The 143,478-nt window shown below is 50.4% G+C and overlaps 1 protein-coding gene and 1 long non-coding RNA gene across 2 annotated transcripts; one reads left to right on the forward strand and one right to left on the reverse strand.

The window, feature by feature from the left end:
• Positions 1–8,196: 8,196 nt before the first annotated feature.
• On the reverse strand, positions 8,197–90,230 carry CABP7 (calcium binding protein 7). The gene is made up of 5 exons (XM_084649401.1): positions 89,546–90,230; positions 24,172–24,315; positions 14,842–14,954; positions 12,509–12,662; positions 8,197–9,717 (listed from the first exon to the last, which is right to left on the reverse strand). Exons 1-5 carry the CDS (start codon positions 89,649–89,651, stop codon positions 9,590–9,592), a joined length of 645 nt encoding a protein of 214 aa, XP_084505527.1. The 5' UTR covers positions 89,652–90,230; the 3' UTR covers positions 8,197–9,589.
• A 42,936-nt stretch (positions 90,231–133,166) lies between these two features.
• On the forward strand, positions 133,167–139,334 carry LOC311531397. The gene is made up of 2 exons (XR_014714213.1): positions 133,167–134,065; positions 136,841–139,334. It is a non-coding gene; the product is annotated as an uncharacterized lncRNA (long non-coding RNA).
• The last annotated feature ends 4,144 nt before the right edge of the window (positions 139,335–143,478 follow it).

Raw genomic sequence — 143,478 nt, forward strand, 5'->3', positions numbered from 1 at the left:
CTCTGGTTCTCCTCTCTGTTGCCTTTTGAAAGGCAGATAGTGCTAGACAGAGCCAGGCATCTGTAGGTGGGAGGGCTGAGCCTCCTGCTGCTTATGCAGCTCAGCAGTGAGGAAGTGCGGAAACACTGAACCCCATTCCAAGGGTAGAAGAGTGGGACTAAGGCCGGCAAGCTGATGTCGGCGCCAGCTGCAGGCAGCCCCGACACACAGCAGCTGTTGGATCTATACTGCAGCTTGTGGAGAGCTGTTCAGGCTGGCATCTGTGGCCCAGGAGGAACCAGTCCAGATGTCAATAGGAAACGGCACCCACATAATCTGAAGCAGGGAGTGCCCTATGGGAGATCATGTAAGCTAATGCCTGGCATGCAGAATCCTGTTCCCTGCTGGTCACCTGTGGGTCACCCAGGGGCAACGATCTCCTCCCCTTTCCTTACTCAGTTTTCCCACCCCCTTAACCGCTGTTCTCCCCTCCGCCCTCTCCCACTGCTACACCTCATGCTGGTTCTAGTGAAGCCTTGGATGGTCCGGGGGGGTGCCCCGTTCAGCTGATCCCTGGGGGCGGTTTTGGAGCACGGAGTCATTCCTCCCCAGACCAGGGGGCCATCAGCACTCCCCTGGGCCTGGCCTTTAGCTGGCTGCTCACCCATCTGGCCTCCACCACTTAGGCAGATGATGGCGTGTTAGCTGCGGTCTAGTTCGCTCTTTTATTTAGTTCTTGTTTGGGGCGTGCCCACTTTCCAGCCACCGTTGGGAAGACAGCTCTGCAGATGCCCCTGAATCCTGACCTGCAGTAGCACCTCATGCTCTTCCAGTCCTGAGCCTCCTATAGCTCTGCCAGCATGCCTCAACCCTAGCCTGCCCCCACTCCTGCTGGGACACTCCAGGGCTCCCTGCATGGCACTACTAATGCCCCCCAGTGCAGAGCTGAGCCCTGCCCCTGTCCCCGAGTCCCTCTGTGTCTGTCAGCGCATCCCAATCCTCCCTCTGTTCCAGTCTGGAGCCCCAAAATCTCTGCCAATGTACCTCAGTCCTGGTCTGTAGCACCATGGCCGCTCAGGCCCATCCCCATGGCTCTGCTAACGCCCCTCTGTGCTGCCTGGTACCATCCCCTGCTATTCCAACGAGTTCACTGCCTCAGCTGAGACCTGAGACACCAACTCCCAAAGGCCCTGTTTCCTCTGCATTGGACTGATGCCTAGATCCAGACCCTTCACTTGATCCGCTGGCAGTTGATTTTTGCACTGTGTATTTCCAGTGTGTTGTGCTTCCCTTTTCTTTCTTCTTTGATATTTTAATGGTGATCTCAGGCATAAAATATACATGGAGAACAGTGTAGACACAAGGGAGGTGGAATTAACACTAAAAATTATGTTCACTGCTTGTAGAGTTTGCCATGGTTTTATTTATTATTTTAATCTATTTTCCATGAAAATGCATTTGGGGTGGAGGGAGGGAGGTTTAGGGGAAATTTATCCATTAGGCTGGAATTGGAGGCCCCCCTGGATGTATGTAGAAATGCCATTTTCAGGTATTTTACATAAATGAGACATTATTTTAATTTGTGAAACACTCTAGCTCTGTTTCAATACACATTTGCTGGGGGACTATCTGCCAAAGCAGTTCTATACAAAAGACACTGGGACAGATTCTGATTAGACTGGTGTCAATCTGGAGGGGCTCAGTGGGACAGCTACAAAGGACCTGATTCAGCAAAGCACCTAAGCAGGTACTTATCTTTAATCACATGCTTCAGTTCCAGGGAATTAAGCATGTGCTTGAGTGTTTTTCCAAATAGAGATGAGTATGCTTCTGTGCGTAAAATTAAGCACAGGCTTAGGTGCTTTGCTGGCTTGGGGCCTAGTTCTGGGGTAACTTAATTGGGCTTGATCCTCAGCTGCAAACAAAGGTGAGCTTGGCACAGCTATGCGAGATGCTGTACTGGTCCCTGGTGTAACTTAGAGCAGCGTCAGGACTGCTCTAAGTTATGACCAGCTGACCCAAGGGGCCATTTCAGCAGGAAATGGCTGGAATACAGAGGCAATACAGTGTTGCCTGCCTTTTGCCCCTGGTGGCTGGGACAAGGCTGGCACAGAATGGGTTATCTCGATGTTAAGACAACTGGGGGTTCGAGTGATCCTTCACAATATCCAGTAGGTTTGTATTTTCCATTTATTTAACCTTGCTTTCCCTCCCTCCTTCCCTTTCTCGCTTTTAAAAAATCAATATGTTTATTTCTTTATTTCCCAGTTAACAGCCCCGACAGGCAGCCGAGTCTCCTTAGTACCTTATTCCTGCTCCACTCACAGAGCCAGGCCTCAGTGATTTCTCTGGCTAGAACATTTCCATTTGTCTTTTTTAAAGATATTATTATTTTCCAGAAGCTGATAAGAGGCCTGTGAAGGGAATTATCTGTTCCACTGTGACAGGTTCTTTTGACTTTATTAGTGTCATTCAGAGCTGCCTTCTTAAGCTGCAGAGCCAACCAGTGGCTCTCACAGAAGCAGTTTGGGGCAGATGGGTCTGTCTCAGAGCAACTCCATTACTTCACTAGTGTGATGAATTTCCAGATCCTAGCTGCAGTTGTGCTGGAATATTATGCTTAGGATATTATAGCCTGATATCAAGGCCTTGCAGGTCAGATTACCTACAGAGGAACAATCAGTGTTGTGGAGTCTGGTTCTATTCTTAGAGCAATTTGTGTATTTACAGGAAACACACCAGTCCTTGAACAGCGGTGGGCAAACAGCATGCAGGTGATCACTTGGTTCTGTAATCTCAGCCCAGATTTGAGTGGTATTGTGACCCTGTGCACCAGTCAGAATGGCATTCACTGTGTCACGATGGAGGGCAGTCAGGCCAAATTTGACCTGGCGCACAGTGTCAGGGTGCCACTCAAATTGCGGTAACTATAAAAGTTATGGTGTCTGTTAAAATTTTCAGCTTCTGCAACAAAATTTTGTCCCACAATTTTCTTACAGCCTCAATGATCAGATGATAATCCTTCCCTTCATCTAGCTCCATCTGTCTGAGGATCTCAAAGTCATGCAGGGATACAGCATCCTAAGCCTCTGTAGAAAAGTGCTTCAGAAGAAGGTGCAAACTCCCTGCAAGCGCAGCAGATGTTGGACAATCTGCCCCCACGTTAGGTGTCACCCTGGTCCCTGTTAATTAGGGATTGATCCTGAAGCACCAGCTTTAATATCCCTGCCAGCATTTGTTGTCATCAATGCAGGATTCTTACACACCATCCCCCACAAACACACCTCATCCCTGAGCTGGAGCGGTACAACAGGAGGAGTGAGAGGGGAGTTCAGCCTCTGTGACCCTTGGGCTTTCTGCTGCCTGTTGTGATGGAGTGAGCTAGTCTGAGACCGACAAGCTCGTCTCACCTAGTTGCTCGGATAGTGGATAGCTCAGTTTTTGCTCACTGATCATCTGCTTGGAATCAGACAGTGTAAAACATCCTGTCGCCAAGACCTGGCCCACTGAGCTACCCATCTCCGCCTTACACCACTGAAAAAAGGAGAATTTCCATGATGCCTTCAGCTAGTTCCTAAACAACCCAAAGTGCCCTTGATGGGCTGAATCAAGGAATTTTGCAGCTACAGCCAAACTCTGACCCTTGGAATCATCTGGTGCTTTTTATAATTCAGGCTCTTCTGCTTTTGGAAACCATTTCTTGCTTCCTCTTTCTTATGGTGAAGCTGAGCCAATTTTCTATGTAAGGGTAAAATTGGTAGTTGGAGGGAAAATTAGCAAGGCCTGATGAACCACATGGCTGGGATGCTGCACATCAAGAGAATAGCTAACTAGAGGACTACAGACTGCTGTCTTCCCTAGGGAAGATCAAGGGGGAATAGCACCCCGAAAGCTTGTTGCAAGAATGGTCCTGAATCCAACTATGGTATTTATACAGCCTCTACTCCCTGTGATGGGTTTGACTCACCACTGCAGTGCCTCCTGCTGGTTGTCCTGGGGATTAGCTCTGCATGCTAGTGCGCCCTCCTCTGGTGGCATCTAGCCACCAGCACGTCTGCTCCAGGGACCCATGTCACTCCCAGAACAGCCTTCCAGCTGTGCCACACTCCATGTTCCCCCCTTCCAGGGCACGGTATCACAGTCCCTCAGTTCAGCCACTTCCTTAGTGGCAAGTGGGGGTGATCTGGGCCCACCCACTAATCCCACTTGCTGTGTCTCCTCCAACTCCTCTGTAGATCTCCCTGGCCACTTCCCCAGCACCTTCTTTGCCCTTGCCTCAGGGCCTCAGCTTGCAGATCCCTACAGGGGGCAGGAGCTGCCTTTAGCTCCCTGAGTCTCAGCCTGCAGCACTGGTCTGTCCAGGGGGCTTGCCGCCGCCGCCGCCGCCGCCGCCCTCCTCCTCCTCCAAGGCAGCCAGTCCTCCCCCCCTCAAGCTCCAGGGAGTGACTGACACTGCTCTATGCTGGAGGTCTTCTTATACGGGCCAGCCCAGCCCTGATAGGCAGCTCCTTTTAGTCCTTCTGTGATTGGCTGCCTCTTATGCAGCCTCCCTAGGGCTCTATTAACCCTTGAGATCCCAGTGTGAGACAGACACCCCATCACACTCCCATAATACCTGAGTGTCTCAGACTCTTTGCTGTGCTGACCCTTGCAACATCATGTGAGGGAGGGAAGTCTCCCCAGTCTATTCCTGGGCAACAGAGGCCAGAGCGATTAAGTGACTTGTCCCAGGGCACACAGGGAGTCTGGGTGGGGGCATGGATCAGTGTTCACATCACGCTCCCTGTCAGGACCCAGCCCCGACCGGGGAAGCTAAAGACCCAACCAACCACAATAGTGCATGTAAAACATAGTAAGAGAAGCAAAAAAGTGCCACCATGGCTAAACAACAAAGTAAAAGAAACAGTGAGAGAAAAAGGCATAATTTAAAAAGGCATCATGTAAAAAGTGGAAGTTAAATACTATTGAGGAAAACAGAAAGGAGCATAAACTCTGGCAAATAAAGTGTAAAAATATAATTAGGAGGGCCAAAAAAGAATTTGAAGAACAGCTAGCCAAAGACTCAAAAAATAACATCAGAAGCAGAAAGCCTGCTAAACAACCAACGGGGCCACTGGACAATCAAGATGCTACTCAAGGAAGATAAGACAATTGCGGAGAAACTGAATGAATTCTTTGCATCGGTCTTCATGGCTGAGGATGTGAGGGAGATTCCCAAACCATTCTTTTTTGGTGACAATCTGAGGAACTGTCCCAGTTTGAGGTGTCATTAGAGGAGGTTTTGGAACAAACTGATCAATTAAACAGTAATAAGTCACCAGGACCAGAAGGTATCACCCAAGAGTTCTGAAGGAACTCAAATGTGAAACTGCAGAACTACTAACTGTGATATGTAACCTATCATTTAAATTATCCTCTGTACCAAATGACTGGTGGATAGCTAATGTGACACCAATTTTTAAAAAGGGCTCCAGAGGTGATCCTAGCAAATACAGGCCAATAAGCCAAACTTCAGTACTGAGCAAACTGGTTGAAACTATAGTAAAGAAAAGAATTATCAGACACATAGATGAACATAATTTGTTGGGGAAGAGTCAACACGGTTTTTGTAAAGGGAAATCATGTCTCACCAATGTACTAGAATTCTTTGAGGGGCTCAACAAGCATGTGGACAAGGGGGATCCAGCAGATATAGCGTACTTAGATTTTCAGAAAGCCTTTGACAAGGTCCTTCACCAAAGGCTCTTAAGCAAAGTTAGCTGTCATGGGATAAGAGGGAAGGTCCTCTCATGGATCAGTAACTGGTTAAAAGATAGGGGAAAAAAAGGGTAGGAATAAATGGTCAGTTTTCAGAATGGAGAGAGGTAAATAGTGGTGTCCCCCAGGGGTCTGTACTGGGACCAGTCCTATTCAACATATTCGTAAACGATCTGGAAAAAGGGGTAAACAGTGAGATGGCAACATTTGCAGATGATACAAAATTTCTCAAGATAGTTAAGTCCAAAGCAGACTGTAAAGAGTTACAAAGGGATCTCACAAAACTGGGTGACTGGGCAAAACATTGGCAAATGAAATTCAGTGTTGATATATGCAAAGTAATGCACATTGGAAAACATAAATCACAACTATACATATAAAATGATGGGGTCTAAATTAGCTGTTACCAAGATCTTGGAGTCATTGTGGGTAGTTCTCTGAAATCATTCACTCAATGTGCAGCGGCAATCAAAAAAGTCAACAGAATGTTGAGAATCATTAAGAAAGGGATAGATAATAAGACAGAAAATATCATATTGCCCCTATGTAAATCCATGGTACGGTCACATCTTGAATACTGCATGCAGGTCTGGTCACCCCAACTCAAAAATGATATATTGGAATTGGAAAGGGTACAGAAAAGGGCAACAAAAATGATTGGGAGTATGGAACAGCTTCCATATGAGGAGAGATTAATAAGGCTGGGACTTTTCAGCTTGGAAAAGAGATGACTAAGGAGGGGATATGATAGAGGTCTATAAAATCATGACTGGTGTGGAGAAATTAAATGAGGAAGTGTTATTTACTCCTTTTCCTAACACAAGAACTAGGGGTCACTAAATGAAATTAAAACAAACAAAAGGAAGTATTTCTTCACACAACGCACAGTCAGTCTGTGGAACTCTTTGCCGGAGGATATTGTGAAGGCCAAGATAATAACAGGGTTCAAAAAAGAACTAGATAAGTTCATGGAGCATAGGTCCATCAATGGCTATTAGCCAGGATGGGCAGGGATGGTGTCCCTAGCCTGTTTGCCAGAAGCGGGGAATGGGTGACAGGGGATGGATCATTGGATGATTACCTGCTCTGTTCATTCCCTCTGAAGCACCTGGCATTGGCCACTGTCAGAGGATGGGATGCTGGTCTGGATGGACCTTTGCTCTGACCCAGTATGGCCATTCCTATGTGTATGGGCCAGCGGCAGTCTGTGGGGCTTGTTCTGTGGTTCTGGACAAGGAGACCATGTGTGGGGGGAAGGTTGTGTACCCCAGAGGGTGTCTTTCTCTCTTTTGCGCCTCAGAAGGAAAACATTGCAGCACCTCTAGGAAGATCCCTGCTGTTCCAATCACAATGGCCCAAAGTTGAAGCTAGGCAAATTCAGACTGGAAATAAAGCTAGGATTGTTAACAGCGAGGGTAATTAACTACCGGACTAATTCCCTGAGGGTCAGGTCCAGCGCTGGCAATTCTAAAATCAGGATGCTGTTCTAAAGGCTCCGTTCTGGGAATTAGGGTGGGGCAGGTCTCTGGCTGGTGCTACACAGGTCAGACTAGATGATCACAATGGGCCCTTCTGGCCTTGGAATCTCTGAATCTAAGTTACTTGGCTGGTGCCACCATTAGCCATAACTTGCCTGGGCAGAATGGAAGCTGCTCCCAGTTTCCAGCTGATGCTGTGGTCTGGGTTATATTTTGCTGCCAGCCCCCAGATCTGCACACACCAAGCCCATGTGGGTCAGGAACCTGGGTCCATGGGCCTGTTGGGAGTGGTAATGAGAAGAGCAGTGTGGCCAGGGCAGCTTTGAAGGTTGTCTGTGAAACGACAGCCATATATGCCATGGCATGGCACTGGGTGCCACTGGGCTGGGCATGAGTGGACACCAGGCTCTCTGGTGCTGCCTGAAGAGTTTGTCTTAAGGGAACATTGTTTTCAAAGGTGGTGTCTCTAAAGACACCTGCCAGTTACATAGAGCCACAGCTAACTCCAGCTTACCCACCCGGGGTACACCCACCTCCTGGCACACCCATGCCCCTACCTTCCTCTGAACCCAGCCATGCCCTTACCCATTCACCCCATGCCCCACCTGCCTCCCTCTGAACCCAACCTTGCCCCTTACCCCATTCACCCCATGCCCCACCCACCTCCCTTTGCAGTCACCTCCAACACACCCCTCAGCTCCACCAACTTCAGCTCCACCAGACTTGACCTACTCCTCAGCCCCCCACCCAACACACCCTTGTACCCCCGATGCACTCACGACTCCCACCTAAAGCTCCAGGACCAGCTGTCCTCATTTCCCAGCCCCTCTGTCCTTCTCTCACCTGGAGCTGTGCATGCCCCGCTTGTGTCCCATGGAAAGGCTGCCGGGGTGCTCTGGGTCCATTCCCCTCTCAGCACCCTGCAGGATTTTCCCCAGGCCAGGATTGCTCCCAATCACAGTTGGACTCGGTCATGCCCAGATCAGTTCATAAATTCCATTTTTATTTGGATTGAAAATAAAATTAAAAAAAAGAAACCCAAACCCACACTGGTCTGATGCTACATCCAGGCTGTAGGGGCATGAGTGTGTCTGGTGGTCAGGAACAGACACAGGGAGGGCGCACATGGAGGTGACATGGATGAGAGGGCTGTGTCAGGAAGGCAGTTCAGAAGTGGCTCTCCAGGCAGGACACTCACTTACCAAGCCAGAGGGGCTGAGAGCTGAGGCAGCCCCCTCTCAAAGTGGGGTGGTGATGTGATCAAGGACAGACTATGGCCAGCTACATTCCACAATGGATGACTATCTGTGGGGCCCAGAGGGTTACTGGGCTAATAACCCAGCTGTTATACAGCACTTTTAATCAGGGTAAGTATCATTATCTCCATTTTACAGCTGGGGAAACTGAGGCACAGAGACTTACCTAAGGTCATCCAGTAGGCCCGTGGTATAGCTGGGACTAGAACCCAAGTCCCAGCCCACTGGTCTGTCCACTAGGCCAAACTGGAACATGGGGGCCATTGGGCGCAGTCTGTAGGACAGTCCCAGAGGGGGCCGAACAGGCCAAAAGCAGATGAGTCATGCACAGTGTGAGCTCCCTCAACGAGCCTGGATGCCCCTTACCGACAGGAAGCAGCTAGGGAATGTCTCACATGTGGATTTTCCGATGGTAACAGGGCCTGAGCTGCAGTACAGACTGAGTGTAAAACCTGACGATTCCTGCAGCCTGTCTTTGCCCATGCCCTCACACCCAGGGCCATAGAAAACAGGCTTCCTGATGACAAGAGCAGCACAGCTGGGGTGAAAAGTGTGTGGTTTCTGGGACCTGTGGAGGTGGTTATGGGGAGATGGTGGAATCCAGCCCTTGTTACTGAGGTCCATGCAATGCCCGAATCTCAAATAGAAAATCTCGGTGAGTGTGTATTGCTTATGGGATGTTTTGGTTTATCATAAATATAGAGATTTAGAATATATTATATATCTGATAGGACTCTAATCTCCGGTTATAAAAGCACACGCTATTGCATCACTCAGATGGGGGGGGACTCCATGCACGGTACATGCACTTTGTTTTAGTCTAAACGTTCCGCAAACAGCCATGCGCGTCCAAGCGACCTCTCTTGCCCCGAGGCAAGTGGGAGCCGCCCCAGGGGAACCCATGTGCTCAGCAGACACGATGGCCCCATTTCGGGGAAGGGCGGATGTGGGTGAGGAGTTGGTGGGTGTGCACAGGACACGTTCCATGGAGGAATAGTTTGGTTTTTTCCTCCCCCCTTTGTGTATATATTCTATAATATATATATATATATACATATTTATTTATATATGTCTGTCTGTCTTTGTTCTTCTGCTAAGCAGTCTGTCTGTCTGTCTGGGCTACTTCATCCCGCTCCTCAGCACCTGATTGGCGGCGATCAGCATGACGCTGATGATGAAAGCGATGGCGAAGGCGCAGATGAGGCTCTTCCGGACGCACGTCTGTCGGATTTGCTGGTTTGAGCAGGCTACAGGTGGAAAGGAGAGGAGAGAGGGAGAGGGAGGAAGGGGAGATGCAGGTTAGTTTGGTGTCCTCTGTCACCCCCCAGTCCCAGGTTCATCTCAAAGATTCATCCGCATCCTTCACACACACTGACTTCAGGCAGCCTTCTGCTTCCTTCCATTTGCTCTCCCTGCTTGCAGTCCTGCCTGCTAGGAAGTCCCTGGCATCCCCTACCTGGGATGCTGCAGGTGCGGGAGTCCCAGTGAAGGTTCCCTCCTTGATGCCAGGTGGCTTTGCTGTGAAGCCCTGGCATGGTGCTCTGCCACTTGGCATGCAGAGCGGCAGCTGGCCTGCGAAGCACCCAAGTGGCCTCCTGCTGCATTAACATTCTGAGCAGCCCAGAGCCAGAGTAGAACAGTCACTTTCTTAATTAACATTTTTTAAAAAGGGAGTAATAGGGTTCAGTCCCTCTGGCTGGTGCAGTTGCTGGCTCCTCAGGGAGAGGCATCGGGCAGCATGTAGGTGACTTTCCTCACCCAGAAGGCCTGTGATGTTGGGTACTAGAAAAAGTCACCATGTTCTAGATGCAAAAGATCCCAATGGTCTCTGTAGTGGATGACCTAGAGACTGTGCTGCTTTCACTAAATCAGCCTTAGTGGGGCAGCAACATCCACAGTTCATGTGGGTGTGAAACACAGTGACATGGAACATGGTGATCTCCACCAGCCACATTTGCACAGAACACAATGATCTCTACCAGCCACATGTGCATAGAATGCAGTGATGTCCACCGTGTGTGGATTGTGTATGGAATTGTGACCTCGGTGGTGTACATGTGACTAGCCAGGGTGACATGTCTGTAACATGAAGTATATATGGGCAGAAGGTGGTGACCTCCATGAGATGTGTTTCAAATACGGGGAGCTCAGAAGCTTCCATGTGTACATGTCCAGAATGTGAGGACTTGACATTCTCTTGGGTGTGCTGGTGAATAGGGTGCGGAGGGGTGAGCCACATATTAATCAGCCGTATTTGAGGGCCTCACATTGAGAGCAGTAGCCAGGCAATGCAGAGGGATTTACTGCAGCCAATCAGAGCAGATATATTTGCATAATTGTAATATATGTACTCACGATAGTACAAAGCCCTATGTGGTTATTGGCTGACAGTCACGGCATTGTTAGGCAATCAGAACACTGGGATTTGCATACTGTACTGTGACTGATAAATAACTCTACACTCATACAACTCAGAACTCCTCAGCCAGTCAGAGTGCAGGGAATCCCCTAATGAGAGAGGAGTGTACAGTTAGAAATCAGTAAGTGCACTTTGATTCCCTTAGGCAATTACATTGCTGCATGATAAGACCTTACCCTACCATTATCAAAATGCAGCCATCTCTGGGGTGGAACAGGTCAGCTGTCCTTCTAGACATTAGCTTCTGCCATGGCCCCTCTTATTTGTCTCCTCTCTAAACTAAACAGCCCAAGATCCTTTCAATCGCTCCTTGTATGGGATTTTCTCCAGGGCTGCAATCATTTTTGTTATTCCCTGGGCTGACAGGTTGTATACCTCGTCCTGGTTCTAAAAGGGGGAATGTGGGCCTAGGAGACCAATTAATTAACCTGGCTACACCTGGAGGGTGGGCCAGGCCTTATTAAGGGTGAAACCCAGCTGGGGAAGGAACTGGGTGATGATTATAAAGACAGGAAGCCTGCAGCCATGGGGAAGGGCTGTAGGGAAAGAGGGAAAGGAACTCAGCAGTCTGGGACCAGAGAGTGGTGAGACCTGTGGGGAATAGGATAGCTCCTGCAGGCTAATGGGGAAGCCTGGGGAGGGGAACCTGGAAGACATAGGTCTGAAGCAAGCCCTTGTGGCCAGCCCTGACCCAAAGACAGGCACTGGACCTCTGGGAAGAAGCACTGGGTGGTGCTCAGTATTACAAAGATCCCAGAGAGGTGCTGGGAGAGAGGGTTATGGCAGCAAGGAGACCAGGGAGGCAGTGGAAGGTGTTTGAAGGGGGTATTGTGGGGCCCCTTGATGGTGCTATTTAAAAGCCAAACAGACTTGCAGGAATTGGGGGCTAGACAGGCCCCTGGAAAATCTTGGATTTTAAGAGTTTTAAAGAAGTAAAATTTGGGTTCTGTCAGTATTTTGCTGTGATTTCTATAAAGGATGTTGCTTTGCTCTGCTTAGTATGGGTTAACCTAGGATCTATCTCTGCCTTCCTAGCAACAATCTGGGGTCCCTTGAAGAGTGTTTGGGGAGGTAAACATACCCTCTGCCCTGGTGGTGCTGGTCCTGGTCCTGAGGGCGGATGTGAAAAGGCCACTGCACAAAACCTGCCCGTAGCTCAGAGCGCTGGGCAAAACCAAAGTCTCCAAGGAGCCTCACCCAAGCAGGGCCTGATCGTCTCATGCTCCTGGGTCGCCCCCTGACCTGAGGGGCAGAGCCAGGCAGCGGGGAGAGGAACAGCCCAGTGTCCTGTATTCGCACGTGATGCATCACAACAAGCCCACCCGCCTGCTCCCCGCTTCCTCAGACAACTCTGTAGGGGCAAGGTGGCTGATGAGGGCAGATGACAGGGAATCAGGGACTGAAGTATGGTTCACTCCTTACCATGGTCTGGCTGCTCCAGGCAGCACCAGAGATGGACAGCAAGCTCCTGGATGCTGATTGTAAGCTCCTTGGGGCATGTCGAGTTCTGTGTCTGTTTGGAGTCTAGCACCATGGGGCTTGGGCCATGCTCCTAGGCACTATGGGACCAATAGTGAGCGGCAGCCTGGAGCTGCCAGGGCTGGGGGAGAGTCACTTACGCTCCACGTCGACAGCGCACTCCTCTGCATTGCCCATGTGGCTTTCCTCCTCCGTCATGATGATGTTCTCAATGTCCCTCATGGACAGGTGTTCGCAGAAGGTGTCATAGAGCAACCGCTTCAGCTCATCCACGGTCAGCTTCTGCATGTCGCACTGTGGCGAGGGGAAACAGCACATGGACCCCTCAGGGGGGGATTGCAGGAACCGCGCCATGTCCCGTGATCTCCCCTGGGCATCATGTGATTTCCGGCTGTGTGCCATGGGGAGCAGCGCACGGCACGGCTGTCACTGCTCAGTCACCATCACAGGCCTCTGGTCATGCAGGGAGCATGGCCTCAGCGCAGCAGCCGCTGATCTCACACAGGGCACGGGACTGGCATGTTGCCAGTCGCACCCGGAGAGCACAGGCCTGGCGCCATGGTCCCCAAAACCTGGCCGCCATGCAGCATGTGTGGTGTCATGGCTGTCATGTGACCTCACCATTGAGGGCAGGGACACATTGAGTCCCATGCGGGCAGTGGGGTGGAAGGGGAGCCAGGGGAGGCCCACAGTGTGGTTGACAAGCATGATGGCAATGTCACAGATAGGCAGCTGCCCTGCCAGAGTGGAGGATGGAGCAAAGACTGGACTGTTGTGCGGTAGAGCGCATCCCACCTGCCCCTAGTCACACTGACACTAGGAGCTCTTTGCTCCTATAGGGCTGGAGTCAGGGGCCCTGAGTCCAGTTTTCCCATCTGGGCCCTGACTCTCCCCTTTTTAGGAGTTAAAGCAGCACAAAGAGGAAACCCCCCAACCAGGAAAATGCAAACTAACCCTTGCCCTGGGTTCTGCAGTGTGAGCGTGCACCAGGTGTGATGTGTCCAAGGAGAGCTGATGAGCCACCCCGAGGAGAGGCTCCTGGAGATGCTAAAGATGGGCAAATTGGGCTCCTGGGGAACAGTGCAAATCAGAAAGAGGCCAGGATGTACCCTTCCATAACCCCCCTGAGACCAACGGGGCTGGGCCAAAGGTGGGGTTGATCCAGAGGCAGCAAGTGACAGCTGCTCATGTCAAAACAAAGCTAAGCCACATTAAAGAAGAGGCTCCCCTAAGCAGGGCCGGCTCTACCGTTTTTGCTGCCCCAAGCAGTGAAAAAGCCTGTTGCCGCCACGGCCGGCAGGAGAGAGAGAAGCTGCATCCGAATTGCCTCGGCCGCGGAAACTCTGCCGCCCCTTCCTGACTGCTGCCCCATGCACCTGCTTGGAACCCCGGTGCCTGGAGCCGGCCCTGCCCCTAAGATGCTTCTCTCCTGAGCAAGGGAGGTGTGGGCGTGAGGCGGTCCCAGGGCTTGCTCCTTCACTTCTCTGGTTACAGAAAGGAGGTGTGGCTTTCCAGAAAGGAGGCGTGGTCAAGGCCAACTCCCTCCCACTCCCAGGATCCCTTCCAAGAACAGCAAGTGGGGTTTGCAGCAGACACAGGTGCTGGGGTGGGAGGGGGTGGGCTTGTTGGTGGGGGGCGTGGGGTGGGGGTCAGTGCTCTTTGTGGGGGCTCTCTGGCTGGGTTTATGGCAGTTGTCAGTGCAGCGTCTGTGAAACACAACCCGTGCTGCCCCGTGTCACCACTAGGGGCTCCCTCCGACCAGGCGTGGACGGGGCAGTCACGGCAGAGTCTGCGGCGCGCGCTGCCGTAACAGGGCGCATCCGGGGTGTGGACGATGCGCTGACGCTGGCCGCCAGCGGCTGGTGTATGCAGGGGGGAGCTGGCTGTTGAGGGTCCAGGTGCGTGGAGCTGAGGGGCCAGGGCAGTCACACACCTTGTGGGGCACAAGGCTGCGGCGTGTCCGTGCTGCCGGCACCACGGGCAGGGTGGGAGCAGCGGGGTCAGCGTCGGTTCCCCAGGGAGGCACATGAGCATTCCTTGGGCACGTCCTGCCTCCGGCCGCGTTCCCTTTATCCCTCCTCGCCCCCTCGGGCTGTCGGCCTCCCTGATCGCACGGACCCCCTCAGCTGCCCCTCGGTGCTCTTTGGAATAGAGAGGGTCCACATCGGAGCCTGCTGTGGTTGGTACAGGCAGTGGCTGTTTGCTGGGGCCCCCATAAATGAGGAACTTCCATGGGTGCTGTCCTACCAGGTTCTCTCCTCTGTATGGTACATCTGCCCCCCCCCCCCCCAGCACTGGCTGCTCCTTCCATGGCAGATCCCTAGGGACCTGGGGGGAGAACAGGCCTGGAGTAACTTTGGGATCTGCTCTCCCTCTGTGTCCATGATTCTCCCACCCCAGGTTTGGGGATCTAAGTGGAGGCGTCAGGGCGAAGGCAGGGTGTGGAGAGGACCATGGATGGGGCACCAGCTACCTTCCAGAAGACGGTGTCGAAGTCTGTGCCATGGAACTTCTCAGGGATCCCCGAGGTGGAGAGCTTGGGCCCCAGTAACGTCACAAACTCCTCAAAATCCACCTGCCCGTCCCCTGGGAAAGAAAGAGGCACAAGTTACCTCCCCTGGTGCAGGCGGGACACTCATTGGAGCTCTATCTTCTCTCCCCCTCTGGTGCCGTGTGTATACGTTTTCCAGCCAAACCCAAACTGATTTCAGCCCAAACTGGAACATTGTTTTCAATTAAAAGTTGAATTTCCCGCTGAGAACATCGACAAAACGATTTTCCCATGTTGTCAAACTGTCGGGGGGTAGGGGAGAGGGGGAGGGGTCCCCTGTTTTCTGACCCATGCTAATGGTTTGCCCTGGGGGGTGGCAATCACAGACCTCCTGGGGCTGCTGATCCAGGGGCTCCATCTCTGGCATGGGGACATGGCCAGTGTGATTCGCTGGGGGGCATCCTGCCCGTTCCCCAGGCCTGGATGGAGAGATCCACCCCTGCCCCCTCAGTGCTGTCTCTTCCCATGAACCACCAGCAGGGGGCACCAGCACTAGAGGCCTGTGGGAAAATGGGAACAAGCCAAATCCCTCCCTAGCCCCTCCCGCACCACAAGCCCTATGGGACCCAATAGCTATGGATGAGGGACTGAAGAGGAGAGAGACAGAGGGTGGTAAAGGGAGAATGGGATAAAAGGAAATTGCAAGAGAATCAGGTGTGGGGGCAGGGGAGACTGGTCCTGAGCAGAGAGAGATGCTGGGGTACGTGGAAACGAGGGCCTGATTTGCATTGCCCAACACCTAGACCTGTGCAAAGGGGCATGAAATGCTCCCGGTCAGACTGAGTAGCTTTTCCCACCCACTCGGTGCTGGTGTCGGTGAGAATCAGGCCCAGGGCTGGGAGCAGTGGAGACAGGGACTTGCAGAAAGGCAGCAGATCGTGTGTCCTAAAGAAAATATGCTGAACTTGGATGAAAGAGCGAGGAGCTCAGGGCTCAACAGCCAACAAGCACTCTGTGGGGGCAGCCCGGGGGCTGCGAGGCAGGAGCCCAGCCGGAGACAGGGGCAGTGAGATTTGGGCGGGCGAGAGGTTGGCACGGTTTGAACAGAAAGGTTCATTTTCAATGAAAAACTGGCACTTTTCCCAGACTGAGTCGTTTTTTCAAGAAAAATTATTGACCCTGTCAAACTATTATTTGTGTTGAGGTAGCATCTCAGAGCCCCGGCCCTGGCCTGGCCCCCGTTGTGCGAAGCGTTGGTCAGACCCAGAGCAAAGGGCAGTCCCTGCCCCAAGCGCTTACAATCAGAAGTAAATCTTTTGGGGTTTGTTTTCAAAAAAGCTCCTGCCCGTCCCTCCTCCCCGATATTTTGGGTCAAAATGTTTTACCAAAGATTAATTTTTTGATAACCATGTCTGTGGTGTTTTCAATATTCAATTTAAAATAAATACAACATTTTGCATAGATGAAAAATGGGTCAGTTTTGAACCCTTCAAACAGCTCTGAAGTTCTGACGAGCCGGAACTCTGCCCAGTGGCTTTTGTGCCCCCTGTCGCCCGGCTCAGAGGACGCGGTGCGTGGGAATGCTCTCTTGCACAGTTCACCCAGCAGGGTGGGCTGCTTGGGTCAAACACTGATTTCCAAATGCAGCCCTGTTAACGGGCCAGATACAGTCTCTGGGTTGGTGCTAGGGAGTCCCCCACTGATCAGCACAGCACAGAGCATCCATGCCATTGCATAGCAAGATCTGTGGCAGCTGGGAGGGGCAGGTGGCCTGGGGGACAGAGGCAGGGATAGTGTGAGCCACACAGGCACTATGGATTAAACCCTCGGCACCTGGTGAGTTCGTGTGAGCATGAGCTCTTGCCTATCATGTGGCTTGAAGGGTAAGCAAGAAGGAGAGAGCGTGATGCAGAGGAGATGTTAAGAGATGACAGGCAGAAAGATGGGAGGGAAACAGAATGGGGTGAAGGAGAGAGAGAGAGAGAGATAAAGAGGACAGAGAAAAAGGAAGAGAGAACAACCTAAGTGAGAGAGACATGAGCAGAGGAGATAGGGAATGATCTCAGCTGGAGGTGACCCTCTGCTCATCTTGTGAGAACACTTGATCGCCATCCTCTTTTTAGAGTAGAAGCCGTGTTAGTCTGTATTTGCAAAAAGGAAAGGAGGACTTGTGGCACCTTAGAGACTAACCAATTTATTTGAGCATAAGCTTTCGTGAGCTACAGCTCACTTCATCGGATGCATATTGTGGAAAGTGTAGAAGATCTTTTTATACACACAAAACATGAAAAAATACCTCCCCCCACCCCACTCTCCTGCTGGTAATAGCTTATCCTCTTTTTAACAGCCCTTAACATATTTGAAGAATGTTATCAGGTCCCTCCTCAGTCCTCTTTTCTCCAGACTAAACACAGCCCATTTTTAAACCTTCGCTCACATGTCAGGTTTTCTAAACCTTTGATCATTTCTGTAGCTCTCCTACCTGCCTGTACTTTAGACATGTCCCCAGGACACAGGCATTGGATCAGACTGGCAGAGACCCTGATGTTTTTTTGCCTTCCTCTGGGGCATGGGTCACTTGCAGGTTTAAAACCAGTGTAAATGGTGAACTCCCTGTAATGTGAAGTCTTTAAATCATGATTTGAGGACTTCGGTAACTCAGCCAGAGGTTAGGGGTCTGTTACAGCAGTGGGAGGGTGGGGCTCTGTGGCCTGTGATATGCAGGAGGTCAGATTTAGGTGATCATGATGGTTCCTTCCGGCCTTAGAGTCTCAGAGTCACAGTAACTGTGCAAAAGCCTCCGATTGGCTCTCCCCCCGCTGCCACAGAGCAAGCAGGTATGGAGGTCCTATTAGGGGAATGTGCTTGTGGGCTCACGCAACAGGAAGGCCAATATCCTGGAGACTTGTGGGCAGCAAGACAGGGCTACAGCCTCCTTCCGGGACTCGTTAATATCCATCCCAGAGATCTGGGGCCTGTGCCAGCAGAGCTGGCAGCCTCTGGGAAATTATTAGGGGATGCCAGCATTAATTCTCTCCTTTATACGGATAGCTTCCTTCAGCTGTCACTGAGAGCAGGGCCCTCCCCAGAACTGCAGCCCGCCAGCAGGGTCAGACCCTAAGAGGACACTCAGACAAAAACCCAAAGATTGAAGGGCTCCCTGAACCGTTGCCAGCAAAGGTCAACAAGAAACTCTGATCCCACCTCCTTGCTGAGGTTCTGAGACACAAGGAAAGGGCTGAGCTGGAGAGCAGAGCCTGGAGCAGATGGCGCGCTCCTGTGACATTGCCGGTGGGGAGCTGGGGATCAGAACCTGGGGAGGGGTTACCAGGGAAGGTGGGACAGCCGAGCTCTAGGGATGCTGCGGGAGGAGTGCTACTAGAAGGGGATGGGAAGCTGGAACACCTGTACGTTTAACCAGGCCAGAAAGGAAAGATGTTAGCTAATGAGGCCGAGTCTTCTAGGAACAGAGCAGTGTTTAAAACTATCCCCTCTCCATTGTAGCAACCTGCATGGAACTTGGAGGGAGGAGCACAGGGTGCAGGAGGGAAGAGTGTGGATACCCCACAAAGTCAGTCTGTGTGCACATGGCTGAAATGCTCTTTCTAAATCATCCTCTTAGTAAAGAGCCAGTGTGAAGGGAACCTCTCAATCCCTGTACAAGCCCGATGAGGCAGGAAACAGAACACCACAAATGCAGGGAGTTCAATTTCCGAACCTATCTCAGGGGGCCAGGAACATTCCCAGGTTGTGTGTGTGTATGTGTGGGGGGGGGGGGCGGGAATCAGGCATAGCAGACCAGTGCCACGCTTCCTGAGCGTGGTCCTCTTCCACATGGTCGGGAAGCCTTTAAAGAGGCTGGTGGGTGTTGGAAATGGAGCAGCTGCCCTCTCTGGAATCAGGTGTCTGTTCTATACCAGCAGGCCTAGCTCTCCAGTGCTCAAGGGGCCATGCATCACCACAAACAAAGCTTTGTGACAAGTCTGTCCCACTGGACAAAGACCTTGCTGATGGGGGGCAGGGTGGCTGGCTTGGGGGGGGGCCTTTGGAGGGGGCCTGTGTGAAATGAGTTGGGATCTCACAAAACCACCACCACAACTGGCTTAATTGGCCTTGTTGATGGCATTCTGAGTAGGGAGAGAATGATGTTTGGAGACTGGAATCAAGTGGAGTACCCCAAGGGTCGGTCCTGGGGCCGGTTTTGTTCAATATCTTCATAAATGATCTGGAGGATGGTGTGGATTGCACTCTCAGCAAATTTGCGGATGATACTAAACTGGGAGGAGTGGTAGATACGCTGGAGGGGAGGGATAGGATACAGAAGGACCTAGACAAATTGGAGGATTGGGCCAAAAGAAATCTGATGAGGTTCAATAAGGATAAGTGCAGGGTCCTGCACTTAGGACGGAAGAACCCAATGCACAGCTACAGACTAGGGACCGAATGGCTAGGCAGCAGTTCTGCGGAAAAGGACCTAGGGGTGACAGTGGACGAGAAGCTGGATATGAGTCAGCAGTGTGCCCTTGTTGCCAAGAAGGCCAATGGCATTTTGGGATGTATAAGTAAGGGCATAGCGAGCAGATCGAGGGACGTGATCGTTCCCCTCTATTCGACATTCGTGAGGCCTCATCTGGAGTACTGTGTCCAGTTTTGGGCCCCACACTTCAAGAAGGATGTGGATAAATTGGAGAGAGTCCAGCGAAGGGCAACAAAAATGATTAGGGGACTGGAACACATGAGTTATGAGGAGAGGCTGAGGGAGCTGGGATTGTTTAGCCTGCAGAAGAGAAGAATGAGGGGGGATTTGATAGCTGCTTTCAACTACCTGAAAGGGGGTTCCAAAGAGGATGGCTCTAAACTGTTCTCAATGGTAGCAGATGACAGAACGAGGAGTAATGGTCTCAAGTTGCAGTGGGGGAGGTTTAGATTGGATATTAGGAAAAACTTTTTCACTAAGAGGGTGGTGAAACACTGGAATGCGTTACCTAGGGAGGTGGTAGAATCTCCTTCCTTAGAGGTTTTTAAGGTCAGGCTTGACAAAGCTCTGGCTGGGATGATTTAACTGGGAATTGGTCCTGCTTCGAGCAGGGGGTTGGACTAGATGACCTTCTGGGGTCCCTTCCAACCCTGATATTCTATGATTCTATGATTCTATGACTGAACTTCCCTCTCTCCCAGGACTGGACCCCTACAGGGCAGGGCTGACCCACATTGGTGGGGTAGGGCAGAGGGGTGCTTGCCCTGCATTTGTCTGTTCTGTACCTGTCCTGTGAATAAAGAGAACTTTGGTCTCCAGTGCTGGCACTAAAAATTAATGATGGAGGGAGATGGTGACCTGGCAGTTTTGCCTGAAGGGCTTTTTAAAGTTAGGAACCCACCACCGTCCAATAAATTAACATGCTGTTTAAGGTCCAAGATCAGTAAAAGATCAACAGGTGCAGATTTTAAAGTGATCAAATGACTGTAGACCCACCTCTGATCTCCATCACTCTGTGGAGCTGCTCCAGATAATACCCATGTCAGCGAGACCAAAGTCCAGCCCATTTTGTGGAAAAACAAAGGGACTGATTTGGTCTCTTGCCCCAGTGTCTAAATGCTGCTGTGCTGATGCATAGGGGATGAAACTGTGCAGCAAGGGGCTGGGGAAGGAGGCCTGCAATGCAGGGATGGTGCAGAGTTGCCATACCCAGCCTTATACAGTGCCCATTGCAAGCCCTGGCATGGAGGGAGCATCTCCATAGCTCACCCCTCGATAAGGATTCTGCTCTGCTGCAGCACTTGGGAGGGTTCCATAAATTAGAGCACCCCTTGGGCTGCTCTAATTTCTGATGGGGGCCACAGAGCCCCTGGAGCAGCCCAGAACCTCAAAGCCATCTTGGATGCCCCTTCTGAAGGCCCAGCACAGACTCTCACCCCAAGTCCCTCCTTTATTTACTTGCCAGGGTGTGGTATATATGCAATAGGCATACATCTCGCTAGCAGTCTTTATGTTGCTGTTGGTCTTGGTAACATTATCATCTGTTGCAAGGAAACAAATCCAGCAGTTCTGGATCTCAGGCCTAAGGCTCTCTGATCCCCTCCAGCTCTCACTGGGCTACATGATACCATCTGCGATCATACCGCTGCCCACGAGGCTGCACTGACAGAAGCAGAGCCGATCAAAGCCAGTGCAGCAGAGCTGAGCTGGGGCCTTGACACCTAGCTCTTCCCAGCCTTTGAGAAACAGGCTGCAAATTAGTAGTCACACCAGAACGTTAAATTCCACTAAACAAAGCTCACATATCATCACAGCCGACATGATGATGATGATGATGATGAATATTTATACTAAGTATTTATAGTGCATTGTAGAGGTACCCAGCTCCTTACAAAGGCAGAGATATTCTCTACCCCTCCTAACACAGATGAGAGAAGCAATGGCCCAGGAGGAGAGGGAGGGGGAAGTATTTTTGGAAGAGGTGGGTTTTAGGGGGAGACTTGAAGTAGGTGAGAGGTTCATGGTGAGAGGCCCTGCCAAGGTTACAGGGCAGCAGGGTAGAAGGTGGGCAGGAAGGTGAGGGGATTGGGAGGAGACCTGGGAGTGGCTTGGAAAGCAGAAGACAAAGTCAGAGATGTAGGAGGTGCCACAGGGCTTGGGAGATGCTAAGTCTGTTGCACTAAAGGGAGCTGATGAGGGTTTCTGGGAAGGATGAAGGTGGCCTGAGAGGCAGCATGGTGAATAGTCTGGAGGGGAGGAGGTCACAGTGAGACTGGGAGGGAGGGCAAAGGCTCATCCATAAAACAAGCCCAGACTCATGACACAGTGCTGTCTGGTGCCAGGGGTTCTGATAACAACCAGTTAGATAAGGGAAAGTGATGGATCCTTCATGGCAGAAGAGACAGGACTTAACTGTAATGAGTTCAAGGGAATTCTTTTACAAGGCTGCTGGGCACAGACATCCACTGGAGTTCTCTCTGGTTCTGCACCTCCCAGCCCACACTGCCCAGGGTCGCCACACAGGGTCTCCCGATGTCCTGGCCTGGACTCTCCTGTCACAGGAGGGACTGCTGACTCCACTCCGGGTCCAGTTTGAGAGGTGTGGGAGGGAGAGATGGTGTCACAGGAAACTGAGATCAAAATGCACTCTGGTTCCAATGTTACGCTGGCTGACTCCCTAAATGGGCACCGTCCACGTGCACGCACACAGATATTTGCATTTTCCTCATATCCTTGTTACCAAGAGCACTTTAGATGATTAAATCTGAAAGGGTTTATTGAAATCTAATTTATTGTTCACTGTTCATGTTGCTTATTTTTTCACTGCACTCAGCTTTGACAGCGAAACGACTGTCGGCTGGTCAATTTCACTTCTGGGCTCTGGGGCTGACCATAGCACTGTGATGTTTTTGTTCCCCATGCTGCAGGGGAAGGTGTCATTTAAAACTGCTTTCAGTAAAAAAAAGTCCTACGGATGGAAGAGCCATCACGTGTACGTGTACATGTACAGGGCTCAGCAGGGGGTTTGAACCCTAAGCCTTCAGATCAGCGCTCCGTCGCTTGAACTAAAGGAGCGATATCGTCACCTGGTAGCAGTAGTAGGCTACTTTTCCTGTGATGGGCACGTCCCGGAAGGCACTGCGGTACACACATTTCCACGTCTCACACAAATCTAAATACTGGGCCTATAACCAGCTGCCGTCCACCTTTTTAACAAATGTTTAAAATGTAACAGGGCAAGAAGGATCAGGTGCTTGCAATGAGGAGATGGCAGCAAAAATGGAAACTAACTAGAGAAAAGGAGCAGCCCCTGGAATGTGGATCAGCTGCATTTCCTTTCCCACTGGCCCAGGTCCTCCAAGACAGGAGCTGGCGAGCTGACAGCATAGCTCCATCTCTGCTGCGGCAGAGGGCAGAGGCAGCGTGAGGGGCTACGGAGGAAGGTAGCTCTGGCAGCATATCTATCCCATACTCGGACAGTTGCAGTCACACTCACACACCTGCGCATATTTCATTGAGCTGTTGCCTTTTACAGCAGAGAGATTAGATCCATTCCCAAAGAAAATATCCTTGATAGCTGGCGACATCAAATCTGTGATCGCTTTGGCAATGTGGCTTGCATCAGAGTCACACCAGCGAGACAGCGGAGTGCAGGAAGACAGAATGGAGCGGCACAGGAGGGAGGGAGAGAGATAAAGGAGGAGGAGAATGATAAGGGGTACAATTACCCGCTGCAGGGTATGTGTCAATGAGAGTTACTTGGCGGGGGGGGGTATGAGGGACCCTGAGAGGTGGCCAGGGAGCCATGAGAGATGGAGCCAGTGAATGGGGGGGGGCTGAGAGAAAGTGAAAGATGAAGAGGTGGTGGGAGAGGGAGCTGGAGAGAAACCCAAAATGAGAAAGACAATGTGAAAGAAAGCTAACTGGAGAGAGATGACAACAATGGTAGGAGAGGGAGTGAGGAATTCAGTGGAGAGAGCAAAGGGACACTCTGGCAGAGTGGGGTTTGCTCAGGGTAATGGGATTGTGACAGTATGGGGTCATGGGGAGCAGGCTGAGCTGGGTAGATTGCGATCCCACACAGGGGGGCTGGAACAATTTGTATAGAGGGGGGCTGAGAGCCCTGGAACCAAACTGTAAACCCTGGATATAATGGAAACCACTGCAAGCCAGGAGGTGCAGCAGCCTCCCCAGAATCCCTAGTTCCAGCACCTATGACTCCATTTCTGTGGTCTGTGACTCTCCCTGCTGGCTGAGATGCTGCAGGTACCCAGACCCCAGCGAGGCAGTGAGATGTCCTGCCTGGATAGGGAATCAGAATGGGCTACGCAGGAGGGCTTTCCTGGCCCTGCCATCTCTGCTCCTCTGGGCTGGAGTCACCCCACGGACACAGGAAGATAGCATCCAGGAAGGGGGGAGTCACCCCCAGGGGGCAGGCAGTGTTTCTGCCATCCCTGTCCCTGGGAGGGCGTCCCCTAGCCTCCCTGGCCACACCCTCTCCCAGTCCAGCCATGCTCACTCCTGGGGAAGTGCTGGCCTCTTGTGACAGCCCTGGTTTGCTGCCTCCCCTGCTGGGCTTTCTGCTTTGCACACCAGGTCCATGCCTAGCCCCATGTACTAAGAGCAGGGGTGCTGGGGACCAGAGACATTGCCCTCCAAAGAGAACAGAGGATGGGGCTGAAAGAGGGAGAGAGGATGGAGTAGGAAGGAATGTGGGAGAAGTCTCAAGGGAATGAGGGGCAGGCCTGTCACAGGGGTGGGTCCCAGGAAGGTCCTAGGGTCTGAGGAGCAGTGCCACACCCAGGGGCAGAAGAGACAGGAGAGGTGAGACTTACCATCCATGTCCAGCCGCTGGATGATGACCTCCAGCTCCACCTCATTGGGCATGTAGCCCAGAGAGCGCATGGCTGTGCCCAGCTCCTGCTTAGAGATGAAGCCATTCCCATCCCGGTCAAACACTTTGAAGGCTTCCCGGATCTCTGTGGAGAGGGAGGGGAGTGAGTGAGCCTGGCAGCCAGGTTGCCCCTTCACCCACCTGAGCCCTGGGGATTTGACTCCCAGGGGGTGGTACAGACAGGGGTCCTATTCACCCCACCCCCTCGGCATGGCAGTGACTCTCACTGGGAATGTCTGCTGTCTTGTAGGGGTGGGATCTTCAGCTGGAAATGTGCTGCTTAAACTCACAGCATTATCTGTCGAGAGTCCTTTTCCGGCACCAGTCCCTGAGCACCTCACGATCTCTAACAGGTTTGTCCTCACATGTTCCCAGGAGGCAGAGCAGAGCTATTATCCCCAGAGTACAGATGAGAAACTGGGGCAGAGAGACCAAAGCCCAGAGCCTCTAAGGTATTTAGATGCCTAATTTTCATGGTGATTAATAGAAGTTAGGTGCCTAAACACCTATTTGTTGAAAAATAACCAATCTTAAAAATAGCTTTTTCAGGCACAATCTCACTGGCTCTGGCCTAATGACGTTGTTACAGTGATGCCTGGAGAGTGGCTCATTCCCTGGTGTTTCAGTGTGTTCACTACACCATGTCAACCGCCAGCTTCAGCCCACTGGCTGCAGCCCTTTGAAAGCATCTTGTTGCTGTTCAGTGGCTTCATTTCCAATAACCATGGAGCGGAGTCATCCCTGTTGTGTTTGCACCCTGGGTATTTACTGAGTTCTGAGTGAGTGCATGTCTAAAAAAGGGTTATGTGAATGTTCCAACTGTGAGCATCACACACCCACTAGGTTTGGGAGGAACCTCTCACTCCAGACCCACCTGCTTGAGTTGCAGGGAACAAGGTAGAAAAATTCTACCAATTTAGAATCATAGGGTTAGGAGGGTCCACAAGGGTCATCTAGTCTAATCCCCTGCCAAGATGCAAGAGTTGTATCTAAACCACCCAAGACAGATGGCTCCAGCCTCCTCTTGAAAACCTTCAGGGAAGGAGCTTCCATGACCTTCCTAGGCAGTCTGTTCCATTGTCCTGCTGTTCTTACAGGTACAGAGTTTTTCCTGAGATTTCTTCTAAATCTGCTCTGCTGTAGTTTGAATCCATTGCCTCTTGTCCTGCCCTCTGTGGCAAGAGAGGACAACTTTTCTCCATCTTTTTTATGGCAGCCTTTCAAGTATTTGAGGACTGCTATAATGTCCTCCCTTAATCTTCTCTTTTCCAAACTAAATGTAAACAGGGTCTGCTGAATTCTTCCCTGACAACTAGCTGGGAGAGGGAGAGACTTCAAGAGCAAACTGTATTTACATGAACATACCTACTCTGCTTAGTTATCCAGCAGGTAGAGTGATGTGTTGCTCAGAGTGATCAACTTTGGCTGGTGTTGGGTTACAAATCACCTTAGTACTGAATGCAGGGGTAGTGAAATGCTGTTACCAATTTTGGTGTTATTGTGAATATAGGGGAGCAGAACTGTGCTTAACCTGTCCCAAATGAGGGGGTCATCCTCAGCTGAAAGGACCTCGTTAAGCCAGGGGCTTGAATGCCAGAGGCCTGTGGAAGTAAGAGGGGTGGGGGACAGGTGTTCTAGCCAGGAGGTGTGTGGTCCTTTCCAGACTGGTTTAGTCTGTTCCTCCCCACTGTTCAAATAAAGAGCTATATAGGCTTCATTAGAAACCTCTTTATTGTTTTAAATATTCAATCAGAACAAAATCACTTGAGGTGAGGCAGTTTCTTCCCAGTCTGCAAAGAGCTCAAAATTATGAAGAGACTGATGTGCAGAGGTCGCAGCAGAAAGGCAAGTAGCAGCAGAAGGGGACTCACAGTCAGCTGGTGAGGCAGTGAGGAGCCGGGGCTGGCAGGACAGCCAGGGGAGAGGAACTGCAGCTGGCAGGGCAGCCAGCCAAAGCAAGTGCTCAGCTGCTGAAGCAAGCCAGGTGCCTTCTTCCCTGGGTGGGAGGTGAACTCACACAGATGCACCTCTGAACCCTGGGGGTCCTCTCTGACCAAGGGCAACCCCTGTGAGTGGGGTGTGGTGAGGGAGCAGAGAGGGGCACAGAAAAATAACTTTCGGTTGTTGGACTCAAGATCAGGCGGAAGGCTCTGCCCCATGCACTCTGGGGTGGGCATCCTGCTCACAGCTTTATGATTATAAATCCTGCTTGTGGCATTTTCCCTAACTAATGTTGGGTGACTTCCCTCCTTTCATTAAAAGTTTCTTTTCTACATTCAGACTCTATGCTTGTGAGAGGGGAAGTATTGCCTCTCAGAGGCACCCAGGGGTGGTGTGTAATTTTCCCAGGTTACTGGGAAAGGAACCCCTAGATATCAAACCTGGCCCTGGTTGCTGCTGACTCCACCTGGCAGAAGGGTTACATAAACATATTCAGTTCCTTCAGCCTTAGCTCATATAGCCTGCATTCCATCCCTTTGATCATCTTTGTTGTTCACCTCTGGTTCCTTTCCAGTTTTTCGACAGCCTTTCCATACACTAGTGACCAAAATCAACACAGGCCTCCAGCGGAGGCCTACCAGTGCCGAGTATAGCGGCGCTATCCCTGCCTGTGACTTGCATGCTGCACCTCTGCTAATGCAGGCTGACACTGCATTTGCTTTTTTTGGCAACAGCTTCGCAGTCGTGACTCACGTTGAGGACTTGATCCACCAGAGCTCCCAGATACTTCTCAGTAGTGCTGCTGCCAAGCCAGTTTTTCTTCCTAAGTGTAGCACAGTAGTATAAGGGCCCTACTGTCAATCAAACCATAACCCCACCCCTTGACCCCTTGACCACGCCTCTTGACCCCTCTAACAACTCCTCCCCCCACCCTCTACCAATCAGGAGGGGGTTTTCCCTTGTAGGACTTCCCCCAAGAGGAGCTTTGACCAATCAGGGCGAGTTCTGGGGCAGGGATGACCCGTCCGGAAGTGGGTCTTGTGACCCCTCTAATGACTCCGCCCCCAACCCTCTACCAATCAAGAGGGGTTTCACCCCTGTAGGACCTCCCCAAGAGGAGATTTGACCAATCAGGATGAGTTCCGGGGTGGGGTGACCCGACCGGAAACGATTCGCGTGTGACCCCTCTAACGACTCCTCCCACCAACCTCTACCAATCAGGCTGCCCGGAGACCAGATTTGACCAAAATAGGGCATGTTCGGGGACGGGGTGAACTGCCCAAAAGAGGGGCATGTGACCCCTCTGCCAATCAGAGTGCAGCACCATCACCCCATAAGTCCCAGCGTCGGGCGGAAGAGGCTGTCTTTTACCAAGAGCGCGTGTTTTACAAATCGTGGAAACATGGACTCCTTCACCACCCCCGTGAGAACTTCAGACTTTGTTTTAGCCCCGAGGGCCTTCGACAAACCACAGAGAAAGCGCTACATCAGCGACAGTTCCGAGGAGGAGGGGGGATTGAGGGGAGCCCTTTGGCCCAGCCATTGAGGGATACCCTGGACCCTGAAACACAGCCGCTTGTGGGGCCCCGCGATGAGCGTGATGGCCTCTTGTTGTCCACCCCCCTGGAGGAGGAAGGTGATCGCAGCTCGGGGAAGTCACTAGTGGACAAGATGAACGGAAGAGACAACACTCAGGTAAATGAATGCTTAAGAGGTGACGGTCGAGGTTGGGGGTGTAACGGGGCTAGGAACCAGGGATTGTGTAAATCAAAAACCAAGCGGCGGGGTGCTTACGCTGTTTCTTTTCTAAAAAAAAAAAAAAAAAATCTCGACAGTTCTACGATGCCTTTCTAGAGGACCCAGAGACCCTGGACAGCGTTGCACCAAGCAGCAAAGATGAACCGGGCCCACCTTGTTTTTGCTCAACGCCGATACAAAATGTTGAAGAGGACTCCGAGGATGACGGCTATGAGGAGTTTAGGAGGAGGCGTGGCATGGAACTGACTGAGCCAGTGTCACATTGTGAGCGTAAAAAAGTCATGCGGACTATTGTACGCGTTGCTGTTTATGCTGTTCTTAATCACTGTCTTAGGGAAAAGCTTTTTGAAGATTGTGAGTGCTGTGTCATAGATGCACCAGGCCAGCGGCACCATGACTGTGTGACTTGGACTTCAGTGGATATAAACTGCAAGCTCCGGGGCCTGTGTGTTGAGCTGTGCTTGGAAAGCTTATTAAACACTGTTATTGCCATAGGTTATGCTATGCAATGTCTGTGCCTAACCCAAGAACATTTAGCACAAGGGGTGACCTTGATAAATGCTGTGCAATTCAGTGGAGACCCTGACCATGTTTTAAAGAAAATGACCAAACTGGAAGATGCCTGCTTAGAGCGTTATATTGACCGTCCGCACAAAAAGTTACAGAACCCTGCTTAAGAAAAAGCCTATTTGTAAGAAATCTAAAAGGATTAAGTTAGAAAATGGTGAGGGGCCAAACATGCGATATAAAACTGGGTAGCTGTAAATTTTAAAAAAAATCTATTGAAAAGGGCTTTGTGACTATCTGTATTTTTGTTAAAAGGTCTCTGGCCCTTAAGGGAGCTTAAAGTTTTTTTTCTTTCTTTCTTTTTTTAATGGAGCATCTTGGTTTGTTTTCAAGGAGCTGTATGTCTTTTAAATTAAAAAAAAATTGTTTGTGAGAACTTGTGTCTTTTGTGTAAGAGAGACCCATTTACAGCAAAAAAAAAGCTGAAATGTATGTTGTGGGAGGGGGAAAAATATCCTAAAAATGTGTTTACAATAAAACAAACAGGGATGGTTCAGACATGTGGTTGAGTACAATAGAGCTGACTTATTCTGTTGAACTGAACGGGTTTAACCCCCCCTCCCCACACACACACACACACTGAATAGCCAGGGTGACTGTGATTACTCACCCTTGTTGCCATAGGGTTAATTTTGATGGGGGTGCACCCATAGTAAGGGAGGTGGGTGGGTGAGGATGGTGAGTTCTGATTAATATGAAATGAAAGGAGTTCGCACATGCTATTGGACAGTTTAAATATAACCCCTGGAGTTGGTGGAACACTATAGGCCAGTTTAAATATGGCCCAGGAGTTGGTTGAAGGCCACGGGGCACTTTTTATAGAAAGCACCCCCACCCCACCAAACTTTAAGCCTGAAAGAAACATGTTTTTAAAAACAAAAACAAGCTCCAAGACATTCATTGATGTCTGCAAAGGGCCCCTCACTTGAAATGGTTACTGTAACAAGGCCCTACAGGGGGGAAAAACCAAAAAGTATTTGAACTTAAAAAAGAAAAAAAAGAAAAGCAGCCCAATTGTGCAGAAAACTTATTCCCCACCCCCAATCACAAAAGGGAATGTTAGGGAGGGGTGATCCAATCAACCTGCTAACTATTTTGAAACAAAAGAGCTAGGATGGTGTAAAAAAAAAAAAAACCTCAGGTAGCTTGGAGACTGTCTCTTTCAACAGAAACTCTCTTGAATTGCTGCTGGACTGCAAGTGAAGGTATGTTCCCTGTTTTTTTTAAACTCTGAAAATATATATATATATATATAAAATGCCATTCTTTGGCCATGCTGTCTTAGTAAATAATGGTGCATATCTTTATTGCAGTGTGATCTGTTTAGCATGGAGCCAGTAACTTTAAGGTGCAGTTCATCGCCAGGCCAAGGTAAAAACCATTTTTAACTGTAGTTATGCTTAATAACTTCAGGTATTACATAGGTTGAATAGGGATTTGGGAGCTAATACTAACTAACATTTTGGCTTGTTTTTTTACCCCAAAGACCCCAAGCACACATGGCTGGGGTGGGGCGGGGGACAGAACAACCAGGGGTCTTTTTAAAAGCATGTGGGTTTATTGAAAAGTATTTTGTTGCAAACAGTGTTTTAAACTCTGTGTGTGTGTGTGTGTGTGTGTGTGTGTGTGTGTAAAACATAGGTGGTTTTTAAAAAGTATATGTGTACAAACTGAAGGTGATGGTGTGTTTCCAATTAATAGGGTTTTTACTTTGCAAAATGAGATGAATTTTTTAAAAAAAATATTTGTGGGGGTTGTTTTCAAAGAGGTAGAAATAAACTCAAAACCTGTGTTTGTTGTACAGCCTGAAATGGATTATTTTGTTTTAAAGCTATGACTTTTTAAAATAGAAAAAACATCCTAATGGATAATTTTTATTTTATTTTAAAGTTTACTAGACAGTTTCATGTATTTTATTAGAATGTTGTTTGCTTTACAGCACGGTCAAAACATGAGCGGGTAAAAATGCTCAAAAGAAAAAGGAAAGAGACAACTGAAAAGAAAAATTCACAAGTATCAGTGACAGATGGATGGATGAAGCCTGGTAAATATATTTTGCTTATTAGTCTGGTTAATTTATGAGGTTTTGTATTTGAAGTACATACATAGGTGTGGGTGAGAAAGCTGGCAAAGTTACATTTTTGTAAAATGCTTTTTTTTCCCCCCCTGCCCCAATCAGGCATATGCAGCCCTTCTGACAAGGCTGTAGTGGGAGCTACAAGGACCCCTCCCCGAGAACCACCAAAGAACCAGGAATCTGCTTTGAGACCTTTAACAATGCAAAACAGCACAAGAGTGCAGATGAAGCATCAGCCCAGTCCAAACCTCATTTACGTCAAACCCAAGGACAAAACAAAACACTCTGGTAAAAAAATCCATGCAAACACAACTCCAGTTCCTCAGCGGCCACCGCCACGCCAAGCCCTGAGAAAACTGTGAGCGAAAACGCCCACATTCACAAACCCGGAGTGGGCACTCTAGGGGTTGTGAATAAAAAACTAAGGACTGACAAGCCATTCTCCCAAAACCATAAGCTTGTCACAGATCCCCCATATTCTAGTATTTGGGAAGAGTTTGATGCTTCATTCAGAAAACTGATGGACGCTGTATCCTCGGGGGGTCTAAAACTACGGCATTCTAAAAAGATTTGGAAAAAATATGATGCTTTGTTCAAAAAACTGATGGACGCTGAATCCTCAGGGGGCCTAAAAGAAAGGGGGGCTGGAAAGGGTGGCTCTGATCAGGCATGACTAGGTGTGGAAAGGGGTACCCTCAAGGGTGCACATCAGCTCATGTGTAAACAAAAGGGCGGATGGTGCTTGGGGGATAAACAGATGGCTGCCAAAAAATTCCAGGCCAGGGTCGCTGTAAAAATTTTAAAAAGGGCTAAAGAGGTAATGAGGGAAAAAAAACAAAAAGAGGTGCCCCCTACCAGAGGTCTCAAACTGGCATGTCTGAAAATGGGGAGGTGAAATCAGACTCTGGTTTAGAAAATTCCCCAGAGGGCTCTCTAGACGAGGTCCCATCTACTCCCAATGACCCTCATGGGGGCGTCTCAGAGTCTGACTCTCAATTAGTATCTGATGTAGAAGATGCCATTGATGGTTCCGTAGAGGAAGCCCCAAGTAACCTTGAAAATGCAGAAGTGTATATGGGAGAGAGTAAGAAGTTGGCAACGTGAATTACCTAGATTTGGGGGGTCAGTGTATTGTGAGGAGTTTCGTTTTGTCCATCTTGAGCAAATAAATTCAGCTCAACAGGCTGTTGAAGCCATACACAGAGGGATACAGCTAATTCTTGATGACGTTAATGGTAGGGTAGGCCCTGATGATTACGTACAGTTACGTTTAGAGAGCCGTCATTTAACTAACCACTTGTTTTCGGTCAGAAGAACTAGGGATGAGCTGTCGGCTGAGGATTTCTTAAATCAGACCTCAAAGCTGCTTCAGAGCAATAGAGAATTGCATCTCGATGGTACGTTGCGCCTCGTTGTGACAGTTGTAAAAAATAGGGGTAGGGGTGCTCGAAGAGTTTTAAATTCTATCCTTAGTAGTCAGATTATTCATAAAAACAGACGATGTTTAGTAGACCTGACTTACACCGGTACCAATCTATGTTTTGCGGGTGGGCTCTTGGCCGTCATGGCTGGTCATAAATCTATGGATGCGGAATTGTTAGCAGAGGTGAGAAAGTTGCATGAGAAACTGGGGTGGTCAGATCAAAAAAAGGTTCTGCTCAGTGACGTAGCGAAGTTTGAACAGCATTTAGGAGTTAACATACAGGTGGTGCTGTATGCGGTGAAAGGTGGCTGGGGTTTTTTTAAAACGGGGGGGGCCCCGTGTACCCTAAGACTTAATTCATCCTGTTGCACGATGAACATTACTATGGGGTTCTGGATGTGAAAAAGTTGTTCGGAGCAAAAAATTACTGTGAGTTTTGCCACACGGTGCACAGTCACGACCATTCTTGCAGGTATCGTTGCCGTCTCTGCTTGAGCGCAACGTGCTCTGACAACGTGGGTGTGCAGCGGAGGTGTCCTAGCTGTAAACTGTATTGTCGGTCCAAAGAGTGTTTAGACAGACATGTCAATTGTGCTTCAAAAAACCAAGTTGAATGCCTGTCTAAAACTTTGTGCGATAAGTGTCAGGCGTACGTGGACAAGCGGCACAGGTGTAAAGGGAGGCGCTGTAAGCAGTGTCAGGGTTTGATCGTTGGAGATGTAGACATTCACCTCTGTTTTATGGGCAGCCTTAGAAAGCCTGAATCATCAGAAAAGTATATTTTTTATGATTTTGAATGCATGCAGGAGACTGGGTTGCACACTCCCAATTACATTTTTGCAATGTCCCTAAAGCCGGAAAAATTCTGGGAATTTAAGGGTGACGAATGTCTTTCTATGTTTGTTAAGACCTTTATTGGCAAAGAGTTCCGGGACTACACGTTCCTAGCGCACAATTCCAAAGGTTATGATGCGTATTTCTGCGTTAGACAGTTACTGAAGGAAAAGATGTGCATAGAATTGATCGCTCAGGGTAGTAAATTAATGTGCGTGGAAGTTAAGGCCCTGGGCATTTGTTTTATAGACTCTTTAAACTTCTTGCCCATGAAGCTTAGCAAGCTCCCACAGGCGATGGGGTTTGAAGGTTGCAAAGGGTATTTTCCACATTTTTTTAACACTTTAGAAAATCAAAATTATGTGGGGCCTATGCCCGGTGTGGTGCACTACGGTGTAGAAAGCATGATGCCCAGGGAAAAAGCAGAGTTTCTCAACTGGTATCAAGACCACAGATCTGAGACTTTTGACCTGCAGAAAGAGCTTGTGTATTACTGCCAGCAGGATGTAAAAATTTTAAGACAGGCTTGTATCCTATACAGAAAAGAAATTATGAATATGATGGAGAAGGTCGATCTAGTAGAAAGAGAACCCAGTAAATTCATCGAGATAAAACTGTGTATAGATCCGTTCCGGTACATAACGCTGGCATCCATCTGCATGGCTATGTACAGGTTTATGTTTTTGGAGCCTAACGCGGTAGCTCTTCTCCCTCCAGACAACTATCACAGACAGAAAAAGAGATATTCGACCCCATCTATCCAGTGGCTGTTGTATATCTCTCAAAAAGAAAATATACAAATACGGCACGCTTTACAGGGTGGGGAACTAAAGGTAGGCCCCTACTTTTTAGACTGTTATGTTAATATTGACGGGGTACACACAGCCTTTGAGTTTAATGGGTGTTTTTTTCACGGCTGTGTCGCCTGTCATTGTGAAAAAGCACAAAACCCTATGATGGGTACAACTTTTGGATTTCTTTATTACAAGACGCAGCTCAAGACCGACTATCTAAAACAGCTTGGTTTTGTAGTGAGGACTCTTTGGGAGCACAAGTGGGTGATGATGAAAGAAACAGACAGGGAGCTTGCGAGCTTTTTAAACCGAGCCCAGTTACCCCAGCCTCTCATGCCTAGGGATGCTTTTTTTGGGGGGAGGACAAACGCCATCTGTCTATATTATAAACTTGATCCCGGCGAAGAAATCCACTATTATGATTTTACCAGCTTGTACCCTTTTGTAAACAAAACCAAAGACTACCCTATTGGGCACCCTGATATAGTTTATGACAAATTTGGACCCCTTGCAAATTATTTTGGAATTGCAAAAGTTAAAGTGTACCCCCCATGAGGCCTCTTTTTCCCATTGTTACCTGTCAGAGTGGGCGGCAAGCTTATGTTCCCGCTATGCCGAACCTGCACGGAAACCGAGCAGCAGGAGACGTGCACCCACGCTGACGAGGAGAGGGCCATCCTGGGGACTTGGTGCACGGTGGAATTGAACGCGGCCATAGCGAAGGGGTACGCGGTGGCTAAAATCTATGAAATCTGGCATTTTAATGAAAAATCTGATGAACTCTTTTCAGAATACATAAAATTACACCTCTGCCAGAAACAAGAGGCTTCAGGGTATCCCAGCTGGGGCACAGACGAAAACAAACAAAATAAGTATGTTAACGATTTCTACCAAAAAGAAGGCGTGCTTTTACACCGACACGAGATCAGGCTAAACCCCGCTAAACGCCAAATTGCTAAACTGTTTTTAAATTCTCTGTGGGGTAAATTCGGCCAAAAAACCAACCTACTCAATACCAGCATCATGAGAGACCCCGACGAACTCTTTCAGTACCTATTTTCCCCCAGCTACGAGGTTTCATCCTGTGAGTTTATCGACGATGAAACAGTGTGCGTATCTTGGAAGCACCCAAAAGACCGTTATTCTGTCTCTGGGAATACCAACGTTTTCATAGCTTGTTTCCCCACCGCTTATGCCCGCTTAGAGCTATACAGCCTCCTAGACGGGTTACAAGAGTGGTGCCTGTACCCCGACCCTGACTCAGTGATATTTGTGAAAATGGAGGGGGCCTGGAATCCCCCTCTGGGGGATTATTTAGGGGTCCTCACGAGCGAGATCCCACCAGATCAACACATCACCGAGTTTTCGTTGGCAGGCCCAAAAACATATGGGTATAAACTGTCAGGAGGTCTGTATGAAGGTCAAAGGTATTACCCTGAACGTAGCAAACTATGAAAAGATCAACTTTGACAGTTTGAAAGATCTAGTCCTGGACTATTGCATGGGTCTGCGAGAAAACCCCTCAAAAAAGATAGAGGTGCAGCAGCCTTCTATTGTAAGAAACAAAAATCAGTGGCAAATAGAGACAAAAACCCTTAAAAAAAACACAGAAAGTCGTTTACAACAAGAGGGTCCTAGGAGAAGGGTTTAAAACCCTGCCCTACAGCTTTTGAAAAATGGATACGAGGTGGAAACACCCCTTTTCTGCAATTCTCGCGGGGCCTAGTAACTGCGGGAAAAGTTACTTTATAAAAAATGTATTGGATAATGCCAAACAAACATTGTCTGTTACGCCTGAGAATATTGTGTGGTGTTACAGTTGTTGGCAACCTCTGTATAAAGAACTGCTCTGTAAATACCCCTTTATCAATTTTGTGGAGGGGCTGCCTGATGCTTTTGACGATGACCGTTTGTTTCCTACCAATAAAGTGAACATGATTATCATAGACGATCTGATGAACTCCGCTTGTGAAAGCGATGAAATCGAGAAAGCCTTTACCAAGTACGTGCATCACAGGAACCTGAGCATTATGTATATAGTTCAGAACGTATTTTGCCAGGGAAAGAAGAGTCGCACTATTAACCGAAACACAAAGTACATGGTTCTGTTCAAAAACCCCAGGGACAGATTACAAATTGCTACACTCGCTCGGCAAATGGACCCCGGCAAAGCTCAGTTCTTTCTTGAAGCTTTTGAGGATGCTACCAAAAGGCCTTATGGCTACCTGGTGCTGGATTTAAATGCTTCCACTCCAGAAGCTTATAGGCTAAGAACTGGTCTTTTCCCTCCAGACTGGCCGGCAGTTTATACTTTAAAAAGAACAACAGCCCAGTATAAAAAGAGATGAATTATTGGCAGGCCCCTTTTTAACAGCCGAGGTTGCTGACTGAAAACATGTCTAGCTGCATGAAAAGAAACCTGAGCCTTTTAAAATTACTTAGCAAATCGTCCCCGCAGCAAAGGAGGGCTATACTGTGCTCGGCCTCTGACAATCTAGTAGCAGCCATCTCAGAAATAGCGCTCAACACCTTAAAAGGAAACGTACATTTAACACAGAAGCAAGTGCGTGTGCTGAAAAAGAAACACATGCTTATAAAAACTTTGTGTAATAAAAGGGTTTCACTTAAAAGAAAGAAGCATCTGGTGAAGCAGTCTGGGGGGTTTATCGGACCCCTGTTAAGTTTTGCTATCCCTCTGATAACGGGGCTTTTAACTAATCGATAATGGAGTATGCAGAAAAAATGTACCTGGTGCCCAGCCGGCAATTGGAGCAATTAAGCGCTCCTGCTCCGGCAGAGGAAAATATCAGAATGACCGCAACACGCTTACTGGATGCTGAAATGAAATCTGTTCTTCAAAGAACTGACTTAGGTGAATATGAAAAGGCTAAACTTTACAGCACTGTGCTTCAAAGGTACCTAACGTACGTGAAGCAGAGCGATGTGGACAAAGGAAAAATAAGTCTGTTTCTACCAGAACAGGAACAGAGTGTGACTGCCAAACCCTCCGAAACACCAAAGACCTCAGACTCTGCTGCTCAGGAGGTGTTGGATAACGTGAATAAGTGTTATAAGAAAAATGCATCAGTATTTCTAAATAAGCTGGGCCAAGATAAAAACATTTCTTCATGGACGGATAAAGGGTCTTTTGTGTACAAAGGCTCTGTGGTTAATGGTTCTAACATGCTCGACTTAGTCAGGGCCGTTACCCAGACGCGCTCTGTTCCTAGCAGACATGTACCTAAAGGATGGGATGTGTTTATGAATGCCATGGCAGAACTGAACATACTGTCTTCCGTTATGGGCAACGCGACCAACAGAGATCTTTTGGAACACCTCAAGGCCTCGATTGCAGACACCGGTGTGGACCAAGAAACAGTGACCCCTTTTTTGCCATCTAAAAATGAAAATTGGCTAAAAGAGCCGAATGGCTCAGTTTGTGATCTTTTTCACGTTCTATTTTTTTTTAAACTGGTAATGTTTTGCTTTAAATAAAACATTTCTGAATTGGGTCATTGTGTTTTGTTTTTTTTAAAAAAAAAACATGACAAACATAGATTGTCTTTAAACCCCATACCGGGGTGCTTTATTGGGTAACATGACTATGAAAAGCGTTGCAAGATACATATGTCTGGGCTTGTTGAAACATGCTTTGAGCAAGGCTAGGCATGGCCAAGTATTTAAATTTATTTTTTACAAAATTCATCACCATCCGGTCGTTTTGCACTAAGTCATTAGAATACAATTTTAAAATCCGGTCAAAAGATAAACCCTTGCTACGATGGTGTAAGAAAAACAGGCAGTGATCGCCGCAGGCGACGGAGCTGGGGTCTTGTAATTGTCTGTTGTGAAACACGTCTGTGGCGTTTTTGTTTAAAAATTTCATAATGCTTTTAGGAAAGAACACACTGTTTGGGGGATGCCCGTATGAGTCAAAAAACTCTCCAAGGTTACGCTCCACCAGATACATGGCAAGCCAGTGTTCACCCAGTCGGTTGTGTGGATGCGTGTTGACCACCAAACCTAGTGGTCTCTGAGACAGCTTGCTGCCAGGGAGCCAATCGCAGGGAAACACGTCTAAGAAATTCTTTTTTGTGTAAGGGTCCGTTGATAAGACACGTGAGAGCTGCACAGTGTCCATGTTCACATGTAGTCAAACAGAACATTTCTCCTCTGATTTATCTCTATGACGTTGTCAAAAACCCCATACACGATCATATTGACGGTAATGGTTAAAGCCTTCCCAAAACAAATTTCTGCTCTCAGGTTCCCGGTTTTAATCAGGGAATAGTGATCGGCGCATTCCTGGTCGGGGGACAGGTCAAAGGCAAACATGGCGTAACCCTGTGCAAACTCCTCACGGTCAATTAACAGAGAACGATCTTTCATGTGTTTACAGGCCGTCTGTACCAGATTCATGTATTCTCTCACGCAGCGTCCTGCCTCGAAGTCTGGTTGCAGAGGCTTGGTCGGTATCTGCTCACTGTCCACATACAAGGCCACAAAATTAATATCGTAATGCTTAAAATGAAAGGGATTTTTAGCATAACTTCCACTAAAGGCATCATTATCCACGAACCCCAGGACAAGCATTTTGGGTAACTGTCCCAAGAACAGGTTCTCCTGGTTACTGACCCTGCTGCCCGCAGGGATGCTAAACACCTTCATTCCCACACGGTCCATGGGGTATTTGGCATTAGCGGTAAGCAGGGCCTCGGCGTGCCCCAGTCGAACGCTCGGGGCCACCTGTACTTTCTTCACAAAAAGGGATGATGATAGAATGCGCAGTTTAAAGCCTTTGGTTCCACTGCCCATTAAACAGAAAGGATCTTTACTGCGCATCAGTTTAATTTTCACATCCACTCCATTCAACAATAGTTTTTCTTGAAAAAACAGGTCGCTGTGTAGATGACCCAGAAGCTCTACTGTTCTGCTTTGAGCGGTCAGCTTTGCACGCCTCACAAACCCTAGATTCTTGCCATCCAAGTCTGTGTCTTCCTGTTGTCTGGCAGTATCTTTGTAAAAGAGGCCACCGGAAGATTGCGTGGCGAGGGTGTTGTTGCTGTAATTGAGCACCGATTCTATACAGGCCCTGTAAGGGTAACAGTTGTTGCTTTGGCTTACAAGGCGGTCTCCGAGCGTGACATCCAGCTGACTAAAAATAGAGGCCACTGGGTAATTCACCAGGCCCACCTCGGCGTCCGCGTCGAGTTCAGTTCCGTCTCCTTTTACAATCTTGCAACACAGGTACAGCAGTGTGTTGTTTAAATCCATATAATCTACGCCATTCCCTGCTATAAAAAAGTCAATGGGGGCAGACTCCGTAACGGCCGACAGAGGTGGCACCTCGATGTAGATGCTTTTCTCAATGCTGGTCTGCGTAGGGGCTATTTGGAACAAGTCTAGTTCGGATTTGGTGCATTCTTTAGACCCGCAGTGAATGAAAGCCATGTTGATTAAAATATCTCTCTCGTATCAGCCGGTGAGTGTTTCCTTTTTCACCCAGGCTTCCTCTTGGACTTTCGCTTATGGCCGACCCTGCGGGTCAAAGCCCTTCTTTCAAAAGGGGGGGGACGGACCTGCGCGTCATGGGTATGACGCATTTCTCTTTCTTTTCTTCCTCCTTTTAATGTACATCAGCCCCGATCCTTCCTGTGAAGCTGTGTTCCCCACCTTCTCCAGAACAGCGCGGGAGACATGACCTACCACGTCTTTAGTTATGTTTTGAGCGGCAGTTTTTACGTGGGGTTTAATAATCTCTAGCCCCCTCCTCAAAAGCGGTACGGCTTTTCGAAAGAGGCTACGGAATATTCCGCCCACGCCTGCCCCATACATCACGGGGGCCCCATGATATCTGGGAAGGGCATATCCCACCTGGGCTTTGTAATAGTTTCTGTAGATGTTGGGGTCGCCATAATTTTTTAGGATCGCCATAATACTGTTTTGCTTTTTTAGAAAACTCGCTCTCTCCGGGGGCGCAGGTGTAGCTTGATGATCACCTTGCCAAAGCGAAATGAGACGCTTTTGTTCTGATCTGTCTTTATTTCAATGGTAATGGTGTTGATGTGGTGTTTACTGATAGGGACATAATGAGGTTTATTGTAGGTGATGGTGACAAACTCGTTGTTCCTTCCTTGGACGGGGACACAATGTAACAGGGGAACAGAAAAGTCCCCCACAAACTGATGTTCTATGATATCCGTGTACAGATACAAGGAATTAAAACCCCCTGTAATGTCTGCCGAGAAAGGGAATTTTTGGACGCTGTGTTTGGGGCCCAAGCCCAGAATGTTAGCTAGTTCCCCGCTGGTAGAAAACATAAGTAAAAGCGGCGGATTTAAGTCTAATTTTTCTACCCACAGGGTCGTAGTTCATGACCATCTCAGGCGGTCCAGGGTGACGAGCTATGATACTGTTCATATGATCCAGTAATTCGGGTATGGACGCGTAATAACCTCGTCGTAGGATGAAACTCCACACCATGTCTCCAAAGGTGACTTCAAAAGGTGTGTCTTCGTTGATAGTGTTCCAGCTGTGCGGGTGTTGTATTTCCACTAACCCCACCTCCCAGGCACCCCGGAGATCCAAGGGCTTAATTAGCCATATTGTAAAGTTTGAGCTGGTGTTTTGGGGAAAAACTGCAGAGCTGGCGTTGCTGGGCAAAGTAATGTAAAACCCGCCATCGCTCATCTTCTCTGTCTTTGCGGGGAGGAATAACTTTTGTTTGTTTGCGTCCAAATGCCACAGAGTTGAGAAGCTTTCACCCAGCTGTTAAACTTATCAGGCCACCCCAACCATTTCACCAGTAGTTGCCTTTTTCTCCCTTTTCCTTTCTCCGCTAGAACTTTTTCAATCCTGTAAATCCTGTCTTGTTTGGGGTTTACTTTTTGTAATTCTTCAGGGTAAAAAGATCCAGTAACTGTCTCACCCTCGTAGTCTTTTAATCGGTATACAGGTCTCTGACCCCTGGTTAAGGCTTCATGCACTATGAATATCTCATCGGTAAATGTCTGTTCATAACCTTTTTCAAAAGCTCCTTCGGTTTTAGATAGTCTCACGTGGTCGCCTTTTCTAAAAGGGGCAACAACCGGTTTTATTTTAAAATCATCTCCATAAACCATTTTCCATACCTTCAGAGAATTTGAAGGGTTAACATCAGCGGGTCTGATATGTATAGTTCTGTGAAAGCTCTGGTTGTAACTCTTTATAAAGTCAGGTAACACATCGATATAGCGAAAGGTGTTATTGGCTGTAAAATATCTCCACATCCTAGTTTTTAAAGTTCTGTTAAATCGCTCCATGACCCCTGCTTTGACTTCATTAGTAACAAAATGGTGAATACTGTGCTGCTTTAACAATCTGCTTAAGGGTTTGTTTAAAAATTCTTTCCCCCGATCGGTTTGTAATTTTTGAGGCATGTTCCCTTTGCTAAAAATAGCTTTAAAAGCCTTGGTTACCTCCCCGCTCGTCTTGTCCCTTAGGTCTAAGGCCCAGGCATATTTGGATAGAATGTCTACCACTGTTAAGATGTACTTAAAATTGCTGTTGTGTTTGGAGAACCGGTGCATATCCACCAAATCTGCCTGCCATTGCGTATCCACATCTGAAACAATGGTTTTGTTTCTTTTAAAACGTATTTGAGCTGGTTTGTGTAATTATAAGCATCCTGGTCTGAAAGCCAAGCTGTTACTTGTCTTCTATTTAAAGTTTTACTATGCTTTTTGGCCACTTGAAAAAGAGGGTTCACCCTGCCAAAACTCTCAACTTCCCCGGGGGTGTAATATATTTTCTTTAACAGAGCCGCCTGTGGAGACATGACTGTTACTGGTACCATCTTTTACTAACACAAGTGTGGGTGGTGGACAACATTCATATGAACACATTTAAATAAGTTTTATTAATCGCCTGATTTAACACAACCTTTTACAACCGCCTGTAAAAATGGACGCCATGACTCCTAACATGAGGGTGTCTGTGCTGGTTCATTCTTCCATTTTGTCCTTTTCCTCTTGAGATCTGTGTCTCAGACATGAGAAAAACAGCGGATGCATGATACATTTACTCCCACAGGGCTACTGCTGTGTAAGTTCTCAAAGGCCTCCAGAAAGGCATCATCGAGCTGTCGAGAGATTTTTTTCAAAAAAAGAAACAGCGTAAGCACCCCACTGCTTGGTTTTTGATTTACACAATCCCTGGTTCCTAGCCCCCCCCACCCCCATTACACACCCCCACCATCACTTCTTAAACATTCATTTACCTGAGCCATGTCTTTTTCATTCACCTTGTCTGCCCGTAACTCCCCCAAGCCATGATCACCTTCCACCTCTTGGGGGGTGAACAACAAGAGGCCATCACGCTCATCGCGGTGCCTCACAAGCAGCTGGGTTTCGGGGTCGGTTTCCAGTGTGTCCATCAACGGCTGGGCCAAAGGGTCCTCCTCAGAACTCTCGCTGATGTAGCGCTTTCTCCACACAAGTCCAAAGGTCCTCGGGGCTAAAACAAAGTCTGAAGTTCTCACGGGGGTGATGAAGGAGTCCATGTTTCCACGATTTGTAAAACACGTGCTCTTGGTAAAAGACAGCCTCTTCCGCCCGACGCTGGGACTTATGGGGTGATGGTGTTGCACTCTGATTGGCAGAGGGGTCACACGCCCCTCTTCTGGGCAGTTCACCCCGTCCCCAAACGTGCCCTATTTTGGTCAAATCTGGTCTCTGGGCGGCCTGATTGGTAGAGGTCGGTGGGAGGAGTCGTTAGAGGGGTCACACGCAAATCGTTTCCGGTCGGGTCACCCCACCCTGGAACTCATCCTGATTGGTCAAATCTCCTCTTGGGGAGGTCCTACAGGGGCAAAACCCCTCTTTATTGGTAGAGGGTTGGGGGCAGAGTCATTAGAGGGGTCACAAGACCCACTTCTGGAGAGGACACCCCGCCCCGGAACTCACCCTGATTGGTCAAATCTCCTCTTGAGGGGAAGTCCTACAGGGGCGAAACCTCTCATGATTGGTAGAGGGCAGTGGGAGGAGTTGTTAGAGGGTCACATGACATACCTTGCTTCCAGTCATGTGGCAGCCTTGACCCTGGAAGTAATACCCCAGATGGGGGTGGGACTTCCACTCAAGGGGACGGGGTTAGGGCTTGATTGATGGTAAGGCCCTTATACTACTTAGCACCTTACATTTGTCTTTGTTGAATAGCCCAGTTCTCCAATTTGTCAAGATCCCTCTGAATCTTAGCTCTATCCTCCAAAGCGCTGGCAATCCTCCAAAGCTGTGTGTCATCTGTACACTGGGTCAGTCTGCCCTCTAGTCCTACATCCATGGCATTAATGAAGAGGTTAAACACCAGGCCCAGAACAGATCCCTATGGAACCCCATATGCGACCTCTGTCCAATCCAACATCATTCCATGAATAGTTACTCTTTGTTTGCGATTGTTTAACCAGTTATGTACCCACTTAATGGTAGCTCTGCTGAGCCTGCATTTCTCCAGCTTACCTATCAGAACATCACGTGGGGACTGTGTCAAAACTCCCATGGGTCTGGGGAGAATATTCTACGATTTGTTGATTTTAGAGGGGATGTGTGTGAAAACAGGGTTTATCATAAAATCATAGAAGATCAGGGTTGGAAGGGACCTCAGGAGGTCATCTAGTCCAACCCCCTGCTCAAAGCAGGACCAACACCAAATAAATCATCCCAGCCAAGGCTGGGATGGGAACTGGATTGCATAATACTTGGAATGTACAGAGGGCTTCTTGGGTCTGACCCCTCAACTGCACTGTGCTTTAGATTGGGTCCCTAATCTAGAGATTAAAAAATTCTTTTAAACAGCGACATCAGTGGCATTATCCTCATTCTACAGATGGGGAAACTGAGACACAGAGGGGAGGTGACTTGCCCAAGGTCTCTCAGTACAGCCATGTCTACACTCAGCAGCACTGTAGTGTAGATGCTTCCTGCAGTGATGGAAGGGGTTTTTCTATCAATGTAGTTAATGCACCTTCCCAAGCGGTGGTAGCTGGGTCAACAAGAGAATTCATCAACCAAGCCACATCTATACTAGGGGTTAGGTTGGCTTAACTATTGTGCTTCACACCCCTGGGCACCATAACCATCTTGACTTAACTTTTAAGTGTGGAGCAGGCCTAAGGCAGTGGCAGACCTAGGAATTGAACTGAGTCCTCATGACACGAGGTCAAGCCCTGGATCACAGCACTTTTATGCCTAGTCCTCGGGTTTTAGACAGGGCTGTGTAACAGGGTCTATTCTGTGTTGTGAGCAGGGCCTCAGGCCACGGCTACACTAGTGCGCTTTCAGGAGTGCAGTTGCCCTGATGCGGCTGGAAGCGCTCTGTGTAGCCGCTCTAAACCGAGGGGAGAGAGCTCTCCCGTTGGCTTAATGACTCCATCCACAGCGAGCGGCAGGAGAAGCTCTCCCGCTGACAGCACTCTTCACACCGGCATAAGTTATGTCACTCATGGGGGTGGCTAAGTCACACCCCTGAGCGACATAACTTATATGGACTTAAACTGTAGTGTAGCAATAGCCAAAGACAGCAGCAAGGCTGTCCTGTCTCCTGTGACAGACCCAGGTCCAGCAGGACCCATCATTCCAACAGGCAATGTCGCAGACAAGAGTTCACAGTGGCAGCTTGCTGCAGCTAAATGCCAGCTTCCTCCAATCTGAAGGGTGAGCATGACACCCCCCCCCCCCCCCGCTGCCATGCAGGCAATTAAGTCTGAAGGCATCTGTGTCTTTACTTAACTATCTGCCTCACCATCGCGCCAGCCGCTCTCTGGGCATTCGCCTGTAATTGTGTCTCTGCTTCGCATCACCGTTCTGCAAATTAATCACCGTCATCACTTCCTTGTCTACAGCAGGGACCTGCCCAAACCATTGCCAGGGAATCTGCTAGAGAGCAGGGACTGCCGAGCTGCTCTGTGCGCGTGTGGGTAAGCAATGAAAGGGCTGGTCACATACTGCATTGGCTCCCTACATGCCTCCCTCCAGCCAACCCCCTGACACCGCACCCAGGCCAATCCCACAAGGGCTGATCACTGCAGATACATGCAACCCCTTTCCCGTCTCAGTATGTCCGATTACGGCTATTCTGTTCTGACTACACTGACTCCTCTAGACTGGGCAGGGCTGCAGCCGCCTGCCATTCTGGGGGCGTTCTTGAGAAGATCTGGTGATTTGTGTGTCCTCAAGGGGCTAGTTTTCACATGACCCCCAGCTGCTACCCCCCCCTTCCTGTATGCGGCTCCCCCACCTGAGCCCTCCAATGTGCTGATCTTACCTTCACTGCCTCTCACTCCATGTCACCCTTCACGCCTCCAGCCCTCCCAGGATCTTCCTTCCTTTCCATCTCTCCCTACTCTCCTTAACTTTCCCCTTTCTCTGATCCCTGCCCTCGTTACCTCCTGCTGTCACCTGCACACTCCTATCTCACCTTCCCCCCATCCCTACTGGTCCTGCCTCCATCCCCTCTCTTCACACCCACTCTCCCCTTCCCAAAGCCCTCTCTCCCTGCCCCACCCTGCAGCCCAGCCCCAGCTCCTCCTCCTCACACTGAGCTGAGCAGAGGCTGGCCCGCTTGGCCTCTCATTCACCTGGCAGCACTGGCATCCAGAACGTGGGTTCTTCACATGCCTCAGCCCCTGCACCAGCCCACAGCTCGAGGGCCACTGCCTGCTTCTCCACACTCTCGTGCCCGGCTCCCTCCATAGTGAAACACCCCCTGTAGGAAGGGGACCTTGGCGAAGGAGGCAACGACTCTCCAGGGCTACCAGGAGCCTCATCCTGAGGATCTCCCTTTGGGGAAGCTTCTCTGCTGGCTGCTTAGAACCCCGGGCACATGCTGGCACGGCCAGTGCACACGTGCAGCTATAATTCCCCTCCATTATTGGTTCCATAACTATAAATGTCGATAAGAAGAATTGTACCAGGTTCTCAGGCAAAGAGCTTCTGAAACCAGCCTACACTGCAAGGTCTTTGTGTTAACTCCTTCAGCTCTGGATTACAACAGAGAATCTGTGCTCCCCTAACACTGAGACACGACTGCGCCCACTCTGCTATATCACGGCACGGCCCCCGGAACTCCCAGCACTGGACAACCCTGCATCCCCTCTGCTATATCACGGCACGGCCCCCCGGGACCCCCAGCACTGGACAACCCTGCATCCCCTCTGCTGTATCACGGCACGGCCCCCCGGGACCCCCAGCACTGGACAACCCTGCATCCCCTCTGCTGTATCATGGCACGGCCCCCCGGGACCCCCAGCACTGGGCAACGCTGCATCCCCTCTGCTGTATCACGGCACGGCCCCCCGGGACCCCCAGCACTGGACAACCCTGCATCCCCTCTGCTATATCACGGTACAGCCCCCCGGGACCCCCAGCACTGGACAACCCTGCATCCCCTCTGCTATATCACGGCACGGCCCCCTGGGACCCCCAGCACTGGACAACCCTGCATCCCCTCTGCTATATCACGGCACGGCCCCCCGGGACCCCCAGCACTGGACAACCCTGCATCCCCTCTGCTATATCACGGCACGGCCCCCCGGGAACCCCCAGCACTGAGACAACCCTGCATCCCCTCTGCTATATCACGGCACGGCCCCCTGGGACCCCCAGCACTGGACAACCCTGCATCCCCTCTGCTATATCACGGCACGGCCCCCCGGGACCCCCAGCACTGGACAACCCTGCATCCCCTCTGCTATATCACGGCACGGCCCCCAGGAACCCCCAGCACTGAGAGAACCCTGCATCCCCTCTGCTATATCACGGCACGGCCCCCCGGGACCCCCAGCACTGAGACAACCCTGCATCCCCTCTGCTATATCACGGCACGGCCCCCCGGGACCCCCAGCACTGGACAACCCTGCATCCCCTCTGCTATATCACGGCACGGCCCCCCGGGACCCCCAGCACTAAGACAACCCTGTATCCCCTCTGCTATATCACGGCACGGCCCCCCGGGAACCCCCAGCACTGAGAGAACCCTGCATCCCCTCTGCTATATCACGGCACGGCCCCCCGGGACCCCCAGCACTGAGACAACCCTGCATCCCCTCTGCTATATCACGGCACGGCCCCCCCGGGACCCCCAGCACTGAGACAACCCTGCATCCCCTCTGCTATATCATGGCACGGCCCCCCGGGACCCCCAATACTGGACAACCCTGCATCCCCTCTGCTATATCATGGCACGGCCTCCCGGGACCCCCAGCACTGAACGATGACTACGTTCCCTCTGCTATATCACAGCACCCAGGATCTTGCAGCACGGAGACACGATTGCATCTGCTCTGCTATATCACAGCATGACCCCAGGGAATCCTCCGCACACAGACACGAATCCATTCTGCTGCTATATCACAGCACCTAGGAACCCCCAAACACCGAGTCACAACTGCCTCCCAATGCTAGATCACAGCACAGCACCTGAGAACCCACGGAGACATGACTACACCATAGGAGAAGGAAACTATTAGCCCAATTTTACAGGTGGAAAATGAAGCCCGTACAGACTTGCCCATGGTCTTCCAGTCTGTGGCAGACAGGAAGGAACCCAGATTTCCAGAGCCCCAGGCCAGCTCCTTTGCCCCACATCAGCCTTCCTCTATTTCATTTCTCTCACTGTGTAGCCTTTTCATAGAGAGAAGAAAAATGTAAGGAAGGAAAAGAACAGAACAGATACATCAGGTGAGAAATTGGCCATTTGAAATAAATAGGAACATTGAACATGAATTAGAAATCATGTAATGCGAGGTGTTTTAGCTCTCCCTCTTTCAAGTGAATTTAGAGCTGGCAAATGATACCAGATTGACAGACCTGAAATCTCTTTAGTCACAGAATGATACAGTCTGGACAATGATGGGGCAATTTTCCCACCATCAGTGTGCCACACAACCGTGACTTGGAAGGACTAAACCTAGGGATGGAAGGGCATCATGAATACATAATTCAGCATCCCCTTATAATAGGCAGCCGCTAGTGCTAAGTGAATTAGTTCAAAGAGTTACTCCATCACTGACACTAATTCTTTGAAGAGTCCTAGAAAACTGGACCAGTATGAGAAGTTCGGAGAAAAGCCAACATGGTACTGGTCTTCATTCTGGTGAACAAAGAATGATCCTGACAATTACTAGATTGCAATGGCCAGTCTCACTGCAATCACAAGTAAAATAAATGGTGCAAATATGCAGACAAAGAGAAATCACCAAAGACTGAGTAAAGAAGAACTATGAGCAATTAAGCCACATGGGTTATAAAGAAACAAATCTCGCCATGTCAGCTTGATTGTTTTTTTAACTAGAATTGTAAAATTAGCTGATGACAAGAATGCAGTGCATATAATACAGCAGGGTTTTAGTGAAGTGTTTTATACAGTGGTTCATGAAATCTTATCCATAAAATTAAGGTCATTTGGCTTGTCTGGGAACACTGGTTAGAAACTTGGCTGAAGGACTGCAGGCAAAAAGTAAATGGCATTGTTTAGAGCTGTGGAGAGGGGTGGGGTGGGGTATTGACAGAGATCAGTGCAGGGGCTGGTCTTCTTTAACACCTTTTTGAATGATCTGGAAAAAGGGAGTAGACAACATGTTTCAAGTATGATACAGTTCTGGGCCAGGGAATCATTCGCACTCTGCATATAAACAGAAGGCTCTAGGGATGAAGGATTTGTACTTCCCCTACCCGGGTTGAGCAGTCGGATTAGTACTTGGTCTTTGCTGTTCCTTGATACAGCAGCACTTGAGTGTTTAATGTTCAATGAGCCAAATTCAGAGGGGTGTCTCAATTGGTGTAAGTTACACACTGAAGGGACTGGGAGAAGATATAAAGGATGGTGTTTTAGAGTCCATTCCGAGCTGGTTGGCAAGTGGGCAGTATCTTCTGCAAAACATTTCAAATGAAATGCAACATCTCTCATTTTCCCCCCTGAACTTCTCTCTCAGGTTTTCTGACAGAAGGCAGAAACCTGAAAATGTGTCAGTTTTTAATGGTTTTTAGTTTTAAAAACCTACAACATTTTTGGTATTGTTTTTTTTTTCATACAAAAAAACCCCTGAACATTCTGAAAGAAACAATTTTTTCTCGAAGCATTTTGTTGAAAGAAAAGACCACTTTGTCAGAACAAAATGTCTGAATGAAAAATTTTGATCAGCTGCAGTTCATTATCATATAATAATCCATTCCCGGAATCACAGGGTTCTAGGCCAGAAGAGACCATTAGATTATCTAATCTGACCTTCTGTATATCACAGGGCTTTAAATTTCACCCAATTACCCCTGCGTCGATTGGATTCACCTCTGAGTTTGGCCCATTGTGTCTAATCAAACCAAAAATTGAATATCTCCCTGCACATTGAGTTAGTCAAATCTCGCACCATGGAGGGTATTATGGCAGCAGATAACTTGTATGTTATTACAAAATGGACTAGGCCCATCTGTGAATGGGAATGGCACCTTCACTTACACTGGATAGGATGAAAAGACAAGGGATCTTAACCCTTGTGCTCACAGCATAGGCACAGCACCAGATATAATCAGGAGGAAATTCCCCATGGTGTAACTATTCCCCACTGAGACGATTTATGGGGATTTACAGCTTTCTCTGAAGCATCTGGTATTGTCCGCTATCAGACACCGGATCCTAGTTTAGATTCATATATTTTAAGGCCACGTCATCTCATCTGATCTTCTGCATAACACAGGCCAGAGAATTCACCCAGTGATTCTAGAATCAAGCCCATAACTTCTGGCTCAGCTGCAGCGTGTCTGTTAGAAAGACTTCATGTGATGGAGAATCCACCACATCCGTAGCTTGGGAAGTCATTCCAATGGTTAATCACAATACTGGCATTATGGGATGGGTGGGGGTGTCATGATCCTCTGACACTTGTTTGTGATCCCAGGGACTTGATGGCCCATTGGTCTAGTCTGATGTGTTCCTTCTTATGGTTTTCTTTTGCTCTCCAGAAACGTCCATGGCACACTCCCAGCCCTGAAATGACTCGGGTCTTTCCCCTCCCACCAAACCCAGGGGGCTGCTCTGGGCAACTGTTCTTCCCCGTCCAGAGCCCTCTCCCGAGCCTCAATCCTCTCCCCACACTCTTCAGCATCTGCAGGAAGCCACTGGGAGCTGGTGAGGCCATCTGGGCTGCACTGCCAGCTGTAGACAGCTCTATGTCTCCACTCTGGCAAATGTGACCAGCCCCTGGACAAAGAGCAGCTGGTGAACGCCGCACCCAGGTGAGGCAGAGGTGATGCTGCTATGAAAAGGGAAGTGCCATGAAGCTCTCTCCTCTTCCATAACTTCCCCCTCGATCGAGGGCACCTGCCCCTTGGGGATACTGGCTGCCCAAATAGGCCGGGCAGCACAAATTGCCCCCCTCCGGCTGTACCCGGCCAGACGATTGTGCCCTGTCCTGACACACATCTGACCACAGTGAGGACATTCGGGACCGCCCAGCTCCAGTAGGGCAGCTCAGCTGCCAGGATGGAGCTGTACACCCTGGGTATATGCCAGCTGGTGCCACACACAGCAGCCTGTCTGCTTACAGCACACTTGTGCCCTGAGCACAGCACCCCATTGAACAGAGACCAGCACAGGACCCTGCTGTCTCAGCCCTCAATGGGACAGGCCCAGCTGCCCGAGAGATGCCTCTCCATCCGCGAGCACCATGTCCCACGACAGCTATGTGCCTTCGGGTCCCTGACACTGTCTCCGAAGGGGGAGGTTCATGAATGCATGAGACAGAACTCTCATGGGAGCTGGGCTTAGGCTATGGAACTCACTGCCACAAGAAAGAGACCATGGGCCGCCTCACTCACTGCAGAGCTAATTTTTTCTGAGCTAGCCCTCCATGAATTCCCCACATAGACAACCAGCATGCCCAGTCACACACTCACGCATGCCCAACAAGCAAACAGTCCTATAAGCCAATCAAGCCATTTTTCCTAGAGGCTGGGAAGGAATGGATGAGAGACTGTCAATGTTTATGTCTATTTGTTAATGGCTGAGAGGCACTCAGATCCTACAGTGGTGGTGGTGGGCTAAGTTCCCTCTAAGCTATGTGGCCATGGGGAGAGGAGCCCCTCCCCCAGCCCAGCCCAGCCCAGCCGGAGCTGCTACAGCTGGGAAGACACACCTCTCTCCTGGCCCCAAGCTGCTGCATCGAGAGAGGGCTGGGGAGAGTCCTCTCTCCCAGCTGCAACACTGGGGCAGCCTGCACCCCAAACCCCTCATCCCCGGACACACCCCAGAGCCCTCAGCTGAAGCCCTCACCCCCCCGCACCCAACCCTCTGCCCCAGCACTGAGCCCCCTCCCACAGTCCAAACCCCTCAACCCCACCCCTGCCACACATCACCTCCATATTGGTGCACATAAAAAGTTAGAGGGAACACTGGTGGGTTTCATATGAGAACCGGAATGGATGGATGTATGGAGCATCTTTTTGATGCAACATTACTGGATCGGAGCTCACAATTCTGCAACAATCCCCCCGAGGAACAGAGCACTCTTTAAAATCTTTTCCTCTTCGGCAAATCTCTTTTCCCCTTCCCAGGAGATCACCCAGTGGCAGCCCCTTGCCTTCCAAAGCAGGCAAGCATGGGAATCAACACTGTGTACAACGCACAAGTCCCAAGAAGGGGGGTGGGGGGGAACAGAGAGCTGTTTCCTTGGGATTGGCCAATCCAAGCATTGTGTGTATGGGTGTGATTTATGCCCTGCCTACTGGAAAGGGGAGACATCAACAGGAAGGTCCCAATAAAAGCTGAGAGATGGATAAATCTTTGGTGCACCGTGCCACAGGGCTGAGAAAGGTCTTGATAAATCAGGAGCTGTGTGCACGTCTCTGTGCTCAGATATGTCCTGGGCTTCCCGTGTCTCTCATGCTGGCCCCTCCTGGCCAGCCTGCTACCCTGGGGGCCCCAACATCACTGCACTCATGCAAAGAAAGGCACAAGCTGCTGCAGTGAAAAGGAGTGCAAATCCCAGCACCGAGGCACACTGCCATGCTCTGAGCAAGCCCAGGGCAGCATGCTCCCCAGCGCTAAGGGCCAGGCTCCGCCCATGGGCCGGTGCAGGTGCGAATGGAAAAGAAGGGCTGCTCAGTCCAAATGGCTTTTGCTGCAACTTTCCATGAGGATCAGACAGGATTAATGACAGGTTTCAGAGTAACAGCCGTGTTAGTCTGTATTCGCAAAAAGAAAAGGAGGACTTGTGGCACCTTAGAGACTAACCAATTTATTTGAGCATGAGCTTTCATGAGCTACAGCTCACTTCATCGGATGGATACCGTGGAAACTGCAGCAGACTTTATTTATGCACAGAGAATATGAAAAAATACCTCCTCCCACCCCACTGTCCTGCTGGTAATAGCTTATCTAAAGTGATCATCAGGTGGGCCATTTCCAGCACAAATCCAGGTTTTCTCACCCTCCACCCCCCCACACAAATTCACTCTCCTGCTGGTGATAGCCCATCCAAAGTGACAACTCTTTACACAATGTGCATGATAATAAAGTTGGGCCATTTCCTGCACAAATCCAGGTTCTCTCACCCCCTCACCCCCCTCCCAAAAACCACACACACAAACTCACTATCCTGCTGGTAATAGCTCATCCAAAGTGACCATTCTCCCTACAATGTGCATAATTAAGGTGGGCCATTTCCTGCACAAATCCAGGTTCTCTCACCCCCTCACCCCCCTCCCAAAAACCACACACACAAACTCACTATCCTGCTGGTAATAGCTCATCCAAAGTGACCATTCTCCCTACAATGTGCATAATTAAGGTGGGCCATTTCCAGCACAAATCCAGGTTTTCTCACATCCCCCCACCCCCATACACACACAAACTCACTCTCCTGCTGGTAATAGCTCATCCAAACTGACCACTCTCCAAGTTTAAATCCAAGTTAAACCAGAACATCTGGGGGTGGGGGGTAGGAAAAAACAAGAGGAAATAGGCTACCTTGCATAATGACTTAGCCACTCCCAGTCTCTATTTAAGCCTAAATTAATAGTATCCAATTTGCAAATGAATTCCAATTCAGCAGTTTCTCGCTGGAGTCTGGATTTGAAGTTTTTTTGTTTTAAGATAGCGACCTTCATGTCTGTGATTGCATGACCAGAGAGATTGAAGTGTTCTCCGACTGGTTTATGAATGTTATAATTCTTGACATCTGATTTGTGTCCATTTATTCTTTTACGTAGAGACTGTCCAGTTTGACCAATGTACATGGCAGAGGGGCATTGCTGGCACATGATGGCATATATCACATTGGTGGATGTGCAGGTATACGAGCCTCTGATAGTGTGGCTGATGTTATTAGGCCCTGTGATGGTGTCCCCTGAATAGATATGTGGGCACAATTGGCAACAGGCTTTGTTGCAAGGATAAGTTCCTGGGTTAGTGGTTCTGTTGTGTGCTATGTGGTTGTTGGTGAGTATTATCTTCAGGTTGCGGGGCTGTCTGTAGGCAAGGACTGGCCTGTCTCCCAAGATTTGTGAGAGTGTTGGGTCATCCTTCAGGATAGGGTGTAGATCCTTAATAATGCGTTGGAGGAGTTTTAGTTGGGGGCTGAAGGTGACGGCTAGTGACGTTCTGTTATTTTCTTTGTTAGGCCTGTAGGTAACTTCTGGGAACTCTTCTGGCTCTATCAATCTGTTTCTTTACTTCAGCAGGTGGGTATTGTAGTTGTAAGAAAGCTTGACAGAGATCTTGTAGGTGTTTGTCTCTGTCTGAGGGGTTGGAGCAAATGCGGTTGTATCGCAGAGCTTGGCTGTAGACGATGGATCGTGTGGTGTGGTCAGGGTGAAAGCTGGAGGCATGCAGGTAGGAATAGCGGTCAGTAGGTTTCCGGTATAGGGTGGTGTTTATGTGACCATTGTTTATTAGCACTGTAGTGTCCAGGAAGTGGATCTCTTGTGTGGACTGGACCAGGCTGAGGTTGATGGTGGGATGGAAATTGTTGAAATCATGGTGGAATTCCTCAAGGGCTTCTTTTCCATGGGTCCAGATGATGAAGATGTCATCAATATAGCGCAAGTAGAGTAGGGATTAATGGACAGGATTAATGGAAACCTGCCCAAGGTGACCGTAAAGTGTGTCTCCAGACATATGTACAGATGTATACAGGGCTACCAGCAGCCAGGTCCTATATATCCAAGTCCAGACAGTGAAAGCCACTGAACCAAGCCACACAGCTGTTGTTATGATTATATCCTTGTATAATCCTTCTGCCCATTAGAATTGGCAGCAACAAGGGCCAGAATAAATATCTTCAACAATACCACACAAAACCAGCCCAAGCCCCCCCGCAGTAACCTGGGCCAATTACACAGCACCCCCTGAGTGCCTTGGAGAGGCAATGCTTCCCCTCTCACAAGCACAGAGTCTGAGTGCAGAAAAGAAACAATTAATAAAAGGAGGGAAGTAACCTAGCATTAATTTGGGGAACCACCACAAACAGGGTTCATAAGCATAAACCATAAGCAAAAGACCCACCCTCAAGTAAGTTGGACAGTGTCCTTTTCTGTCAGGTTCTTAAGTCCAGCAACCAAAAGTCCCTTTAATGTACCCATCCCTTCTCTACAGTTGTTGCCCTTGCTCAGTGCAGACCCAGAGTCCGGAGCTGTATCTGCAGAGTCACCTTCTGCTCTGCATGGAGGGGGATGGTGGTAAGACAGCACTTTACTCGCTCCACTGCCCAGGCACTCACTCTCCACTCCTCTTTGCTGGCTGCCTAATCACTACACCTCCCCACTAGCCACCCTCCTTTGCCAGTCTAGCAACCTGCTTACCGATCGACTTGGATGCCTACAGGTCCCCTCAGTGATTACAGCTGTTAGTGGGGGAAACTCACTGCTAGGGCACAGGCTCTTACATCAGAGATACTGTGTCAAAGCAAATCTGACATTTATACCTAAATATTAGCAATTTCAGCTATATATCACAACTCCTAATTGAGATTAAGTTAGCTCTAAATTAACTGACATGCATCCAACAAAGCAGGTATTCACCCAAAAAAGCTTATGCTCCAATACATCTGTTAGTCTATAAGGTACCCAGGACTCTTTACCACTTTTACAGATCCAGACTAACACAACTACCCCTCTGATACTTAAATATCTTAAATAACTAACTAGCTCTGTTAGTACACAGCAGAAAGAAGGCCCAGATAGTACTCACCAAAATTGCACAAAGCCTACACCCCCAGCTACAAATATCTATCACCACCCCCTTCTAAATTCATTGGCCTTTGGACCCCATGTCCCCTGCCTTGTGAGTGCCATTTAGTTGAGGGTGAGTCCCTCCATTGGGCTACACCAAGTACAGTACACACAACAAGGATAACAATCCTTTATTACTCCTGCCCCAATAACAGGGAGATGGTGGTGGAGGGGGAGGATCCAGCACCAGGCAGAAGTGATCATTTGGGCAAGCAATCCCATCATGCTAAGCACCTAGGCAGGGTAGGTGTGTCCATGCAAACGAGATCAGTTCCTGAAGCCCTCTTCCACAGCTCATCACTAGATGTCAGGGGAGAGCTCATTCAGACTCTGCTTACACTTGAATGTATGCAGCCCCATAGCTCAGTAAGGCTTATGTCTGAGTGCAGTCCTCCCCTCCTTCCACCCCCGAGTGTTTGCTGCTGATGTTTCTGTCCCAGTGGGTTTTTCCCTGTCAGTTTCTGACTGGAATACTCTACTGTATTGCAAATAATACGCTGAGCTTACAGGCAGCAGGTCTTTGATCTGAGGTTCCCAATTCACCCTGCTATAAAGTCATTAATAAATTAATTGCAAGATGAAAGCACTCGATGATGTAAGCAGGTGTTATTATATGTAAGCTACATATAATAATAGGGGTGTGTAACTGTGTGTATATGAGAGACAGAGACTCAGCTATCTAGAGAATATTTGCACATAGATAGCACTTCTTTTCCACAGAGCTCGCAGTGTTTAACAAGACTGTAGGTAGCGTTACTGCAGTTTTGGAGATGGGGGCGGGGGGGTGACTTGTCCAGGGCTACAAAGTGGCAGATCTGGGAGCAGAACACATTGTCTGACAAAAAATGTTTCTCAACCAAAATGAACATTTTTGCAGAACATTTCACGGTGGCTGAAATTGTCCATTTTCCCAGTGACAAGCTGGAAACAGAATTGTTTATTGTAACATTTTTTGGATTTTGGCAAAAGGTTCGGTTGTTGGTAAACATTTTTGACTCTGAGGTTTAGGAAACAGATCATTTGTTTTTTACCCAAAAGCAAAAAGAGTTTTTGAAAAGTGAAAAAAATGTCATTTGCCTTTCCGTCTCAGTTTTTGATTGAATAAATAAAAGAATTACACAGGGAATTCAGAAACCAGCCCAATCTTTAAAAAATGTCCATTGACAAATAATTGGGATTTTTGGACTAGCTCTAACTTTGGTGCTTTTGAAAAAATCTCACTCTGGGCCTATGGTGCTGTGTCTTTGAGTATGTATTGTTATGCTGCCCCATGCGTTGAACTCTGTCTGTCTGTCTGTATCAATATCAGCTGGGTTCTGGCATGGCTGGGTTTACTGAACACAGTCTTGTGGAAAGCCTAGTTAGTCCTGCTCTGAACATGCTTGCTCATCTCTGGTCAATAACACTCTATATCCGCAAAAAGAAAAGGAGGACTTGTGGCACCTTAGAGACTAACCAATTTATCTGAGCATGAGCCTTCGTGAGCTATAGCTCAGAATGCATCCGATGAAGTGAGCTGTAGCTCACGAAAGCTCATGCTCAAATAAATTGGTTAGTCTCTAAGGTGCCACAAGTCCTCCTTTTCTTTTTGCGGATACAGACTAACCCGGCTGCTCCTCTGAAACTCTGTATGTGTTGCATGTGCCTTGTGCTTGTAGCTTTCAGTGTATCAGCTCCCCGACTTTCCCTGCTCTCTCCTTCTGTGCAGCTGTGTGGTGTGGAGGCAGCTGGTGTCCCTGTCAGATATTTAGCTCACTCTGAGGTTCCCATCTGTCCAGACCTCACCAGCTGCAAATGGCAGGGTGTAAATTAAACACCAAGAGCCAGAAACCACTGGGGAGGGCAGGAGGGGGAGGCGTTGATTTTACAGTGTGGCAGGCACCTCCCACAGAGTTTGGCAGCCAACTTGGTGGGGAAGGGAAGCCCAGGCTGAGTCAGGGTAGAGGAGAGGGAATGGTAGGAGAGATAGAGGGGGCTGCGTGGAAGAGGAAAAGGGAGGGAATGAAACTATTAAGGGATTTGCTGAGCAGGACAGAAGGGGATTGGCTCTAGAATGTGACAAGGCCCCATTTCAAAGGTGAATGTTGTCATACCCTGTGGTGTATGTCGCTATGGAGCTGTCAGAGCTTTATTTTCTCTATACTATGCCTTTGAAGTCCTGAGGAGACTGCCAATCAGGGCATTTTATGGGGCAGAGACCATGCAGCATCTTACACACCAGCCAAGGAGTCTTCACTTTTGTTCCTTCTTGCTGCTATTTCTCAGTGTGGCAGAATTTACTTTTGAGGTTTTTATAATGTTGACAGATAATATCAATACTTATTTTAAAGCATTCCCCCCCCCCCCCCGATTTTTATTGCTTTGAATTTTCACGGTTGTAGGAAACCATGGGGACATCCGACAATGGGGTAGGTCAGACAATTATTTTATGACAATAGATGTTGAGATTCAGAAAGTGAAAGCTTTATAACCATTGAAACACAAATTGTCAACATCACATGTCAATAGATACAAAGTAAATAGCCTTACATCAAACCCTAAGAAGTTCTTAAACAGCATTTTTTGCTCCTTGCCTAGCTGTACATTTTGCCTATTATCAGTAACAATATTTTTTGTCAGTTTGTACATGTGTGATGAAATCCATGTTGACCGACATTTACCAATAAAAACATAATCCTTCCAAGCTTAGTTATTTTCCACCATGGCCTGTAAAATAAAGATTACAGGCTGAAAATACCCATTTGCTCTTTGTATATGGCAAAAGGTCATGCATTAACAGTGGTGGCTTTGCTGGCCAGAAACCCATGAGCTCTGAGCTTGGGAGGGATCGAACCCATCTAGTCTTGAGGGTGTCCTGTTCTGGTGAAGATAATTTCCTTCTTTACATCACCAGGGCAGACTGCAGGTGCACTGCCCTGGTAGTGTGATGGGCCAGATGACCCACTTTGTTTTCCCCTCTCTAACAGCTGGGATTCAGAGACTATTTGCATAGTCCATCCTTTTTCTACCATGACTTCTTATTAATTATTATGATCCCTTTTTGACCCAATTGGTCAGCCAAAATTTGGGCTCCTGCAGGTTGTGTCCATTAGGTGGAGAAATTGGAGATGGAATCAGTTATGTCTTTGATGCAATCCTTTTCCCAGAGAATGTACAAAGTCCTGTTTCCCTCATCGCAGGAGGAATCAAACAGTAGCAGACAGTTTCTCTGCTCATAGATCCATGCCTATTTTAGCCAGCGCTCTGCCCCAAAGCTCTCTCATTTAGCTTTCTCTCAGGCTCACACGGCCAGTGCTTCTGTGGCTGTGTCTGGTGCTTCCTTGCTGATTTTGCTGTCACTTGCTGCTGTGTTTCTCCTGCTTCTCTCTCTCACACACTCTCTGCTAAAACAACACCCAGCGGAGTTGCTCTGTCCACACAGTTCAACGTGCTGAGCGATCTTGTAAGTGCCTTTGTTGTGGGGGGAGGCTTCTATTGTTTCAGCTACCTGGTTCCATAAAGGAGCTGAATGGCTTCTTACAGCTCCCTTAAGGGAAGGGTGGCGGTTTGCACCCCCAGTGTCAGTGAGGTTTAACCCAGCCCATACCATTATTAATAATTATTGGTATTATGGTAGCACTTAGAGTCCTGAGTGAGTTCAGGGCCCCGTTGTGCAAAGGGTTGTACAGACACATAGTAAGAGACAATCCCTGGCTTGAAGAGCTTAGAATCCAAGCAGACAAGGTAGATGGAGAAGTGTTTTCCTCAAGGTCACACAGCAGATTAGTGGTCAAATGCGGAGTAGCACACAGGCCCCCTGACATGCAGTCTGGTGCCCTAACCACTACACTTCACTGCCTGTCACCATAGGTGCTGGAACGAGGGGGGCTGCCGCACCCCCTGGCTTGAAGTGGTTTCCATCATATCCAGGGTTTACCGTTTGGTTCAATGACTCCCAGCACCCCCACTGTACAAATTGCTCCAGCCCCCCTGTCTGCCACTGAGTGGCTGATCTGTTCTTGCTGCAATTTGGCTCTTGCCCTGCATGAAATGGTTTCATCAGCTCTCTTTGCAACGAATGAATCTAGAATCAGGTTAGCAGGGATACAAAATGAGTTAATAGCAACGTTAATAAAGGGAACAACTTTCAAGAGGGCTCGCACTCAGGCACTTTGAAATACAAGGTAGGTCCTTTCTTCATTAGGCTATAACACTTGGGAGAGGTGAAGCAGGAATTTCAACGTAATTTCTGGCTACTGGAGGGCTGCAGTGTTTGATGAGGGGGCAATAGAAAGAGAGTATGAGGGCTTCTTCTTTTAAAGAAGATAATAAAGGCTGTACATTTAAAATAAAATGCCCTCCCTAATTCACCAAAGAGTGCAGAATGCCCCCAGTCAGGCCGTGGCCCCCGGCTGGGACCCCTCAACACTGCAGTAATACAAATAGACAATTCCTAACTCTTAGCTGGGACGCAGCGGCATAGCTCCAGGCTTAGACTCCGAGACTTGGAGCCAGAAATGGGCATTGAGTATTTGTCTGTACTCCACCGAGCACACTGACGCGCCAACCTAGCTGTAGTTGTCTGGTGCAAGTGCAGTGTAACTGCTGAATAGTAAGAATAATAACAATTAACGAACAATAATCATTAAGTACCGGGTACTTTATGCCCTTTGAGAATGTAACTCGATATCTCTTGCCTGTTTTGCATCTTTAATACATATGTGAGACAGTGAACAAACTTTTCGATAGTTTAGCTAGACACATTTCCAACCATAGACCACCCGCTAGAATCTTGCTAAAGGAAAAGGAGTACTAGTGGCACCTTAAAGACTAAGTCATCTATCGGTGCTGTGTCTTGGCTGTTACAGAGACCAGGTCCGTGCAGGCTTTGCAGACAAATGAATTCCCACTGCTTATTGCCAGAGCAAATGGCTGCTTGCTCACTCAGCCCATTTCAGGGACACCAAGCTCCACTGCTGTTCTGTGTCCAACCTGGCATTGAGCAATCCCTGCACCTCAGGGCACTGAAGCTCCCTGCAGAAGGAGTGTTAAGGGGAACAAGCCCTGACGTGCAAAGTTAGGCTTCTGGGCCAAGAGCTGCAAAGGCATCTAGGTACCTAACTCCCATGGGAGCTGGGCCCTGGTTTGCAGTATCCGGTGGCCATCCCCACCAGATTACTGACCACACCAAAACTTCAAGACAAACCAAGACGAGACTATGCCCCCGCCACCTGCTCCAGTGACCAAGAGAATCCATTCCAGGGCTGCACTGGGACAGGAGGAGGTTGTTTTTTAGACAGTGTGGGCTGGATGCCTATGCAATGCAGATGTGACCAAGACAACTTGCTGTGGAGCCCAGGAACTAGCACTGAGGTGCTCCAGTATCTGCAGACACAGCGTGTCGTGTGTGGACTCCACCACTGGCTTCTCCTCTGTTGTGCCCCGCACCGGCAGACCATGCAGTGCCCACAACGACACTGGTCTCAGACTCTGGCCATGCTGTGTCATGGGGGCAGAGCAGGAGCAGGCTCTTCAGCCCCTGCTTTGGGGTCAGTTGGATTTTGCCAACTTGCATCACTGGCCTGATCCTGCCCACCACACGCAGACAGACCGACAGACACAGAAGACAGGTCCCTGAACCCCTACTTCTACCGCATCAGCATCTCCTGGGAGGCTTGACTCAGCTCAATGCAAGCCTAGCAAACAGCAGCTGGTTTTCATCCTCTGCTGGCTCCTCACACGTAGACGGGGCAGGATGGGAGCTTTCTTTTTGTATAATTTAGATGGATAATGTCCATGTTTATTTTTAAGCTTTTGTATTTCAGTCAGTGTAAATGTTCACCGGTGAGGAAATTGTGGGGAGAGGTCAGACTATAGTGTGGGTCAGACAATTATTTAATGCCAGTAGATGCTGAGATTCAGAAAGCTAAAGCTTTATAACCCTACAGCACAAATTGTCAACATCACATGCAAAATACACAACGTCAGTCTCCTCAAATCAGCCCTAAGAAGTTCTCGAGCAGCACTTCTTACTGTGCCTCTCTGTAAATCTCAGTTATTATTGATGGAAACATCTTCGCACTGATTTGCCTGTGTGTTGTGAAATCGACATTTCCTGATAAAAGTCTGATCCTTCCAAACCTCCTTATCTGCCTGAGTTCCAAGAGCCTCTCCATGGCTCCCAGTCCCTGTCAGTCATAGCCTCTGAGCTGCCCAGAGCAGCTTCCATCTGCACCAGCTAAGCATGGCCCCTAGTGACTCGGGGGCTCCCTGTTCGCGGTACTGGCTGAGCCGCTGCCTACGGACTAGGCGCGTACTGGTTTGAGCCCAGACTCTGATTACAATGCAGGCTGCACACACGGCAAGTCTGGCCTTAGGCTGGAGGCTGCAATCTGGTGAAGTTCTGTTCGACTTTCGTACGCCTGTTACATACCACTGGCAGGGTACTAAGGCCAAGGCAGCTTAGGCCCAATCGGTGCGGATGGGGGCCAACCTGAGCTCTGGCACTGCTGCCCGGGGTTTAGCCCTGCAGCCCCTCCAGCACGGGGGAGGGGGAAAACATAGGGTCAAAATTAGTGCATAGCAGTCACAGCACTGCTTGGGTTTGGCCCTGCACCAAAATACACCATAGGACAGCACCAGTTTCTTCAGCCTCCCTCCTTGTTAACCCTTTCATCGCTCCAGTCACGCTCCCGAACATCTTTCTAGTTTTTGCCTCCTGGAGATGCTGGTTCAATTGTCTTTACATCCCTTTCATTTGGTGCGGACTCTGACCCCCAAAGCAAACCATGCAATGAGGGGGATCAGGATAGCACAACAGAGCTGTGTGCATGCATAGGTGTGTGTCATTGTCACGGAGTGTGGGGGAGTCCAGGCCCTGCACCCCTCTTCCTGGGATTCACTGAGACTCTCAGCCAGCCAGTAAAACAGAAGGTTTATTGAACAACAGGAACACAGTCCAAAACAGAGCTTGTGGGTACAACCAAGACTCCTCAGTCAAGTCCTTCTGGGGAAGCAGGGAGCTTAGACCCCAGCCCTGGGGTTCCCTGTGTTCCTCCACCCAGCCCCAAACTGAAAACTAAACCCCACCCCCCCCAGCAGGCTCCCTTCTGCAGCCTGTCTTCACATTCCTGGGCAGAGGTGTCACCTCCCCCTCCTGGCTCAGGTCACAGGCTCTCAGGTCTCCCACCCCCAGGCCACATTCCCAGGTCAACACTCCCCCCTCCCTGCTGCCTCACATCCTCACAGTCATGTTAACCCTTTAAGCCACACTCTTGTCTGCTCTTTTGGCCCAGAACAATCTTGAACCAAGATCTATTCACACAGTGCAGCCAAGAGGATCTGAGTGCCATCATGACCAGGAGGCACTGGAGATGGATCGGCCATGTGCTTTGGATGGAAACTGATCCTACCATCAGAATAACAATTAGATGGACACCTGAAGCCAAGCAAAAATGAGGCCGCCCGAAAACAACACGGCAAAGAGCTGTGGAAGTTGAGCTGTAAAACCTGGGGCACAGCTGGGGAACCATTGAAAGACTCGCCAGAAACAGACAGGAGTGGAGGAGCTTCGTCGCCGCCCTAAGCACCAGGGGTGTAATGGGAACATGGTGAGGATGACGTTGCCCCATCTGAACCAATGGTCTGCAAGAACCCAGGCTCATTTGTTTTCACCTTAATGAAGAGCCCATTTGTACGTGGGAATTTTACCCAAAGAACGAAGGCCCCTAATGGAAATTTCTTTTGCAAAAAAAGGTCTTTCCTTCCTTAAAGTCTCCAGGCCCTGCTGCAAGCATTTCAATCCCACAAAGTGATTTATTCTGGGAGATCCCCATGGTAAATCAGTCGCTCACTCACTGCCTTCCAGATGTCATGTTTGTTCAGTCAAAACCAGTCTCTGTCTTTCCTCCTGGCGCCTGTCTTCGTGTGCTTGCTGAGCTGAGCAGTCACAGGGGAAGCCCCATATCCCTCGTCCATCCACGCCGTGTCTAACTCTTCTGAGAGTGGTGGGTGGCAGAGACCCCCTTCCTCTCTCCTCTGCTGCTCTCATTGCTGGGGAGGGAATGACTGCAGCAGAGACCGGCTCATCTCCTGGGGAACAGTCCTGTCCCCTCCAGCCATGTGGGGAAAATGGAGGGTTCCTGGAGGGCGTGAGATCTCCTGTGTGGGACCACTAGCTTCCTGCAGTGATGGTGGAGAGTTAATTCCCACTGGTGTCCATCAGACAGCATCAGACAGTGATGTCTCTCACTCTCCTGAGTGGATGAGCTCAGATCCACCAGTGATGACTTTGGGACCAGCTCCGGAGCAAAGCAATGGCTGTAGCCTTCCAGCAGGGGAGCCTCCCTCTGCTCCCATCTTCTCCGCTCTCACACAGAGCCCAGAGACACCCCCTGGAGTGTAGTCACAGTGTTTCTACAGACTCCTGCACCGTTTTTATTCACACAGCCTCCGCTGAACTACCCCTTCTCCCTGGGCTGGGCATTGAAATGTGATCATTAGCTCGTTAGGTACCCAGCCCCACTCTGATCTGGTCATCCGGAGCCCCTCTCCTTCTTTAGGCCCTCTCCCAGAGGGTGGGCTAATTGGTTAAACAGTGCCCACAGCACTGGCTCAGTGGGTGATTCCCAGCACTCCATCACCCCCAGCTTGCTGACAGCGATCCGCAACTCAGGGGCAGCTTGCAAAGGGGGGCAGCCTTTGCCTCTTCTCAGAGTCCCAGGAACCCCAGGGACAAAGGGCAGGCTTGGAGACCTGCAGGACACCCAGAGGGAAGGTGGGAACTCTGGCCTTCCTCAGATACAGGGTTGGGCTCAGGCCCTGGGCAGTTATTTCTATATAGGTTTGGAGAACTGGAAGGTGCTGGGTGATTAGAGAAGAGAAGGAAGGGAAGGAGAGAGATTCTGGCAAGTCCCAGCTGGTCTAATCTCGGTAAATGAACCAAACAAATAGTGAAGGGGAAACAAACATAGTTAGCAATCTTGTGTTCTTTACTCTCTGATTTTCACCAGCACCCCATAGAATCATAGAATCATAGAATATCAGGGTTGGAAGGGACCCCAGAAGGTCATCTAGTCCAACCCCCTGCTCAAAGCAGGACCAATTCCCAGTTAAATCATCCCAGCCAGGGCTTTGTCAAGCCTGACCTTAAAAACCTCTAAGGAAGGAGATTCTACCACCTCCCTAGGTAACGCATTCCAGTGTTTCACCACCCTCTTAGTGAAAAAGTTTTTCCTAATATCCAATCTAAACCTCCCCCACTGCAACTTGAGACCATTACTCCTTGTTCTGTCATCTGCTACCACTGAGAACAGTCTAGAACCATCCTCTCTGGAACCACCTCTCAGGTAGTTGAAAGCAGCTATCAAATCCCCCCTCATTCTTCTCTTCTGCAGACTAAACATTCCCAGTTCCCTCAGCCTCTCCTCATAAGTCATGTGTTCCAGACCCCTAATCATTTTTGTTGCCCTTCACTGGACTCTCTCCAATTTATCCACATCCTTCTTGTAGTGTGGGGCCCAAAACTGGACACAGTACTCCAGATGAGGTCTCACCAATGTCGAATAGAGGGGAACGATAACATCCCTCGATCTGCTCGCTATGCCCCTACTTATACATCCCAAAATGCCATTGGCCTTCTTGGCAACAAGGGCACACTGCTGACTCATATCCAGCTTCTCGTCCACTGTCACCCCTAGGTCCTTTTCCGCAGAACTGCTGCCTAGCCATTCGGTCCCTAGTCTGTAGCTGTGCATGGCCATGGCCTAGGTAGCTGGGCCAGCTGCTCAATGTGGCACTTGGAGTCCTGCCAATGTCTGGGGGGCCAAGCCCAGAGTGTCTGCATGTCCAGTTTCTGAGCTGTCTGCTCTCGTGTGTCTGTGCACCCAGAGTCTGGGAGGAGAGCAGGATTTCTGTGCCCATTTATCCCTGGGCTGGAGTCTGGCTGGGCTCAGGCTTGTGTTTGCTGGAACTAGGACAGATGTGAGGAGCTGAGATAGGACAGAGAGGGAGCTGAGAAACACCAGCCCAGATAAGGAGGGGACCCTGAGCAATGACTCACACCTTCCCCTCCCTACTTTCCCTGGGCTGCTGGCCATGGAGTGTCCTCATTCTGCCCTGGAGGGTCCCTGCCTCCAGCGCCTGGATCTGATCTTCCTCACCATCAGGTCTCTCTTCTGAAGCAATCATAAGCCCAGGAACCACAACAGTAGGAAACAGCTTCACACCCCAGCATAGGGTTGCCAGCTTTCTACTCGCCCCAAACCAAACACCCTTGCTCCACCCTCTGCCCCTCCCCTCCTCTGAGACCCCACCCCTTCTCTGTTAGTCTTTAAGGTGCCACCGGACTCCTCGTTATTATTAAAGTAAAGGCACCAGGAGGGTGCACATTTGAAGACAGATGGAGCTGGAGAGGCAAAGTTTGGATCCACATCCGGATTTGTAGGGCAGATTGGGTCCTGCTGTGTCCTAATGGACAAAGCAAAGGCCTGGGAGTCAGGACAGCTGGGTTCCACTCCCAGTTCTGCTGCTGACTCAAGGCATGATCCCAGGCAAGTCATGTTTTCTCCTTACCTCAGTTTCTCCATCTCTAGAATGGAGCTAATGCTACTGCCCCTTTGCAGAGAGCGTTCTGCTCTATAGATGAAAAGCAGCTTCTCAGGGCAAAGCATGGTTATTTTGAAGCCATCTGCCTCTAGCAGCTTGGGGGTATCTGTGCCTTGGGGTGTATCTCCAATTACAGAGAGAGGCATGAGCTGTAAAATTTGAATCCAGATCCGCTTTTGAATCTGGATTCTACACCCTACGGTAAGGGAGTTCCTGGATTCAAGGTTCTGATTGGACTCTTCTCCATTGCCAACCACCAATGACCACTATGGAGACAACAGACAAGGAGGCCACAGCTTGTTTTCCACACCAGGAAGATTTGGTGGATCCCACCCCCAAAGGGAGACACAGTGCAGAGAAATGGTCTCAGTGGGAGAGGATGGGACAATGGAGGAGGGAGAAATATGCAGAGAAATATGGTGCAGCCTCCAACTGTGGGCTAGAGTCCCAGCAGGGCCATGCAGGCCACGGGAGGAACCAGGCCTAGGTAACATTGTGGGTGTAATCCTGATCCCGCCGAGGCTAATGGGAAAAGTCCCATTAATTCAACGGGAGGCGGATCAGGCTCCAGTAACATCAGCCCTCACTCTGCAATTAGGATTACCACCTGTGAAATGCAAAAGCCCCGGCACCCATCCCCCACCATGGCAAGCCCACCGCAACCCCAACCACAAGGCAACTCCGAAACCCCCCCTTCAACTGCTACTTACAGGGTCTCGTGAGAGAACACAGACAGCTCAGCCGGATACCATCGCACGGCTCCTCACTCTCATGTGACTCAACCCCTCTCTCACACACCTGCGCCCTGCCCTTGCAGATAGCTGCTGTATATTCAGCAGGGTTGATCTGTTATCACTTAAACTGCAGAAGTGGAAACACTGCAGCATCTTTAGCTGGACACAGAAACTTTTACCATGAGCATTTGGGAGAACAATGCAAATCTTTAGCCCCATATAAAAAACCCCGCAGACTCAGCTGAAATTATTTTTCTGGCAACTGACAAATCCTTAAAAAACTAGCTAGGCCAGTCAAAAAGCAGCCAGGCGATAACCCTATCTGCAATGTCCGAAGAATCCAGCTTGAAATACCAGATACCAGGCTCAGTATGCTGCCTTGCGGGCGAGGGTTGGGGAGCACGGGGTCCGGCGCGCTGGCTGGAGGGGTGGGCAGAGCGGGGCCCGGCGCGCTGGCTGGAGGGGTGGGCAGAGCGGGGCCCGGCGCGCTGCCTGGAGGGGTGGGCAGAGCGGGGCCCGGCGCGCTGGCTGGAGGGGTGGGCAGAGCGGGGCCCGGCATGCTGCTCATGCCGATAATGCCAGCAAAACAAAGAACAGAAATGTGCCTTTTGCGTGCATACAAGGCAAGTAGAGAGACATAGAATCATAGAATATCAGGGTTGGAAGGGACCCCAGAAGGTCATCTAGTCCAACCCCCTGCTCGAAGCAGGACCAATTCCCAGTTAAATCATCCCAGCCAGGGCTTTGTCAAGCCTGACCTTAAAAACCTCTAAGGAAGGAGATTCTACCACCTCCCTAGGTAACGCATTCCAGTGTTTCACCACCCTCTTAGTGAAAAAGTTTTTCCTAATATCCAATCTAAACCTCCCCCACTGCAACTTGAGACCATTACTCCTCGTTCTGTCATCTGCTACCATTGAGAACAGTCTAGAGCCATCCTCTTTGGAACCCCCTTTCAGGTAGTTGAAAGCAGCTATCAAATCCCCCCTCATTCTTCTCTTCCGCAGGCTAAACAATCCCAGCTCCCTCAGCCTCTCCTCATAACTCATGTGTTCCAGTCCCCTAATCATTTTTGTTGCCCTTCGCTGGACTCTCTCCAATTTATCCACATCCTTCTTGAAGTGTGGGGCCCAAAACTGGACACAGTACTCCAGATGAGGCCTCACCAATGTCGAATAGAGGGGAACGATCACGTCCCTCGATCTGCTCGCTATGCCCCTACTTATACATCCCAAAATGCCATTGGCCTTCTTGGCAACAAGGGCACACTGCTGGCTCATATCCAGCTTCTCGTCCACTGTCACCCCTAGGTCCTTTTCCGCAGAACTGCTGCCTAGCCATTCGGTCCCTAGTCTGTAGCTGTGCATTGGGTTCTTCCGTCCTAAGTGCAGGACCCTGCACTTGTCCTTATTGAACCTCATCAGATTTCTTTTGGCCCAATCCTCCAATTTGTCTATTGGAGGTCCTTCTGTATCCTATCCCTCCCCTCCAGCGTATCTACCACTCCTCCCAGTTTAGTATCATCCACAAATTTGCTGAGAGTGCAATCCACACCATCCTCCAGATCATTTATGAAGATATTGAACAAAACCAGGACCGACCCTTAGGGCACTCCACTTGATACCGGCTGCCAACTAGACATGGAGCCATTGATCACTACCCGTTAAGCCCGACAATCTAGTCAGCTTTCTACCCACCTTATAGTGCATCAGTCAACATCTCCATGTTGACATATAGTCAACATATAGTCAACATCTCCATGTTGACATCAGACAGCAAGGTCTTTACTGTTTTTATGTCAGATAAGCTTAAAACATGATGATCCCGTCACTGTGGAGTTACAGTGCCTGAGAGAATGGGGTGACAGCAAGTCCTTACGTTTTATAGACGGGGATCTTTCAATCATATGCACAGGGACACACTCCCATAGGTGCCTACTCTGTGGGTGCTGGAGCATGGAAAACAATAGTGGGCGCTCAGCACACACCAGCCCCGCTGATTATCAGCTTGGTGGTGGATGGGAGGAGCGTGGGCAGGGGCAGGGCCGGAAGAGGTGGGGTGGGGCTTCAGGGGAGGGGTGGAGTGGGGGCAGAGTAAGGGTGGGGCCTTGGGGGAGGGGTGGAATGGGGGCAGGGCCTTGTGGCAAAGCAGGGTGGAACACCGAGCTGGAAAGAAGAAAGTTAGCTACCCTAGGGATCTCACGCACGTACAAATACGCCCCATGATTGGGGCTTCCTTTACACTCCCTCCCTCCTTCTCCCACGGGGGTGTGTCTGCCACACACAGACCTGCTTTTTAATCGATCTACATCCATTCACTCTGACTCTGTCATCTCTATACCACAACTCATCCTTTATCAGACTGATTTCCCCCATTTCTCTCCTGTTTGCATCTCTCGTTCCTTCCTCTCTCTCCTTGCCCAAGTCTCCCATGTTCCATCTCCTGCTTTCTCTTTCCCTCCATTCCCTTGTCATTCATTTCCACATTTCCCTGCTCCCCCTTTCCTGTCCCTCCATTTCTCCCTCCACTTTATAGCCCACCATTCCCCCCTCCACCCTCCTCTCTTCCTATCACTCCCACCATTCCCCTCTGTCTTTCCATCTCCTTTCTCCATCCCTTCTTTCTCTGTCTTTGCTCCCTGCCCCCCTCTAGGGGAATGTACTTGTAATATCTGGCCTGCCCTCCCTAAGGGTATGTCTACACTATGAAATTAGGTCAATTTTATAGAAGTTGATTTTTAGAAATCGATTTTATACAGTCAATTGTGTATGTCCCCACTAAGAGCATTAAGTCAGTGGTGTGTGTCCTCAATACCGTGGCTAGCATTGAATTACGGAGCTGTGCACTGTGGGTAGCTATCCCACAGTTCCCACAGTCTCTGCTGCCCATTGGAATTCTAGGTTAAGCTCCCAATGCCTGATGGGGCAAAAACATTGTCGCGGGTGGTTCTGGGTACATGTCGTCAATCGCCCCTTCCTCCCTCCCTCCGTGAAAGCAACGTCAGACAATTGTTTCACACCTTTTTTCCTGGGTTACCCATGCAGACACCATACCACAGCAAGCATGGAGCCTGCTCAGCTCACTGCTGCTGTTGTGAGCATTGTAAATACCTTGCACATTATCCTGGAGTATGTGCAGAACTGGGCTAAGAGACACCAGCACGAGGATGATTGTGATGAGGACATGGACACAGACTTTCCTGAAAGCATGGGCTGTGGCAATTGGGATATCATGGCGGCAATGGGGCTGGTTGATACAGTGGAACACTGATTTTGGGCCTCGCAAACAGCACAGACTGGTGGGACCGCATAGTGTTGCAGGTATGGGATGATTCACAGTGGCTGTGAAACTTTCTCATGCGTAAGGCCACTTTCCTTGAACTTTGTGAGTTGCTTTCCCCTGCCCTGAAGCGCGGGAATACCAAGATGAGAGCTGCCCTGACAGTTGAGAAGCGAGTGGCGATACCCTGTGGAAGCTGGCAACGCTTGACTGCTACTGGTCAATCGGGAATCAATTTGGAGTGGGCAAGTCTACTGTGGGGGCTGCTGTGATCCAAGTTGCCAATGCTATCACTGACATTCTGCTATCAAGGGTAGTGACTCTGGGAAATGTGCAGGTCATAGTGGATAGCTTTGCTGCAATGGGGTTCCCTAACTGTGGTGGGGCGATAGACGGAACGCATATCCCTATCTTGGCACCAGACCACCTTGCCAACCAGTACATAAACCACAAGGGGTACTTCTCAATGGTGCTGCAAGCACTGGTGGATCACAAGGGACGTTTCACTGACATCAAGTTGGGATGGCCGGGAAAGGTGCATGACGCTCACATCTTTAGGAATTCAGGGCTGTTCGAGCAGTTGCAAGAAGGGACTTACTTCCCAGACCAGAAAATTACCATTGGGGATGTTGAAATGCCAATAGTTATCCTTGGTGACCCAGCCTACCGCTTGCTCCAATGGCTCATGAAGCCGTACACAGGCAGCCTGGACAGTACTAAGGAGCAGTTCAACTATAGGCTGAGCAAGTGCAGAATGGTGGTAGAATGTGCCTTTGGATGTTTAAAAGCTCACTGGCGCTGTTTGCTGACTAGGTTAGACCTCAGCACAACCAACATTCTCATTGTTATTGCTGCTTGCTGTGTGCTCCATAATATCTGTGAGAGTAAGGGGGAGACGTTTATGGTGGGGTGGGAGGTTGAGACAAATCAACTGGAGGCCTATTTTGAGCATCCAGACACCAGGGTGATTAGAAGAGCACAGTTAGGCGCGCTGGAGTGGCGTGGCTAGGTGGCTGGAGCCTCTCCCTGCCGCCCCCGCGTTCTTGGGCTTCTGGGTGAGGAGGATGTGGAACTTGGGGAGGAGGGCAGTCGGTTATACAATGGATGCAGTGGGGGTCTGTGCTCTTGTTGGCTTTTCTGCAGCTCCAACAGATGCTCCATCATGTCCATTTGCTCCTCCATTAGCCTCAGCATCGCCTCCTGCCTCTGCTCTTCATGCTCACTTAATGCTTTCCTGGCCTCTGCCACTGAATGTCTCCATACATTAAACTGTGCCCTATCAGTGCGGGAGGACTGCATGAGCTCGGAAAACATGTCATCGTGAGTGCGTTTTTTCACCTTCTAATCTGTGATAACCTCAGGGATGGAGATGATAGGGGGAGCATAGAAACATTTGCACCTGGGGGTAGATAAAAAGGGAGAGTTAAAATTAAGATGATACATTTCTGAGAAAAAGGGAGACTCTTTCACAGTGAATCAACCAATTCACAACAGATAGCACATGTGCTTTAGGTACAAGGTCACATTTTGCCTTCTATATTGAGCACCTGCCGGTATGGTGACACATCACACACGGCTGGGCAACAGAATTCAGTTTCCAGGCAACCATGCTAAGCCTTTTGGTATGTGGGGTTGTCTTTTTCCGCCTTCATAACACGTGGGAATGGTTTCAAACTGCAGTGCCATCCTTTCCAATAGCAAGCAATGCCGGTTGGGTTTCACATTTAAAAGGAGGGGCTGCGGTTTTCGGGTGGATGTGCAGCACACACCTCCCTCCACCCCACCGCATGGCTATTCTCTGGGATGATCCCTTTTAGCCAAGCGCAAACAACCCAGCATGAATGGGGTCCTTTTATTGTTCCCTTACAAAAATTCCCCTATTTCAACCAGGTGACCATGAATGACATCACTCTCCTGAGGCTAACGCAGAAAGATAAAGACCGAATGTTGCTTGAATGCGACCAAAGCCCAGGACCATTCGCTGCCATGCTTTGTGCTGCAATGATTGCAGACTACTTGCTACTGGCTTGGCATGGTAAAGTGCCCTACCGTGGAGGACGAAATAAGGTAGCCCTCCCCAGAAACCTTCTACAAAGGCTTTCAGAGTACCTCCAGGAGAGCTTCATGGAGATGTCCCTGAAGGATTCCCGCTCCATCCCCAGACACATTAACAGAATTTTCCAGTAGCTGTACTGGCCCCGAATGCATCCCAATTCTTCAGGGCAAATCAAACATTAAACACTATTGCTTTTAAATGCTGTACTGTAGTGACAAATGTGCACTCACCAGAGCTGCCTTCTCCAGCTTCAGCATCGGGGATCCCGCCTTGGGAGGGTATTGGCTCCAGAGTGATGAAAAGGTCCTGGCTGCCGGGGAGAACGGATTCACCGCTTGCCTGCTGCGCATTCTCCTCCTCCTCCTCCTCTTCCTCATCCACAAAATCCTCCTCCCTGTTGTGTGAGACTCCCCCCTTGCAGGTGTCCAAGGACAGGGGTGGGGTAGTGGTAGGGTCCCCCCCTAGAATGCCATGCAGCTCATCATAGAAGCGGCATGTCTGGGGCTCTGACCCGGAGTGACCGTTTACCTCCTTTGTCTTTTGGTAGGCTTGCCTGAGCTCCTTGATTTTCAGGTGGCATGGTTGTGTGCCCCTGTTGTAGCTCTGTCCACCATGCCCTGTGCGATTTTGGCATGCACATATACATATATTTGCATTTCTTCTTTTGGATCAGAGTTCGGCCTGCACAGACTCTTCTCCCCATACAGGGATCAGATCCAGTGTCTCCCGTTTGCTCCATGCTGGAGCTTGTTTGCGATTCTGGGGGGACTGCAGGGTCCCCTGTGCTGCTGAGCTTGCCACACTGACCAACAGGAAATGAAATTCAGACTTTCCCTGGGGCTTTCCCTGTGTACCTGGCTAGAGCATCAGAGTTCAAAGAGCTGCCCAGAGCAGTCACAATGGAGCACTCTGGGATAGCTCCCGGAGGCCAATGCCATCAAATTGTGTCCGCACTACCCCAAATTCAACCCGGCGAGGTTGATTTTAGTGCTACTCCTCTCAGCAGGGAGAACTGAAGTCGATTTTAGGAGCCCTTTAGGCCGAAGGAAGGGGGTTGGTTGCGTAGACGCAGTCATCTTAAAATCGACTTCATGCGGCTAAATTGGACCTAATCCCGTCGGGTAGACCAGGGCTGAGAGCAAACGGCTTGGTGCTGTGTCACTGTACCTGAGACGAGCGACAGCCTGAGCTCCCAGCTCCTCCCCACATCATCTGTTCCCTTTTCCCCCCCCCCCCCGCCCAGGGCAGCCTGAGCTCCCAGCTCCTCCCCACATGGTCCCCCCCACCCTATGCCCAGGGTAGCCTGAGCTCCCAGCTCCTCCCCACATGATCCCCCCTCATGTGCCCAGGGCAGGCTGGCCCCACTCTCACCCCACCCACATGGGAGAGTCTATGTGGGGAGGGGCGACAGGAGGGGTGGGTAATAGAGATTCCCTTTCCTTCCTTATTGTGTTGGTACCCTCCTCCAGTGCAACGATTGTCTTTGTCTGTGAATTGCCTATGCTGAAGACCTGGCCCTGGCTGCAGTCTAGCATTACTCTTCCAAGGTGCGCAGATGGCATCAAGAAGCAAGCACATGGCAGAGTGCTGTCTGCATATCACCTTTCAAGGGCATTAGCATTAAAATTCAGACTCTGAATTGCCAGGTGTCCGGTTTTTGACCAGAAAGTCCGGTCGAAAAGGGGACCTGGCATTGTCCGGTTACCAGAGTAACCACAATCAGCCTCCCCTCCAAGAGGGTGGGAAGACCAGCAGCTGCTCAGCTGCTTGCGGAAAGCCTCAGCAGTGGCTACAGGGCCCCTTGCAGCCTGGGGAGGTGGCTCTGGCGGAGGAGGGGGCTGGCCTGGGGAAGGGTGGACACCACACTTTCGCACTGGAGCTGCAAGCAAAGCGGACAAGGAGAGGGCAAGCTCTGAGCATGCCAGCGAGGCTGCAAGAAGGAAGGGGGCAGCCCACAACCTGTGGGGCACGGATGTTGGAAGAGGGGCTGTTTGGAAAGCTGCAGAGGGATCCGGGCTTGGCATGCTGTGCAGGGCCACTTCCCCTGAAGGGCTGGGCCGGGCTGGGCTGCCAATCCTGGCTCCATGCACGACGCGATCACCACCAGGTAGGAGGCTGGCCATCCCCCAGCACCAAACCCTGGGAACTTGGGTGCCTGCTCACTCCGGGCGGCAGAACTTGGCAGGCTCGGGGCCTTTACAGTCAGCCTGCCCCAGCCGCAGGCGAGGTAGCCCAGGAGCTGGTGCCCCAAGAGCCCCTCACCGTGGGGTGCGGAGGAAACAGGAGGCTCATTAAACCCCTTGGGAGAAGTGGGGAGACCCCAGAACCAATATTTCTGTGTATGTTTTCTGGAGCCAGCCAGGGAGAGTGGGTCGTGGCTGCCAGGGGGGCAGCTACAAACAATGGGGCAAGTTCCCCAGATGGAAGCAAGCAGCTCCCTGCTCCCAGTTCCACGGACCCAGATGGGCAGGGGATGCCTGGGCATGTTTGGGACCGTCCCTTGCCTCGGTGTTGGGGGTCCTGGAGCAGCTGGTGTGGGGGAGCTGGGAGTCAGGACACCTGTCTTAGAGAGGAGAATGGTGTTTTGTGGTTACAATGAGGCAGGAGGAGCTGGAAGCCAGGACTCCTGGGTTCTATTCCCAGCTTCTCCACAGACTTCTTGTGACTTGAGTGAGTGGCTTATGGAGAGAGCCTCCCCCCCTGCATATAACTGGTGGGATGGGAGAGTGTGGTGGTCCCCGAGCTGGGTGCAGGGTGTGGGGGGCAAAGAGGCGTGAGCAGAGGGTGGGATCTTGGAGGAGGGAGCACGGGGTGGGGTCACAGGGGAGGAGAAAGGGTAGGGGTGTCCAGTTTTCTGAAATTGGAAAGTTGGCAACTCTAATTCAGAGTTAAGGTTGCTCTGCCATAACACAACACAATCACACTCAAATAACCTCAACAACCCTAACTGTGCCCCTGCAGTGGGGTGACAACGCAACATTCTCAGATTGATTTGGAAGCTACGGCCTAATGTCAGATTCCCCTGAGATTTAAGGAGGCCTGCGGGCTCAGCTAGCTGTCTGTAAAGGAGAGAAGAAAGGAGAGAAATGGGGAAATAGTTTACCTGATTTATAGCTGAGCTGCCCAGGTCTTGCTCATGAACATCTGGCTTGGGGGGGGGGGGTGCTAGACACTGTTTGCTGTTGGCAAATAGCAGTATCATAATGCACATGACCAAAGTCTGTGACTGATAACGTGTAAGGTGGGGGAGGAATGGCCTTATAATTCAGTTCTACCTTGATGTACAGCTCAGCCAGGAACTTCCCTTCTTAAATCTGGTGCTGTGAGAATACCTTTACTAATGCAAGACACCTGAAAAAACAATGTAACTGTCTGTGATTGAATTAAGAATACACAATGCTTGAACTCCTACCTCTCGAAAGTGGAGCAGAGCAGGTCGGGTCTGCTGGGAATTGAAAAGTGCTTTCCCCGGTGTGCGTGTGTATGAAGCGAGTAACTTGGATGTGAGCATAAAAGGTCAGTCTGCACTGGCGTGCCTTTTGATGCAGGTTTGTTACAGCCCAATTCCTGCTCTAGTATTACAACTGCTTTGCTTGCTTTTCCTAAAGAAAGAGAGAGAGAGATTGATCTTTCTTCCTTTTTCTGGCAAGGTGGCTGCAGCCTTTGGCTGGTTTGTCTGGAAGAGACCTGCTCCTCCAGGGAGTTCCCAGACTGTTCTGATGTCCAACCAGCTGGTCAGTCACACAGCTTCTGATGGGGAAGTTACTTGGCAAAGGATGGTGGATCTGCTGGAACCAGAGGCTGATCTGGAGGCAGATTTGGGATGATGGGAGCTCATGAGCCTTGTTCTGGTGGGACTGCAAAACCAGGTGTTGGAGACAAGACGCAGGATCTTTGAAGTTAGTAGCTGGACACCATTGTCTTCCTAATGTGCACTAAATGTTCTTAGCTGGCAAGCCATTGAGTTACTTGCCTGGTTGTTAGAATCATAGGGTTAGAAGGGAACACAAGGACCATCTGTTCTTCCCACAGTCCCGGTGTAAGGTGGATCAGATTCACGCCGGAAAGCCTTATAACCCACTATAAAATAGCTTCCCGTTGCTGGCCAGGTCACACACTGTTCATAAAGTGATTGCAGATTATTACATCTCGGCTCCACTTCTGTCACAACTGGCACCTAGGTACCACCAGCCCAGGTGTGTCCGCCGTCCCCGTCCCCGTCCCCGTCCCCTTAGCAGCCTGGGCCTGCCAGCGTCTGCAGCCCTTAGCTACACAGCCAGATGGGGACTCTATGGTCATGATGGCCAGTAGCCCATTTAGTTCCTTAGCTGGAGACAGGAGTGTCACTAGCCTTTTAAGAGGGAAGAGCCCAGTGCACCTGTGACTGGTCAGCTACCCCCCCCCTTAGGTTTAAAAGAGGACACCTGGGCTTGGCTACAGAGGGAGGAGATGGGCAGATAAGGGCTGTCTGAGAGTTGCCAGGAGTAGGAAGCAGTAGGAGAGCACTACAGGAGATCTGAGCTGCGGTGGAACAGCTGGGGAGCACTGCTCAAAGCTGGGGCCCCTGATCAGCAGCAGGCTGGGGCTGTGGCAAAAGGGGCAGATCCAGCTCAGTCAGGGGAAGCAGAGCTCAGATGCAAGATAGTGGGCTTGGGAGGGACATGCTGTAAGCAGGGGTAGGACTCCCTGCCTGGGGAGTGGGACACTGGGGAGCTCTCCTGGGGCTGTGGAGACTGGTTGCTCTCAGATGGGGGGGGGGGGTCTGGAGAGTGGGGGCCCTGCATTGGGGTGAAAGGAATGAGGAACACAGTGCTGCTGTTGGCTCTCAGGGTGATCTGGAGGTAGTGTCCCTGCAGAGACAATGGAAAAGCAGTTGTACCTTTGTATGTTTATGGTGGGTGTATCAAGAATGGCTTCATTACAAGGGTTTGTGGAAATACGGCCCTGGTGTACCTGAACAGATTATGCACAGAGAAGGGACTTTGAATGGACAATGAGAGAGGGTTCCTTTTGTGGGGAAACTGAGGCAGGAAGACTTGTTGTTCTGCTACTGGAGTGTGTGCAAAGGGGGCCCCCTACTGGCAGCAAGATCTTTCCTGGGAGCAATGGAAATAACAGTGGGAGCCAATGGGAGTCATGGGGGCTGGGACTAAAAACCAGGCGGTGCCCCAAGGGGTTGTTTTGGACATTGGATGAAAGAGGGCTGCTTTCCCAAGGCTTCATCCAGTCAGTGCGCTGTGCACTGCAGAGCTCCAAAGGTCAGGGTTTTTAAAGGTGCCCAAAGAGCCGCCTGGTCTCCGATAACTCAGGGCCCTGATGGCAGGGTGAGGATTAGGACTGGAGCCCACGCTGGCTCATGCCACAACCTAGCTCTGTCAGCAGCAGCCAGCGCTAGCCCCCCCCCCCCCTTGCTCTCCGCCTCTGGTCTGGGCTCCATCTACTTAGGCTCAGCTTTCACCCTTCCTCGGGCTGGATGGCACCTGACTTCCTAAGCACCCCCCTTGAGATCAGTGGGTCCCCTCATGGGGGGAGGGGCTCCATGGCGAGTGCAAGGGGACCCGAATCGGGGCCCTACATGGTGAGTTGCCAAGGGGCACTGAGTCTAATGGTGTCCCCACTGAAATGCTAGTTATTAATAATGAATCGCAAACTGCGCAGCTTGGGGCTGAAGGACCCGCTCTGGGGTGGCAGTTCCCATTAGCCTCTGTGGGTGCTAGCCATATGCCAGTAAGTGACTACAGCCCAGGGGCTACTGGCCCCTAGCCACACTGCCTTCGCCCGCTCTCTCCTTCGTGATTCCCAGGGCTGGGCCCAGCAATTCTTGTGCTGCTCTCCTCTGAGGCCCCTCCAATTGCTAGTCTGTAGCAGACAGCGGGTTAGCACTGGCATGCGTGTGCTTCCTCTCCCTGCTCCCCGCTGGCATCCGGGCTGGAAGGATGCCTGTCGGCAGGGCCAATACGCAGCAAGGGCGGGAGAGAATGGTGGGTGGCTCTGTGCCCTCCCTCGGGGCTCTCACCGCTCTGCCCAGCTAGACAATGATTGTTGTGGGTGTCTGGGCAAATTCCCCTCCCAGTGAAGTGAGTGGCAGGGCTGGGAGATGGGATGCCCAGGTCCCCCTTGTGTCTCTAGCTTTAAGAAGCTCAGTGTCTCTGGCTTGTAGCAGCCCTTGCTGGAGTGTGTTTGCTTAGCTGTCATTTAATGGCCTCTGTTCTCCCTGGGGCTCCTGCAGAGCCCAGCACTGGAACTCAGGGAAACGTCCTTTGTTCAACTCAAGCCATTTGTGGTGCGTTTTAAAACCAAGATCCCCAGATCCAAGCATCTTCCAGCTGGGTGGGGGAGGGAGGATTCAGGGCCAGGTTGGCACAGTTAGTGCAGAGGAAAGATGCTGAGTTGGCTGCCCTGCAAGGGGGTGTGTGTGTGTGTCCCCTCCCTGCCTCTATGCCCTCAGCCCCCTCCTATGGTGACAGCACGCTCCCCAGGCAGGGCATACTGACATGGGAGCAGCAGATACCCAACTGGGGTTCTGTCACTGGGAGAGGCAGAAGCAGAGGTGCCCCAGCTGGGAGCCCCCCATTTGCCTCCTCCCCTCTGAAGAGAGCTTGGCTAGCCTCCCTGGGGAGATGGGAAGACCCAGTGGGTGTTAGTCTGGCCCCACTGGCTCTGGGTACAGCTGTTGATTCCTTTTCTAAGGGCCCAGGTGCCTCTGGAGAGTTACAGTTAAGCCCCCTGGTAAAACCTGGTACATATCATGTGGGTTTTTTCCTCCATAAAATCAACTTTTAGTCTGAAAATCCATCTGCCTGGATGCCGTACCAGGCCTCCAGACTGTGCTTGAAAGTCCCGCACTCTGGTTTCCCCCACCAGTCCAGTGCCTCCTGCTGGGGCTAGCTTGGGGGAAGTGCCCCTGCACAGCTACCCATCTGCATGCACTCGCTGCTCTGGGCCTGCATGCCTTTCAGATCCTGTCTTTTGTCCCCCTCGCACTTCCCCAGCCGCATTCTGGCTCCACGCACTGATGCAACCTTGAACCCTCGACTCACAGTGCTAAAAGCTGAGTGTCCCACATGAGCCAAAGCAAGAACCCTTTTAGCCAGCTGCAGCATCAGCCTTGTTAGCCACCTATGTGGCCCAGCCACTCAGAGAGCAACAAAGGCCCCTATTCTCCACTTGTGCGTTACAATGACATCCACCAAAGCAAGTAAGCTCCCCTCCTGGTTTGCTTCGCTGCTGAAATGATTCAGAGCTGGGCAGGGTTCCCCAGCTCTGCCCTGGAGGGGGCGCCTCTCAGGGCTTCTCTATAAGTGAGATGCTCTGGAAAGTTAATCCAAATTAACATTGGAAGTGAATTAAATTTAAAGCGAATTAAGGTTACCTTAATTTGGAAAGAGCGTCCACACGGGTTTAATGCGATCTAACTAATAATGCTGTTTAAATTCACACCTTTAGTTAATTCAGATTAATTTCCTAGAGTGTCCTGCGTAGACATGCTTGTAGTTGACAGAGGGAATTCAGGCTCCATAACCCATTTACCACCCAGCCTTCTGCTGAGACTGCCAGTTAGTTCTGGTGGTGGTGGTTTCTGAGACATGAATACCTGTCTGCTGGAAACTGGGCCGAACCCATCATTCACTGCCCCGGCGCTGCTAAGCAGCTCTCGGATGGCTCTCCATCACTGCACCGTGGATTGATTAGAACGTGGCATTCAGGACACAGCTGTGAAATTGGGGCCAAGTTTTCCCAGGGCTCGTGTCAGGATCCAGGATGAGCAGGAAGTGGGAGACAGCTGCCTGCCCTTCTGTCTGGCCATCACCTTGCTCCTGTTTGCTTCCACTCACACCTCTTGCTGCAGGGGCTGCTACTGCTCATCAGACCCTGCTCTGAACAGATCCACCCTGTGTAAAAGGTGTGGTCCCTGCTGGGGCAAAATCCTGGCTCTATGGACGTCAATGGTAAATCTCCCATTGGCTTCACTGAGGTCAGGCTTTCACTGTGGGATGTTGCTGAGGAGGTGCTCAAAAGGCAGAGACTTGGGAGCAGGATGGGTGCAGGAGGTGGGGCGAAGGTGTCTTGCCAAAGACAGGGTGGTTGTCATGGTATAAAAAGGCAGGCAGGCCTCGGAGGGCTTAGCCATTCCATATGGATACATACCCCAAAGCTTGGCTGCCAATACAAACTGCAGGGCCCTAGGGCATCCCCTCCAAGCTCCTGACCAGGATTTGGGAACTGCCCAGAGACTCTTACACTGAGCCTCTTGCATACTGGGGTGGGGCTTTGGGCTTTCCGGCCTGGTCTCTAAACACAAAGTTGCATGGCTTTAACTAACCTGGTGCAAAGCCGCTGTGTGGACACTCTTAAATTGCACTTAACTGGCTTTATTTCTGCTTAGCTGGCAGCGGTGAGCGGGCAGGAGCTAAGCCAGCGTAACCAGGTCTGAACTGAGATCAGAGGCCAGGCCAGGGTTGGCACCAATTTAGCTAAATAGGTTTTAAAACTGATTTCAGTGCAACCAGGGCTAGTTGTGTGTGTGAACAAGACCTCAGTCAGCACTGGGTGGGTGTCCTTGCAGCGCAGATCCCGAGGACTGTGCCTTTCTCTGCTGTCCCACAGCCTTGCTTTAAGAAGCTCCCAGTAACCACAGATGTAGCCCGAACTTTCAGAATTGGGACCTAACTTTAGGTTTGAAATGTTGGCTTTGACTCCTGTGTGCCTCAATTTCGCCCATCTGAAATATGGTGCTAATACTTCCCCCACCTCCCTGGGGGTTGTGAGGATTAATTACACTTGGCATCTTCAAGGTACTTACAGACATCAGCTAATGATCTGAGCTTCATTAAAATGAATGATCCTTTCCTTTGTGCTGCTGGTGTGCCTGGCACTTAGACATAAGGGAAGGCACCGTCTCTGTCCCATTCCTCCTGTCACTGATTTGTATTGTGTGTCCTGGACCCTCTGCCTCCATGCCCGCTCCTAACTCATCCATATGCAACAGTTTGCGGATGCCAAGGAGCAGAGGCCTAATTGAATTGATCCTTCTGATGTATTTATATCAACAAATGGCTGCTACAAAACACAAAGTCAAACAGCGAGACCAGGCAGGCGGGCGTGTCCATGGATTACCTGCTTCTTCCCCATGTGCTATGGTGATGAGGGCTGTATAAGAACCAGACTAGAACAGAAATTCTCCTCTGTTACCCTCCAGGAGGGTTGGAAAACATCTGGCAAAGGGAAATCACCACAGTACGGATCTGTGTTCCCCTGCTAGGGGCTGGACACATCGTGTTCTAGGTGTCGGCTACTGCTGCCAAATCACTGGGGCTGCTCCTTTAGATCTAGCAGTCGAGGCTCATGCTTTGAGATGGAGAGGTCCTAGATTCAGTTTCCTCAGATGACCCCTCCGTGGGGTCATTGTCAAAGTGTCCTGTGCTGGGATCTGGACCTGTAACTCTCAGGACAAGATTCCCTGGCCAGGGAGAGGGTCTAATCCAGGGGTGAGCAAACTTTTTGGCCCAAGGACCACATCTGGGAGTAGAAACTTATGGCGGGCCATGAATGCTCCCAAAACTGGGGTTGGGGTGTGGGAGGGGGTGAAGGCTCTGGTTGGGGGTGTGGGCACTGGGGTGGGGCCAGAAATGAGGAGTTCAGCGTGCGGGAGGGGGCTCCGGATCGGGGTGCAGGGGAGAAGAGGGTGCAGGGGTGTGGGCTCTGGGGTGGGGCTGGGGATCAGGAGTTTGGGGTGCAGGAGGGTGGTCTGGGCTGGGATTGAGGGGTTCAGAGGGAGGAAGAGGGATCAGGGTTGGGGCTTGGGGGTGGCTCCAGGGTGCAGGCTCCGGGCAGCGCTTACCTCAAGCGGCTCCCAGAAGCAGCAGCATGTCCCTTCTCTGGCTTCTACACTAGGTGCAGCCCGGCAGTTCTGTATGCTGCCCGTCCACAGGCACTGCCTCTGCAGCTCCCATTGGCTGTGGTTCCCGGAGCCACAGGGACTGCACTTGGGCTGCACTTGGGCTGGGGACAGCATGCAGAGCAGAAGCCCCTGGCTGCCCCTAAGCGTAGGAGCTGAAGGGGGGGCCATGCTGCTGCTTCTGGGAGCTGTGTGGAGTGGCCCCTGACCCCGCTTCCTGGTTGGCGCGCTGGAGCAGGGCCAGCCCCAGATCCCACTCCCCAGTGGGAGCTCAAGGGCCAGATTAAAATGGCTGGCAGGCTGGATCTGGCCCATGAGCTGTAGTTTTCCCACCCTTGGAATCCCTGCTAACTCAGGATCCATGGGGTGAGTCTGGTTAAACACAAACATTGTCCTTCATAACATGGTTCTAAGGAGCTGATGTGTTGTGCCAAGGGACCCCTCAGTGGATGGAATGTCCTGATTCCATGAAAACACTGCCCTGAGCAGCCCATTGTCTTCTGTGCTGGCTCTTTCCATCCCAGCAGAGCTCTAGGATGTCCTGCTACCACTGAGCTAAGGATCGAGTACCCCCAAAGAAAGGGGCATCCCACCCAAACATTGATAGATTGCCTGGACATGCTCTCACCTGTGTGGCAGAGGAACACCAGGGAATTGGCAATGTTCCCCCCTCCTCCAGCTCAGGGCACCCCAGCAGCCACCACCAAGCTGTTGTCTGATAAACGCCTACACCTTCCAATACCCTGGCATTTGGTTCGATAGGAACATAGGCAGGTCTACCGAGTCCTGTTTTCTCTCATCAGTGGCCAGCACCATGCGTTTCAGCAGAAGGTGTAAGAACCCAGTAGTAGCAGGTATGAGATAATCTGACCCCATATTAGATTTGACCTGGTCTGTAATAGTGACAGACCAGCTTAAGCCCTGAAGCACCAGGTTTTATCTTTCTTCCACAATTGTTATTAAAAGTTAGGATAACTGCATATTTTCAATGTCCATATACATGCCTAATCCCTTTCTGACTCGTGCTATAAATTCTTGTGGCAGCTTCCAGTGGCAGTGAGTTCCACAGTCTGATTGTGCACTGTGTGAAAATTGCTTGGTTTTGTGCCCCCTACATCTCATTGTTTGTCCCCTTGTTCTTGTGTTAGGAAAGAGAACAGAAGTGCTGAATCTCCCTTCTCTAGCCCAGTCCCTATTACATAGACTCTGGTCCCCTCTTATTCCTCTCCTGTCTAAAGGAAATGATTTCAGTTTTACAATCTCTTCTAAGATAAATACCCTGATCTGGGGCCCTATTAGGAGGAAGAATTTAATCAGTGCCCTGGTTTGAGATGGCTGCGGTGGCTCCTTTCATTGCTGATTTAAGAGGGAAAGGTGATCTGATGGGCAGCGCTATCTAGTAGGCTGAGCGCTGGGGGATGGGGGGAGCTATTTGCCCAAAACACCAGGGTTCCATTCCTAGTTCTGTCAATGGCCTGCTAGGTGACCTTGGGCAAGTCACTTCACATCCCGTGCCTCAGTTTCCCAATCTGTAACACCGGGATAACGACACTTACTGCCCTCACGGGGGAGGCTTGGTTTATGATCCCACCAGGCTTTGGAAATGATGGATTACGTTTGAGGAAACCAACCAGGGGCTTTAGCACACAACCCTCATGACAAGGACCAGGAGTACCTGGGTGGCTAGTCAGAAAGCTTACCCGTAAAAGCGCATGGGGGGGTGAGGCAGGGCAGCATGGAGTAGTCATGGGATTCAGCCATAAAGAAAGATCAGGGGACAGCAAAGGAAGGGCTCTGAGGTAGGTGATTTTGGATCTGATCAGCCACACTCCTGCCTGGATGGGCTGGTCTGAAAGCTTTCTGCCCAGTGCAGGGCTCCAGAGTGTCAGAGGTGGGGAAGGGAGGCTGTACTGAAAAGAGGGCAGAGCAGGAAATGGGGGACATAGTTCATACCCAAAGGGAGAGGGTCAAGGCAGGGACCGGGGGTGTACTGCATGCATGAGGGGCGGGGGCGTGGGACCAGGGAGTGAGGCTCTATTACATATGGGAGGGCTTAGACAGGGCAGCTGGTGTGAGACAGGAGGGGGCTTGGAGCAGAGTGTGGGGCCAAGAAGAACAGGGGCATGGGAGGGGGCTGAGGGAGGGGCTGGCTGGAAGGGCCCACTGCATGCAGGAGCATCCTGAGAGGTGCAGGGAGCTGCTCTGAAGCAATGGTTCAGCCTCACCTTGGCTGCTACGTTCAGCTTGGCCCCTCCACTCCAGAAGGATGAACAGAGAAGATGCTGCAGTGGAAATGGTCAGCTGTCTGGGACAGTGGTGAGCCGGGGTGAGGGGGATATGTCTGAGAAGACAAGGCTGGTTAGGCAGGAAAGGCAGAGAGGAGGAGGAGACAGGACAGTGGGCCTGATAATGAGTAATGGCGGAGACACGTCTGGCTGAGAGCACCTGGCCACCCCATTCCCTGGGGACAGAGAAAAGGAAATGTATGTGTGACTGACCTGGGGAACTCCCTGGGGTTGGGAGACGGCCCCAGGGTGGGAGACAGCCCCAGGGTTAGGCATTAATCTATGCAGAGACGCTGTGAATACTGATGGGTAGGGCTGGGTTAACTCCTCAGTACTACAGTGGCAGCTAGAGACCTCAGCCATGATGCAGGCCCCATTGTGCTGGGCACTGTGCAGTTAGATCCAGTCCTTGGCCTGGAGAAGTTACAGTCCAAATCGGGGTGGCCAACCGGAGCCTGAGAAGGAGCCAGAATTGACCAATGGACATTGCCAAAGAGCCCCAGTAATACATCAGCAGCCCCCCATGAGCTCACCCACCCCGCTCCCAGCGCCTCCCACCCACCGGCAGCACCTGCCCCTCCCTCCCCGCACCTCCCGATCAGCTGTTTTGTGGTGTGCAGGAGAATCAGGGGGCAGGGAGGAGCGAGGGCCTGGCAGGCTCAGGGGAGGGGGCAGGAAGGGGTGGCGTGGGGGCAGGGCCTGTGGCAGAGCCAGGGGCTGAGCAGGGAGCGCCCCCCGGCACACTGGAAAGCTGGTGCTTGTAGCTCCAGTCCCGGAGTCGGTGCCTAGACAAGGAGCCGCATAGTAACGTCTGAAGAGCCGCATGTGGCTCGGGAGCCACTGGTTGGCCACCCCTGGTCTAAATACACAAGAGACAGGGAGCATCGCAAGAGGCAAGGAGGCTAAGAGACTTATCCAAGGTCATACAGGGAGTCAGTGGCAGAGATGAGAATGGACTCCACATCTCCTGAGTCCCAGCCGGGAGCCTTAACTATGGGATCATCCTTCCTCACAGTCTAATTCCAAGACCCTGCACCAAACTCTTCCTCAGGGAAGCCCACTGGTTTCAGCAGGCTTCTAGCAGGGAGGCATTTGGGTATTCCTGGGTTGTATTCCTGGGTTGTTGGGCTCCTGCTCCCTTTAAAGAGGGAGACTGGGAACGAAAAGGGCAGAGATGGAGGGGGAGAAAGAAAGGCGGGTGAGCAGGAAGCAAGAACCAGACAGTGTGAGTGCAGGAGCAGCAGCCCGGCTGTCATACCCGGGCGCCCACCCGTCTCGACTCCGCTACCTCTGCCCGAGAGCGCAGGCTCCCTTCAGAGTGAAACACGGTTTCTACAAAACCCGAATCACCAGGTTACAGTGACACCGAAAGACCCAGGCCTCCCAAGAACCAGGGAAGCCCCCGACTTCCTGCAAAGATCACGAGCCCCAAACTAATCGAGCATCATTCCCCATCTACCGCTGTGCAGCAGGCGGGGCCGGCCGGGAGCGCAGTGAAGAGCGCACGGCAGCCCCACGTCATCCAGCGAGATGGGCTCTGGGGCTTCGCGTCGGGCAGCGAACAACCCTGGAGACTTCACACCAAAGGGACGGAGCCATCAGCTGGTTGGACTGCATGGACCATGGGTCTGGTCCAGTACAGCCGAGAGAGGGGACACTGCTCTAGAGGGTCCAATGATCTGTGCCATGCAGTTCCTATGTTCCTCAGTACCCATGATTCAGGGAGGGAATGGGCAAGTTGTAGCATATCCACAAAAGAGCAGGGGGAGACTTGAGAAGGTGGAGGGGAGGACCATATTCATGAGGAAAAGGGAGAGGGGCTTTGAATTTCCTGGCACTCCAGGCCCTGGCGTGCCTATGGTGATCCAGATGCTCAGGAACCCTCCTATGCCAAACATGCCAGCAGCCTGGCAGGGACAGAGCAGGGAGCGAGCGTCGTTGGTGTCACCTGCCCCATTGCTTCCTGAGTGACATCAAAGAGCCCGGAGGAATCTTGCTCTCGGCTGCGATGTTTTCTCCTTTCGGGTCTGCCTATGCTGCAATCAGGCCGGCACGGGCAGGCCTGCCCGAGTGAGCAGGGTAGCCATGGTGGCTCAGGAGGTAGCATGGGTGAGGTGCCCAAATATGTACCTAGGCTCGCAGGCGGGATTGTATGGGGCAGCGGCCTGTGCCATGCTGGCTAAACTGCTGCTTTTTAGGGAGCTAGCTGGGGTGCGGCAGCCACTTGGCAGCCAATGTGGCCACCCTCTGTGCAGCCTGCGGACCTGGCCAGGGCACGGCAATCCCGTTCTGTGCCAACGTTGCTGGTTTCGAGACTTGTGCCCGTTCCACATGGGGATGAAACCAAAACCTGCCCAAGGGTTTCGCGCAGCGGATTTGTGTTGAAAGGTCTTTTCTGCACTTGAAAAGCACTGGCTGTCCATTCTGCCTGCTCTCTTCCTCTCTCTGGGCCGCAGAAAGCTTCCCGTCCAAATCTGTCCTGAGACCAGGTTTTCTGGGGAAGGCAGTGGCGAGACGCCTTATGTCAAGGACCAGCCCTGGGATTTAGCGCCGGGGAGGTGCTTTGGGGCTGGGGTGGGGGGCCTCTCTCCAGCCACAGGACAGAGACAATGGCAGGGCCAACTTCTCTGCCCCCAGCCTCACACCTGTGCCTCAAGCCTACCCTGCCCACTTCTCGGGCACCTCAGTCTCTGCGATCCTGTCGGTCCTTGGCCTCTCTGCTCAGTCTGGCTGCAAGGAGCTGGGGACATGCCTGTTCACCAGGCGTCGGACTGAGATTCCCCGCAACTCACTGCACGGAGGACAGCCCAAGGGGACGTTGCAATGCCAGCTGTGTGGGCACAGCAGGGACTAAGCACCTCGCGCTGCCAGGCCTTTCTGGGCAGGCTGGGTTCAAGCAGCAGGGAGGAGAGGCAGAGGGGAGGGTGGTTTGCCTCCTGCTGCCAGATTGCCTGCAGACCACCCCCTGGCAGAGGCAGTGAAGGGGATGCCGGTGGGGGTGAGGGAGGGAGAAAGCTGTACGGGGCCCCTAGGCTCGTGGCTGGCTCCCTCCTGTGTCCGCTCTGGAAAGCGGAAGAAGAGATTCCCCGCTGGGGTTAACGGGGGAGAGCGACGGAAGCGGCCCCTGCGACTCGGCTGTTCTCAGGACAGGCCAGCAGGAGTCGTTCCCTTCAGAGCCCGACCCGCTGCGACCGGGAGTGGCAGCCAATCCGCATTGCGAGGGGACCGCGAGAGCCGCCCAGGCCGCGCAGCCCCGGCCTAGTGCGACCAGTTAAAGAAAAGCAAACCCGCTCACATCGTATCCTGCCCCAGGAGACCCCCGGGGCTGGCCGCGCCACACGACGGAGAAGGAACAGCCCCGCCGCCCCGCTTGCGATCACCACAACAGCTGGTCAGTGTGCTCGTGTGACACAACGGTACACACAGGCAGCTCCCTGGCTTGTGCTGTTCTAGAAAAGCAACACAAGCAACACTCACGTCTTATTCTGGTCGAAATACGTGGGGATGTAAAAGTCCTAGCTGCTCGTGACCCCGCCGTGGCCCTGCTCCACGGAACAAGCCCCCTGCTCGCGGGGATAGGAAAGTGAAAGTTGCTTCTGGCGCAGTGGGGTTCCCTTTTGTTTAAAAGTAACGATCACCCATGTCATAAGATTGTGACATAACGTGCTAAGGCCGCGCCAGCCTCCCATGCTGTGCGATTGTGATACGCTGTGCTAGGCCTGCAACAATGGCTAATGCCCCGTGAGTGTGACCCACGCCGCGCTGGGACGGCGAGGCTCGGCCGGGCCCCGTGAGTGTGACCCACGCCGCGCTGGGACGGCGAGGCTCAGCCGGGCCCCGTGAGTGTGACCCACTCCGCGCTGGGACGGCGAGGCTCGGCCGGGCCCCGTGAGGGTGACCCACTCCGCGCTGGGACGGCGAGGCTCGGCCGGGCCCCGTGAGTGTGACCCACTCCGCGCTGGGACGGCGAGGCTCGGCCGGGCCCCGTGAGTGTGACCCACGCCTCGCTGGGACGGCGAGGCTCAGCCGGGCCCCGTGAGGGTGACCCACTCCGCGCTGGGACGGCGAGGCTCGGCCGGGCCCCGTGAGGGTGACCCACTCCGCGCTGGGACGGCGAGGCTCGGCCGGGCCCCGTGAGGGTGACCCACTCCGCGCTGGGACGGCGAGGCTCGGCCGGGCCCCGTGAGTGTGACCCATTCCGCGCTGGGACGGCGAGGCTCGGCCGGGCCCCGTGAGGGTGACCCACTCCGCGCTGGGACGGCGAGGCTCGGCCGGGCCCCGTGAGTGTGACCCACTCCGCGCTGGGACGGCGAGGCTCGGCCGGGCCCCGTGAGTGTGACCCACTCCGCGCTGGGACGGCGAGGCTCGGCCGGGCCCCGTGAGGGTGACCCATGCCGCACTGGGACGACGAGGGTCGGCCGGGCCCCGTGAGGGTGACCCATGCCACGCTGGGATGGCGAGGGTCGGCCAGGCCCCGTGAGGGTGACCCACGCCGCGCTGGGACGGCGAGGCTCGGCCGGGCCCCGTGAGGGTGACCCACGCCGCGCTGGGACGAGGAGGTTCGGCCGGGCCCCGTGAGGGTGACCCACGCCGCGCTGGGACGAGGAGGCTCGGCTGGGCCCCGTGAGTGTGACCCACGCCAGGCGGGGATGGCGAGGCTCGGCCGGGCCCTGTGAGGGTGACCCACGCCGTGCTGGGACGAGGAGGCTCGGCCGGGCCCCGTGAGTGTGACCCACGCCAGGCGGGGACGAGGAGGCTCGGCCAGGCCCCGTGAGGGTGACCCACGCCAGGCGGGGACGAGGAGGCTCGGCCGGGCCCCGTGAGGGTGACCCACGCCAGGCGGGTACGACGAGGGTCGGCCGGGCCCCGTGAGGGTGACCCACGCCAGGCGGGGAAGGCGAGGCTCGGCCGGGCCCCGTCACGGTGCCCTCGTGGCCGCGGATCAATCGCTTGTTGCATGCCGCACCCCCGCACCGAGGGCCCGGCTCCCCCGCCCTTCCCGGTTTGCGCCCCTGCCTTGACGGCGCTGGCCCCGCTCCCCGCACTGTCCGGCTGCCGGGCGCCTGCGAGCCTGGCGGGGCTGCTTGGCAGGCGTGAGCCCTGCACGGATCGCCCGGGGCCGACGCGAGCGGAATGCCAATTCGGTGGCTGGCTGCCGGCGCCCGGGGCTGCAGGGCTTCCCTGCCCGCCGCGGCTCATCCCGCTGCCGCACCGGCACAGGGACGGCGGCTGGGGAAGGTTCAAGTCGGAGCCGCAGAGCAGCCCTGGGGCGGGGGGTGATTCCCCGGCCCCGAGCAGGGCCCTGCCCTGACAGGAAAGTCCCCCGCACCCGGGCTGGGAGGTCCCCTCTGCTCTAGCGCTTGGCCCCCGCCCCTTGCTCCCCTTTCCTCCGCACCGGAGCTGTTCCCCCCGCCCCAGCCTGCCCTGCTCCCCACCGCTCTCCAGCCCTCTTGGCACGCTTGTCTGCCCCCCCCACCCCCCGGCACGTCCCTCCCTCCCCCGCCTGCTGGGCAGCTCGCTTGGCTCGCCCCACGGCCCATCCACGCCGGCCCCGAGTGGAATCCCGCCCCCCGGTAGCCATCAATGCCCCGGAGCCCCGGCCGCGCTCCGCAGGGCTGGCTCTGGCGACCGCAGCGGGCACGTCCCTGCCCCCGCCACTGACCGCTGCCAAACTCCGGCCGCGACCCGCTCCCAGGAAACAGGTGCCCCCCCCCCCGAGGGGCTGCCGGGCGAAGTGACCCCGCAAAGGGAGGGAGCCCCGAGATGCAGCCGCCCCGCGAGCCCTCTGCAGCCCCCCTACCAGGCAGCCCCGCCGCCCGGCGGTCACTCACCCTCCAGCTCGTCCTCGGGGATCTCGACGGGGTGCTGCTCCAGGATGTTGGGGACGGTGTAGATGCCCCGGTACATGAGCGCCGCGGTCACCGGGTGGAACGGCATGGTGGGAGCGGCCCGGAGCCCCCGCTGGAGCCCCCGCTCTCATCCGAGGCGCCCTGGCGGGGCCGGAGCGCGGGGCCGGAGAGAGGGCTCCCCCCTGCCCCGCGAGTCCTCCTGCCCCCGGGGAGCGAGAGCGGCCCCGCTCCGGCACAGGCTGGGGCAGGCGGGCGGGCGGCTCGGGCTGGCGGCGGGGGAGGTGACAGCCTCGCTGGCCTCCCTGCGCCCCTCCACACGCACGTCTCGGGTCCCCCAGCAAAACCCCAGGGGCAAAAGGGTCCCGCCGGCGGCTCGGTCCAGTCAAACCCAGCTCCCCATCCCGGCAGCCCCGGCCTCGGCTGCTCCGCGCGGCTCAGGCAGGCGGCAGGACACGGCTGGGCATCCTCCCTAGTGTTTCACCCGGGGAGTCTCAGAAGCAGGGACCCCCCCTAGCCACTGCCCAGAGGCCTCTGGGGGCCTGGCATGGCTTCGGGCCAGGTGCCGCGGGGGCAGCATGGGCTGCCCCCACCCCGGTGCGCTAAGTTCCCCAGTCGGAGTTCAGCACCAGACTAGCTCTGGCAACCTCCCGCTCCGCTCTGTGCGCTGCCTGCCTCTGGCTGGCTCACGGCGGCACATGCTCCCCCCACCGCCAGGCAAGTGAACATCTGAGCGGCCACCGCGGAACCAAGCGCTGAAACCGCCTGCAGGGAGCGGGAGGAGGGCCAGGGACATCGGCCTCTCTCGCACCGGGCTCAGGCTGACCCCACCCCTGGAGAGGAGCTGCCCCAGCCTGCTCCCATCACTGGCTAGTGCTCCCTGGCCTTGGCTTCCTAGACTCCGTGCTCAGCGCAGTTCCCACAAGGCCTAGGTGCCCCCTTGTCCGGGGGCAGAAACCAGGCTGCCTGCCTCTGTCTTCATCCCTTTGCCCATCTCTGCAGCTGGAGCAGAAAGGGGGTTTCTTGTGCAGTGCCGCAGGGCGGCATGGCCTGTGAGAGGGCCCCTGGATCCTGCCATTAGTTGCCGGGAGCCAGGGAGGCAGCAAAGGAGGCTCAGCACTCTGCCCCGGGCACTGCTGGAGAGCGCCTGCCAGCTTTGTGGGAGAGGCCTGTGGGTCAGGAGTGCCCAGCTGGGCGGCCCGCTGCGCATTGTGCAGGGATGTATGGGGAAGGCCAATACATTCCAGCAGGTCCTCCTGTGCCAAGCAGGGCCGAGTGCCCATCTCAGTCTCATCCTACTGGCAATGTTTCCCGCAGGTTCTCACCAGCCAACTAGGTCACACACATGTAAAGTATGTAGGAGATGGGTGCTAGGACCCCCATCGCACTGTGAATGTGAACAAGCTGTACAATGAGGAGGTTTAAGAACCTAAGACGGGATCAGACCATCTAGCCCAGTCTCCTGTCTCCAACAGACTAGGGACCAAATGGCTCGGCAGCAGTTCTGCAGAAAAGGACCTGGGGGTTACAGTGGACGAGAAGCTGGATCTGAGTCAACAGTGTGCCCTTGTTGCCAAGAAGGCCAATGGCATTTTGGGATGTATATGTAGGGGCATTGACAGCAGATCGAGGGACGTGATCGTTCCCCTCCATTTGACATTGGTGAGGCCTCATCTGGAGTACTGTGTCCAGTTTTGGGCCCCACACTACAAGAAGGATGTGGAAAAATTGGAACGAGTCCAGCGGAGGGCAACAAAAATGATTAGGGGACTGGAACACATGACTTATGGGGAGAGGCTGAGGGAACTGAGGGAACAGCTATCAAATCCCCCCTCATTCTTCTCTTCTGCAGACTAAACAGATAAGATTCTGTTTAGTGTGCAGAAGAGAAGAATGAGGGGGGATTTGATAGCTGCTTTCAACTACCTGAAAGGGGGTTCCAAGGAGGATGGATCTAGACTGTTCTCAGTGGCAGCTGATGACAGAACGAGGAGTAATGGTCTCAAGTTGCAGTGGGGGAGGTTTAGGTTGGATATGAGGAAACACTTTTTCACTAGGAGGGTGGTGAAGCATTGGAATGGGTTACCTAGGGAGGTGGTGGAATCTCCTTCCTTTGAAGTTTTTAAGGTTAGGCTTGACAAGGCCCTGGCTGGGATGATTTAATTGGGGATTGGTCCTGCTTTGAGCAGGGGGTTGGACTAGATGACCTCCTGAGGTCCCTTCCAACTCTGATATTCTATGATTCTGTGAACATAGGTAGGTCCCAACTGCTTGGAGGAAGTGGTGAGAAATGGGGCATTGTGGAATGTGCATGAAGATATTTCAGTCAGATCAGTCTCATGGGCTTGCCAGGGACTGGATGGCTCCAGGGGCCCGGCAATGGGAGACAGAGCCTGTGCAGTTCTGTTCTGTTCTAACAGGAGCTTATGCTGCGCTCATCATGGTAGTATCAGAGCATCTCCCAGTCCGGCGTTAAGCTACGTGAGTAACATCTGTCCTTCCACCGGGGGACAAGCATGTGCAGGACGACATGGTCAATGAAACGTGTCCTGCCCTTGGAGTGGAAGGTGGTGAGGTAGGTTTGGGGTGGCTCTTAGTTCCTGGGGAGTTCATTCTACAGTCCATCTTGGAGCTTTAGGACTTTTATGTGCCCTGTTCCCAGGCTATGGAGCACCTTGAAGATCAGGACTGAGACCATGAACTCAGTTCAATATTCAATGGGAAGCGGGTGTAGGGAGCAGAGGACAGGTGCGACGTTGCAGAGGAGATGCACTGAAACAGTAATTGCACGTCGTTACCACCTGATAGGAACTGGGCGGTGGTGTGAAACGAGTTTGCTGGATCTCAGTCCAGCCCCAGGTGCGTCCATATTGTAATAGCTACCACCACAAATGGCCCCTTCCCTTGTGGGCTGTCCCAACAGAGAGAACAGGGATTGAATAATGTCCCCTCTCTGCAGCATGGGGCATGGGTCACTTGCAGGTTTCAACTAGTAAGGAGTGATTCTCTGTAATATGGAGTCTTTAAATCAGGATTTGAGGACTTCAGTAACTCAGCCAAAGGTTATGGTCTGTTACAGGAGTGGGTGGGTGGGGTTCAGTGGCCTGCAGTGTGCAGGAGCTCAGACCAGATGGTCATGATGACCCTTCTGGCCTTAAAGTCTGTGAGTCTAAGTCATGGAACCTGTGTTCCCATCTCATCCAAGCAGTGAGAAGAGCAGCACATGGGCGGGGCACTATGTGTGTGGGCTGGGATTCAAGTTTGGCCTGTTCAGATTGTGGGCTTCTCCAGGTGGAGACTTCAACCCCATATCTGCCTGTGAAGTGCCATGGCACACTCCTAACCAATCCCTGGCTCATGGCCACTGCTTGCGCAGAGCCGCAGAGGAATTTAAACTGGTGGCCACCTTTCCCCGGCACGTTGGCTGTTAAATGGTTTCTCACAGGGGATGTGTTGGCTTACGCTCTGTATTTATGGGCATGGCTTTCACCATGATCCTGTTGTCCTTTTCTAACCACTTTCTGGCTGAGGTGCTCAAAGCACTTTACAAACATTCCCCAAACCTCACACGGCCCCTCCCTGCCTGCATGGTTGGATCAGTATCAGTGCCCCCACTGTGTGTAAGAGGAAATCAAGGCACAGGGAGCAGACACAGCTTGCCCAAGGTCACAGGGTTGAGCCTAAGCCTCCTGACTCCCACATTTCAGCTTTAGCCACAAGCTCCTCCTTTGTTGCTAGCAGCTGCTATGGCTTTAGTGGCCAGGGGCCGTGTTACAGCGTAACTATAATGAGCCAAGGACACCCACAATGGGTAACACCAGCCACTGCTGGTGGCCGCGGATCACACATCAAACTGCCAATGGGGTAGAACTCATCCAAGGGAATTGGCCTTACCCCCTGGCAGCAGGTAGCGGGATGCATTCTCGGGCTCTGGGCAGTAGAATTGAACGATCAACAGCAGCCTCCCAGGCCTTCTTAATGCGGAATGTTTTCCAGCAAGCCACCCTGCGCCCACCGTCACTGACGAGAGTGTGCAGCTTCGGCAGGCAGTGAGTGAAAACATAGCCTGATGTATGGGGACTGTAGGGGTCAATGCAGCAAACAGACCACTCCTGGCTCCTCTCCCAGGCAACCTGACGGGTGCAGGGCCCATGCAGCATCACCTACTGGAGCTCTCCCTAGTGCAGGACAGTTTGGGTTCATCCATAGTTCTGCAACAGAAGGTGTAAGGTGATGAGTGACTCCAGTGCTAGGCGTCAGCCAATCCACAAGCCAGGAACTGGTTGTGCGATTCCCACACCAGGTATATAAGCCTCACAGGTGGACCAGCCACTCAGTCTGTCACTCCAGGGTTTGGAGCTCACTCCGGCCTGATGGTGGCAACAGACTCCCCAAGACTCAGCCTGCTCCAGCTTCATTCCAACCCTGTCCTTGGCTTCTGACTCTGGCTCTGACCAAGAGGCCTTACTCCAACCACTCCAGCATATGTGGTTCCAGCTCCAACCACTAGGCATATGTGGTTTATGACTGAAGGGTTTGTACTCTGAATTTGCAACACCAGATCAAGCCACTGGTCTGCTTGGTCCTTCTGGTCTCTCCCCTCCTGCTGAAATAGATCTGATCAGTGGTGATATGCCTTCCTTCCATGCCGGGTCAGCCCACTCCTCCATCCAACAGGGTATCCCAGCTCCAGCTGTACTGGATCAGACCGTCCAGCCACCTCATCCGCTAACCTCACCTTCTGCCCTACTAGGCAAGACCATAAGCCCAGCTATGTCCGTTGTCCTGGTTCTGGCAACGGTCCATCTCGGACAAACAAGCTTCCATTGCATTTCTGGTCAAGAGGTTTAATGGCCCTTGGCTGGACAGGGGGGCAGTGGGATTTTTCGGTCCTTTGTAGATCCAGCCATGGTATCTAGCCCTCCTGCAGCAGAGAGTTCTGCAGGTCGATTCCACCCCATATGAAGGAGAATCTTTTTGTATTGGTTTAAGTATCCTGCCCTTTGATTTCATTGAGTGACCCCACCCCCCATCTTGTATCACAGCACAGGGCGCAAAAGGAAAAGGGGAGGTCTGTTTAAACTGTGCCCTTCACACAGTCTGACCCAGTCCAGCTGCACTCAATGGCTGCTTTGCCATTGACTTCAGTGACAACCCCTTAGTCAGGGTCTTAGTCTGGGATAATTTAGTCAAGTCCCTTGGAAAGGCCTGACCCTGTGTGGAGCTGAGCACCCTCATCTCCTGCTAACTTCACTGGGAACTGAAGGTGCTAAGTAGTTGGCAGGATCAGTTCTTAACTCCTCCTTCCAGGCTAACTACTCCAAGTCATTCCTCAACTGCTGTGTCCTAAATCCCAACTCCACTCCAAACCCCTGTAACTAGCACCCAGGAAGGCCCGGTGCATTGCCTTCAGGATAATCCGTGCTGGGCGTGGGGCTGGGTGCTAACAAGAGGCCTGGTTCTGCTCTCACTGTGAAGTGACACCAGTGCCATTCTCTGGCTTTTGCTGGAGCTATTGGCCATGGTGGAAGGGAGAGAAGAATTCTGTCCAATCCTTCATTATGAATATCAAAAAGACCCCAGAATAAAGACATCCATTTGCAGGATGGTTCTCCCTCCTCTCGTCCCCCTGAGTTTGGGGTGCATCGTCTGAGCCCTGCGTATCCAATCTGCATCTGTGTAAAAATCAGTAATCTTCAGCGGAAAAATAGCCCACAGCAGCAAAAAGGAGCTACTGATTAAAGCCATCCCAGCACAGAAATGCTTTTCAATTATTCCTTTCTCCCTCCAAAGCACTGATTACATTTTGCAACTTATTTCTCACTTTGTCACTGATGAATCACAGCGCTGCTTGCTTAACAGGAGAGGCGACCTATCAGATACTCTGCTATGGAGACGTGGGGGGAGTTTTGGCAGGACACTGCTGTGAGGAAGCTCGTGGCACTGGCATCTCACTTTGGTGTGGATGCACACTGCTTCGTGGAAGTATAAAACCATAGATGTGTAGGGCTGGAAGGGACCTTGAGAGATCATCTATTTCAGACAACTGCGGGGAGGCAGGACCAAATAAACCTAGACCAGCCGTGACAGGGGTTTGTCTAGCTTGTTCTTAAAAACTTCCAGGGATGGGGATTCCACAGCGTCCCTTGGAAGCCTGCTCCTGTACTTAACTACTCTAATGGAGGTTTTCCTAATATCAGACCTAAATCTTCCTTGCTGCAGATTAAGCCCATTACTTCTTGTCCTTCCTTCAGTGGACATGGAGAACAATTGGTCACTGCCTGGCCTCTTTATAATAACCCCTTTAATTTTTAAGGACTATCAGGTCCCCCTTTGGTCTTCTTTTCTCAAGAATAAACATCCTCAGTTTTTAAACCTTTTTTCATAGGGCAGTTTTCTAAACCGTTTATCATTGCTGTTGCTCTCTTCTGGACTCTCTCCAATTTATCAACATCTTTCCTTAAGTGTGGCACTACAGAATTGGACACAATACTGCAGCTGAGGCCTCACCAGTGCCGAATAGAACAGGACAGTTACCTCCCATGTCTTACATCCGACACTCCTGTTAATACAGCCCAGAATTATATTAGCCTTTTTCACAACTGCATCACACTGGGGACTCACAATCAATTTGTGATCCACTCTAACCCCCAGATCCTTCTCAGCAGTAGTACTGCATAGCCAATTATTCCCCATTTTGTAATTATGCATTTAATGTTTCCTTCCTAAGTGAAGCACTTTGCACTTGTCTTTCTTTTTGATTTCAGACCGATACTCTAATTTGTCAAGGCCGTTTTGAATTCTAACCCTGTCCTCCAAAGTGCTCGCAACCTCTCCCATCTTGGTGTCATTTGCAGATTTTATAAGCTTCCTCTCCACTCCACTGTCCAAGTCATTAATGAAGATATTGAATCATACCGGACCCAGGACTGACCTCTGAGGGACCCCACTAGATACACCCCCCCAGTTTGACAGTGAACCATTGATAACTACTCTAAGATCTTTCAATCAGTTTTGCACTCTCCTTATAGTAATTTCCCTCTTTTACTTATGAGAAAGTTATGTGGGACTGTGTCAGAAGCATTACTAAAATCATGATCTAGCATGCCTACTGCTTTCCCTCTTTCCACCAGGCCAGTAACCCTGTCAAAGAAGGGAATTAGGTTGGTTTGGTATGATTGTTCTTGACAAAGCCATGCTGGCTATTCCTTATAACCCTTTTATCCTCTAGGTGCTTAAAATTGATTGTTTCATAATCTGTTCCAGTATTTTTCCAGGTATCAAAGTCAGGCTGACTGGTCTATAATTTCCCAGGTCCTCATTGTGCCCTCTTTTAAAGATAGATGCTATATTAGCCTTTCTCCCGTCCCCGGGGAGTTCTCAAAGATTTTTTGCTAACAATTCTGAGATTGCTTCAGTTAGTTCCTTATGTACCATAAATGAATTTCATCAAGCCCTGCTGACTTGAATACATCTTATCTAAAGATTCTTTAACTGGTTCTTTCCCTATTTTGGCTTACATTCCTTCCCCCTTGTTATTAATAATACTTGTGTTGATTATCTGGTCACCATTAACCCTTTTAGTGAAGACTGAAGCAAAATAGGCATTATACACCTCAGCCTTCTTGTCATCATTTATTAGCTCTCCTTAGAAGAGCTGAAGATTTACACTTGCCTTCATCTTTCTCTTGCTCCTAATGTATTTAAAGAACCTATTATTGCCTTTTATGTCCCTGGCTAGATGTAACACATTTTGTGCCTTAGTCTGTCTGATTTTGTCCCTACATGCTTGTGCTATTCTTTTGTACTCCTTCTTCACAACTCATCCACGTTTCCACTTTTGTAGATTCCTTTTTGGTTGTCAGGTCATTAAAGAGCTCCTGATGGAGCCATATTGGTCTCTTACTATTCTTCTGAAGGATACAGTTTAAACCGTCCTGCCCCTTCCTTTTTCTTCCTTTGCATCAAGATAGTTTGCTGTTGTGCAGTCAAGTCCTTGTCTACACTACAGAGTTTTGTTGGCAAAAGCTTTGTTGACGATCAAAAAGCGCTACAAGAAAATCAATATTGCATGTTCACATTATGCTCCCTCTGTCAGCAGAGGGCACCCATGCTTGGGGCACTAGCATCTACAGCGAGAGCAGTGTAGGTAGCTATCCCACAGTTCAGCTCGCCACCTTCTGCCGCTAGATCAGGGTGGGCAAACGTTGGGCCACATCTGGGTGGGGAAATTGCATGCAGGGCCATGAATGGTTCCCTGTTCCCAGCCAATGGGAGCTTCAGGGGAGGTACCAAGGATTCCAGTAAGCAAATGATTAAACTGCTTGTGTGTGTCTTGCTGCTACCTGTTATCACAATTTGTAGGAAACAAACAAACACGCACCCACACACACGCTTGGTGGAAAAGGAGGTCAGTGAAGGGCTGACTTTCAGAGCTGTGCATACGTCCAGCTATCATTTGAAAAGGTGTCCACAGGCGTGGAGTGACTGGGAAAGCGAGAAGTCCCAAAAAGCGGAAAGGAATGCACGAGTGGAGTTTTGGGAGGGCATGGGAAAGAGTTCTGAATGTGCTGAAGGGGAGGGCAGGCACACATCTGCTCAGTTTGGAGCATTATGAGGGATTTCAGCATCTCATTTTGCTCCTCCATAACTTTAATAATCCTCTCAGTAGCATCCTTAATGAAGGCCTCATTTTCTTTTCTGTCCTGCCTTTCGATTTCCCTCCACTCCATGCGTTCCCTCTTTTCTGCATCTGAGTACTGGAGCAGCTCTTGGAACATGTCCTCCTTGCTCTGTCCTGGGTGCTTCCTTATCTGGCAGAGGTGCTCCACCAGTGTGTCAGGGATGCCTCTGAAGGCCCCATCTGCCGAAGCACAAGGAGCAATACACAGAAGCGTGATTGTTAAATACACACACAGCATTGAAACAGTATAGTAGAATACACTTCTAATAATATACCAATCATGTTCTCACAGACTCTTGACTAGCACACATGTCGGTGAACACGCCAAGCATGGGGAGTTTACCCCGGGGTGGGGGGCATTGTACATGGAGAGAAAAGCAATATGAAAGGGTCATAATGCATAATGACTAGTGACAATATTCTAAAATTTCCCACCCTTTTCCACAGGCAGGGGTCATTGTAGTAGCTAGGTTACTCCTGAGAGTAAGCAAGGAAGCAAGGGTGCATTTACTGTACGCTTTCAGCTTCTGACCCCGTCCCTATGCTGCTCACCTGTGTGCTGCTTTGGTCCTTGCGCAAGTGATTGCAGAATGGCATGGGAAACTGTCCCTCAATGGGGGAAGGAACAAAGCAGCTCTGTGTTGTATCAACCAGGCAAGGTACTAACAAGCTTCAACAGGACTTTATTTTCAAAATGGAAACTTCTTTACCGAGCTGCTGCTGCACCCTCTGTAGCTTTCTCCCAGCCTCTCAACTCCTCCCCAGTTCTTCCTGTTTCCTGTCCTTTCAGGCTCCCAACAGCCAGTGCTCCCAATTCTAATAATTATAAGCAACATCTAAACACCACATTCCCTCCTCTCTTAAGAAACTCTCCTAATTAAAATAAACATTATTATTCTAACCACAGGAACAAATATGAAACATGACACAATACTGCTGGCAGAAATATGACACTGTAGATACTACATAACATAGTCTCTGGTCCAGACAGGTGGTCTTCTGTGTCTGACAGGCCGTCTCTCAAGCCCAGGTTTCAGTGCAGTGCCTTGTTGTGTTGGTACTACGGTGAAGTCATCCAATGCAGACGGGGTGTTGGTATAATCTCCTCTTGGTGCATAGGCAGGTGCAAGATAAGAAGCATTCCATACCCGCCAATCAGAAAGTCGATAGGTGTAAGGTCCCTTCTTCTCGATGATTTTAAGAGGAGTTGTGAATTTATGGTCTCCTTTGCATTAAATTCCAGGTTGTTGTATTCTAATGAAGGAACCACACTCAAACTTTGGTTCCTTAGCACCCTGCCGCTTGTCTGTGAAAGCCTGAGACTTTTCTTGGTTCTGTTCAACTGTTTTTCTCACATCATCCTCATTTGGGGCATCAGGTCATGCCTTTAACAATCCAGCAATGTTCAGCTTAGTATTCATCTGTTTCCCATGCAGTAACTCTGCAGGTGATCTTTGCATTGTGGCATGTCGTGTAGCCTGGTATGCTTGCAAGAAGTCAGTAGTGAAGGGTATCCACAATCGCCCTTTCAGTTTAGCCATTTGCAAACTCTCTTTCAAACTTCTGTTAAATTGTTCGATTTCCCCATTGGCTTGAGGGTAATATAGGGATGACCTTCTGTGTAAAATGATCCTCTGTGCTAGAAAAGTTTCAAACTCTAGGGAAGTAAATTGACTACCATTATCTGAAACCAGTTCTCTGGGGTTACCTTTCCTGCTAAAAACTGAAGAGAGGAACTTAATTACTGTAGCAGAAGAGATTTGCTAAATGCTACCTCAGGCCATTTACTGAAATAGTCTATTAAAGTGATGGCATAATGGCAGTCAATTGGAGCAGTATCAAAGGGTCCTACAATGTCAATCGCCACTTTTTCCCCATGCAGATTCAGGAAGAGGAACAGGCTGTAATGGAGGGGCACATGTCACTGCTGTCTTATCATGCATTTGGCAAGTGACACAGGATTTTATGAGTGCTTCAGTTTGAGAGTCCATCCCTGGCCACCAATACAGATCCCGTAGTCGTCATTTGGTTCAGACAATTCCTTGATGAGTATCGTGTGCCAGGTGTATGAGTTTTGACTGTAATTCTTCTGGCACAAGGAGCCGCAGTGTACCTTATAGCACACAGCCATCAAACAAAGAAAGTTCATCTGGAACTCTAAAATAAGGCAGCAAAACTGGGTCAAGGTTTTTAGGGGGACTGGGCCATCTCTTTGTCAGAAATTCCCGTAGTTTTTGTTGAATTGGACACGCTGAACAAGCAGCTTGAAATTGTTCTCTTGTAACTGCAGTGAAAGCGCTTGTAATAAGCACAACCATGACATCCTCATCCTCCGGTGGAGCATCTGGTGAAGGGAACGGCAGGTGAGAAAGGCAATCAGCAACCACGTTTTTGTTTCCAGGCTTATATTCCAGTTCATAATTGAAAGAGAGTAGTCTTGCAGACTATCGAGCAATACGATCTCCTGCTCTTCCCAGTCCTTTCGTGGTGAGCAACGTCGTCAAAGGCCTGTGGTCTGTGTGCAACTTGAACGTGCAGCCCCACAGGTAAGTTCTCCATTTTTCAGTAGCCCAGACACAAGCAAGTGCTTCTTTTTCGACTGTAGAATATTTCCTCTCAGCATTACTTAGTCTCCTTGAAGCAAATGCAACCGTCCTCTCTGTGTTGTCCTCTCGCAGTTGTGTGAGAACAGCCCCAAGGCCATAATCAGAAGCATCAGTAGTTACAATTGTGGGCAATGTAGGATGAATAGTGCAAGTACTGGACTATGTACCATGAAGTCTTTCACCGTTTCGAAACTAGCTTGTGCATCCGTTATCCACACTAAGGTTGAACTTCTCATAATGGTTCAATGACAGAAGCATAATTGGGAATGAATTTTGCATACCAGGAGGTAAGACCCAAGAAGAAATGTAAGGTTTGCAAATCTGTTGGAGGAGGAGCATTTGAAATTGCCAGGATATGATCTGCATCAGGTTTTAATCCAGCCTGTGAAATTGTGTGCTCCAGAAAGGAGAGTTCAGTTTGCCAAAATTTGCATTTGGACCTATTGAGCTGGAGGCCTGCTGTGCTGATGCAGTTTAGTACAGACTGCAGGTTATTGTCATGCTCCTCAGAAGTATTTCCAAACACGAGACTATCATCCAGTTAGCACTGAACTCCATGTTGATTCTTCAGAAGAAATGACATCATTTTTTGAAAGGCACTTGGGGCAGATGCAAGACTGTATGGAACACGTTTAAAATGAAAGAGTCCCTCATGTTTAATAAATGCTGTGAGGTCTCTTCTATCTTCATGCAACATAACCTGGTGGTAGGCACTCTGCAAATCAAGAGTAGAAAGCATCTTTGCTCCATGGAGTTCTGCAAATACCTCTTCTGCATGAGGAAGAGGATGGCTGTCAATCACAATAGCTTTATTTGGCTCCCTTAAGTCCACACAAAGGCAAATGCCTCCACCCTTCTTCTGCGTCACTACTATGGGTGAAACCCATTCCGAGGAGTCAATCTCTTCAATAATCTCCTTTTGAACAAGTTTTCTAAGTTCCTCTGAAACAGCTTCCCTGACTGAAAATGTTAAGCGCCGTAACTTCTGTCGTACAGGCATCACATTATTCCGCATTTTAACTTTATGCAGAAACCCATAAGCACAGCCGAGTTTCTGTACAACCTGGTGCTGGGTCCCAGCTGAAACTGGTGTGTGTACCGCAAGAGTGCTTTGCTGAGGAAGATCCATTCATCCATTAACTACCCTGAGATTTAAAGCAGCCAATAAATCTCTGCCAAGGATAGGAGTGCCTTTGTGGACAATGTAGAACTCTGCAGTTACACAGCAATCATCAAAAGTAACTATTACTGGCAGGCAGCCATGTACTGGAATATGGTTTTTCAAATAGCACACCAAGCGAAGTTTGGGATCAGTAAGAGGCACATCTTTAAAGTAATGCAGAGAGATGGAATCAGGTAGTATAGATACTGCTGAGCTAGTGTCCAGCTGAATAGAGTGTGATTTGCCTGAGGGTATGGCGGAAACGTTTCCAGTGCACTTTATCTGTTCTGTAATATGTGCCGTCGTGATTTTGTCCACGCTCAGCACAGTAACATCTGGTATTGTAACTGCATGCGCCTGTTGATTGAACTGGCTACTGCGACATACTTTAGCAAAATGTCCAATCTTTTTGCAAGGATTGCACTGAGCTACTTTTGCTGGACATCCTGTGTAGCTTGCAAGGTGTTGTGGGGATCCAAAACAAAAACATGCTTTTACTGTATTTTGAATTTGCTGATTCAGTGGTTTTTCATTAGTTTTCCTCTTGCAATTGTGTGTCTGCAGTGGTAGTGAACTTTTCTGCAAAGGAGTCACAGCCTGGACTGTCCCTCCTATATCCATGCTCATTATTTTGGCTTCAGCTGTAGCTGACTCAATCTGAGTAGCAATGGTTATTGCTTTTTCTAGTGTAAGTTGTGGTTCTAGAAGTAAATGTTCTCTTACATGAAGCATGGTTGTTTTCTCAATGAGCTGGTCTCTAATCATCTCATCTGCCATATTCCCAAAGTCACAAACTACAATCAGATTCCTCAGGGAAGCAATATAGTGCATTGTAGTTTCCCCTTGTTTCCGCTCACGCTGGTGAAATCTGTAGCGATTAGCTACTACATTCACTTTTGGCACAAAAAATTCTTTAATGCAGTGAGTGCAGTCTCATATTTATCATCTGCAAGGGGAAAAGTGTAAAATATATGCTGCCCTTCTGCTCCAAGGCAGTGGATTAGCAGAGCACGCTTTCTTACTTCAGAAATCTCTGTAGCTATGATTGCAAGCAGATAAGTCTCAAACATATGGATCCAGGTAGTCAAAGCAATTGGAGGCTCACCTGGGCTTTGCAGAAAGGATGCAGGTGGGTTCAGAGGCAGAAGATCCATCCTCGTCGCCAAAATGTTGTATCAACCAGGCAAGGTACTAACGAGCTTCAACAGGACTTTATTTTCAAAGTGGAAACCTCTTTACCAAGCTGCTGCTGCACCCTCTGTAGCTTTCTCCCAGCCTCTCAACTCCTCCCCCCTCCTTCCTGTTTCCTGTCCTTTCAGACTCCCAACAGCCAGTGCTCCCAATTCTAATAATTACAAGCAACATCTAAACACCACACTCTGCCAAGGAACCTTCGGCAGAGGATTGGCGAGTATCTCCAGGAAAGTTTCCTAGAGATCTCTGTGGAGGATTCCCATGAAATCTTGGTGTGCATCAACACCCTGTTCCACCACACTGCTTAGCTGCACAGGGGAATGTCCAGCACACAGAAACACAGCCAGCCCTGTACATTTCTATGCCCTCAACCCACCTCTACACTTCACAAAGCAAAACTACTTTCCAGGGGTCTTCTCTCTTGCTTCTTGCTCACCAGAGTGCAGCTTATGAGACTGGCTAGACACCTCTGGAATGGAGAACAACTCCTGACTGGATGCTCCACCGGGTGACTCTGCCGTGGGCTCCACATCATTGTCTGTCTCCACCTCTTTGTCAATGACTTCGTCTTCTGAGATAGGTCCACATTCTGCCAGCTCCAGCCTCACCAAGGTATCCACAGGGCTCTTGGCAGTGGAGGGAGGGGTCGCCACTGAGCATAACATTCAACTTCTTATAGAATTTGCAGGTCTTCGGCACAGCCAGACCTGTCACAACCAGAGCTATGGTTTGCCTCCCTTGCTCTCTGCCTCAGCTCCTTGATCTTTGCTCTGCTCTGCACCGTGTCCCACTCATAGCCCTTTTTGCACAAGCTGCATGAAATCTGCCCGTACGTATCGAAATGCCTATGGCTGGAGCACAGCTGGGACCAAGCAGGACAGTCTTTGCTGTGTGGAGCTGCCATGGTCAGCTGGGAAGACATGATATGAGCTCTCCACACTGAGCAATCAGGAAGTGGAATTTCAAACATTCCTGGGCCTTTAAAGGGGAAGGGGTGGATGGTTGTTTACCTGGCTACCAGGCAGCAGAGTTGGAACTGCTGACCAGAGCGGTCAGGATGGGCATTGTGGGACACTCCTGGAGGCCAATTAAAGTGATAAAATCAAGCGTGGTCTACACTGGCACTTTGTTGACAAAACTTTTGCGCAAAAAGCCCTATGTCTATTGTTGAGATTATTTTTATTTTGTCGCCAAAAGTGGCATTGCAGTATGTACACCTCCACTGTTTTTCTGCCAAAAGCTGCCTTTTGCTGCCAAAACTCTGCAGTGTAGACAAGGCCTAATATTGTCTCCTGGAGAAACTGCCAGCTCTCATGAACTCCTTTATGCCTTAGATTTTCTTCCCATGAAACCTAACCTACCAGTTCCCTGAGTCTGTTAAAGTCTGCTTTTTTCTAGTCCATTCTCCTTATTCTGGTGCTGTCACTTGTTCTTTTCCTTAGGATCCATGAAATCGATCATTTCACAATCACTTTCACTCAGATTGCCTTCAACCTTCAGATTTACAACCAATTCCTCCTTCTTAGTCATCATCAAGTCTAAAATGGCTGTCTCCAGGCCACTGCCCCCACTCTCGGAAACAAACAGCTGTCCCGAATACATTCCAAGAACTTAATGGAAATTTTGTGCTTTGCCATATTTCTTTTCCAACAGAAGCCTGGGTAGTGTGCGAGACCCAGGCCAGCTGGGTACAGCAGAGGAGCCTTATTGGAATCCAGGAAGTGGGCGGGAAAAGCCCGCCAACTGCTAAAGGATCCCCCCACAGCCTAAGGGGGGGATCCACAGGACCTGGGAAACCAAATAATTACGGGGGACAACTAATGAACAACAGGGACGGGAGTGTGGTCAAAGGGTCAAATGAAGGGAACTGGACGGTGACACCGAGCAGAGAACCCCGGACAGCGCCCACCGCTCCTCAAAGGCGTCAAGGGAGTCAGTGGACGCCGCCCAGAGGAACTCTTCCCGGAGGCGTGAACGGACAGAGGATCGGAAATAGGCCCCACAGTCGCAGGAGACTCCATCGGTCAACCTCCTCACCCTGGTTTTCCAGATGGCCACTTTAGCCAGGGCCAGGAGGAGGTTGACCAGGAGGTCCCGCGACTTAGTGGGGCCACGGACAGGGAGTGCGTAGAGAAGGAGGTGAGGAGAAAAGTGCAACCAAAACCTTAACAAAATATTGGTGAGGAGCCAGAATAGGGGCTGCAACCTGGCGCACTCCAGGTAGATGTACGCCAGGGTTTCCCTCACGCCACAAAACGGGCAGGTGTCCGGGATTGGGCTGAACCGTGCCAAGTACACGCCTGTGCTCACGGCCCCGTGAAGGAGCCGCCAACTGATATCCCCGGCGGGCCTCAGGACTAAGGTGGAATAGAGGCTGGCCCACCGGGGCTCCACACCCTCTAGAGGTGGCAGGAGGTCCCGCCACTTTGTGTCAGGGCGGGATGCGAGGGTGAGGACATGAAGGGTGTGGAGCACGAGCGTGTAGAGTTGTTGTTTTGGTGCGGTCTGGAACCGGACCGGCTGCAGCTCGCGCAGCCGGCTCACGGTGAAGGGGCGGGGGTGTCGGTCGGGTCCACAGGGCAGGGGCCCGATGAAAAGGTCCGGACGGTCTGGGGTGGAGAGTGGACTGGGCGCACCCTCTCGCAGGACCCGGTCGAGGTAAACCCGAGCAGCGGGCGGCAAAGCGGCCCTCACCTCCTGAAGTACGTGCAGGGCAGTACGAGGTTTGGAGAGCCCCATGCGCTGAGCAAGCGTCAGGGGATCCAGCCAGTCTCCCCAGTCATAGTCCAGGAGGTCTCCGGCTCTGGTGACTTCTGCCAGGACCAACCTCTGGCGCACCGAGGGGGACTCCGCCACCTGCACACGGAGCTGGGGGTTGTGTAGCAGGGGCTCCGCGAGGAGATCTTCCCCCACGGAGGCCGCCACGGACCTGGTCGCTATGAACAGTTTCCAGGTCCGGAGGAGGTCCTGGTAGAAGACCAGCAGCCCGGAGAGGTCTCGCGGAAGACCCCTTGGATGGAGATAAAGGAGCTGCCGGTCATATCGGAGCCCTCAGAGTTAGCGCAGGAAGGCGTGTGCCAATATGCTCCACGCCGGACTACCTGCATCATAAAGGAGCCTCTTCAGGGCCTGGAGGCGGAAGACATGGACCTGAGTGCGGAGACACTTCAGGCCCTGCCCTCCCTCCTCCGGGGCAGATGGAGGACCCCTGCAGAGACCCAGGGCAGTCCTGACCAGAAGAACTCCAGAATCAATTTCTGGAGGTTGGCCAGAAAATCCGGAGCTGGAACCAGGGTGTTGAGCCGGTACCAGAGCACGGACAGGACTAGTTGATTGAGCACCAGTGCCCGCCCTCGAAAGGACAGACACCGGAGTATTCCTGTCCATCTCTGGAGCCGCTCTACCACCCTGCCCTCTAAACCGTGCCAGTTCTCCGGCGGAGACGGATGTGTGGCAGAAAGGTAAAGGCCGAGATAGAGCAGCGGACCCGTGCTCCACCGGATGGCCTGAAGCGCGGGTGGGCGGCAGCTCGCCTGCCGCCGGTCCCCTACCACCAAGCCAGAGCTTTTGACCCAGTTGACCAGGGCGGAGGAGGCTGCCGAGTACACAGCCTGGCAAGCCTCCACCCGCGCCAAGTCGCCCAGGTTCTGGACCACGAGGAGTACATTGTCGGCGTGTGCCAACAGGACCAGCCGCAGCTCCGGCTCCCGTAGCGCCAACCCTGTCAACCTCCTGCGGAGGAGACAGAGGAAGGCCTCGATCGCCAGAGCGTACAGCTGGCCCGAGAGGGGGCACCCCTGCCGTACTCCTCACCCGAAGCTGACCGGTTCGGTCAGGGTCCAGTTGAGCCTGACCAGACACTCTGCGGAGGCGTACAGCACCTGGAGAAAACCCACAAACTGGGGTCCCAAGCCAAACGCTCGCAGAGTGCTCAGGAGATACCCGTGGTCCACCCTGTCTAATGCCTTCTTCTGATCCAGGGACAGGAGGGCGAACGACAGACCGTCCCTACACCCGAGTTCCAAGAGGTCCCGGACCAGATATAGGTTGTCAAATATTGTGCGGCCTGGGACGGTGTAGGTCTGGTCTGGGTGGATCACATCCGCCAGCACGGACCCTAGCCGCAGTGAGATGGCTTTTGCTACGACCTTGTAGTCTGTGCTAAGGAGCGAGACGGGATGCCAATTTCGTAAATCGCGGAGGTCCCCCTTCTTTGGCAATAAGGCGAGCATGGCTCGCCTGAACGAAAGAGGGAGGACCCCACTCTGCAAAGACTCGGCCCAGACGGTGACTAGGTCTGGGCCGAGGACGTCCCAGAACACGTGGTAGAACTCCACAGTCAGCCTGTCCATGCCCAGAGATTTATTGGTGGGCATGCGGCGGAGGGCTTCCGAGAACTCGGCCAGAGTGAAAGGCAGTTCTAGCCGGTCTCGGTCGCCCGCGCTGACCGTCGGGAGTTCGTCCCAGAGCACTCTGCAAGCGTTAGGATCAGTCGGATCCGGGGAGAAAAGGCCTGCGTAGAAGGCCGTGGCCCTCCCACACATCTCCACCGGATCCATGAGGGGGGTGCCATCCTCTGCGAGGAAGCAGGTGACATGCTTCTTGGTCCCCCTCTTTTTCTCCAGGGCGTAGAAGAAGTGGGAGCCGCGATCCATCTCCCGAAGGAGGTGGATGCAGGATTGAACAAAAGCACCCCGGGCCCGATGGTCCTCGAGGGCCCGGAGCTCCTCCCGCTTCTCCCGGCACGCCCCGCAGAGGGATGGATCCTCGGGGGTGGCGGCCAGACACCTCTCCAGCTCTAAGACCTCCCGTTCCAACTGCCCTATCTCCACATCCCTCCGTCGGTGGCGCCCCGGGTGTAGTCACGGCAGAAGAGCCGGGCACGCACCTTCCCTAGGTCCCACCACCGCCGCACCGAGGGAAAGGCGCACCGCTGCCCTCGCCAGGCCAACCAGAACTCCCGGAAGGACGCCACGAAGCCCTCATCCTCCAACAATCATAGAATCATAGAATCATAGAATATCAGGGTTGGAAGGGACCCCAGAAGGTCATCTAGTCCAACCCCCTGCTCAAAGCAGGACCAATTCCCAGTTAAATCATCCCAGCCAGGGCTTTGTCAAGCCTGACCTTAAAAACCTCTAAGGAAGGAGATTCTACCACCTCCCTAGGTAACGCATTCCAGTGTTTCACCACCCTCTTAGTGAAAAAGTTTTTCCTAATATCCAATCTAAACCTCCCCCACTGCAACTTGAGACCATTACTCCTCGTTCTGTCATCTGCTACCATTGAGAACAGTCTAGAGCCATCCTCTTTGGAACCCCCTTTCAGGTAGTTGAAAGCAGCTATCAAATCCCCCCTCATTCTTCTCTTCTGCAGGCTAAACAATCCCAGCTCCCTCAGCCTCTCCTCATAACTCATGTGTTCCAGTCCCCTAATCATTTTTGTTGCCCTTCGCTGGACTCTCTCCAATTTATCCACATCCTTCTTGAAGTGTGGGGCCCAAAACTGGACACAGTACTCCAGATGAGGCCTCACCAATGTCGAATAGAGGGGAACGATCACGTCCCTCGATCTGCTCGCTATGCCCCTACTTATACATCCCAAAATGCCATTGGCCTTCTTGGCAACAAGGGCACACTGCTGACTCATATCCAGCTTCTCATCCACTGTCACCCCTAGGTCCTTTTCCGCAGAACTGCTGCCTAGCCATTCGGTCCCTAGTCTGTAGCTGTGCATTGGGTTCTTCCGTCCTAAGTGCAGGACCCTGCACTTATCCTTATTGAACCTCATCAGATTCCTTTTGGCCCAATCTTCCAATTGGTCTAGGTCCTTCTGTATCCTATCCCTCCCCTCCAGCGTATCTACCACTCCTCCCAGTTTAGTATCATCCGCAAATTTGCTGAGAGTGCAATCCACACCATCCTCCAGATCATTTATGAAGATATTGAATAAAACCGGCCCCAGGACCGACCCTTGGGGCACTCCACTTGATACCGGCTGCCAACTAGACATGGAGCCATTGATCACTACCCGTTGAGCCCGACAATCTAGCCAGCTTTCTACCCACCTTATAGTGCATTCATCCAGCCCATACTTCCTTAACTTGCTGACAAGAATACTATGGGAGACCGTGTCAAAAGCTTTGCTAAAGTCAAGAAACAATACATCCACTGCTTTCCCTTCATCCACAGAACCAGTAATCTCATCATAAAAGGCGATTAGATTAGTCAGGCATGACCTTCCCTTGGTGAATCCAAGGGCCAGCGTCCTGCTGGGGCTCGGGGGTCCCGGATGCCTCTCCTTGCCGGGCCAAGGGGCAGTCCCTCTGGACGTGCCCCATCGCCCGGCAGAGGTAGCACCAGGCCTCCCCCGTGGAATAATGCACCCGGTAGTGGGTCCCCTGGTAGGGGATCAAATAGGACCCCTCAAGCGCCTCTCCGTCCCATGCCGCCGGCGGCAGTTGCAGCTGCACTTGCCGGCGGAACGAGAGGACGTGACGGAGGGCGGGGTCCTTGCAGCCCAGGGAGAGAGGGCTCAAAACAGAGATGGGCTTCCCCAGGGTAGAGAGGGCAGGTAACAGGGCGGCATTGGGAAGGAAGGGAGGGACGGAGGTCAGGACCAGACGGACGCCCAGGTCGTCCAGCAGCTCCAGGGGGACAAACACGCCCCCCACCGCCAGGCCCTTCTCCACCGCCTCCTGGGCGGCGGCCTCCGATGCCAGGAAGAAGACCACCTTCCCGTACATTTTGGAGGCCGCCACAATGACCGAGGGCCCCACCGCCCTCGCCAACGCCCGCACGTAGGTCTCCACGTGGGGCGAGGCGGGCACCAGGAGGCAACGGACGCCGTGATTCCTGGTCATGGTGGGAAAGGGCCCCCGGCCGCTATAGCTGGTAGCAGAGGCGGCAGGCGGGAAAGATGATGTAACGGTAGGCGGGGGGGCTGTCACCACCTGGGCGTATGCCCTGGGGGCCGGGGGAGGGACACAGCGGTGGGGGGAGCAGCGGGGTGGGAGGCCGTGGCCGGTGGCGGGGCCGCGGCAGTGAGGGCAGTCCCTGCCATGGAGGGCCTGGACTTTTTGGCAGAGCCCTTCTCCTTCTTCCTACCCTGGCCCTTCCCGCCGGCTGGGGGGGCTCCCCCAGAATCTAAGGGGGGGGAGGGACGTGGCAGCAACGGAGGTGGTTTGGCAGCGGCAGCTGAGGTCGAGGCTTGGGGGGGTGATGGAGGGGCAGGCGGGGGAGGGGTAACTAGGGCTGCTGGAGGGGCCCCACCCGTCATGTCCCCCGCCATAATGAGCTGGGAGGGAGGGAGGGAAGGACACCGGAAAGAGGAGGGGAAAGGGGAGGCAGGTCAACCCCTCCTCCCCGCTAGGCTGCAGGCAGGGGAGGAGGGCGCCAAAGGGGATGGGCTGGACAGGGGGGCTTTTGAGGGCTTGTGGGGGGCAGTCACCGACTCAGGGTAGGAAACCGGCTCCTCTAGCTGCACTAGGGGTGGGGGGTCATAACAACGTTCGGGGAGTGCAGTGAGATCGGGGCAAACTCAAACAGGGGAAGGGCACAAGCGCATGGGAGGGGGCATGGACACACTGAATAAGGGGCCAATCAGGGCAGGGGTATCACGTGGGGAGGGGGCAGAACCAGGCTGGAGGCAGGACAGGGAACCTAAGGGCTGACTTCAGAGGCAGGGGCGGGGCAAACAAGCAAGGGCTGCAGAGGGAGAAGGGTGGGGCAGGCAAACAAACTGAAGCCAGCGAAGTGCTGGGGTAAAGGGGAGGGCAAAAAGGCTGCAAGGGGCAAAATGGGGCAGGGAGCCAGGGACAAAGCTGGGGGTTGCTGAAGGGGGTGAGTCCAGGATGGGGCGGGGGGCATGTGCGCCCATGGGTGCTTGCAGAAGAGTCAGTGCGGGCTGGCTGCTGCTGCAGGCCCCAAAGGTGGAGAAAGGGGGCGGCAGGCCAAGCGAGCAGCGGAGTCCCAGAGGCAGGAGCTTGAGGCAGATGGTGAGTGTCCACTGGGGGTGGCGGAGGGGGCAGCGGTGGTGGTGGGGGTTCGGGGGGGGGACATGCTGATGGACCAGAGCCCTGGCTGGGATAATTTAGTTGGGGATTGGTCCTGCTTTGAGCAGGGGGTTGGACTAGATGACCTCCTGAGGTCCCTTCCAACCCTGATATTCTGTGATTAAGTAGGGGGGAACTTAATCCTCTAAGGAAGGAGATTCCACCACCGCCCTTGGTAACGCATTCCAGTGTTTCACCACCCTCCTAGTGAAAAAGTTTTTCCTAATATCCAACCTAAACCTCTCCCACTGCAACTTCAGACCATTGCTCCTTGTTCTGTCATCTGCTACCATTGAGAACAGTCTAGAGCCATCCTCTTTGGAACCCCTTTTCAGGTAGTGAAAGCAGCTATCAAATTCCCCCCTCCTTCTCTTCTGCAGACTAAACAATCCCAGTTCCCTCAGCCTCTCCTCATAAGTCATGTGTTCCAGTCCCCTAATCATTTTTGTTGCCCTTTGCTGGGCTCTCTCCAATTTATCCACATCCTTCTTGCAGTGTGGGGCCCAAAACTGGACACAGTACTCCAGATGAGGCCTCTCCAATGCCAAATAGAGGGGAATGATCACATCCCTCGATCTGCTGGCAAGGCTCCGACTTATACAGCCCAAAATGCCATTGGCCTTCTTGGCAACAAGGGCACACTGTTGACTTATATCCAGCTTCTCATCCACTGTAACCGCTAGGTCCTTTTCTGCAGAACTGCTGCCTAGCCACTCAGTCCCTAGTCTGTAGCAGTGCATGGGAGTTTTCTGTCCTAAGTGTCCTCCGAGTAGCAGCCAGAGCCCCGGGCTCTTTAAATCACTGCCAGAAACCCACTTCTGGAGTCCTGGGACTCTGGATGTGATTTAAAGGGCCTGGGGATCCTGGCTGCCGCTACTGCAGCCGGAGCCCTGGGCCTTTTAAATCGCTATTTAAAGGGCCTGGGGATTTAAAGGCCCCACCCCTTCCCATTGAGGCCCCGCCCCCTGCTCAGGACCCCAGCCCTGCATACTGGTAAGTCCTTGAAGTTACTTTCACTCCTGCTCCCCCCGTAACATCTAACCCTTGGCCATGCTGATGGCGGCAATGCTGAAGGCAGGGCACTGCCGTGAAGAAGCGCCTGCTGTTGCTATTACAGCTGGCATGGGCAGTGCACTGTGGGGTAGGAGCTCATGTGGCTGGAGGCTCAGTGTCACCCCTGTTGCTGGGAGCTCTGGGCCCCACATAGGCAGAGCACTGCGGGGTAGAAGCTTGTGTTGCTGGAGACTTGTGCTTGGGGAATCTCCAGAGACCTGGGAAGTTGTCAGGTTTGAACACATGGTGATACTGATCCAGGGGATGTCAGTGATTCTCTTTCCCTCTCCACCTTTCCCCATATCCCATTCAGGCTTCCTCATCCTACAGTTCCCTGGCCTTCTGTCCCCCCTCTCCCCAGTGTAAGCATTGCATTTCTCCAGGCTCGGCCTCATCCCTACACAAGGCGTCTCTTTGCCTTCTCCTCTCTCCGCTTCCTCATCTAAAGTCTGTCCTATCCCCCTCCCTTGACTACTTTGGCTGACGCTCTGAATCCATGCAGGATCTCAGCAGCTGTTGGCCTTCCCAGGTCAGAGGTGCCTCAGACGGGACTGACCCTAGGGAGGCTCCAGAGCCCAAGCAGGACCTAGAGAAGAGCTGCCAGACCTGCTGAAACCTCCAGGGGAAGGGAGATCTCTGGGGGTTGTATGGAGAGGCTGGTGTGGGGCAAGACATCCTGAGCTCTTAGTCAGGTGAGGTGTTTGCAGAGCTGATTGGAACCCATGACACCAGCTGGGTTCTGTTTGAGATTTGGCCCTCTTTTTAATTTGTATTAACTGATTTGCTTATCTCCTTTGGAGACTCAGTACTGGGCACCCCACGGCACAGCCGTGAGGAAGCTCATAACAACAGAACTCCAGCTGACACTGACATGGCACTGCTGTCAGGAAGCTCACTGCCAGCTCCCAGTGGCAAGTCACTGGCAGGAGCAGCAGACATGGCTGCTCTGGGGCAGCGGGAGCTGGGGAGCAGGGTCAGAAGAGGGCCTTATACGTGGCTGTGCATGTGTGTGTGGTCTGTGGCCTACAGCCTTGGGAAGCAACCTCAATAGCTTTTATGCACGAGCCACGGTTGGCCTGGTCACAGTTTGGACAGGAGACCTAAGGGAAACCTTGGGGCTGTATAGAGTGGCCAGGGGTCCGGTTTTCAACTGGAATGCCTGGTCGAAAAGGGACTCTGGCGGCTCCAGTCAGCACCACTAACTGGGCCATTAAAAGTCCTGTTGGCGGCGCAGCAGGGGGCTGGGGCTAAGGCAGGCTCACTGCCTGCCCTGGGTCTGCACAGCTCCCAGAAGCGGCTGGCATGTCTTTGCGGCCCCTAGGTGCAGGGATGGCCAGGGAAGCGCCGCGTGCTGCTCCTGCCCCGAGTGCCGGCTCCGCAACTCCCATTGGCTGCGGGGGTAGCACTGCGCAGAGGCACCTGGCTGCACCTCCACCTATTGGTCATAAGAACGGCCATACTGGGTCAGACCAAAGGTGGTTCAAGCCCAGTATCCTGTCCTCTGACAGTGGCCAATGGCAGGTTCCCCAAAAGGAATGAACAAACAAGTTATCATAAAGTGATCCATTCCCTGTCACCCAATCCCAGCTTCTGGCAAACAGACGCTAGGGACACCATTCCTGCCCATCCTGGCTAATAGCCTTTGATGGACCCATCCTCCACGAATTTATCTAGCTCCCTTTTGAACCCCGTTATAGTCTTGGCCTTCACAACATCCCCTGGCAAGGAGTTTCAGAGGTTGACAGTGTGTTGCGTGAAAAAATACTTTCTTGTGTTTGTTTTAAACCTCCTACCTATTAATTTCATTTGGTGGCCCCTTGTTCTTGTATATGAGAAGGAGTAAATAACACTTCCTTGTTTACTTTCCCTATACCACTCAGGATTTTATAGACCTCTATCATATCCCTGCTCAGGAGCCTCTTTTCCAAGCTGAAAAGTCCAAGCCTTATTAATCTCTCCTCATATGGAAGCCGTTCTATACCCCTAATCATTTTTGTTGCCCTTTTCTGAACCTTTTCTAATTCCAAAAAATCTTTTTTGAGATGGGGAGACCACATCTGCACACAGTATTCAAGGTGTGACCGTACCATGGATTTATATAGGGGCAATATAATATTTTCTGTCTTATTATCTATCCCTTTCTTGATGATTCCCAACATTTTGTTCGCTTTTTTGACTGCCACTGCACACTGAGTGAATGATTTCAGAGAACTATCCACAATGACTCCAAGATCTCTTTCTTGAGTGGTAACAGCTAATTTAGACACCATCATTTTATATGTATAGTGAGGACTGTGTTTTCCAATGTGCATTACTTTGCATTTATCAACATTAAATTTCATCTGCCATTTTGTTGCCCATTCACCCAGTTTTGTGAGATCCTTTTGTAGCTCTTCGCAGTCTGCCTGGGACTTAACTATCTTGAGTAGTTTTGTATCATCTGCAAATTTTGCCACCTCACTATTTACCCCTTTTTCCAGATTGTTTATGAATATGTTGAATAGGACTGGGCCCAGAACAGATCCCTGTGGGACACCACTATTTACCTCTCTCCATTCTGAAAACTGAGCATTTATTTCTACCCTTTGTTTCCTATCTTTTAACCAGTTACCAATCCATGAGAGAACCTTCCCTCTTGTCCCATGACTGCTTATTTTGCTTAAAAGCCTTTGGTGAGGGACCTTGTCAAAGGCTTTCTGAAAATCTAAATACACTATATCCACTGGATCTCCTTTGTCCACATGCTTGTTGACCCCCTCAAAGAATTCTAATAGATTGGTGAGGCATGATTTCCCTTTACAAAAAACATGTTATTGTAAATTATGAACAAATTATGTCCATCTACGTGTCTGACAATTTTGTTCTTTACGATAGCTTCAACCAATTTGCCCGGTACTGAAGTGAGACTTACTGGCCTGTAGTTGCCAGGGTCACCTCTGGAGCCCTTTTTAAAAATTGGTGTCCATTAGCTATCCTCCAGTCAATTGGTACAGAAGCTGATTTAAATGATAGGTTACAGATGACACTTAGTGGTTCTGCGATTTCACATCTGAGTTCCTTCAGAACTCTTGGGTGATACCATCTGGTCCTGGAGACTTATTATTGTTTAGTTTATCAATTTGTTCCAAAACCTCCTCTAATGACACCTCAATTTGGGACAGTTCCTCAGATCTGTCACCCAGAAAGAATGGTTCAGGTGTGGGAATCTTCCTCACATCCTCAACAGTGAAGACCGATGCGAAGAATTCATTTAGTTTCTCCGCAATGGCCTTATCGTCTTTGAGTGCTCCTTTAGCATCTCGATCGTCCAGTGGCCCCACTGGTTGTTTAGCAGGCTTCCTGCTTCTGATGTATTTTTTAAAAAATTTGCTATTACTTTTGGAGTCTTTGGCTAGCTGTCCTTCAAATTCTTTTTTGGTCTTTCAAATTATACTTGATTTGCCAGAGTTTATGCTCTTTTCTATTTTCCTCATTAGGATTTATCTTCCACTTTTTTTAGGATGCCTTTTTGCCTCTCATTGCTTCTTTTACTTTGTTGTTTAATCACTGTGGCTCTTTTTTGGTTCTCTTACTATGTTTTTTAAATTGTGGTATACATTTAAGTTGAGCTTCTATTATGGTGTCTTTAAAAAGTTTCCACTCAGCTTGCAGGGATTTCACTTTTGGCGCTTTACCTTTTAATTTCTGTTTCACTAACCTCCTCATTTTTGGGTAGTTCCCCTTTCTGAAATTAAACGCTACAGTGTTGTGTCACTGTGGTGTTTTCCCCGCCACAGGGATGTTAAATTTAATTAGATTATGGTCGCTATTACCAAGCGTTCCAGCCATATTCACCTCTTGGACCTGATCCTGTGCTCCACTTAGGACTAAATCAAGAATTGCCTCTCCTCTGGTGGGTTCCAGGACTAGCTGCTCCAAGAAGCCGTCATTTAAGGTGTCAAGAAACTTTATCTCAGCATCCCTTCCTGAGGTGATATGGACCCAGTCAATATGGGGATAGACGAAATCCCCCATTATTAGTATTGAGTTTTTTATTTTAATAGCCTCTCTAATCTCCCTGAGCATTTCACAGTCACTATCACCATCCTGGTCAGGTGGTCAGTAATATAGCCCAACTGCTTTATTCTTATTTTTCACGCATGGAATTACTATCCGTGGAGATTCAATGGTACAGTTTGGTTCGTTTAAGATTTTTACTTCATTTGATTCTATACTTTCACATATAGTGCCACTCCCCCACCCATGACCTGTTCTGTCCTTCCAATATATTTTGTACCTTGGTATTACTATGCCCCCTGCCATGTACATTGGTCAGACTGGACAGTCTCTACGTAAAAGAATAAATGGACACAAATCAGATGTCAAGAATTATAACATTCATAGACCAGTTGAGAACACTTCAATCTCTCTGGTCACGCGATTACAGACATGAAAGTTGCGATATTACAAAAGAAAAACTTCAAAACCAGACTCCAGCGAGAGACTGCTGAATTGGAATTCATTTGCAAATTGGATACAATTAACTTAGGCTTGAATAGAGACTGGGAGTGGTTAAGTCATTATGCAAGGTAACCTATTTCCCCTTGTTTTTTCCTAAACCCCCCCACCACCACCACCGTTCCTCAGACGTTCTTGTTAAACCCTGGATTTGTGCTGGAAATGGCCAACCTTGATTATCATACACCTTGTAAGGAGAGTGATCACTTTAGATAAGCTATTACCAGCAGGAGAGTGGGGTGGGGGGAGAGAAAACCTTTTTGAAGTGATAAACACCCATTTTTTCATGGTCTCTGTGTATAAAACATCCTCACTGCATTTTCCACTTTATGCATCCTATGAAGTGAGCTGTAGCTCACGAAAGCTTATGCTCAAATAAATTGGTTAGTCTCTAAGGTGCCACAAGTCCTCCTTTTCTTTTTGTGTCCCATTGATTATCCTCATTCCACCAGGTTTCTGTGATGCCTGTTATATCAATATCCTCATTTAATATGAGGCACTCTAGTTCACCCATCTTATTATTTAGACTTCTAGCACTGGTATATAAACATTTTAAAAACTTGTCATTTTTGGCTGTGCCCTATTGCGTGACGTAATTGAATGGGACTTTTTTTCATTTGACTGTTTCTCATCAGATCCTCCCTGTATTTTATCATTTTCCATCCTCTCCTCCTTATTAGGACATAGGGAATCTCCATTTATAGATCCTCAGACATGTCGGCTGCTTCTGGGAGCCGTGTAGAGCCATGGCAGGCAGGGAGCCTGCTTTAGCCCCGCTGCGCCACCAACCAGGAGTTGCCTAAGGTAAGTACCACCCAGCCAGAGCCCAAACTCCCCAAACCTCCTGCCCCGTGTCAGAACCCCTCCCACACCCTAAACCCCCTGCCCCAGGTCGGAACCCCCACCCGCACACCGAACCCGCTGCCCCAGGTCAGAACCCCTCCCACATCCAAATTCCATCCCAGAGCCCGCACCTCTCCCCCAACCACAACCCCCTATTCCTAGCCCTGAGCCCCCTCCCACACTCCAAGCCCCTTGGACCCACCCCTAGCTGAAGCCCACAGCCCCAGCCCACACCCCCAGCTGAAGATGCATCCAGCCAGAGCTTGCACTGTCTTCAGCCCAAGGTCCTTGTCTCCCCTTAAATCTCCTGCTCCCCTGTTCCTCACTGTGCAGTCAGGAGAATGCCAGCTGCCAGGCCAAGAGATGGTGTGTTCAAGTTTTGCCCTTACAATAATAAGTGAGTACTTCTTGTCTGGAAAGTGCCTTGCAAACATGAATTAGCTGGTCTGTGACCTGAGCTCATCTCTAGTGTTGACTCTGCAGTGTGAACTGGGTGCTGCCAGGTGCTGAGCCCCTCCAACCTGTGCTAATCCTCCTCCACTCCCTTTGAAGTTGAGGGTCACTCAGCATCTCCTAGCATTGCCCCCCCCCCTTAAAGATGTCATCCTTTGTAGGAGACTTTAAATAGGAGTCATTGTGGAATATTTTATCTTCCAGCTCAGCAGAACTGAGCAGCAGGGACCTCTGTTTCGCAGAACTTGAAGATGCTGCTCTCAAAGAGCTTTACAAAAGAACTTCCTCCATGTCACAGTTGGGGAAACTGAGGCACAGAGTGGGGCTGTGGCTTGCCCAGTGTCACACAGCAGGTCAGCGACAGAGCCAGAAGTAGAATTTCTCTTTTTTTCCACTCCAGTGCTCTAGCCCCAGTCCTCCCAAGAGCCTGTTAGACACTGCAAAGATCTGGGGGTGAGTCTGATGTTCTGGATGGCATGACCTCCCTCAGTACAAGAGTCCCTGGGTCTGATTCTCCTGATTTCTCCTTCCATGTCTGGGGATGTGCATTTCTTTGAGCTCACACCTTCAGCGGCTTTTATCTTTGCACAGTCACTACCCTACCTTGCTAGCCCCTTCATTCCTGAGTTCTTTTAATCTTAACAGCCTGCATGAGTGGCTCCTAGCAACTAGGAGGTTAAAACTTACTCATTTCCAGATCACTTTGGGTTGCTCCTGTGGTCTGAAATATGAGGACAAAGCTAGGACTTTGTCTCCTCTGGGCCAGACTGAGGCCTGGTGTAAGTGGGGTGAGCCCCTAGAGTGGCACAGGCATACACTTGCCCCTCTGAACTCCTGTGATGGGGTGCATTCGTCCCCCACTAGCCAAAAAGGGGTTAACCCCACACTCTGTGGAGAGGAAGCCCCACCCCCTCGCCTTGGTTGGGCACTCTCCAACCGGAGCACTGGTATAAAAGGGAGTGACTCAGTTCAGTCTGGGTGGACTGCTGAGGAGGGAGGATGCATCTGGCAGGCTCCAGTCTGGGAATTGCAGAAGCCCCTGACCTGGAAGCCAGAGGTGCTGTGACCCAGGCAGATGTGCAAGCAGCCATGGATGTCCAGGTAAGATTGTAGCTGCTGGGAGCTGCCCACGCCGAGGAGCCCAGAGTCCCTGGAGATGCCTGGACCACTGCATCAGAGACAGGGTAGGAAGTATCCCAGGGAGACTAGTCATTGTGCAGGGTGGCATCAGCGTGTTTCAGCCCCTCTGACTGGAGCTCGCTCACTACTGCCAGGGCTCTGGGCTAGGATGCAGTGCAATAGAGAGGGCCCAGGTCCCCCTAGCCCAGCCGCCGTGCCCCCCAGGTGGTGGCCCACTTCTCTGACTGGCCACTAGGCAACACAGCCCTGTAGAGAAGGGCAGCTTTGTTGACTCCGGCAAGTAGGCCGCACAGCCTTGTGGAGAAGGGCAGCCATACTGACTCTGGCCATTGGACCACTCTGCCCGGAGGGAGAGAGCAGACATAGTGATGTTGGCCTCCTGGCCCCACGAGTTTGGGTGGCTGTATAGACTTTGGCCATTAGGCACTACTGCCCTGAAGGTAAGGGTAGTCAGGCAGACATAACCATGGGGCTATAATGCCTGTGCCCTACCCAAGGGGGACAGAGTTCACTTCCTCACAACACCCCCCCCCTATTAAGTTGGCTGGTGCGGCAGCTCTGCACATGGTCACCATGATGGCTTGGGACATCTCATGGCCAGATCCCCATGGCCGGTACAGGGCTCTCAGGCACTGGAGCTCTTGTTCCTGGGAGCAGAATCTCCTTGTTGGCCACCAAATAGTATGAACAGAGCAACTCTCCCCAAAACAGAGCCATTCTGGGCTGGCCTTTCTCCCTCTGCTATTCTGAAGGCTCTAGCTCTGTGCGAGGGGTGTCAGCATGAGGACATCCCCTTTGCCATGACAGCGCCTGACAGTCCTCAGCAGGCAAGGGACATTGCTGAGGAGTTCCAGACGGAAGGCTGCCCCAAGCTGGTCTGCGTCCTCCAGAGGGAGGTGGCTGGAGCTGTGTGAGTGCTCTGGTTAGGAATCAGACCTTCCCCACCCCCCCATCCCTTTCCCTCGCCATGAGCCAGTCCGACAGGCACTGCTGTGAGTCTGTCAGATGTACCCCATGCCAGGTGGCTTATCATAGAGTAGGCATTGGGCCAGCTCTTGACCCCTAAGTGGGGAGATCTAGCAGCTGGCAACCTGGCTTCCCTGATGCAAGGATTAGGAAGCTTCCAGCATAGGTGAGGCAAGGAACAGGCTTCCTCTGGGGAAATCCTGCTATATTTGCCATGCAGATCATGGGGTGAATCCTGCTGCAAACAGTGTGGCACAATAGAGTGATGCTCCAAGCCTGAGATTTACAAAGGTGCCTAAGGGAGTGAGGTGCCTAATCCACTGGAATTCAGTGGGATTCAGGCACCCAAATCCCTTAAGCACTTCTGAACCATGCAAATGATTAAAGGCTCAGAAAACTTGCCTTATAGGGATAGGCTCCAGGAGCTCAAACTATTTAGCTTAACACAGAGCAGGCAAAGGGGTGACTTAATCCCGATCTGTAAGTACCTACATGGGGAACAAATATTTAATATTGGGCTTTTCAGTCTCCCAGACAAAGGTCTAACACAGGCCAATGGCTGGAAGTTGAAGCTAGACAAATTCAGACTGGAAATAAGGGGAAAATGTGGCAAAGTGAGGTTAAGCCACCATTAGAGCAATTTACCATGAGTTGTGGGGGATTCTCCATCACTGTCCATTTAAAAATCAAAACTGGATGTCTTTTTCTAACAGATCTGCTTAAGTTCAAACAGGAATGATTTCAGGGCAGGTCTCTGGCCTGTGTGATGCAGGAGCTCGGATTAGATCATCACAGTGGTCCCATCTGGCCTTGGAATCTGTGAATCTAAGAAAATCCCAACCCATTGGTCCCCAAAATAATTTTGAGTTTCGTAAATGTGCCAGAACCAGTATCAGAACCAGGTTAAATCAGGATCATAGATTCATAGATATTAAGGTCTGAAGGGACCATTATGATCATCTAGTATGACCTCCTGCACAGTGCAGGCCACAGAATCTCACCCACCTACTCCTGCAATAAACGTCTCACCTATGTCTGAGTTATTGAAGTCCTCAAATCGTGGTTTAAAGACTTCAAGGTGCAGAGAATCCTCCAGCAAGTGAACCATGCCCCACACTGCAGAGGAAGGCGAAAAAACCCCAGGGCCTCTTCCAATCTGTCCTGGAGGAAAAGTCCTTCCCAACCCCAAATATGGCGATCAGCTGAACCCTGAGCATATGGGCAAGGTTCACCAACCAGATACCCAGGAAAGAATTCTCTGTAGTAACTCAGATCCCACCCCATCTAACATCCCATCACAGGCCATTGAGCCTATTTAACATGAATAGTTAAAGATCAATTAATTGCCAAAATCATGTTATCCCAACATACCATCTCCTCCACAAATTTATCGAGTTTAATCTTGAAGCCAGATAGGTCTTTTGCCCCCACTGCTTCCCTTGGAAGGCTGTTCCAGAACTTCACTCCTCTGATGGTTGGAAACCTTTGTCTAATTTCAAGTCTAAACTTCCTGATGGCCAGTTTATATCCATTTGTTCTTGTGTCCACATTGGTACTGAGCTTAAATTCCTCTCCTTCTCTGAGTAACAGCTGTGTTAGTCTGTATTCGCAAAAAGAAAAGGAGTACTTGTGGCACCTTAGAGACTAACCAATTTATTTGAGCATGAGCTTTCATGAGCGACAGCTCACTTCATCGGATGAAGTGAGCTGTCACTCATGAAAGCTCATGCTCAAATAAATTGGTTAGTCTCTAAGGTGCCACAAGTACTCCTTTTCTCCTTCTCTGGTATTTCTCCCTCTGATATATTTATAGAGAGCAATCATATCTCCCCTCAGCCTTCTTTTGGTTAGGCTAAACAAGCCAAGCTCCCTGAGTCTCCTTTCATAAGACAAGTTTTCCATTCCTCAGATCATCCTGGTAGCCCTTCTCTGTACCTGTTCCAGTTTGAATTCATCCTTCTTAAACATGGGAGACCAGAACTGCACACAGTATTCCAGGGGAAGTCTCACCAGTGCCTTGTATAACGGTACTAAAACCTCCTTATCTCTACTGGAAACACCTCGCCTGATGCATCCCAAGACCGCATTTGTTTTTTTCACGGCCACATCACATTGGTGGCTCATAGTCATCCTGTGGTCGACCAGTACTCCAGAAATTCTAGGCTGGCTGGCAGCTCTAATGTGTGCTCCCCGTGTCCTGGGAGGGATATGGCTAAGGCTTCCTTCTCATAGAGGAGAACCTGGTGGCAATTTGGATTTTGTGCTGGTATTTTTGTGTGTGATTTGAATTTTATGATCTATATTTTCCTCCTTAATCCAAAACTCAGGCCAGGTTGGCTCCAACCTGCAGATGTTTGTTTTTTAAAATTATGAATCTTCAAACTAAAAGGAAGATTTCTGTGAAATGCTTTTGGGAAAAAAAAATACAAACATAAACCTGTTGAGTAAAGCCCCCGCTCAAATGCAATTGTAAGATCTGTAACTTGCGTCATTAAGTTCTGCAACCTTGTTGCAGACTTTGTAACTTCACAAAAAGAAAAGAAGTATTTGTGGCACCTTAGAGACTAACCAATTTATTTGAGCATAAGCTTTCGTGAGCTACAGCTCACTTCATCAGATGCTTCAGTTACTGTTAGCATAGCCTTTTAAATTTTGTAACCTTTGCAAGCTCTGTAACCATTCAAGTTACCACTTGTATGAACTGCCAAGCTTTGTAATATCCCATCGTGCAATCAGAGAGAGTGTGAACAAGGGAGTGTGTGTGTGGAAGATAAGGGGGTGTGAACAAGGGAGAGTATGGGGGACTGGGCGGAGAGGAACTGCAAGGAGAAAAGAGTCTGGAGCCAGGTGTGTCTGATATAATCTGCCCTGAGAAGGCAATCATGGAGTGCTGTAGTGTAAAGAAAACATGCCTGAAAGGAACAGGGACTGGGGATGCTTCTCCATGATGGACACAGAAGAAAAACTTGGTGTACATGACAGGAGCACCCAGTTTCAAAATAACAGGAAGCAGCCACGCACACAAGCTGCTGCTGCTCCTTGACCTGCTCACCAGCCCAGATCTGTGACCACAGACAGACACACCAGATCTACCACCACTTCGGCTTCTTGGCTTCCCATGCTGTCTCCGGTAACTCTCTGCCTGTGTAAGTGTGTGGGAACATGGGGGTATGAATGTGAATATGAATGCAGTGTATAAATAAGCTCCTTCCCTTTTTTGTCTGACCTAACAGCGGCATTGTAATAAAACTAATACAAGTGTGACCCTGGGTTGGTTTTTTTAGGGGAACAGAGGTAACAAAAACAAGCCAAAAGGGTTCAAAAAAGAACTAGATAAGTCCATGGGGGATAGGTCCATCAATGGCTATTAGCCAGGATGGGCAGGGATGGTGTCCCTAGCCTCTGCCAGAAGCTGGGAATGGGACAGGGGATGGATCACTTGATGATTCCCTGCTCTGTTCATTCCCTCTGGGGCACCTGGCATTGGCCACTGTTGGAAGACAAGATACTGGGCTAGACGGACCTTTGGTCTGACTCAGTCTGGCTGTTCGTATGTTAAAACTGTGTTAACACAGGAGAAATGGAGGGTGAAATTGACACAAAGAACTTGACCACTCAAATCTATCTGTCTGTCAGTCTGTCTGCTGCCAATCCCGCACATCCAAATATAATTAATCTGCCCCCTGAAATCCCGAGATTGATTTAAAAATCACAAGATTAAAATATACATTTTTGGTTGTTTTATTTGCCTTCTCGAGTTTGAACCTTTAGGACAGGGTTCTTAACCCCAAGGGGTATGCAGAGATCTTCCAGGGGGTATGTCAACTCATCTAGATATTTGCCTAGTTTTACAACAGGCTGCATAAAAAGCACTAACAAAGTCAGTACAAACTAAAATTTCATATAGACAATGATTTTTTAATATTGCTCTATATAATATAGTGAAATGTAAGTACAATATTTATATTCCAATTGATTCTATTTTTACATGGTAAAAACAGAATGTAAGTAATTTTTCAGTAACAGCGTGCTGTGATACTTTTTTGTATTTTTTATTTCTGATTTTGTAAGCAAGTAGTTTTCAAATGAGGTGAAACTTGGAGTACACAAGACAAATCAAACTCCTGAAAGGGATACAGTGGTCTGGAAAGGTTGAAAGCTGCTGCTTTAGGATACCCTTGGGACACATTTTCAAGATTTTCTCCACAGCCATGAGGGCTGAAAACTTACTTTAAAAAAAAAAAAAAAACCTGAAACTCTCAATCTCACATAACTCCAAGAGGTAAGAAAAACCCCAAATATAGTGAGACTTCTAAGAGTTGGCAACACACTTATCTTATCCATTTTATCTAATCGTTATACATACTGTTCTATATATTTCTCTTATTTTTTTTTTTACAAGACCACATTACCATGGTATCTAAATACTAACTAGAATCAGCTGCTTAGTCTATCTTCATTGTTCAAACAGAGAAGAAAAGAAAGAAGAAAACATAATGAGAAGGGAATTAGTTTCTTAAAATCCCTTCAGCTGTAGTAATCCAAGGTGTTATTACCAAGAGAGGTGCAGACTTTTAAAACATATATTATTTTTAACCAGACAGGGTCCTCTATAAACCATTGTTATTCAAGGGAAATTTAATTTGCAAAGCAATGTGTTTCTAGCTAAATGAGAACCTGGACTGTGATTCCTGTTTGCAAGTCATTCTCCCCTGGCTCACAGCATGACCTGGGAATTCAATCACAAATAAAGTGAATCCCATCACAGCAGACCCTGCCAGAGTCCAACAGCTCACACCTCAAATGTTCTCAGCTTCCTTATGCATCTAGAATTTGTGGGGGTTTCTACATTTGGTCTGGTGAGTTTTCCCCTCCCTGCTTCTGGGCCTGGTTGTTTTGAAGCCTTAGCAAAGATTCAGTCTGGGTTTGGTTCAAGGTTTAGATGGAAATTTGGAGGGGACAGTTCTTGTCTTTGCTATTAATGCTTGTCCATACACATGTCCGGGGAGGGGACAATATTAGCATGCCCCCTGGTCTGGAAGAGCCTATGCAGCCAATGTACAACAATACTCTCACTGTCTTAAACAATTTAAGGGTAATGTTAACCCCTGGTGTCTTCCCAGACTTCGACTTATGGACTGTGGTCTGGATCTCTCACTCTCAGAATTTCCTGCCCCTCTTTAATTGAAGAGAGACTGCAGTTGGTGGACAACTGAGGAGTGCCTTGAACTGGCCTGCTCATAAATGCAGGTCACCCTGCTGACTCTGGCTGATACAGCCACCTGGGTTCCTTCCTGGAAAGCTGGTCCCACCTTCCCCTGGAAACACTGTGGTTGACTAGAGGGTGTACCTGGTGGGCAGCCTGTTCTAAGCTGGCTGCCTGAGTCAGCCACCAGATTCCTTCTCTTTCCTACACAGTGACTTGGTGATGTTCCGATGTCAAACCCAGCCAGCCTTTGCTTTGGCAAAATTCTCCTTGTCTCCATCAGCTGCTGCATAGCAAGTGGCAGGACAACCTCGGAAAAGAGGCTCTTTGAAGCCAAACCCAACAACTGCCTCCATCAACACTGATTCTGTTTCGGTGACTTTCTTGGTAGGAACATATTTTAAGAATGGAAGACTAATGAATTTGGAAGCCAGGAATGCTGCTACGTGGTGGCGATCATGTGGGTGTCAAAATCTTTAGTGGCGTGACAAGATTGCCAGTGGTGGACATCAACTGAGTATACAACCAAACTGCCTTAAGCACTGTGCCAGAGATCAATCCAGGTTCGCTTGATTTGCAAGAAGACCCTGTCTCTTTGGGATTTCCCATGATGATGATGGTCCATATGTCAGGTCTTACGCACACCAAAGGGCATATAGTTTTATCAGGGATATGCCACTCCTTACTCCACTTCTGCTATAATAATAGAGGCTGTGGCCATGGTTTTCATATGTGTTTTCTATGCATCCCCAATGAACACATCTTGAACTGACCCTAATGAAGGTCAATTCAGGACATGTTCATCCCCTTCCTTTGTGGGCCATTGGGAGAATGGGATTGCCTGCATTGCTTCAACAGCCTCATAAGACAATGACTATAATCAAATCTCATGCTTTAGGGCTTCAGATACTTGTGTACAGGGGTCAGGAAGGATTTTTTTCACCTGATGTCCAACTGACTGGCTATATTGTGGGGGATTTTTTCACCTTCCTCTGAAGCATCAGAGATTGGTCACAGCTGGAGATGAGACACTGGATGAGGTAGACCAGTGCTCTGAGATGCTGCAGAGAATTTGTTCTCTTAGATGTCTGGCTGATGTGTCATGTTCAGCACCAAACTGATCACCAGACCTGGAGTTGGGAAGAAATCTTCCCTCAAGTCAGACTGGCAGGGATCATGGTTTTTTCACCTTCCTCTGCAGCATAGGGCGTGGATAGCCTGCTATGATCATCTGGGTATATCTCACTTAATGAATTCTCTGCCATTGTGCAGGGGCCTTGGGCATTGGTGACACTTTGGTGTCTCCTGTTCTCTACCTGTAGCACACACAAGTCTTCTGAAGGCTGAAATATTTGAGTCTTACTAAAGTCCTTGAGCTCAATGTAGGGGTATTTGGGTGAAAGTTAATGGCCTGTGATATAGATGATCTAATGGTCCCTTCTGCCCTTACACTCTGAAGCTAAGACTGGGTTTGCACAGCACCTGGCACAAAGGGCCCCACTCGTGGTCAGAATCTCCAGGTGTTCCTGTAATCGAAATGTGTAAATAATAATAAGGCCCATACAAAGTGAATTAACACTGGGTCCCTCCTGCATTTCTGAGCTGGGGAGCAGCCTCAGCTGGTGGAAGGAAGGAACCTCCAAGGAAACTCAAGCAGGTAAAAAAAAGAATGAGACAGAAAGGGAAAACACAGGCATGTGCCCACAGCCAGGGTGAGATACAATGCATATTAATACATTTACTTTGTCCTTGACAAAGGAAACTGAGGGATGGGCATGTGCAGAGACCTGTGAATTGCTCTGCTGGTGCCAGTTGGCCTCTTCGATGACCTCTGATCACAGGGTCCAGAAGCCACCAGACTGCAGCTTGACATTGGTCTTCTTTCCACACCCCTGGCTGCATAGTATCCAGCAGTAGCTAAGAAAGAGCTGCCACTGTCTGCTGAGGCCTGCCAATAATCAACCCTGGGAACTTTGTGTGGGCTGGAGGTCTGGGCCAGGTAAGCACGAGCCATGGGCTTGAGTCCTGAAGCTTGGATCCAAAGAGGGGTTGATGTGATGTCCTGGTGAGAATCCATTTCACATAGACAAGCCCGAGTGGCCAAGTTTGGATCCAGCTGCAGATGCAAAGTTCAAGGGAATTTGGATAGGGATTCTGGTTTGTGCCCATCTTGGATCAGCAATTTGGCTCATCAGAATCACACCAATGAAGGTGGGTGGTGTAAATAGGTGGCCCCCATGCTAAGTGTTTGTTTCTGCAGAGCCCTAGCTTCCAGAAACAGCTGTTGGCAGTGCCCTGGCTCCAGGGGCTGATCGGTGAATGAGTTTGTTAGTCTGAGGATACCAAGATTGTAATGTAAGGAAACTTTCAGAGTGGAGTTTCTGGAGAACTCGAAAGCACTGAAATTCTCTCCATCTCAATGCAGCCTGCTTGCACAGTTTCAGCTTGAGCTCAGTTGTATTAAATGTATGTTGCCTCTGGAACCTTAAAGTTGATCTGCCAAAGGACGTTCTATATATTGGGTTGCACCCTTTTTTGCTTCTTTATAGTGGATAAAACCCCAAAAGGACTGAAAGTGGTTATTCAGAAAAAGTTTTGTCAGAAAATTCTTGACCAGTTTTAGAGGCAGGGACCATAAAGGCACAGTATGCCGAAAATTAAAGCATGATAGTTACAAAGTTTATATAGACCGCACAAGCACAATAGGAGCTGCTTGCAACTGCAGATATCTCAAACAAAGAAGATTGCTGCTACTTCTCGCTTCAGAACGTGGCCAGAAGTATCCCAGGAACAGCATTTCCAGGTGGTATTTTCAGTCTGGCCAGAACCAGGAAGGGTGGAAGGAACTGTGCAATGAAACGGAATTCTTTGTAAAAGTAGAGCAGCACAAATGAGGATGAAATGGTGGTTTGATTTCATTTGAAATCTGAATTGATTTTTCATTCATTAATTATTAGTATTCCCTGCACTGTCTCAAAGCTGCAGGGAAAGATTGAGTTTGAATTGGTCTGAGTTAGTTCTTAGGAACATGTAGGAACTTTAATAGTGGATCATATGAGTGGAATACCTAAGTTCAGTGATCTGTCTCTGAGAGTAACCAGTACCCAGATCCCTTAAAGGAAGGTGCAAGAAACCCTGCAATGGACAGCTATGGGATAATCTGCTCCCTGGGAAGTTCCCTCCTGACCCCATAGACAGACAACAGCACAAGCCCTGAAGCATGATCGTGAATATCCCTTCCAAAATGCTTGTCAGCTTTTAATTTTTTAATGTTTTTAGCATTTACTGTTATAAATCTGAATATACTCAATATTGACGTATAGCACCCCATCCACCCTCTTACCTCCTTTAAAGCCAGTCTCCTTATGGGTTTTGATGGACAGGCCTAGGTTCATCTGGATCCTGCCTCCAACTCAGCAGGGTGTAATGTCCTTACTCTCTTCCCAGATACATTTACTTGGTGGTGCCTCCACCCTCCTGGCAGGGTCAGCATGGCAGCTTGGAAGGAACATTCTAACCACAGGGTAGCTCTGAGTTACTTGCCAGCTAATTGGAGATTCCCAAGGAATAACACAACCACATCCAATATACTCAGCAGAGTAACTGTACGAAACAGGAAGTAAATATGAGATAACAGAGTAAACCAAAACTGTCAGGGTCACCAGAGCCCTCCCCGCATTGATATACCCATGAATTTCCCCAAAAGTCCCAGTCATGTGACCTGATAGCAGGAGTACAATGTAGTGTCCTGTGGCATGCATACTTTGTAGGGGCCCTCGATGGCCTGTGACATTGACATCATCTGTAGCAGCAATAAGCAATTTGGCTGGCTGGGCTCAGTATAGCCCCCAAACCTCACAGGTGGGGCAAGGGGGTAAATCCATCCAGGAGATTTAACAGGCAGTAGGTAATGAGATTCCCCAGCTTGAGGACACAGTTCAGGGACTAGGGCATTTCCCAAACTATTTCCTGACTATCAGAGGGCGTACGCACAACTCCGCGAGTGATCCTCAGGTTCAGGGCTGTATTTGGGCTCCTTAGCCACTGCAGCAGGTCTGACAGTCGCAGCCAGCCCGCATCTGAGCTTACAGGCATCAGGCTGCTTCTGTGCCCAAGATGACCCCTCCCCATAAAGGGATGCCAGGATAAGATTCAAATTACAATAACTCTCCTAAAACCCTAACTCCATATCTAGAGCTCCAAGATAATCACAGGAGATGGGCAGCTCCAAGTTAGCGGCTGGGATAGTACTTGCCAGGTGGTGACTGGTTTGGCTAGGGAGCTGACAGACTAGCTCAGCCTGGCTGGGTAGGGAGTTTTCCCAATGCAATCCTATAAAATGAACAGGGAAGGACCAAGCGGAGGGATCTTGCTTCCAACAACCAGAGGCCAGTTCTCGGGGGAACCCTGCATGCAGACCTGGGACTCGTACGCTCACCACACATCATGTCCTAGCCTTGCCATGGCTGGCTCCTGCCTCTCCCAAAACAGGCCTGGCTTCTCCCCTCTCAGAATGCTCTAGGGGGTGGGCATTTCATGAGGACCTTCCTTCTCCATCAGACTAACTCTGCTTTTCCAGACTTTTAAATGTCAACCATTTTGGAACCCCCCCCCTTTCTCTCAGATACTGCTCCTCCTCTGATCAGGCATGCTGGCCTGGTGGCCATCCAGGCATCTGCTATCCTAGAAGATTAGCATTGGAAGAGACATCAGGAGGTCATCTAGTCCAACCCCCTGCTCAAAGTAGGACCAACCCCAACTAAATCATCCCATCCACGGCTTTGTCAAGCTGGGCCTTAAAAACCTCTAAGGATGGAGATTCTACCACCTCCTGAGGTAACCCATTCCAGTGCTTCACCACCCTCCTAGTGAAATAGTGTTTCCTAATATCCAATCTAGATCTCCCTGTGATGGGTTTGGTCACAGAGACTCCCTTGGGACTCTCACCTGATGTGCTGAAACTACCTCTGAGACCATTTTCGTTGCCAGCTTGGGACTCCAGAACCTTGTCTTGTTGAGGCAGACATGCGAGCCTGCTGCAATACAGATTCAGGGTATGAACCATGCCCCCAAAGCTGCAGACTTTACTGAAAACAGCTCAGCAAGTACTCCAGTCTCCAGCGCCCAGACACCCAGTTCCCAATGGGATCCAAACCCCAAATAAATCCGTTTTGCTCTGTTCAAAGCTTATATAGGGTAAACTCATAAATTGTCTGTCCTCTATAACACTGATAGAGAGATATTCACAGTTGTTTGTTTCCCCAGGTATTAATCACTTGCTCTGGGTTAATTAATAAACAAAAGTGATTTTATTATGTATAAAAAGTAGGATTTAAGTAGTTTCAAGTAATAACACACAGAACAAAGTAAGTTACTAAGCAAAATAAAACAAAAACACGCAAGTCTAAGCCTAATACATTAAGAAACTGAACACAGGTAAATCTCACCCTTACATATGTTCCAATACACTTCTTTCACAGACTGAAAGAAAAGGAGTACTTGTGGCACCTTAGAGACTAACAAATTTATTTGAGCATAAGCTTTCGTGAGCTACAGCTCACTTCATCGGATGCATGCAGTGGAAAATACAGTGGGGAGATTTATATACACAGAGAATATGAAACAATGGGTGTTGCCATACACACTGTAACCAGAGTGATCGCTTAAGGTGAGCTATTACCAGCAGGAGGGTGGGGGGAGGAACCTTTTGTAGTGATAATCAAGGTGGGCCATTTCCAGCAGTTGACAAGAACATGTGAGGAACAGTTGGCGGGTGGGGGGGAGGGGGAATAAACATGGGGAAATAGTTTTACTTTGTGTAATGACACATCCACTCCCAGTCTTTATTCAAGCCTAAGTTAATTGTATCCAGTTAATTGGAATTAATTTGCAAACTGGATACAATTAACTTAAGCTTGAATAAAGACTGGGAGTGGGTGTGTCATTACACAAAGTAAAACTATTTCCCCATGTTTATTTCTCTCCCCCCCCCTTACAGTTCCTCACACATTCTTGTCAACTTCCTGGAAATGGCCCACCTTGATTATCACTACAAAAGGTTCTCCCCCACCCCCCCGCTCTCCTGCTGGTAACAGCTCACCTTACCTGATCACTCTTGTTACAGTGTGTATGTAACACCCTTGTTTCGTGTTCTCTGTGTATATAAAATCTCCCCACTGTATTTTCCACTGCATGCATCTGATGAAGTGAGCTGTAGCTCACAAAAGCTTATGCTCAAATAAATTTGTTAGTCTGTAAGGTGCTACAAGTACTCCTTTTCTTTTTGTGGCTACAGACTAACACGGCTGCTACACTGAAACCTTTCACAGACTAGACTCCTTCCTAGTCTGGGCCCAATCCTTTCCCCTGGTACAGTCCTTGTTAGTTTCAGCTCAGGTGGTAACTAGGGGATTTCTCATGACTGGCTGCTTCCTTTGTTCTGTTCCATCCCCTTTTATAGCTTTGGCACAAGGTGGGAATCCTTTTTCTCTCTCTAGGTTCCTATCCCTCCTTCTAAATGGAAAAGCACCAGGTTAAAGATGAATTCCAGTATCGTGTGACATGTTCACATGTCCTGTGAGCCCCCTTCCATTCTTCCAGGGTTGGCCCGCACATATACAGTGCAGGCTTGCAGGTAAACAGAGCCATCTACAGACAATTGTCCTAATCAATGGGGGACATCAAGATTCCAAGCCACCATTAATGACCCACGCTTTGCATAATTACGATAGAACTTCAGAGTTGTACTTCATATTTCTAGTTTTAGATACAAGAATGATACGTACATAAAAATGGTATGAACACCCTCACTAGATTATAAGCTTTGTAATAATACCTTACAAGAGACCTTTTGCGTAAAGCATATTCCAGTTACATTATAGACACACTCATTAGCATATTTGCATAAAACATATGGAGTGCAACGTCACACTACCCCACTGCAACTTGAGACCACTGCTCCTTGTTCTGTCATCTGCCACCACTGAGAACAGCCGAGCTCCGTCAGGTAGTTGAAGGCTGCTGTAAAATCCCCCCTCACTCTTCTCTTCTGCAGACTAAATAAGCTCAGTTCCCTCAGCCTCTCCTTGTAAGTCATGTGCCCCAGCCCCCTAATCATTTTTGTTGCCCTCTGCTGGACACTTTCCAATTTTTCCACATCCTTTCTGTAGCGTGAGGCCCAAAACTGGATGCAGTACTCCAGATGTGGCCTCACCAGTGCCGAATAGAGGGGAATAATCACTTCCCTCGATCTGCTGGCAATGCTCCTACTAATGCAGCCCAATATGGCATTAGCCTTCTTGGCAACAAGGGCACACTGCTGAATCATATCCAGCTTCTCGTCCACTGTAACCCCTAGGTCCTTTTTTGCAGAACTGCCACTTAGCCAGTTGGTCCCCAGCCTGTAGCGGTGCATGGGATTCTTCCATCCTAAGTGCAGGACTCTGCACTTGTCCTTGTTGAAACTCATCAGATTTCTTTTGGTCCAATCCTACAATTTGTCTAGGTCTCTCTGGACCCTATCCTACCCTCCAGCGTATCTACCTCTCCCCCCAGCTTAGTGTCATACACGAATTTGCTGAGGGTGCAATCCATCCCAGCATCCAGATCATTAATGAAGATGTTTAACAAAACTGGCCCCAGGACCAACCCCTGGGGCACTCCTCTTGATACTGGCTGCCAACTAGACATCGAGCCTTTGATTACTACCTGTTGAGCCTGATGATCTAGCCAGCTTTCTATCCACCTTATAGTCCATTCATCCAATCCATACTGTTGGGAACACTGGGGCATGGCCACTAGGTAATTCGAGGGGATGGAAGACCACAAGTGTCGATGAAGCCCCCTCGCACTAGGCCCCGGTGTCCTTGGCCCCCCCCCTCCTGCCTGGAGGCACTCGCAGCAGCTCTGCGTGCTAGGCCCAAGTGTCCTTGGCCCCCCCGCCTGGAGGCACACACAGCAGTTATGCTGAGAATCTGCAACAGTATGTTGCAGAGTCAGACTGCCTGAAACTAAGCAAGGCCAAACAGGGGAGATATGGAAGAACAATGCTGAATAAAGCAGCTTTATGTATAGTTTAACAAATGATACAGAGAATCAGGGAACTAGCTGGGAACTGGATTGGCTGGCTATATGGATACTTGGAGCAGCTTGCTATTGGATAAGTATGCTGGGAAAAAGGATGTATAAAAGCCTGTGTAACTTCCTGCTCTGTTGTGCAGGATTTGAGATTTTATTCTCCCTGTACCTTTTTGAAGCTTCAAATAAACTTTTCTGCTTCTCCACCCCGTTGTGATTATTGGGTGTAGCACACCGGGTAACGAACCAACTCAAGCTGTTGTTCAGCCTCTCGGCACTGGGTGCCGGCAACAGCTTTTGGCGTCCCTGGGTGGGCGACGAGGCTGCAATTTAGCCTTGCCCGGACCCCTCCTGGAGGTCGAGGATTGCGGCGAGAACCGACGCCCAGCGCGCACCGGTGAGTTCATCGGGGGCCTCGGAGGAGACGCGATTTGATCGACCCCAGAGGGCACAACGGTGCAACGCACTCATATAGTGGAGAAGCTGTTGTGGACCACGGTGAAGAACCGGTCCCTTGGACGTGGGGGAGGAGCAGCTGCAGGGCCACGGTGAAGAACCGGTCCCTTGGATCAGGTAGGATCCTTTTAAAATCCGGATTATATGCTCTGTTGGAACCTGGGGACGCCCAGAGTTACCCTGTAGGTATGGGACAGGGACAGAGCTCAGAGGTTAGGGCACGGTGTACGCCCCTAGAGTGCATTCTAGGAAACTGGAAGGTATTTGGTGCGGATCCGATGACTAAGAGCCAATTAAAACGATTCTGTACAGTTGACTGGCCTCAATATCAACTAGAGGACCAGGAGTGGTGACCACCAGGAGGGTCAATTAATTACAACACGATCCTTCAGTTACTCCTGTTCTGTCAGAGAACAAGGAAATGGAATGAACATATGTATGCACATTTGTTTCTGACTTTATGTACTCGACCAGATATTTTACAGCGCTGTAATCTGACTCCAACTGGTTCAGTAGCAGCTAATGTTAGTCCCCAGACCCCCACCCCCACTGTAATGGCAGAGCCGGTGTCCCCTTCGGCCCCCACACCCCCACCGTATAAGGGTAGGATGCCTCGGGTTACAGAGATTGCCCCCTCGGTGGGACTCTATCCTTTGCTTACCGAGACTGTTGTGGCTTGCCCAGGGGCAGACGGACGTCAGGCTACCACTATGCAAGTTTACACCCATGTGCCATTCAATCCAATAGACTTAGCAGCTTTTAAAACACAGGCTGGGGAATTCTCAACGAACCCAAGCAGGTTTATATCAGTCTTTGAGGGGTGCCTCAGTAGTCACAAGCCGGACTGGGATGATTGTAACGTCCTCCTGAGAACCCTGTTGTCTGAGGTGGAGAGGGATCAGGTTACAGCTAAGGCAAGGGGAGCGTCAGCTTTCAAGAAAAAGAAAGGAATCTATCTGTCAAGTTCCTACCCCAAGTAACCGTAAGCGGCTCATTTAAAATCCTGAAAAGAAAATTGATGGAAGCCCCGGCTCTGGACCTGCCGGATCTCTCTAAGCCGTTTCAGTTGTATGTACATGAACGAAGGGGGGTGGCCCTAGGAGTGCTTACACAGCTGTTAGGAGCATGGAAGTGTCCTGTGGCTTATTTTTCTAAGCAATTGGATCAGGTTGCAAAGGGTTGGCCGGCATGTTTACGGGCGGTCGCAGCTACTGCCCTATTGCTTGAGGAAGCCGAGAAGCTAACATTGGGAGGGGTTATGCAAATCTATACTCCTCATATGGTCCAAGCCTTATTGGATGCAAAGGAAGGGCTTTGGCTCACCCAGGCTCGGATTGCTCGGTACCAGGCTAAGCTGTTAGAGAACTCTGAAGTCACCCTACAGCCTTGCCCCTCCCTTAACCCAGCCACTCTCTTGCCAGAAACAGAGGAACAGAAACATGACTGTTTAGAGATCATAGATGTCCAGTACTCCAGCCGTCCGGATTTAAAGGATGTACCTCTCCCAAATGCAGATTATGAGTGGTACACTGATGGTAGCAGTACTGTAATAGATGGGCAAAGGAGGGCGGGTTATGCTGTTGTGACCCTCCATGACACTGTGGAAGCTGAAGGTTTGCCTGCGGGGACCTCTGCCCAGCTTGCCGAACTAATAGCCCTGACCCGTGCACTTGAACTGTCAAAAGGAAAGCGGGTCAACATTTTTACTGATTCAAAGTATGCTTTTGGTGTGCTGCATTCTCATGCTGGCCTATGGAAGCAAAGGGGAATGCTGACAGCCCAAGGCTCCCCAGTCAAGTACGGGCCCCAAATCCTCCGGCTCCTAAAAGCCATACAACTCCCCTCGGAAGTGGCGGTGGTACACTGTAAAGCCCATCAAAGGGAGGATCAAGATGTGGCCAGAGGTAACGCCCGGGCAGATAGAGAGGCTAAGCATGCTGCCACCCTGCCATCCCCTCAGGCTGAGAACGCCCATATGCATGCCCTTATCCCATCAGTAGGGGAGCTTCCAACCCCTCAGTACTCTGGGGAGGAGAGACAGCGAACTGACAAACTCGGTCTCCGGGAAAAGGAGGGATGGCTCCATTCCCCAGAAGGGAAGGTCCTCTTACCAAAGGGCCTAATCCGGCCGGTGCTGCAGAAACTACATCAAACCACTCATGCTGGCAGGGAAGCACTTATCCAGCTAATGGGAAAATACTTTATCACTTCCGGACTCCGACCCCTGGCTGCCCAGGTACAAGCGGACTGCTTAGTCTGCCAAAAGAATAATCCCCGACCGGGACATCCTGTGCCACCAGTTGCCCTGGAACCCACTCCGGGCCCCGGACAAGTGTGGCAAATAGACTTTACTGAGTTTCCCCGGACCCAAGGGTTCAAATATCTCCTTGTCATAGTGGATCGGTTCAGCGGATGGCCAGAAGCCTTCCCATGCAGTAACTGCACTGCCAGGACAGTGGCCCTCAAGTTTGTTAAGGAGATCGTTCCTCGCTTTGGACTCCCCCTGTGGATGGAATCTGACAATGGGACACACTTCATGTCAAAAATCATCCAAAGCATCTCACATGCCTTACAGATCCCCTGGAAACTCCATATGCCCTGGAGACCGCAAGCCAGTGGGGTAGTGGAGCGGACCAATCAGACCCTTAAACGGCATCTCTCAAAAGTGTGCCAAGAAGCCTCACTGCGATGGCCTGATGCTTTGCCCCTCGTCCTACTCCGTATCCGCGTTCTCCCAAAGGGTAGATTAGGGCTCAGTCCCTTTGAAATTCTGTTTGGAAGGGCATGGCCCATGAATGGCACCCCGGTTCTGTCAGGGGAATGGGAGTTGGGTAATGTTTTTTTGTCACAGTATATGTGTTCCCTGTCTGCTGTTCTCTTGTCTCTTCACAGGTATACCAAGGATTCCCAGCCTCTCCCCTTGGACTCTCCTGTTCACTCCTTACAGCCCGGTGACTCTGTGCTTGTTCGCACCTGGAAAGACGAGCCTCTCCAGGAAAAGTGGAAAGGACCCTATACCGTCCTGCTGATCTCCCATACAGCGGCAAAGATCGAGGGACACAAGAACTGGATCCATCACTCTCGTCTGAAGGCAGTACCCGCCCCCTCGTCAGCAGAACAGTGGACCGTCCAACCTGCTGACTCCTCATCTAGTGACAATCTCGGGCTAAAGCTACTGTTTAAAAGACACAAATAGCGGGCACCTTAATGCTAAAATGGGCCCACCCAGGTATTGGAGACCTTGGGTTGGGAAGACTCTGGTAATAATTAATTGGGTAACATTGTTATTCTCTGTATTGGTATTTCCAAATTGTGCATATCGGGAGCATAACTCCTTCGTTTTGCTTGCGCACCATGTTGCTACTTTAACAAACCAGACTGATTGCTGGGTGTGTGCTCCAACTCCACTATCCCCCAAAACGGGAATGCCCCTTGACATGCTGCCCCTGACCCTAGCAGAATTAGCCACCACCAAAGAGCAGGAAAGAACGGACTCGCCATTCTGGAACAAGACCTCTTTACAGCAAGCCACCTATCAGGACCAGGAGTATTCAGTTGCAGTACTCACTGAGGGAGTGTTATGTTTTACCCGAAACCAATCTGATCCCTATGGGCATCCTGTGGGAAAGAGCTCCTGTGTTATTACACAGTGGGCTGATGGGTATTGGATAAAGACCAACAGGGGAGGCCAACGGTGTGGGTGTAATGGTTCCTCCCCTTTTAGGGAAACACTTACAAATAATCTTACCACAAAAAAGGGGTTTGGAAATGTAACTTGCCGTCCAGTTAATATCTCCAATGTAGCAAGCCAATGGTGGGTTTGTAGTGGTCCCTATGGCGAGTGTAATTTGAACAGCACAATTAGAAACGCCCCCACTTGTACCCAATCAAAAAAATAAGATGCTCCCATAGAGGCATATAAATTGTTTAAAAAAGCAGCCAAAGCAGCCTTAAATATCCCAGAAATCCCCTTAAGAAACAGTCCTTACTGGGCCCTACAGGGTCACTATTTTGTATGTGGCCGAAAGGCTTACAAGGTGCTGCCAGCCAACTGGACAGGTAGCTGTTATATAGCTCATGGAGTTCCTCATCTTTCCATAACTGCCACACTGCCCAAAGGAAAGATTAGAAATGCCCGAGACACCTCTGTTGAGTCACGAGAAAAGACCCTGCGGCGACTGACTAAGGCATTGGCGGGCAATATGAAGAATCCCCTCACAACCGAGAAGCTGGTAGGGTGCTCTGTACTGGGAATAGCGCCACTGTTTACCGGGCCAGCCCTGGCATGCATAGGCCGCTATACTGTAAGGCTGCAGATGGTACTTGAGAAAGTGGCCTTAGAGTTAGAGGACTCGGTTAGTGATTTAGGGTCAGCAGTAAAAACATTAAATGAAGAGGTACAGCAGCTCAGGACGTTTTCCCTCCAAAACAGGCTGGCTTTGGACTATCTCTTGGCATCCCAAGGAGGGGTTTGTGCCCTTATCGGGCCCCGATGTTGTGTATATGTAAATGATAGCAGTTATGAGATCTATGAAAAGGTGGTACAGGCTGAAGCCCATGCCCGAGCCGGAGCACAGGTTGCCTATACTGCCCCAGAGAACGATTGGTTGCAAACCTTGTTTTCAGGCTGGGGTTTGTCGTCTTGGCTGGGTGGTTTATTTAGCCTGCTATTGAAACTTCTCTTTCCTGTATTGCTTGTATTACTGGTATTATGCTGTGCAGTATCATGTGTCAGGGCCCTTTTGCAAAAGTTAATAAGTCATTCTCTTCAGGGCTATCACAAAGTGCTTATGCAAAGTCCTATTGTAAAGAAATAAGTAGCCCAAGTGAGAAAACTCAGAGCCAAGGCTGTTGAGTGTTCTCAAAGGGGGGAGTTGTTGGGAACACTGGGGCATGGCCACTAGGTAATTCGAGGGGATGGAAGACCACAAGTGTCGATGAAGCCCCCTCGCACTAGGCCCCGGTGTCCTTGGCCCCCCCCCCCCTGCCTGGAGGCACTCGCAGCAGCTCTGCGTGCTAGGCCCAAGTGTCCTTGGCCCCCCCGCCTGGAGGCACACACAGCAGTTATGCTGAGAATCTGCAACAGTATGTTGCAGAGTCAGACTGCCTGAAACTAAGCAAGGCCAAACAGGGGAGATATGGAAGAACAATGCTGAATAAAGCAGCTTTATGTATAGTTTAACAAATGATACAGAGAATCAGGGAACTAGCTGGGAACTGGATTGGCTGGCTATATGGATACTTGGAGCAGCTTGCTATTGGATAAGTATGCTGGGAAAAAGGATGTATAAAAGCCTGTGTAACTTCCTGCTCTGTTGTGCAGGATTTGAGATTTTATTCTCCCTGTACCTTTTTGAAGCTTCAAATAAACTTTTCTGCTTCTCCACCCCGTTGTGATTATTGGGTGTAGCACACCGGGTAACGAACCAACTCAAGCTGTTGTTCAGCCTCTCGGCACTGGGTGCCGGCAACAATACCCTTTTTAACTTGCTGGCAAGAATACTGTGGGAGACCGTATCAAAAGTTTTGCTAAAGTCAAGATATATCATGTCCACTGCTTTCACCTCATCCACAGAGCCAGTTATCTCATCATAGCAGGCAATCAGGTTGGTCAGGCATGACTTGCCCTTGATGAATCCATGTTGGCTGTTCCTGGTCACCTTTCTCTCCTCCAAGAGGTTCAAAAAGGATTCCTTGAGGACCTGCTCCATGGTTCTTCCAGGGACTGAGGTGAGACTGACCGGTCTGTATTTCCCCAGATTCTCCTTCCCTTTTTGAAAGATAGACACTATATTTGCCTTTTTCCAATTGTCCAGGACCTCCCCCGATCTGCTGTCTCCCACAGAGCGACATGAGCCTCTATTGGTCGAACTAGCATCTCTCCTCTCTTCCTCTTGGTTGCCTTGCAGACCCTGAATCTGCCCATGTTCCCCCACACCTTGGGGACAGTGCCTCTCCCAGAGTTACTAGCTCAGAGGTACCCAGGAACCAAGGAAAGCTCTACAGGAGTTACACATGTCAGACCTTTTTCTGAATCCAGCTAAGCTCTTGCCCCAAGTGATACCTTGTGGCTGTGAGTTCCACAGGCTCATTGTGTTAGAAAGTAAATGCTTTGCTCAGTTTTGACTGTGCCACCTGTCGGTTTCATTGAGTGCCTTGTTCTGTGACTGTGGTCTTCTATTGCCCAATCTTCCTTCTGTGTCCCATTCTTTATTTTGAATGCCTGTAGCAGCTCCCCTCTTATTCCTTTCCTCTCTAAGGTAAACATTCCCATTGTTACTGGTCCCGCTTCATATTCACATTTATTTTTGCCAGCAGATGAGCTGAACTAAGGGTCTAACAGTCCCCAGTTTAATCCGGAGGGGGTAGTATTTTCAGGGAGGGCTTGTCCACACCAGAGCACTTGCAGGCAGACCTGCCTCTCCAAGGGCGTGTTTGGGGAGGGATTCTGATCAGAGTTGGGCAAAATTTTTCAGCCAAAACATTTTTTGCCAAAAGATGCAGATTTTGTTGACACCAAAATGTTTTGCAAATCCATGCTGGTTTCTCCCAGTTGCTCATGTAAAAAAAAAAAAAAAACCTGAAACCAAAACATTTTGATTTTTTGGTTTGAAATTACTTTTTCTTCCAATCTTGCCTTTACTTTTTTAAAATGCAAAGATATTAAAATGACCTAAATCAAAACAAAATGTTTTGTTTGACCTGAACCAAGAAATGTTTTGACTTTGATTTGCTGAATTTTCTTCCAGATTTATCGGAATTGTCGGTGAACCGAAAAGTCTGTTATTAAAGCTACAGTTCTGGTCCCTTTCTGGGGGCAGAGACGGGGGGATTGACCTTTTTCTTGACAGTGACTCAGGTCTGTTCTCTACGCTAGTAAAGCCAGTGTAGCTATGGGGCTGGTGCCGTACTGGCAAACCCTCCTTCTGCAGATGCAGCTGCAACTGACGCTTTTGCTGGTAGCGCTTAGACCGGTTCCTTGACTGAAATGAGCTACTCTTGCTGATATAACTGTCTCTCCGCTAGAGCTTTTGTCAGTGCGAAAGCTGATAAAGGAGCCACACCCCTCCTTGGCAAAAGTTTGTAGGGTGGCCCTGGCCTCAGCTGGTTGTTCCGCGGTTGCGCATGCAGGGCAGGAGTGCTCTGATCAACAGCTGCAGTAAGTCAGTGCTAGCAAGGGAGGCTGACTTGTCCCTGCTCGCTGTCTGAAAGAAGGCAGGTGAGGAAACTCAAAGGGGATGCATGGAAAAAGGCTAATGCAAGCTTGATACTGCTCCCTGCTGCTTCAGATCAGTGACCGTCTGATACAGCTGAAAGAAAAGGAGGACTTGTGGCACCTTAGAGACTAACAAATTTGAGTGAAGTGAGCTGTAGCTCACGAAAGCTTATGCTCTAATAAATTGGTTAGTCTCTAAGGTGCCACAAGTCCTCCTTTTCTTTTTGCGAATACAGAATAACACGGCTGCTCCTCTGAGACCTCATACAGCTGAGGCACCAGAATCTATTCCAGCATTTCCCTGAGACCAGCCTGAGAAGGGAGTCCTGGTGACTGGACTCGGTGCTGGTGTCAGGCTGTAAAGGGCTCTCTAGGCAGGGTGAGAAAAGCCCTGAGCTGACCCTTTTACCCAGCGCAGGGAAATCCTAGAGTTTCTTTCCCTGCCCCTGGCTGAAAGGCTGGTAGCTGCTGTCTCCTCATTTGACTGAGAGGTTTAGGGAGATCTCACTGTCCTGGATGGAGAACCACTGGCCTGGCCTGGCTCAGGGAACAACAGCAGCTGTGTGCATATAGATGGCATGTCTCAGTCACCAGGCCCCTCCTGCCCATCTTGGGCTCGCAGTGTACTGGTGGGAGTCAGGCAGACACTGGGCCCCATTCACGGGAGACCGAAAGAATAACATCTTTCAGCATTATAAATCCAAAATGTGAGCATCTTTAAGCGTTATTAAACCTTAGCGTTATTATCGGGCTGTATAATTATGAACTTTTCTTTGTTATAACTGGTTCACATATAATAAATAAGGTCCATAAAAGAAAAGTAACAGCGTTAATGCTTAACAGACTATGAAATGATGACATCACACTCCAGGCGGGTAACCGTGAAGAAGGGGATTACTTTCCAAACAACCGCTGTCGGGTTATAACGTTGAAAAAGGTCATTTTGTTTCCGTGTAAATGCTGTAACTAACTGTTTAAATAGGTAAATGAGTGTATGCTACTAATCATTTAAACTTTAGGCAGTGAAAAGACGTGTTGGGATGGCTGCAATGTGGTTTAAATCACCAATCATCAACCATGTCGGGAGCACAGTACATAACAATATTCAAATGCCCCATGGCAGGAAGAGGAAAAAGAAAACCCTCAGGAGCTGAGTATCATAAACGAAAGGCTGAGAAGAAAAAGGACCAAGCAAAACAACAGGAATCCTTCCTGAAATATCTTCTCTTTAATCCAAATAAAGATGAAAGCAGTTCACAGCATCCAGATGAAGTAATTTTACTTGGAGAGGAGGTTAGCTCACATCCGCATGGAAGCAGTTTGGAACATCAAGATGATGGAAATTTACTTCTAGATGAAGGCAGCTCACAGCATCAGACTGATATGGAAGTGGAGAAAATTTATTCACCTTCATAGACACATGCATAAATTGAAGTAAATGAAGTAGAAGGAAGAAAGGATGAGGAAGTTACAAACAAGTTACAGGATGGGGACCCAGCTTCATGGCCCAGATGTGGTGACAGTGTGTGGCAAATTCTTGTGGAACATGGACCCGAAGAAGTTCATGAATTTCCCTTCCCTAAGGATGGAAATAAAAGAAAATTCTCTGCTCAGCATTACAAGAGGAAACTCATTAATGGGGAAGAAATTCATTGAAACTGGTTACAATATTCAGTGTTGAAGGACTCTTGTGTTTTGCTTTTACTGCAAGTTGTTTAGAAATCAAACAATTGGTACATCACTTACTGAAAATGGTTTGAAGGACTGGAAAAACATATCTTCAATTCTCTCTTCACATGAAAGAAGTTGGAACATTTGGAATGTTTTCAAAATTGGAAAGAACTTGAATTATGATTGAAAAAAGGAAAAACTGTCAATGAAGAAAATGTACGTGTGATCAAGGAAAAAGAAGAATATTGGCAACAAACATTAGAGCTTTAGTGAGAGTTGCTCAGTGGGCAAAATTTAGCATTCTGCGGCCGCAGTAGAAATGAAAAATGATACACTCCAGGTAATGGAAACTTTTTAAAATGTGTTGAATACCTCGCTCTGTTTGATCCAGTCATGAAGGAGCAGCTACGTAAAATAACTGATCGTGAAACACGGGTTCATTACTTAGGAAGAAACAAGCAGAATGGCCTGATTCAAATCCTAGCAAATGCCATTAAAAGAAAATTGTAGAAGCTGCCCATTCTGCAAAATGCTTTTCAATAACACTGGGCTGTACATCCGGCGTGAGTCGTGTTGAACAAATGACGACGATCATTCGTTTAGTGGACATGGAAAAGTCTGCAGATGAAGATAATGCTGAAGT

This window comes from Lepidochelys olivacea, assembly GCF_965140295.1.
Source record: "Lepidochelys olivacea isolate rLepOli2 genome assembly, chromosome: 15".
Classification (NCBI taxonomy): domain Eukaryota; kingdom Metazoa; phylum Chordata; order Testudines; family Cheloniidae; genus Lepidochelys; species Lepidochelys olivacea.

Excerpts from the sequence above, each read along its gene's own strand:
- CABP7 (XM_084649401.1), bottom strand. The coding sequence starts at position 89,651 with ATGCCGTTCCACCCGGTGACCGCGGCGCTCATGTACCGGGGCATCTAC. Across the intron at positions 24,316-89,545 it reads CCCCGAGGACGAGCTGGAGG|AGATCCGGGAAGCCTTCAAA; the intron begins GTGAGTGACCGC and ends CCCTCTCCACAG. Across the intron at positions 12,663-14,841 it reads TCGACACCGTCTTCTGGAAG|TGCGACATGCAGAAGCTGAC; the intron begins GTAGCTGGTGCC and ends CCCTCGCCACAG.